We start from the raw sequence: 119075 nt of genomic DNA, 5'->3' as shown, positions 1-119075 counted from the left end.
GACCATTGAGTTGTTTTATGGTTTTAAACAAAATCCATCATTGCTCCCGCATCAATAAGGACACAAAATCAGTCATACACTAACACAATTAAATCACAAGGCACTTAACATAAGCCTTGCAGAAATCTACAGTATACACCATCTAGGGTCCTAAAGCATCTTACTCTTTTAGGAGCCATTCTGTTCTTTTATTTATATCGTATTGGCTATGAAGCCAGTGCAATACTGGATAGATGTTTGGTTTTTGTACACAGGACTTAACTGGACTCGCTTGGTGTGAGGGGGTTTGAAGGATCTTGGTTTCCATAGTCTTAGTTCTACCTCGGTCTGGAGCCCTTATGAGGGACAGGGCATGCTGTCTATATGTGTTATCTCACTGTGAGGTCCAGGCCATTTCTGAACCTCTGTGTGGAACGCAGGTTCAAAGCCCTGCTCCCTGCACCAGGTGGGGTGCACTAATAACAGCGTTCAAATGCTTTGCTGTCCTCTTTGAGGGGCTCTCAGCCTCCATTAGGACCTTCATTAGACTTTATGCTCCTGCCTTGACCTGCTGTCTTCTTGACGAAGGCCAGACCCCAGCGTCTCTACTACCTTCTCACTAATACGATGCAGACACCACCTTTCGGCCAGTCTCCTCAGAGATGGACCTTCGCAGTGGGGCAGGAGACTCCACCCTGGAGAAGGTGAAGAGAAACCCTTATTCCTGTTGGGAACTTTAACCTCAACAGGCAGATCACAATGTAATACTGACAGCAACAATTGTTTGATTCTTTGAGCTTCTAAGCATCTCCATTTGTCATGGTTTCATGGTTACATCCTACTCTCTGAGCCACAGAACGTATCAGTGTCATTTCCAAAACGCCCACTGGGTTTACCGCTCCTGAGCACGGTGAAGGACAAAAGGCATAAATCTCACAATGTCACTCTGAGCCTCTGTGCAGAAAGCCATGAATTTTTTGGTTTTCACCCAACTTGTCCAGAGGCACATAAACCGGTTTGGAGGTGAACTCCATGTTCGAACTGACCGCTAATCAGACTGGTGTAAATCTTCGCTGTTGAACATTTTAAATCCAGGAAGTGAGCCTGCGGTGAGTTTTGCCACATATTTCGTTGTCTTGAATTCCCACCATGCAGTGAACTACTTTTCCTGTAACAAAGAGAAAGAGAACAATTCAGTGGAAAAGGCTCCTTGTATCACTTGACTGAATGTCACTAACCAGATGTATAAATACTGTGTATGAAAGACGCTCTGGTGGTCGACAGAGCCACTCGGTCTAGTGTCTACCCTACACCTTACTCCACTGACATGGTATCTCAGCAAATTGATGCTCTGGTTATGGTCTACAAGATAGTCGAAGGATCTGCTCCCCAGTGCCTGCAGGACCTGATCACCCTCTACTTTCCAACAAAAGGCCGGTACTTCTCCACCTCTGGCTGCTTGGTGGTTCCACCCCCAATGGATCCAAAATAAACAGTCTGTCATTCTCACTTCTGACCTCAGTATGGTGGAATGAGCTCCCTTTGTCCCTCGGAGCTGCTGAATCCTTCCCAGCATTCACGTTTCAAACCCATCACATTCAGACCTGTTTATCTCCTGACAGTTACATTAATGAGTCCAACACCATCTGCTATGATTCTCGATGTATTTGCTATTTGAATGTCACTTCTGTAGGTGGTATCAGACACACAAGTTGTGCTTTGATCATTTTGCGCTTGTATAAAGCTCTTTGTCCAGTGTTGCAACTTTTATTTACTTTGGAGAAAAGCATCTGCAGAATGAAGAAATGTGCAGAACTGCAATGGTCTCTACCCCCCACTTATCAGTAGGAGTCATTATCGCGTTAACATTTGAAAAAGCGTTAACTCCACAACTGAGGGCACAGTGAAATCGTGGCCACAAACAGGCAGGATGCACATCCGCGAGGCACGAGAGAGAAGACACGCTGATGGTTCCATGAAAGTGGAGGTTTGGGGTTTGCTCAAGCACAGACCCCTTAAGACCTTGGTTGTTTTATCCCTCAAAACCGCTGGTTTTCCATTCCATCTGCATCCTGTGATAAAAAGACGCTCGCGGCCCCCCGCTGTGTGGTCTCCGCTCCGCTCTCGTTACACTCTTTTTACCCGGAAAAGTGGCCTGTGTCAGCGATGTGCCAATTTTTAGCTCTTCACTGAATCACTTTGTACAACGGAGGGCTTAGTGTTCAATACCTAAAGGGACATCACATCAATTTTCTTAACAGGTGATCGCATGGACATGGGGTAGCAGGGCTGTGATTTATCGACACATTATCATTTATAGTAAAGGTAGCTGGTTTAAGTCCCATCTAAGGTCACCTTTAGTCCCTGTGAGCCTAGTAATTAAAGATTAGTGCTGCTGAGTTGATGTTGACCACACGTATAGAGTCCTTCCAGAAAGTTCTGTCCTCTGTCCTCCATTGTTGTCCTTAGTGTTGAAAGGAGTGTGTCTACTGTCACTGTGATTGAGTTCATACATGTGGTTGTTGGTCATCCCCTTTTTTCGGTTTCCTTCAACTGTCCAAAATATGCGTCTTTTCCAGAAAATCTAATCTTCTCATGATGGATTCATAGTGTGATAACCCATGTCTTATTTCAACTTGAATTACACACACACTGACTGAAACCGCTTGTCTCAAGAAGGGTTGCGGTGAGCCAGATCCTAACCCAGCAACACAGGGTGCAGGGCTGGAGGGGACACACCCCGGACAGGACGCCAGTCCACCACAAGGCACCCCAAGCAGGACTCGAACCCCAGACCTGCCAGAGAGCAGGACCCAGCCGAGCCCACTGCGCCACCACACCCCCGTATCAACTTGCATTACTGTGGTAAAATATTCAGCTGAATACATGTACAAATTTCATTGTACTGAAAAACATAAAGCATAAACCAGGACTTCCTAGGACTTCACCTAGCAACCTTCTGGGTCCCAAATTACATAACCACTATCACACCTCTGCAGGTCACAGGTTTCATGATCGGCCATAAAGACAAATAACATCCACGGTACTTTCATTTTACTCTTCTGGGTTCCAAAAAGACACAATCTTTACTTGCAATGTAATTATTATAATCTTGCATAAGACAGCCAGTTCTCTATTGGACCTTTACATATATAGTATGAGTCATAAAAAAACCAATTACTACACAATACAACAAAAAAATTTATGTTGCCTTTTTGGCATTTTCTGTTCAGTTTTATTAGATTAAGCTGTCACAGGTTTGATTCCCACCTCCTGCTGCAGCACCCTTGAGCAAGGTAACTTACCCTAAATTGCTATAGTAAAATTACCCAGCTCTATGAATGGGAAAATAATTATAAGTACCTTAACATCATAAGTTGCTGTGGAGAAAAAGTGGCAGCTAAATGTAGTTTCCACTGTATGTCAGTGTTTAGAAGAATAATCCGTATTCTTGAAATTAGCAAATTTTGGCGCATTTTGGCACCGGGTTCCAAGCACCGAATATTCCAGTCCCTTTTAGGTTCTGATGCTCTCTGGAATGTTTTGGTACTTTCTTCCAACGGCTGTAAAGTACAAAACTAAAACCGACACTGTTGAAGAACTTAACGGTATTTCTGTAATCAGTCAACTTTAACTGATCATAATCAACGCAAAAATCGCAATTAAAAAATTTCGTTGCGTGTTAATCTAACCCGAACCCAAATCTTCGCAAATACTTAATAGCTGTGCAAACAGAATATTGTGGAAAAATTGTGGATTTCTTCAAAGACGCATGGAATTGACATATTTGCTCTTCGATTAAGAATAGATGTTTCGTTTGTGCCCCTACATTCAGGTGACGTTGGTTCGGTTCGGAATGATCCCGCTGCTCAGGCGAAGTGGTGAATTCCTCTTGAATTCCACCTGGTTTCTCTGGAGGTCCAGCTTGGAACCCCAATGTGATCTGGTTGCAGTATGATTGTAACCAGAGTGTGTCAAACACCAGTACGCACTCCTCTCGTTTCCATCATTTTCTACGTGTTTATTTTTTTTCTTGCATGTTTACATGCAATCTGCCAACCCCCAATATCAACAACAGACTTCATTTAATTCCTTCTCAAGTTTTAATGACTTGTCTTCAAATATGTCCCTTTTATTAGATTATTTTGTAACCTTTTTTTTTTTTTTTATTCCAACCACTAAAACTTGTAAGGCTGTGGCTTGTTTATTCTCAGGCTTGTTATGGGGCTCCTGTAATATCTTCCATTTCTCTCCACGTAACGGAAAATACTGCGGAGCATCTTCAAAAGATAAGTCGCTTTGCAAGTGAATATATATATATGTTTTAATTGTGGCGGCGCGCATGTTTCGGTCGGGCGCAGTTTGCCCAGCTGGGCCGTAAACGCTGGCCACCTGGGGGGCACTTTCTCACGAAGCCCCCGACATTGTGACCAGACCCGCAAGTAAAGGAAAAAGAATTCGGCGTAAACAAACCGGAGTCGTGTTATTGATTTTCTTTAATGCTCTGTTAAAGAACTGGTTACACGTACGTTTGCGTGTGTGTGTGTGTGCGAGACCCTCCGCTTGACTCCATCTGTGTGCCTGATGGTGTCTCAGCCCGGCACGAATGTTATATTAGCCCAGCAGATGGTGCTACTGCAGTTGTGTGGGGTTCAGCTCCTTCTCCCAGTGCTCGAAGGTGATGTTTCCCCACCTCTGCTCTGACCTTCAGTTCACTGCGGTACGGTTGACCCTCTGTTGTACCGTAAAGCGCAGTACGACGCCTGGTGTTTGCTGTACGCCAGCAGGTAGCGTCATCTCGAAGGACTCTGGTTCGAATCCCATCTGCTGCAATGCCCTTGATCAAAGTACATGCTATGAATTGACACAGGAAAAGTTACCCAAAGGGTAAATCAGTGTAACTACACACAGTCTGAACCGCTTGACCCATACGGGGGCACGGGGAGCCAGAGCCTAACCCAGCAACACAGAGCGTGAGGGGACACACCCAGGGCGGGACACCAGTCCATCACAAGGCACCCCAAGCAGGACTCGAACCCCAGCCTCACCGGAGAGCAGGACCCAGTCAAACCCACTGCACCTCCTCACTGTAATTAGGTCAACATTATAGTTTGCTTTTGAAAAAAGCATAAGCTATATTAATACGTAATACTGAGGTGGCTGAGGTTTGCAGGGATCCATCGGGTTCCCACCCAGCTGTGGCCCCGGGTTTGAGTTTGGTGTTTGCAAGGCAAGTCACATCGATGGTGGGGATCCGTGTGGAAGTGTGTTCAGCATCACCTATCCCGCAGTTGCGATCCCTGTTTACCGCACTTTTCCCACCCCCTTTTGATCGAGCCTACAGACTCGACGCCCGTTTCCTATTTCAAACGTGGCCGTGGACGGAATAGAGCTCACAGGAGCTCATTAAAACATCAAGGTGGATTGAAACATGAAAGCCTGCTGGGTAGTTTTACACACACGGGGTGTGAGCTGTCCCCATGTCCACCCTTTGGCTCATATAGGAAGGCCTGCATGGGGGAGTCGCTCACACGACACCTACAGCAGACTGGGGAAACTCAAAGTTTGAGACTTTGGTTGTTGGTTCGAATTTAGTTAATTATTATTTTTATTATTATTATTTATTTATTTTTTTTTTTAATTTAAACCCGTTACACCCCGGGAAAGGACTCATGTTTCCTATGTTCTTGTTATTCCAGGACATAGGTCTTACCATGTTCTGCCCCCAACTAAACAGAAAGAATATAAATGTATTAAGTTCACTGCTCCCAGGAGATAGGAGAAAATAGAGCAAAATTAATTTATAGGCCACAGCATGAGTGAATAACTGAGATAATGGTTTTCAAAGAATATATCTGTATATGTAGTGTGAGTGTGTGTGTGTATGTATGTGTATCTATAAAATGTACGATATGAAATGTATTTATATCTTAATTGAAGAGTAAACTCCTTATGGTTATTTCTTCTTTTTTTGAATAAGAAAGTAAATCATAGGAAACTGAAATGATAGGCTAAATGCTTAGTAAGCTGCAGTAGTTATGAAAGTGACCACATATTATAAAATACATCTGTCTAAATCACTGTTTTGTGAGGTGCTGCGCATTGCAGACACATTTATTTCGTATTTTTATTTGTTTAACTATGATGCATTTATATTTCATAAATTAAATCTCTGGGTTTTTTTTTTTCTAATGCTACACAGCAGGTTGCAGTCTTGATGGCAGATGCAATTGTATCTGGTGTTTTGGCCTGCTAATCTCATTTTAAAAAAATCTATATTTAAAATCTAATTACTGCACTCAGTTGTTATTCTGCTATAATATAACAACAGGTTTCAGGGAAAGAAATGCTTAATAATGATTATAAAATATAATACAGAAAAATCCATAATACTTAAGATAATATTTTCATATATGGATTGGAGGAGATGTCAGAAGCCTGAGCTTTGTTGCCATTTAATATTATTGTCAATAAATTAAAAAATAAGCATAACAATATAATATACATAAATATATACATATAGATAAAATGTAATTATGTAATGTAATATTACTCCTTGTCAGTTTCGCCGAGGGGTATACACCCTGGACGGGGCACCAGCCCATCGCAGAATGTAAAGAAAATGTAAAAATATGTTTCCTTTGTTATATTTCCAATTAATATTCCATCGCTCTACATCATTGTCCCTCGTATTTCATGCTGTAGCAAGCTGGTATAATGCAAAAGATGCAGTTTATCTAATACTAAAATTGACTTATTTTTCCAAATAGCAGGAAAATAAGATTTTAAAATGAAACTCTTATTTTTAAAGAAGTAATTACTGTGTTTCTGCTTCTTCTTCTTATTATTATTATTATTATTACTATTATTATTATTGCGGGACCTAATTATAAAATTAATTGACTCGACTTTAAGGGGGATTAAGTTTAGTTAAATGTAAAATAAATTAAAATTAACCTGAAAAAAAATTAATTTTTAAATAAAAAGCAAAAAAAAAAAAAAAAAAAAAAATCCACATGCAGGATTAACAAGAGGAATGAACAATTTTTCACGTGAGCACCCAGAGCGCGGTCCACACACAGATTCAGGATTTATTGAAACTCGATTAAATTACGTGTTTTTTCCCTTTAGTATTATTTTCATTATAAATACCCCACAAACTGAGTCTAGCTGCAGGATCAGGGGGTAGAACTCGAGCTTTGCGCAGGTTATGTTCTCCGAGAAGACGGTAGATGCTGTTGGAGTCCAGTCACGTCACCATGGAAACCACACACCAGCGTCACATTTAAACGCATGCTTTATTGTTATTATTTTTTAACTACCTTCGTCCTGCCGTTGATGGAAAAAAATTTAACTGCGCCCTCATGCCCTGATCAGATGATGTGGCACACGTGAAATGAAAGACCAGTTTCCATCGTGCATTGGATTTAAAAATTGCTTGTTCTGGATATCATTTTTAATAATCATCCGGGGCAGGAAAATGACTGTGGCGCCCACCTGTTTTTTGTTTTTTTTTTTTGTTTTTTTTTTGCTAATTCTAAAATCTCACAGCAGCTTCCGAGCACAGAGATGTGAATCATCGCAAGGAGTGTGAATCCCTCTTTCTCCCTCACACACACACACACACACACACACACACAGGCGCGCGCGCACACACTGACTGTAATCCTCCATCAGCAGGTCCCTGAAATGTTCTCACCTTCGGTGTCCTGCTCCTCCACCATCGTCCGCAGATCCTCTTAAGTTTCAAACATATATATATATACTTTTAAATAACTATTTGTTATTGCTCACCGCGTGCTACGAGCCACTCGGTGCGACAGAGTGTGCGGACGGGCGCGCGCCTGCTGCATATGCTGCACACCTGTGCGCGCGGACCCGCCGCCAGACCGTTGTGCGGAGTCGAAATTGCGAATTGTCCTTATTTATAACCCGATCACTTGCTTTTTTTTAAACTTTTTCGGATAATCGGCTTGATTGATAGGGCGATATTGGTGGGGGGAGGGGGAGGAGGGGTTCTGGAGGAGTTTCTGGTGACACCTGGAGCTCCAGGACCCCCTGTCACACACACACACACACACACACACACACACACGCCGGTGCACTAACTATGAACACGTGATGAAGGGCATTACGTCGCGGTGGCTCGCGCCTTTTTATGAAACACTTTGGAAGCCCGTGACCCGTGAGCTCATATCTACCCAACAGATACAATAACTGCGCCACTTAAAAGGGTTCGTAAAGATGGAAGTTCATAACTCACGGATTTCATTATATGTATTTCAGCGGCGGTGCAGCGGGTTCCCCGCAACCAACCTGCAAACGGTTACAGGTGTATGTAAAATATGTCATTATTATATACCTGCCATATATTCACCATATATTGTGTTCTCAATAACTAGACGCGGACATGGTTAAATCAAAGCACTTTTTCAGCGTGGGAAAAAAGTTTAAAAATCTGTTCTTAGATGCGCAACATAATGAAATGCGAGTTTAACCTTAAAGGGGACTTTGGAATGTCTTGTATGTTCTTCACAGCGGCCCTAAGTTGTTGGACAGCAGGTCGAGTCCCGACTAGACCCGTTCCATCGTAACCTGAGGGTTGCTGGTTCAAGTTGAAGTTCAAGGTTTATTGTGAGAAGTACAAGTGCTGTGTGTATAAAGTACTATGAAATTCTTCTTTGAATGCATCTCCGAACTATGAACAAAAACAATACATAGTACTGCACAGAAACAAAGCAATAAATAATGCCAGTAACAATAACAATAAATAACAATAGATAGCCAGAATACTTAAAAGTGAGACTACTTAAAGGGACATTGTAAGTAATGTGCCGATGTGCTTGGAGGGGTCAGTGCAATTATAGTTGCAAAAAGGTTCCCCTTCCTGGTGTTGTTCCCTTGGCCGAGGTGCTTTTCGTGAGCTGACAGGGTAAAAATTACCCAACTGTGTAAATCGGACCATCAGTGATGAGTTACCTTACTAACATTTTAAAAGAGTATTAAAAAAGTTTTAGATGTTGTTCTCCATATGAACACTAGGGGGCGCGGTAGACGCGACGAAGGGGTCTCAGGTTTATGAAGGCCTGGTATTTTTTGCTTAAAGAGGAGGACAGTCAGAAGAGCGCAGGTCTTGTGGAGAGGTAATCATCCGTACATCATCCATCCATCATCGATCCGCCATTCATTCATTCATTCATTCATTCATTCACTTACCTGTGGAGAGTAATGTACCGTAATCACTCCTCCCGACACCGTATTTGCGCTCTTTGGCTTGTATCCTATTGTCACATAGGGATAGTTATTTTTTTAAAATAGAATTCTACAAAATTAATTTCAAATTAAGATTCCTCTTATTTTCTCCTTTTACATAAGTTCAGGACCCACCGTTTTTAACTTATCTTTAATACGGCTTATATTCTTTACTTTTTTTTTCGGTACTTTAATCTTTGTTCGGGTGAACTGTATAGAAAATGAAATTTTAAATCTGCGTATTTCATTGTTTTTCAGTGGTTTGTTATTTTATATTTTTAAAGTTATTCACAGCCTACATTGTAGATCGATCCCTATGCGTTTGAACAACAGTACATCGATTTTCTGTCTCTGCTGATCACAGCGATGATTATGATGAAGATGATGAATCAGTCAATTTTTTTTTAATTATTTTTGCTGCGTTATTTCTTTGAAATATTGATATTAATATCAGTGACTTAATCTACGGTGCTTAGTCACGAAGTGTCTTAATTCCATTTAAACAGTTTTTTTTTTCTCCGATACTTAATACAATTGACATGCAGTGATTTTTCTGTGTAATTAATAAGTATTTGTATCGCATAGATCTACATCTATTTTTGATCCTAATGTATGCAACAAAGCATAAAACACAACATAACGAAACCCAAATAATAATTTGCATAGAAAAAAAAAAAAAAAAAACAGTTTAATCCTTTTAAGACGACGTTTTATCCAGTGTGAAATTCTTGGAATGTGCTGGATCCAGACAGGTTTTGAACCTTCTAAATCACCTCTGGGGTCAATCATGTTTGATGCACTGGGAATGGGGAGGGGGGGCATAAAAAGGAATAAATAAAATTACCCAGATCATTTCTTGCTTACATCTTTACTACAAACCACACGATGTGAATATAATATTATTGGGGCATATTTATAAAACAGACATTTTGTGGACGATAACAACATAAATAATCATTTGGTGACTGTCCTTGGAAATATGTTTAAGGTGCCGAGTACCTGTCGAAGGAGTACTGGGGGAGTTCTAAAGAAGGGGGGGGGGGCTGTTATTGCACCCTTTAATTATAAGGTCGGTTCAAAACCCTTTAGGGCTGTTTCATCACAGCCCCAAAAAAAACACGATCCCCCCCAATCCATGCTAAGTGCTCACTGCACCGGCGGAAGGCCGAATTTACACTTATATTAACAGTTATTAACGTTTATCAATACGAATAATTTAACAGCAATTTTTGGGAACACTCAGATAGGAATACAAATGAGGGAAATGTACCGTTAAATACTGAATCGACCTAAAGATAAGTAACAAAATGTAATGATATACAATAAAGATATATATTAACAAATAAAATTAATTCTTTCTTTCGTTCAGTGCAGAAACACACAGCAGTGATGCCATCTGATAATTATTACCTGTCTTACTTTCTGTGTTACTTTAAAAATCTCTCTTACGAACTGTATGTATGTGGTTGTTTCCGAGGAGTCAATGATTCGGGTCTTTGATTCGGACCCAGGGAATCCCCGCTATACGACGCCACAATGAACCAGAAAAGTGCTTTGCATGGCGAAGCATCGTATAGCGGGGATATCTTTTTCCTTTAAGAATTAATAGAATTAAGGTGGACAAATGTGACAAAATCAAATGAATTCAATATTTTTAAATATTAATAAAATAATAAAAGTGTTTTTGCTTGGGGTACCTGGAAATGTTTCAAGATACTTTGGGTGAATAAACAAAAGTAAAATAAAAAAGTTGGGTCGTACAGTATAAATCCACACTTTGGGGGTGGACTGCTTTGAGATGCAAACTTCATAAACTTTTAAAAATTATGTCATTAGAGCATCAGTTCAAGGACACCTGGTAGCATAGTGATTAGCGCTATTGCCTTTGGATCCAAAGGTTGTAGGTTCGCTCCCTACTTCCGGCTTTAGTACACTTGAGTGAGGTACTTAACCTGAATTTCAGTAAAATTACCCAGCTCTATAAATGGGTAAATAATTGTGACTTTACCATTATAAGTCGCTTTGGAGAAAAGCGTCAGGTAAATGTGATGTATTCAACCCTCTATCAATTTCTCCACTTATTTGCTAACTTTCTATCCTTATTATTGGTTATTTTGCAAAATACTGACAAGTGACAGTTCTTGAGCTGGAGTATTTATAAGGATGTTATATGGTCTTTACAATCAATGGCATAGAATGGCTCAAAATTCAGTAGTAGTAGGAGGCAACAATAAGCTCATTTTATAGCTGTAGGAAACTCATAGATTATTATTAACTTAATGTTATGCACCTGCCCCCCCAGTAAAGTTCCCTATTTTTGGAAAGTAGTTGCTGCGTGTTTTGAGAGGTTACTGCTCTTTTTCTTCATTAAGTAGGATGGTGTACTGTCACTTTAAACGCACGTGGGCGGCAGTCACCTCTGCTCATTTGTATACCTTTACAGCATGTTCTTCAAAAACACCTTGTGTATCAGGAAAGACAACAGCTTGAGACTAAAAAAAACAAAAAAAAACAAAAAGGACACACTGACTAATAATATCTGTTACTGTACCGCTTTGATTTTGAGTGAAACACGGCCCGAGACGCGGCCACGAAAACCAAAACATCATGAAAGCGACGCTTTGATTTGAGACATTTTACTGAACATCCAGAACCCAAAATCTAACTCACATCTCCTGAGAGAGAGATGGGCCGCGCTACTGCTATCCAGCTGCAAGCGGTACAAACACGACTCCGTGTCCATCTCATCAACACCCGGCGACACATGCAGTTAATAAACAGTGAAAAGATGAAAGATGGGAGATGAAAGGCGCAGCAGCAGTCATTACACTGCACCGCAGACAAAGACATTATTCAATCCCAGCCTAACTGCTGAACACAGTATTCATTGCAATGCTGAAACTCTCTTCTGTTCACAGATTATTATTATTATTATTATTATTATTATTAGAACTGCCTTAATTTATTTGATATTCTGTTGACGTATTTTTTGCTCGCCCCAATATTATCAGAAATACCGCAACATATACATATATATAGTGATGGATTGTTTTTTACCGTAAATATGCGACTAAATAAGTCTTTGCTAAATATGTCGTTTTTCGTGTTCGAAATGTTTATTTTGGTATTCAGCATTGCACGGTCAGTAGGTGAAATTATTTTGTTCTTATAACGCGGGTTTAGTGTTTTGAGGAATAACTATTCGCTGCGCCTTTTTTTAACGGCCGGCAGAGCTTTATTATGTATGTTTTTAATTTCTCTTCATTTTGTTTTTGTTACGTTTATCATGGGCCGCAGTATTCGAGGTGAGGAACTGTGTTCCAGTGAAATATTTAACATATTTTTCCGTGTCATTGTTTGAATGATAATAACAGAAAGGTGCCGTGTGAAGTGATGAATTGAATATGAAGAGGACAGTCGGGTCCTTCTGATAAAAAAATATTACAGATTTTTGTCTGCAGCATCAGTTTAAATAGTCTAAAGAAACCAAAAACGAACCGTAGAAAAATTAAAATTCGTGGCTGCCTGAAATTACAAGGGATGGTCACAGGAAAAATAAAAAGGAGGAAAATTCCATGTTTATTCACTTTATTCACTTAGCATTGGGTGCATTAATATTTGCGCGTTCACCGCGCTTTCTCGGGTGCGCGCTCTGGTGTCGCCAGGTGCTCGGGTTCAACAGCCTGGGCTCCTTTGTGGTGCACACTGTGGTACAAAGTGCGGTCCCGCACGTGCTTACAGAGCCCTTTAAACAGTAGCAGTACAGTATCATTCACTGCACACACCGAATTATATCTTACAGTAAAAATAATACCCCTCTACTTCCACCAATAATAATAATAATAATAATAATAATAATAATAATAATAATAATATATGTACACGTAGGTCTCTATTAAATCTGAAATGTGTGAGAAGTAAAATAAAACAAGAAATGAAAAATTTGAAGATGTGTATATTTAAAAACAATTTAGCAAATACGTGTATTATTTTTCCAGGGAACAAAATTTACTTTTTAAAAACAGAAAATGAGGAATTAGCCCACTCGGATATACTTTGATGTGTAATGCAGTGGCAATTTTCATGTGGATTGTGGGACTGACAGCGCGTAAAAAAAAATACCGCGTACAACCGGCTCCCCATTTAAACCCCATGGGATATGCTACCGAACTAGACACAACAATAATAACACAAATGATAATAAACATATTTGTGACAACACACTGAAACTGCTCAAAAAATAAAAGAGGAATAGTAAAACATCTCTTAATTACTTTATACAGAAAAGAGTTCGGCATGTAATAGTATCCGAAAAAGTAACAGTATCACTTCTAATAATAGCAACAGTAACGCAATAAAAATACTATTAATAAAAGTATCTATAACACTAACAGCAATACTAAGACTAACAATAGAAATACTAACAGTAACAAAGCATCAGTAATACCAACAGTGATAGTAAGGGAATAGTAAAAGTAACAGCAGCAGTGGTAATAATAATAATAATAATAATAATAATAATAATAATAATAATAATAATAATAATAGCAATAGTAATATTAACAGTAACAATAACAGTGATAACAGTAATAGCAATACTAACAGTAACAGCAATAGAAATACTAACAGCAACAGAGTATCAGTAATCCTAAGAGTACTGCTAATATTAAGAATAACAGCAGCAGTAATAATAATAATAACAAGAATAGTAACAATAATCGCAATAGTAACGGTAACAATACAGTAATATCAATACTAATAGTAAGAGCAATAGAAAAGCTAACTGTAAGAGAGCTATAATAAAACTGTGATACTGACAGAAACAGTATGGTAACAGCATGGTACTACTAAGAGTAACAGCTGTAGTAATAGTAATTGGAGCGGTAACAGTTACTGTATATAACACGCATGATTGAGCGGGATCCTGAGGGGTTTCTGGGGTTATCAAGAGGGCTGATGCAGGATCAGATCACCTATTGCGCTGCTCACGAGCCGAAATCAATGTTTTTTTGCCTGTTTTTCGCAGTTTCTCCCCCTCTTCGTTCGCTAAAGCCTTTCGTGAGACGCGCGTAAGACGCGATGCGACCGCGCTGCGTTTTTCCTTTCTAACATCCGCAGCCGAACCACAGCGGGCGTTTCCAACTCTTACTTACTCTGCACATTCTGAGTCGATTAGATGCGATTACGTTATGTGTTCGTGACCCCTCTCGCAGCGCGTGGGCTCTGATCCCGGTCCGGCGGGTTGTGCGTTCGCGACCTTTCGCGCGTGACGGTTCTGGGGGGGGGAGGCGGAACGCGCGTTCCGGCAGCGCGAAGAGCACGAGCGCTGTCCTCCAATCGCATCCGAACTCAGAGAATGGGGCGAGCGGAGGGGGGTGACGCGGGGGGCGTGGGGGTGGGTGGGGTGGGGTGGGGTGGGGTGGGGGTGTATCCACTCCCCTCCATGTCCCTCTCGGAGTCCTCGAGCCGCCGGGGGTCGGCACGGCACATTTACCCGGGAGCTCACGGTGGGACAACTCCACACCACAGCGCGCTACACTCCGCTCCTGTCCAGTCCTCTGTCCACCACTGCGCTCGTGTCTCCTGGATTTAACGGTCACGCAGCTGTCCGCGCGACTCGGATATCGACGGTCTCCGCTCGGGGTCCCGCGTGCTCCACGACCTTTCCACCTTTCCACGCGACACGCCGTTTTACACACTGAAAGGCATCCGATTTGAGCGGCTGACACCTGGAGACCCACTTTTTTCACACACCGAGGCTCTACTAGTCTTCCTCTCTTATCTCTCTCTCTCTCTCTCTCTCTCTCTCTCTCACACACACACACACACACACACACACACACACACGCACACACTCACACACACAAGTATAAACGTAAATCCATCTTCTTCCACACCAGCATGGCGTGTGTTCTTGGTGTTTGGTGGTAAAACTTTAGAACGGCGCGGACACCGGGAGGAAGAGGAAGGACGGACTCTTCACGGACCCGCATCTCCAAGGTAGAGCGCAGGAACCCCGGATCCTTACACACACGAACACACACAGACACACACACGCCGATCAGTGTGCAGCCCAACAAGTGTGTGAGTGTGTGTGACTACGGGGGGTGACGCTCCTGTCGTGGATGTGGCCGCAGGTCGCGAGGCTCTGGACATCCCCCTGTCCACGAGGACTCTGTCCCACGGCCCCGGCAGCATGCTGGATGGAGTCAAGATCGAGGACCACCTGAGGTCTGGCCAGGCCGCCCTGGGGGTCCTGCTCGGTAAGGTGGCAATAATAAAATTTATTAGTCCAGCTCTGGGGTGTGTACACTTTCCATAGTTTGTTTGTCGTTAACTTCTCAAACACTTTTCTCAGACTTTCTGGAGTGGTGATTTATTTTTATTTTGCTTATTTTTAATTCCAGTTTTAAAGCAGCGTTATTCTATAGGCTTCATTGTTTTTTATATTTATTTACGTAAATCTTCCGCAATCTCTGCATCTCAGCCCCTTAAACGTCCAGATGACCAATTACTGGGCTTCTGATTTAATTTTTTTTTTTTTTTTTCAACGTGGTATTTTCATCAACTGAGATATAAAAATAACAATTAAAAATGTTTGAGATTTAAAATAACTATGGGCTGACTTATAGAACTTGTGTATTAAAAACTCGCGTGTCATCTTAAAAAAATTGCCCTCTATTCTATTATTTTTCTCCTTCCCAAATCCGTTCACGGTACTAAAATGTTTAGATCTTAGGATGAATATTTTGCAATGGTGCGAAAACGGCACGTGCTTCGTGCGCGCGCGTTCTAAATATAAATGCATTTTGTATAAGGAGTGTGTGTTTTGTGTGTCCCCACGAGGGTCGGAGTGCCACCCTCCCTCCGTGTGCGAGGGCTGCCACAGACCCATCTCGGACCGCTTCCTGATGCGCGTGAACGAGTCGTCGTGGCACGAGGAGTGCCTGCAGTGCGCCGCGTGCCAACAGCCGCTCAGCACGAGCTGCTACCTGCGGGACAGGAAGCTCTACTGCAAGCTGGACTACCAACAGTAAGAGCACCGCTTTTATTTTGGAAGCATTAATTATAAAAAAAACTCACCTGTGGGGAGTCGAGCTGCCTACTGCATTGATTGAATGGTCCGATATTTTATTTTATTTTATTTTATTTTAAGGGGGGTGCGGTGGCGCAGTGGGTTGGACCACAGTCCTGCTGTCCGGTGGGTCTGGGGTTCGAGTCCTGCTTGGGGTGCCTTGCGACGGACTGGCGTCCCGTCCTGGGTATGTCCCCTCCCCCTCCGGCCTTCCGCCCTGTGTTGCCGGGTAGGCTCCGGTTCCCCCGTGACCCCGTATGGGACAAGCGGCTCTGAAAATGTGTGTGTGTGTGTATTTTATTTTAACTGCGGCTCGTGGCGGAACAAGTATGGAGGGTTCCTCCCTCACTTCGATCAACATTTTCCTCCATGGATGAATCATTCTCTCCGTTTTTCGGACTTGTGTCATATATTATTTCAGAAGCGATATTATAATAATGAACATTATCACCGACACTTGGTTACACATCATTTTCATTTCTGAAAATGACTTCCTAAACACGTTGTAAAACACGCGACGTGTATCGCGTTGAAGCAGGAAGTGCCGCGCTCGTTTTATTCACGCGGCTGGCGCGCGCGTGTGGGATGCGCCGTAATGTGGACACGCGCGGAAAATGTTGCGTGAGGAAACATGTCAAGGTGTGAAACTCTTACACTTACAGGCCTTTTTTTAGAGTTTAACAAATTAGTTGTATTATTTTTAGTCTACTTTAGTTACCCATATAGATCAGCTATTCACAAAATAAAAGACAAAAAACATTCTTCTTCTTCTTATTATTATTATTATTATTATTATTATTATTATTATTATTATTATTATTAGACGAAGTATTCTTATGGACTTTGAAAGGAATTTAATTAAAAGAGCTCCCCAAGGCGGGGATAAATTAGTTTAAATGTCTTTGCATTGATGTATCAGTTTTATTGCATGTAACATATTTTTGTTAGAAGAAAGGAAAATTTCCAAAGAAAAAAATTTTTAAATTACTATTTTTTTGTATTCGTTAAAAGTTTCAGTTTTCGTTGTCTACAATCTGTTAACGGATATGAATGGATCAAATTTTAAGAGGATGACATTGTTATACTGAATTATCCGCCAGCAGTTAATACAATAAATAATTTTTAATTCCAGATCTGTTTTCGGTTTATGTGATTTTTTTCCCCCCAAACTGGGATTAAATAAAACACAGTAAATGCTTTCCGAACAAACGGATCGGCCGCTCTGTGTTTTTGTACTGTGCAACTACTACTGGGATTTATTTCAGAATTTTCGCCATAATCAGAATCAGAATGAATTCAAAAAGAAAATCTGCTCCCTTTAACACCGGACAAACTGTCATTTGATGCGTAAACATTTGATTTAAATGAGCACATCACGGTGTTTTATCTTTCAAATTAAATAGTCAGATTTACTGTCCTGCTTTTAAATCGCAAAACTTGTCAAGCACAGCGGTAATTATAGTTTTTTTTAATTTTTTTTTTTTACATTTATTTCAGGTCATAAGGTTAAAATTGTCCACGTAGGCTAGATGTGAAATCGTGACACAACCGTTTTAATACCCTGCGCGTTATTTCGCTTTCCTATGGGTCAGTCTGTCATCAGTATAATTATTATTTGCTGCTTTTTACATTTAAAATTCTGCGCATCTGTTACCTTGTAGTCAGTACTGACGCGAGACATGATGTCAACAACAACAACAATAATAATAATAATAATAATAATAATAATAGTAATAACTGTAGTAGTAGCAATCATGTAGCGAAGACACCTCGCGGGTAGAACTGCGGGTGTCTCGCGCCGCAGGGTCTGGCCGCCGCGTGAGCGCGTTCCGCGAGCCAGTTTGAACCCCGCTCCTTCAATCAGCGGGGCACTGAGAGCCGCGGCCGGGGGCCCCACGCGGACAAAGGGCTACATCTATTGGTTTATATTCTCTGTGTTCATCACTGTTCTCATCATCGCCGTGCTCATCGCCGAGGTGCCCCCTCCCGCGCCCCCTCTCACCCCCACCCCCACCCCCACCCCACGACACGACCGTGGGCAGCCAGCCGTGACCAGGAGGATCTCATAGCTGAGCGGTGCAATCCCATCACCTGGGAAACACCACAACAGGACAGGCCGACCGCAGTGTGTGTGTGTGTGTGTGTGTGTGTGTGTGTGTTTAAAACCAACCCAAGATTTATAATATTTTTTTAAATCTCCACTTATACATGAAATACCGTTTAATTTCATTTGCTTAAAATTTTTGGTCAAATGTCATTAAGGACTAGTGTATTTCACACAATCTCTTGCATTATTATTATTATTATTATTATTATTATTATTATTATTATTATTATAATACATGTGCATTTACATTTATTTATTTAGCAGATGCTTTTTTCCAAAGCGACTTACAGTGGATACTATGTAGTGTTATCAGCCCACACACCTTATTCACCATGGTGATTTACACTGCTAGATACACTATTTACAATGGGTTACTCATCCATACATCAGTGGAAAACACTCTCTCTGTCACTATATAATAATAATAATAATAATAATAATAATTGTAATTATAATAATAATAACAAGTGCTGGCACGTTTATCCAGGGCGACTAAAAGCCATGCATTAATCCAAACACAGTGAATCCTAAAACTGAACACTTTTACATTTTTACGGGCTTTAAATTTCATACATTTGATTTCGCTTTTATTTTTCCCTTATTTTCCGCTCTGCCTGCCCGTTGTGACAGGTGGGCACAGTGTTGCCGCTTCTTCCCTTCCTGCAGGCCTGAAAGGAGCAGGAATTGTCTCCGCTGCAAGAGACAATAATAACTCGAGTGAGAGTGGTGGAAAAATTAAAAAAAAAAAAAAAATGTTTCATAAAAGAATGTACATTTTTGAAATTCAAAGAAAATAACAAAAAAACCCCAAAACCCTGCAATATAAATATTATGACAACACAAGCCGCTCATATTTCTTATAGCTGTTCTTCCAGTTGGTTAAGACTGTAAAAGTCAGTGGCGAATGACACAGTTTGTTTGCTGTATTCTGCTGAATAGCATTAATTTATTTTCTTTATTTATTGCTTTTTTATTCTTGATCAGGTGATGGCGTTGACATGGTCATGGCTTAGTGGGCGTGGCCTTAGCAGTTCTTGCACCGCATACTCACACAAGATTGACTTTTTGCACCGTAACCCTCCCCACCCCACCCTGCCACGTTGTTCACTAGTGGACCGCCGCTCGGCAGCGGGATGAGGGAATGTCGCCCCCGGCGACAGGCCCTCCGTCCAGCTGTGACCGGATCAGTCAGGGCCACACCCCCTCTTAACTCCTCCAGTCATGCAGTCAAAGTCAGGTGTGTCGTCGCTATGTTCCCTTCCGAGGGGTGCTCCCCTGCGGTGATTGACAGCGAAGAGTGTGTTGTACACCTTCTTTGACTCCTGTTACACCCATTGAGCACCCATCAGGCGGCCCACCCACCCACCCCTGGCCTCTGGCCACGGGCTGCTGGCCGCCGGGACGAGGCAGGCTGCCTTTCCCCCAAACACTGGCCCCGCCGGTGGCTCTAATAACCTCGACAGTAAATCACGCAGTGAAAGGAACATTCCTGGAGCTTCTCCTCCAATCACAGCGCTGCTTGTTGGATGGTCGTTTCGTTTTTCCGCTGCCGTTACCGTTTGCTTGTGCGGACCGCATGCATGTTTTGAAACAGAATCGTGGGTCGTTACCGCCGGCCGCCCGCTTTTAGCGCAGCCGCTTTGAGGTCGTGACACCTGTTTGATGGATGGTGGTCTACGGGCGCCGGTGGCGCTGTGGTTTGCGTGGAGTATTATAAATTATTGCAGCGATGAAACATCTGGGGAAGGCCAGCTTTGCGGTAGTGGCACGTCTGCACCCGTGTGTGCGTGAAGGACGTCCGCACACTTAGGAGCTGTTTTCATGGCCTTTGCTGGGGACGTGCTGATGTGCCGCGTGCGACACCACACGGAACGTAAGTTCCATCCAGAGGGCTTTCCGTGAGGAAGCAGCACGGGGAGGGATGTGTGTTCTGCCTCCTGCGCAACAGGCCCACCCGCCTGCTCACCCGCCCGTGGGACCGCAGTCCTGCTGGGAAGATCGGCTCACCGGCTCCCTTCCCTCGGCTCTGTTTAGATTGCCGCTCCTTCGAAAAACATTTCTCATCTTACAGAGAAAACAGAGTCCCTATCGCTGCTTTGGGGGGGTCTATAAAACTCTGACCATCACGACATCGGAAGAGTTATGGGAGAAATCTCCCCCTCCCCCAACCCCCTTCTCTAATTGGCATTTAGAGGCTGTGATGTCAGAGCACTGATCACCCCTCCAGCAGTGCGTCCCTTAAGGAAAACCTCTCGTTTACAGGACAAAGGACAAAACACACGGACTCAACTGCACACGCTGCTTTACCTGTACAGGAACCCCCACTCCGCTCCAGCCAAACTGGCCTTTAATATTGCCCGGGTTCTCCGGTGCCATGCTGTATTTTGAATTACTCAAAACTAGGGGCACACGGATGCTAATGGGGGAGCTGCTTTGAAGGCTGAATAAATTATAAGTTATAAATTATAAGTGAATGTGCATGATTGCCCTGTGATGGAGTGGCGTCCCTTCCGTGGTGTACCCTGCCTCATGCCCTATGCTTCCAGTATAGACTCTGGACCACAGCAACCCTTCGACCATAGATACACCCCATCATCACCAGTAAAAACAGTCACGATTGAAAGGGGCATATAGGATCTTCCCAGAGAAATCTTTTTGACTATCTTTCTCTCTGTTGAGATAGATACAAACTTTTTGTTATTTAGCCGTAATCTTGTTCTGCCAAGATGGGAGTACGAAAGAGGGGGTGGGAGCGATGTTGTGAAGCCTTTCAAGTCTACGTTGTTTCCTGAATCCAGATCAGCAGAGGAGACGGTTACGTTCGACCTGGACCAGAGGAGAATTTCACATGTGTGGTTTTTGCAAAGAATACATGAGGATGAGAAAAAAAAATTGATACCAAGAAGGTATAAATTTAACGCTGCTGCTTGAGCTTGCCTGGAGGATCTCGATAAACGAGGATTAGGTTTAAATGACTGTCGTATAAACGTGAGCAAATGGGCTCTTGGGATTGGATACCATACATAGGTGAAAATAACACAGGGTTTATGCCAACAAAGGAGGCACAGCTGGACAAAACAACTGCAGCAAGTGTTTTATATATTCAAACCAGACTTTAATTAATTTACACTTGACTAATGAACTTGACACTTATTTACAGTTTTACTCTATTAATTCAGGGTTAGTACCTCGGTCAAGGGTATACTACAGCAGGACTGGGGTTCAAAATCAGGACCATCAAACTGCAATTTGACAGCTTTAATGATGCCACCTTTTCCTGTCTGTATGGCTGCTGTGATAGTCCGGTACCTTTCTTCGATACTGTGATCTCTCCCGAGTTCTTTCTTACAGGAAGTTAGGCATCTTTCAGCAACTTTTGGTCAACTCTCCAGCACCCATCCTAATCAGGCATTATTATTATTATTATTATTATTATTATTATTATTATTATTATTATTATTATTATTATCGTCTGGGATAGGCTCCAGTTCACTGTGACCCTGCTTAGGACAACCAGTCATTGAAACTGAATGGAACTTGATTATTCAAATTACATAATTAGGTTGAGTTTTTCTTTGTGTAAAACAACTTACAGTATTTACCTACTGCTTTGTACAATTATTCACCCAGCTGGATAATTTTTCTTATATCAATTCAGGATAAGTACCTTGATTAAGGGTAATATAGGAGGAGTGGATTTCACACTTGGCTTCTTTGGATCCAAGCAGGTAGCTCTAAACACTGCGCCACCCGGTGCCCCCTGCCTGTCTTTAATTTGAACTTTATTGTTTTCCCCTGGACTCGGGCAGTTTTGCTGTTGTGTGCAGCTGGCGGAAAAGCTCTAGATGTCGATGACAGCGCTCTTCTTTGTATGCTGTTCCTCTGCAGCATTTATTAAATAACGCATGTTTGGTTATTCAACATATGACATATTTAACAGTATGTCAGGATTGGGCAAAGAGGGAACCTGCACCCGAGATTACTCATGAACGTTGCTGCCTGGCGTTGAAGACCCTTGTAAGCGTGCTGTGGCACAATGACTGCGTTGTCCGTGCAGCACTACATGAAGCGGAAAGCCTTTTCTTAGTGTTTGTTTGTGTTACCAGCGCTGGATGCGCTGGTGTGTCTCCTTGGACTGAAAGCCCAAGGGATTATGGGAAGTACGGACTTATGAAATCAGAATGACGGTATTCTGCGTGATTCCTTCCGTCGAAGAGTGTGTCCTGCTCCGTCAGTCTGTCTCTCCTGACCGATTGGCGATCATGCGTAAAACCGGAGACCTCCTTTACGTCTCCTTATCCGAATGCATATGTGTGCGTGTTCTGCGCGTGCGTCTGTGGATGAGGAAGAGAGGGTTTTGTACATGCGGGACATCTCTGCTTCCCTATTGCAGTATGCATTTTCGATGCCAGAAAAAACACTTTATCTTCCTGTTTCTCAATGTTTGTCCGTTATTTGTATCATTTTGTAAACAGTCCGTTTCAAACCCTTCAGAGTGAGACAGATCCACATTCCAGCTGCAGAAAAAGGGGCCCTCGGTGTGAGGAGTCGTTGCTGGGACCCCAGACATCCGAGTGAACTTCCCGCATGATCACTGTCACTTTCTCGCCAGCAGGGAAACATTTCTTTTTCTTCTTTTATGCTTTCCACCCTTCCTGGGGCATAGGGTGCAAACAAGGGCTCTCCAGGTGTCCCCAAGAGCTGAGATGTCATGAAGCTTCCTTGTTGGCGTTTCTGTAGCTGGCAAGGTTTTTACGGTGTGGGGTAGCTAGCCCCCCCGCCCAACCCTACTCCTTTCTCAGCCGAGCTTGAGACTGTCCATGGCGGAGTTGGGAAAATATTTGCTTGGCCATATCTTAGTTTCATCCTCCAGAAGAAGCAGGTGTCACCATCATGTGAGGTGATGCCACTTGCTTGGCAAGCCACTCTTTTGCTCAGGCCACACATTCCACCACCACGTGATGAAGAGGGTGCGAAGTGGGGTCACACCTCATCTTTCACTCTTGGCTGGACCCGTCCCACATACCACCTCACAAGGACATGGCAAAGACTCTGTGTTCAGATCACACACTGAACACATTTACAGTAACGGTGTCTATAAAAAGGGGGTGCGGTGGCGCAGTGGGTTGGACCACAGTCCTGCTCTCCAGTGGGTCTGGGGTTCGAGTCCCGCTTGGGGTGCCTTGCGGCGGACTGGCGTCCCGTCCTGGGTGTGTCCCCTTCCCCCTCCGGCCTTACGCCCTGTGTTGCCGGGTAGGCTCCGTGACCCCGTATGGGACGAGCGGTTCTGAAAATGTGTGTGTGTGTGTCTATAAAAAGTATTCGTCGCCTTGGACATTTTTTTGCATTTTATTCCGTTACACCATGGTGTCCTTAAAAAAGAATTTTTGATGTCGCACAAAAAATGTGGAAACAGTCCAAGGAGGTGAATAAAATATATAGGCACTGTACGTTTATGGATTTAGCAGACACTAGCAAAGTGGCATACAACTCAGAGCAAACAAAAGTGCATCAACAAAAGTTATAGGTACAGACGCGATTCTTTGAAGGCATTCGGTTTGTCCGCCGATACCACCGTTTTTGTATGAACAGCTGGCCATAGAATTGGTAGGAAATACCAATGATTATGACAGATGCTGTAAAGCAAATTTATGGAGCAAAGAGGAGAAAGAGATGCGTTTTCAGGCCTGAATGTTGAAAGGGATTCAGCAACTCTGAGGGACAGAGGGAGCGCATTCCACCACACTGATGCCGAAACCAAGAACCTGTGGATTGTAAATCTTCCTTCCACGATTTCTATTTTTCTGAAAATCTAGAAAGTCACGTGGTCCTGTTGACAAAGAGGGAAGGCAAAGGAGGTCCAGATTTTGACTCGAATTCCAGAGGAGTCCTTTTGGGAGGACATCTTTGGAGGAATGGAGCCATGGGGGCTGGTGAAAATGCACTTTAGTGTTTCGTTTCACACCCCTTTTTCTTTTCCTTCCCTTTTCCTTCATCTCATAATGAGATTAGCTCAGAGAACAGTCGTATTTCCGCACCGGCTGGCTGCCAGGGAGGCGCACTTTTATCACGGACTGTGACACTAAGCTCTGCGCTCCTTTGTCTTGAATGGAGGGCCGACGGAAACTCGGGCTCCTAATCCCCTTAGCTGTGTCAAGCACAGAGAGATGAAGGTCTCTGCAAAATAGGATGGGGTTCAGTAAGTCACCCCCCACCCCCCTCCCCCCCCAAAATGCTCCCCTCCCAACAATCATCTTTAGACAGAAGTAATGTTCACCTTTCGTAACTGCTAAGCATATGACGTTTCAGCTGTTTCGGGTTTTACAGCAGGTGGCATGGTGGTCAGAGCTGTCACCTTACAGCGAAAGGACCCGAGTTCAGATCCCTGCCCATGCTATAGTACCCTCGATCAAGCAGTTTATTTTGAACCGATAAAGTAAAAATTACCCATCTGTGTAAATGGATAAGTCATTGTAAGTAGCTTAGTGTACGAACCTCATCTCGTCAGCCACTTTGGAGAAAAGTCTGGTAAACAAATATTTGAGTATTGATTGGACCCCGAAAAGAAAAAGATGTTATTATTTTAAGTCTTAAATGGCATCTTTGTATTTATATTTAATTGTTTAGCAGCTAGGGAGCACAGCGGTGCAGTGGGTTGGACAAGGTCCTGCTCTCCGGTGGGTCTGGGGTTCGAGTCCTGCTTGGGGTGCCTTGTGATGGACTGGCGTCCTCTCCTGGGTGTGTCCCCTCCCCCTCCAGCCTTACACCCTGAGTTGCTGGGTTAGGCTCTGGTTCCCCATGACCCTGTATGGGACAAGCGGTTCAGAAAGTGTGTGTGTGTTTAGCAGACACTTTTCTCCAAAGCAACACTGATGTCTTTGGTAATATTCACTTTAAATAATAAAACCTTTAGTCTGGTTACACTTTTTCCCTTCCAGCCAGATGCGTACAATATATGTCAGAAAAGCTGGAGGAATTTAGTACTGGCGGGTTCCTTCTTTCTTTGGCCTCTTCACGCTCACTCATCGGTGAGAAAAGCTTTGTGACTATAGTTTAATGCTGGGATGCCTATTTTTTTTCGTTAAGTGAAACCAAGTGTCTTGTTTTCATTTCTCTTCTATTTTTCATGGAGAGGGTGAGAGTTGGGTTGTCAGGTGGCAGGTAGCTACCCCCCTGGTTGCTGGTGGGGGCTGCTGTATATTATTTTTACATACTAGGTTTAATGTTACCCTGAGGTCATCCAAGAGCTGCAGTCTTCGGATTGAATTAATACACTCCTGCACCCTCCAATGGTACCCCCCCAATTCTCGTCTGCTGACCACTGCCCATAACCCCCCTGCCACCCACCCAAGCTTTTGTAGAAGTTGGAGGGGTACACTGGGGGCTTAAATTCCTTTATGCCGACCCTTGTGGTAATCCAGTCCTGGCCCACAATCCTCTGGGGGCTTTATTTACTTGTCCAACTGTCAGGAAGTCTGTTAGACTCAAGATGAGATGCACTGAAACAAATCTGATTACTTTAACCGGGCCTACAGAATCCTGCCACAGTCATCAGGTGTGGGGATGTTCGGGGGGTTACAGGTGGCCAAGGCTGGTCTCTCCTCACAAGAAGGCTGTCTTACATTGGTTGTACCCCATTTAACAGATACACACTGTATTCTAAGAGGCATAGACAAGCAGGTGGTGTAGTGGCTAGAGCTGAAACCTTGCAGCTGAATGATCTGGGTTCAAATCCCCCTCCTATTGTAGTTCCCTTGATCACAATATTTATGCTGAGTCAATATAGTAAAAATGACCAACCTATACCAATGGATACCCTGTAAACCTAACATTGAAAATGGCTTTGAAGAAAAGTGTTGGCTAAATCAGTCAACAATCGTGAGTTGTAATAAATAGTATTAAGTTCTAAGCACTTTTTCCCTTGCATAAAGCTATCCCTCTAAATTGTTGGAGTAAACACAACCCGATTACAGCGATGGTCGTGAAACCACCTGGTCGTGTCCACCCTAAGAAACACATAAGGCGTACTTTACATTCATTCATTTAGCTCGTGCTTTTTAACAAAGCAACAGTCTAAATGGTTAGTATTATTTATCCATTTATACAGCTGGGTTATTTCTACTAGAGCAATTTAGGGTAAGTACTTTGCTCAAGGGTACTACAGCTACAAGTGGGAATCAACCCTGCAACCTTTGGGCCCAAGAGTCAGTACCTCAAACCACTACGCTACCGGCTGTCCCATTCCGGTGTTCTCCTGTACCTCGATTGTTAAATCCGAAATCCAGTCTCTGCGGGCATTCGGGAACTCTGAGTACGTTTTATCCCCTTGGAGCTGAGAAGGGGAGGGTCACTTGGGGCCTGGAGGCTGAGTGACCTGAAAGAACAGTGCCAAGACATGTGAGACATGCTTAAAAGCCCTCTCTGTTTGGGTCCAGCAGCTGACCGCCAGCCATCCTTTTTGGCAGCAGCAGTAACCCACGGCAAACACTTTGGGGATTAAGTTTCAGAGTGTCCTGACCTCGCCACTTCCCCCCACCCAGGCTCCCCAATGCATTGCTAGTTGAAGTGTTTAGCTCCGCAGACCCATAGCAGCTTCAAGAATGAGGCAGTGGGGGAATTTGACACTTCCATCCAAAGGCACATAGCCAGTCTGAACTGCTATACCCATTCATACAGATGGATGTTTTACTGGGACAATCTGGGTTAAGTACCTTGATCAAGGGTGCTACTGCAGAACTTTTCCTGGGCCTTGAACCAGCAACTTTCACATTCGTGTCCTTAACCGCTGATCTACCTTCTGCCGTAGAGAGAAAAACCCTTTAAGGTTTGGGAAAATTTTCACGAGAACCCATAAACTCTTTACTCTAATCAGTCTGTAAGACACTCTGCCGTTAAATTAATTTTTGTCTGCCAAAGTCTGAGGAAAAGGTCCAAAATATGAATCCTGTTTGACGGAGGCCAACTGGAAGCAGACAAAATACTAACAAAAATGGAGTGCTATTGACACAGCAGAGCAGAGCGCAGCGAGCAGTTAACTAAACAAATCCTAGGATGGACTCCTAGACTGGGCTGTAAATTTGTTAGCTTCTGTTTGTTCCGCTAATTTTATGACGGGGGACGGCGGGTGGGAGCGGGGGGGTGTTTATTGCCCCTTCGGGTCAGACCTGTTTGCTTGCTTGGTAGCTGGCTATCATTATTTATTGTTTATTTGTTTGCTCAGTCGACATTTTGATCCAAAGTTAGCGTAGCTTCTGGCTACATCTAGAGGACCGTTGGCTATTTTTGCTGACGGATGTTTGCTGTTTCCACGCTTTAGAGTACAACAGATACCCCGTCTAGAGAGAGAGACTGGGATTTTTTTTAAGTGGTTGCATTTCTCAGTATTCTTAACTTCTTGGTCTGGAGCAACTTCTTTGGAAAAAATGGTCTGTCTGACGTTTCCTCTTTTTGAGGACTTCGGGCGCTTCCTCATGTTGGTCCAGGAGGCGTGCGACGACTGCGGGCCCCCGCTCTTCCAATCCCCCCCGCTAGGCTGCGGCGTCGGCCGTGCGTCGGCTGCGGACGATTGCGCTCAGACCCACGGCGGGTAGGCAGCAGTCACTGGGTGAAGCCATCCTGACCCCCGGCGGGTTGCTGTAACCCGAGTCTCAGTCTTGCGTTCTGATCCCAGCTGGAGAGGCGCTGATGTTTGGACACTCACTGTGCAAGGAGTGGGGGCGCGACTCTGCTGGAGTGGACCATCACTCAAACCCCTAAACATCCCCCGTCCTCAGCCCCTGACCTAAAGGCTGAGCGCACGTGGTACATTTCGGCTGTGTCTCACCGCGAACCCTGTGATGCGTGCGACTCGACTGAGATGTCTGGAAGTCGGAGCTGAAGAACGTCTAACGATTTGTGGCGTCTCATCTTCTCATTCACCGTCATCTGAGGAAATATTTCGGAATTAAGCCCTTTCAGATATTCACGCAGTTGAACATGTGTTTTGGTGAATTAGCATGTATAAATGAATTGGAAGTTAATTGGAAAATCGTGCTCATGTTCTTATTTTTGCTCCCGATGCCTGCATTCTTTGAGTTTCTTTGGCTGCTGGTCCAACTCCACGTTACTCCACGTGATTTTTCAACCCTGTTCCGATTCGCAATCTTCTCTGGAATAAGACACGAGAGATGGCTCCTTAGCTCTTGGTGCTGTTTGCTCAAAATTGCTCATATGCTGACTCCTGACAGTAAGCTCATATCCTGAGGAGTTCCACACGGTCACATGCTTTCTGATGACTTCAAGTGCTCGTAACTGTGAACCGCGACTCTGTATCCGCATGGTGTCATTTCCCGTCCTCCTGCTGACCTTCCTCGATGGGAACGTGCAGCTAAAAGGTTTTTACCGTTAGGCACATGGGCCTCGCAGCTGCCAGCACGTCGGACTTTCTCTGGTTGTGAAATGCGTGTTTGTGTTTGTGGTTCCGGTGGAAGGCTGTGAATCCTCCGCTGTGAGGATTGCACTGCACCCACAGCAGTTACATCATGCTACTCTGTCTGTGTGCTTAGCTGTCCCTAGGTCCAAAGCCACGTACACGTCCTTGGTATTCACCCATCAGTTCCCCTCCCTGTGTATGAACCTATTACCTTCCGGCAACCTGAAGCACACAGCTTTGGTAAGCTATGCACAGATTGAAGGATTGTCAGTGTCAATGCGGAGAGGATGGTGTCTGGGTTGGTAAGGATGGGCTTGAAGCTCCAGAAAATGGGCCATCCCCACAGGTCAAGCAGAAACCCGCCTTTCCCAGTGCACATCTGTGGCCCACATGGTCTGACACGTTTTCAGCTCCACAGCCATAATCTGATTAGTTGTCCCTTCTCTCCGCTTGGGCAAAAGGTATTTTTTACCTATTACAATGACCAGGAGCTCTTCAGAGAATGCAAAGGCAGACTTGTACACTCAGCTTTGTGCATTGTGTATCGTACCGTTCTTCAACACCATTATGTACAATGCAAGCATTAAACGATAGAAGACAAGAGGGAATTCACAATTCTATACCCACATTTATTATTACACATATATGATGTGTCACTGGCTAGCTGACGTGCCTATCGACATGGCCTTGCAACCTGAGGTCTTCTGGTTTAGGTCTCCAGTGGGGCTTTGCTATTATATCCTTAACCTGAACAGCTCCGGTGAAATATACAGCTTTATGAATGTGTGAAACTATTAGTAGCTTTGCATGAAAGCCTTGCCTAAGCAGTGGGAAAATATTACCCATTAAAGGCTGGTTCCAGGGTTTGGCTGGGTGAATAAAAATGGCCATTAGCTCAGCCAGTTCAGAGAAATGGAGCAATGATCAGAAATGTGGTCCTCATCCTGAGGAGCGTGCCTTGTGTCACGGGTGAGGGAGCGGGAGTGTTTTACTTGCAGTGCTCCTGTTGTCCTCACAGCTCCGTTCCCTCTTCCCCACTTTGGGTCTGCTGGCTTCTAGAAGCAATGTGTTGGCCCCTTTGGACACTGATTGAAACACGGAGGTCAGCATGATCGAGTCAGAGCTTCTCTCTGCCAGTGTGGAGATTTGCATCTTCTCAAGAATATCAGTAATGAGTCCTGCTTCATCTATTTTTCTGTCTCAGGATTGGAAATGAACAGATTTTTTTTAGGAAGGCTTTTCAGTAGTGTTGCAGTTACAGGTATCTCCACAGAAGTGAAGGACTGGGATTCAGATCCCTGCTCCTGCTGCAGTACACTTGATCAAGGTACTTACCCTGAATTGATACAGGAAAAACTGCTTGACTGGGTGAAATCACTGTTCGTAGCTTACCATATGAACAGAAAATTGTGTGGTTCATATGGTAGAAAGAAGCAAACTAGCTGTTCTGTAGAATCATGTGTTTGCATCTAAGTGTCTCTGTCTGCTAATGTAATGCATATTCTATTTTCTATGAGATGTATGTCACTTTGGAGAAAAGCATCTGCTAAATGAATAAATGTAAATGTACGGTATATTGCCTTGGAAAATTACATCACCGAAATAATAGACAAGTTTCCTATTGTTTCCTTTCTTTCCGTTCTAAGGCAATTGCAGTGTTTGACCTCTTGTAAGCAGTGAGCTCCTGTTGGACTGGCATTCTTCTTGTCGCCTTGTGAGTCAGCAAATTTTTCTTTTCTTGGCCACTCTCTATCCCACATTCCTTCTGGTTGATGACTCCCTCTGAGTGACTCCCATCTGCCCGTGTTGCTGTAGGGTGACAGGTTTGATGTGATAGTGAACATGGTGTTTGTGTTGGGTAGGAGTGAAACATGTGGAGTCCTGCTGTCTGAGCCTTGTCTGGATGTTCCTCAGAAGGATTCCCAAAATTGATGCTGGTAATAGTAGGCCGCACGGAGGGGGGGTAGTAGTTGGCAGTACGACAAGTGAAAGCAGACACTTCAGCTCAGCAACATCTAGCCTATGCGAAAGGGGGAGTTTTCCTTTCATGTGCTGTGATTTGAGGAAGGGGCTGGTCATTAAGCACAGAAGAAGCCTGTCCTTTATTATCTAAGATATAATGGGAGGGGCTAAGAAGCTGGACAAGCAAGAGAATGGGAATGAATACTTATAATGTCAGTGTCACTTCAACCAGTCAATGAATATTCCATACCAAAAAGCTGAACATTTCCAGGTGATGTTTAATAGCCAGGAAAACCTCCTTCTTGTAGTCAAAGCTGTTTTTTCATCACTGCTTTGGCCTTTTCATTCTTCTGGAACCATTAACCACCGCAGAAAAAGGGGGGAGCACATATTTTGGCAAGGATGCACAGCTGTAGTTTTTAAGTGCCCACTGTGAAAATTGCTTACAGTCTGAAACTTTCCTTAGGCTTGTGTGAAAATGAGGACTTCTCCAGCAGGCCAAACTGAAAGCCCATCGCGAGGTCTCTGAGACACACTGAAATTGGTGCTCCTTTGTATGGTGTAAAAATCAGGTGTTCCCCCTGCAAAGGAAAGTTGATGTATGAAGCATGGCTGGCTTACTCAGCACAGGATAAGATGTGCTTTTATCCCTCCAGAAGGTGTTATGCTTTCCTTCAGGGGTTTGATGAGTAGAGGAAGGGCGGACTCTTGAGCCAAACTCTGGAGGCAATGCTGATGACAGAGTGGAGAATTTTGATGTGCTAATGATGATAAAAATGAGCACGTGGTAGGATTTCAGCAACATCAGCTGCTGTTATGATTCTCCCGAATGTTGTGTCGACAAACATCTGTGTTATTTTGATTGTGTTTTAGTGTTTTTTTCCTTGACATAGTCACTAGTCAGTGTCGTTTTTTGTAATTTTATTCTTTGCTAATTTCAAGTCCAGATGAATATGGGGTTATCACACTGATTCACTTGTGATTTTTACATGTCTAAAAGTTATTACGTTATATTTTGTTGTCGTGTGGAAGGTAACATCACCCAGGTGATGTCAAAGCAAGAGTTTGAGAATAATCAATGATATATTACTTTCCTGGATTCAATTGCAAAACAAACACTTTCTTTTATGAAAACAGGCCTCAGAGGAGATGCTCGGGGATTGTGGATAAATATGCCTCACAATGTTCTTTGGGGAATATAAAACATGGGACGAGAAATGTGTTTAGACACTTCTGCAGAGAAAATCAAATTTCAGGGAGAATCTGTTCCTCTTCCATCTACGGGCCATGGTCACAGTTAGACGGGTGCAAACACAAAATGAAAAATTATTCTTCCATTTTATAGATCTGAGCTCAAGCCTTTTCTGAGCATCCTTTAGCTATAAGCGAAAATGCAATAACCCATGGACGTCTGGATGGCCATTCCTGCACCCGTTGGGTGCCTTTGTAAGCCAAGATTTTATCTTCTGGACTTCCATAATGTCTGGCCTGGAACCATGTGGTGCTAAAAGTGTCCCTAGCAAAGAGGGCTTTATGAGGGACATCGACGGGACTCCAGGGATCAAAGCATTGTCAAGTACAAGTCGGTAAGGAGTGGGAAGGAACAAAGAAGAAAAAGAGGAGGGAGCCTGTAATCGTTGGGTTTATGATACATTCCTCCACTCGCAGGCAATGTTAGGAGAAGCTGTCTGGTGAATTAGTTCATCTTTACTGCTGCAAATAAGAGAAAGAAAATAAGAACCAGACTTGTATTTTACGTACAATGGCAGTAAAAAACAGCTGAGGACCACTGCACAGACACATATTCTAGTAATTCATTGTTTCCTGGGCCAACATGTTTGCAGTGATTCAGTGGCACTGTGTAGCCCAAAGGGATTGACCATGAACTTCTACATGGTGCACATGGGTTCAGTGTGTTTTGGAGGGTTGTGAACATGCAATGGAAACAACATTGACTTTATTGTCAAGATTTGGGATTGTGCAAAGCTGAGTGCTGTAAATCACAGAGTGGATCTTTGGAAATTTACTTGATTTGTTGGACGAATAAAGATTAATACATTACATAGTGACTTAACAGTGGTTTACAAGCCTATGCATGTGATCAATCTGATACCAAGGAAAGAAAACTTTAAAGACACTTTTATTTATCCACATCCATGCAATCCCAATATAAAAATTTAAATCAGATAATCTAAATTTGCTTTTTAATATAAACCTGTCTATAGAATATTTAATTATCTTTTGTATGTTAATATATTTGACATATTTAATTTTCTGAATGATGGCTGTGCAGTACCAATAATCTCCATCCCAGTCCTTGGTCTTGTAATTTTCTGTTTGTGTGAAAGATCAAATCACAGCACAAGGCATAATTACTGTGGCCTGTGTCCAACAATTTGACAAGGAAACAAATTAAGCTCCACTCTATAGTCTCTGCCCCCTAAATTGTGCCTATTGTCATTCCAAAGTCACATTAAAACAGTGTGACACAGTCCAGTAGGGTATGTGGCTTTCCTCTTTGTGTTGTCAGTTATGCAACTTGATGTCGTCTGTCAGCCTTGACTGGCTTCCATCCACAATAATTGCAGTAATTAATGACCCAATACCCTCATTCACTGGGAGGTGCTTTCTAAACTGAAACTGAAATATTGCCCCGTCTTGACTATAGAACTTCTAGGCTGTAACTGTTTTCACCATAAATCATTCCTGCACAAAGCATATGTACCCCAACATTACTAGTACTCAACACTGGTGAAACTAGACTATTGGACAAATGAAGGTGTTTTGGAAGAAGCTTAATTTCGCTCCGGCTCTCAGTTTTCGAAAGTATGTCAGCATCACGTAAGCCGTTAGAGGCGCAGGAAGCTGATAAAAGAAATTCCCACACAGCTCAACACTTCTGAAAGCAAAAGAAGCACTTTACAACAAACCTGTCACATTCTGGGAAATTATTCTTCAGAATGAACTTCTGCCAGTGCTGTTTCATTCCACCCTGTTGGCCAGCCACCTTGACAGAAGAGAAATGGTAGCAACCAGGGCTGAGACCCCAACATGTGTAAAAATGGAAAATGCGGCTTGTAGACAGACTGCTTTAATTCTGTGTGTAAAAACCAACTGTGGAACTCAGGTAGAACTGAATGTAGACTCGGGTTTTACTTTTCATCTTTCATCCGCGGTCTGGGTTGGTGACACCGCTCATTATTGGAGCACTTTCCTCGGGAAGTAGCATGCTTATTTATTGTTTATGCATTCAGCTGAAGCTTTTCTCCAAAGCAATTTATGATGTCAAGCTTCTTTCCATGATCTAGCCATTTGTGCATCTGGGTAATTTTTACTGTATCGGTTCAGGGTAAATACCTTTATCAAGGACTACAGGAGGTGAGATTCAACCCAGGTCTCTCTTGACTGCACAGTGACAGCTCTAACTGCTATCACATGCTGCCTCCAAGGTTCTCCAAGTTTGAGATGCAAGGCTCTAGAAATGGCAATGCTCCTCTGGACCAGTTCTGAGAAGGGGCTTTAATGCTGCCCCATGATTCCACTCAGCATTTGCCCTACACTGCCATGAGATTCCATGCTGAGCACCAGCTCTGAACAAAAGGGAAGTGCATTGATGGGCTTTCATTATTGTTGTTTTTTTTCTTCCTCTGGAGGGAGGGTGCAGTATTTTTAATTTATCTGGGCTCTCCCAGGGTCCTTGGTGGTAAGAGGGTGGGGGTGCGTGATACCAATTGAGGCCCGGGGCTCTCACAAACCCAGACCCTTTGGAAGTGCCGTTTATTAGCTCTGCTCTCCTGAGGGTGGGGTTATGCGTGCGTGGTTGGGGTAGGGAGCACATCCCCTCGAGAGTACAGCTGAAAAATGAAGAATGGCAGAGTGGTGGCGGCGCATGGCCTGCCTCATAGCAGTAATTACTCCAACTTCGCTTATTTGCATAGCCGCGATCCCTCTGGCCCGGTGGATGAATGCTTGTAATCTTGTCGGATGCTTCCACCCCATGCATTATGTATGCGTGTTGTTGGCCCTTGCTGCCTTTCACTTCTCAGAGTGTGATTGATGTTGGACAAGTTTGACAGGGGAGCCATGCTCATATTCCGCTTTACTGACATCTGAGTTGCAGACATACAAGGCCCGGGAATCGTGGGAAACTGTCAGTTGTTTTTTCACTTCCTGAGGTTAGCGGCATGATTTTTTTTAGGGAGATACAGAACTCAGGCCCAAAGTTTGCAATTATTTTCATTTTCCAGATTTCTTTGTAACAAGACAAGCATCCTGACTACATCCTCTATATATTTAAAAAACTGGTATTTATAATGTTACTCTGTTGGGTGACTGCTGTCTTGGTAGATTTGACATGTGTGTTTTTCTGAACTGTGTTTTTTGTATCAGCATGCAGCAAGAGAAGCAGTACATGGTACCTGTGCTTGCATGTGTGTGTTTGTGTTGTCAAGTGATGCAGATCAGTGCTCTGACTCTATATTGACATTTGCCCTCCACCCAAATCTGGTCCCCATGCCAGCTTCCTCTGACTCACTGCTCACTCACATTGAGCCCCCAGGGCCAAAGCATCACTTACAGCTGTCAGAGCCCAGGGGAGGCGGGTGGATGTGTGAGAGGGACAACCCTTGATCTCTGCTAGGGAGGCAATATGAGATGGGGGGGTACCTTATTCACTGCACAGAAGCTGAATGCCCAATGAAGCCTGCCGTGTTTGTTTAGTTAGCCTGTCGTTTTTTTTACTGCTCAGTCAATAGCATCCCCTTGGGGCCCCTCTCGCCGCAAGGGTCTTGGGGGGGTAGCCTGTCCCCAGAGCCCAAGCACTAAATGCAATTACAGCCTCCCCCCGGCTATGCGTTTGATATTTCCTCTGATCTAATTTGCAATCTGCCAGTTTATTGTTTGGCATTTTAGTTCTGCTCAAGTGGCGAGGAAAATGTGATTTCCCTTCATAATTCCTTATTATGCCCTTAATGCTGTTAGCACACTAGTGCAGATTCAAAATAAAGCATACATATATATTTATTCCTCTTCTAACTCTCACTATGCATCTAATTAAACATCTCGCTGGTGGACTTCTTACAAGCTGCATGGTGAATGTATGTGACTATAAAGAAAATTGACAGAAGGAGGCTGGTGTTTAATGAAATGTTACAAGAAAGAAATAATGGGATGAGATAAGACAAACACGTTCCTTTTCTTCCTGTGACCACTCCATAATGTGTTTTTATTTGTAAATGTCCACTTTATAGAGTTTCTCTGTAGGTTTAGAGCAACTTCACTGTGGAATTGCTGTTATGTATTTCGGTTGACACCAACATCTGCTGAAGATGGGTGCTTCTTCAAAGACCTTGCTGAACACTGAAGTGATGCATGCTATTTTCAAAAGTGACTGTTGACCTGACCCAAGTTATTGCTGATGGTAGCCACTGAACCTCATTGCATTTAATAAAAATGGAAAACAATCCCATTGTGAGAATAACTGTACATGCAAGAAGGTATTCACTGTTCCATTTAGAAGGTGATCTGCTTTAGAGACCGTAAACCACTATGGACATTGTCCGGTGGCCACAGTCATCTGGTTACGGCATGTGCTAGTAGAGAGAATTTAACATCTGGCACAGGATTGACAAAACCATAGTCTTCTTGGGCTACATGGTATTCTGGTATTGGATTTACCTCAGTAGTTGCTTCACCGAAGTGATTGTCTCGTTTCATATGTCATTCGCAGGGGCATTAGCTAAAGACTAATATTTTCCTAAAACCTGCTGGATTTGCAGCTCTCCGGGGCCAGGGTTGGATGTCATTACCTGCAGCCCTGTCACTGGTATCTGGGGCTCCATCTCGCAGACTTTCTAGGCTGAAGAGAAGAGCAGTGTTCATGGTGGGTGCTTCCCTTTGACTGATGGGCAGGCCAGTGAAAGAGAGAGGAAACCAAGTGAGAGGGAGAGTTAGTTTTCAGAGCTGCAAACAGTCTTAGCTATGAGTCTCTGGCTCGTCGGTGATGGATGAGCAATGTACCACCTTGTTTGCTTGCATACTCCCCTGAGGACCTTTCAAGTGCCTAAGTGGACGACCACAATAAAGTGCAGAATCATGACCCCGGCTAATGTGACACTACTATGGAGGAGGGGTGTGCTGATACCCAATAGCAGACCGCGAAAAGAAGCCTTCCAAACAAGCATGTGCCTCTGAGGACCCGTGCTCGCAACCCATTAGTAGTCTTGGTTCATGGCACTCTGTCCTTCTAAGTTCCAGACTCTTGTTCGGATGCATAAGACCAACAAGTGTTTGACAGTGGGAAAGTTTTAGTTAGTCAGGCTGCCTATCTTGAACATTACCTAACACCATCCAAACCCTTAGTGACCTGCTTTGGCAGTAAGAAAAAGATAAGGACTTCATGTAAGGATACCTGATCCTAATGGTTTAGGATATAACACTCTGAAGGGAGTGGAGAGAAAGGCAAAAGTTTACTTCTCAGAGGTTTGCAACAGGGTGGTTTGATGTTTATAACTTTCCACAGGTCCAAAACAAACCCACATCAAAAATAAACTGACCCCCAGCACAAGCCTGCAATGAAATGAAATTCTTGGTGCTGCATAGCCAGCATTGCTGGTCAGATTAGGCTGATGTAACCCAATGCTTTACGTGACTGTTAGCAACCATTCATCCTCGCCAGGTAAGAGCATACCCCAAGACTTCAAACTATGGAAACTTGCATTCTTTTAGGGCCACAAGAGCAGTGGTCTCCGTGTAACAGCCTCCCAAAAATCCATCAGTCCTTCAGGTTCTTGTTTCCTTCTCCGAACGACAAGGCTGTAAACTGTACCCTCAGAACTATAGTTTTTTTTCTCAGTTTTGCTGAATGCCAGAGACTTGTCAGTTTAGGTCAGGTGTATAAATAAATATCAGTGTATAAGTAATGAACAATAAATCAGACATAGTTTCTGTTCAGTAGGATTGTAACTGCAGTAACATGCACATGTATATCGTTTTACATGGTTTATTGACCTTGAAATGCAATTTAACCTGTGTTGAAGACATACCAAGGGAATGAGGTGGAAAGGCTTCTGTCTCATTTTGTGGTTGTTTATTTGGCTTACGGCACAGCTGTAATCTATTAATTTGCAGTTACCTCAGAGGTGATTGTTGGTTAACATGCGTTGTAAGATCAAGCCATTGCAATTTCAACAAGAAACCTCAGCTGAAGGATATGAGAGTATCTAACTGTATCTAGACACACTCAAAGGTCCAGCTCCAAAACCCTTCCACTTTCCCGGTACCTGTATCAAAAAAATCATTTATCATGAGCAGTTTTTGGTTCTCCTCTGATTTTGGGTCTATAGAGCAAGGGTTGACAATACCAATGATCCTGGAGAAGAGAGAGTCAAAGGACTGAAAGTTGCTCAAATACTCCAAACTCAAAACAGATGTGGGGCCCCTGGGATGATGCTGGGGGTCCAAAACAGCAAGTACCCTCAACCCCGCCATGCTCAGATCCCAGCCCCTGAATATACCAGCACATACACCGAGGGCAAGAGTTACAAGCGGTTTTGTAGCTGCGGGGGTCCAACGGTCACAAAGGTACCATGCTGTGATTTGGCAGAACATGTTTTTCAAAACCATGCCAGTGCAGCCACGGTGGAGCTTTGGCTTCAGAGCAGAATCTATACTGAGTAAACTCGATTAACAAAGAGAAGGCAGTCAGGTTTTTATTAAAGCAGTAGGTGTCAAGAATAAACTCCAGCTATGTGATGTAGGTTATTAAAGCTGACGTCGGAAGGCCTGCGCTACGACACGTACACATGTTCCTGGGGTGCAAAGCTAACATGCTGTTATCCTTTCAAGGGTTTTCATTTTTCCACCCACCGTTTTCAGATTGACATATGAGGCAGTTCTTTGGAAGGAGAACTTAAATCCAGATCCTTCAGCTTGATCCATTGTGCAGCACATCACGTGTAGAGTAACGCATGCTGGGGTTGCGTAAAGATTCAACTCTGCCTTCGAGCAGAATCCCACCCTGCAGTTTTCATAATACTTACACGTCCACAAATAGGGTGTTTTGAAGTTGATTATTATCCTTTTAAGTGGAGAAATGACTATCTCGTGATGTCTTCTACAAGGTAGCGGATGGAAACCCAGCAACAGGGAAGGACGCTCTGGCTGAAAGTGTCAGTATCTCAAATTGCACCCTCATGTCAGTACTGGCTGTCATGAGATTACAACTTTCAATGTTAACGTAGAGGACTTGCTTACTTCTTGAATACAATGGCATATTGATAGTTCACTTTCGTCCAGCAAATTACATTTTACTCATTTATACAGCAGGTTATTCTTACTAATATAATTCAAAGTAAATACCTTGATCAAGGGTAATACGTACAATGGTAGGATAAGGCTGGGCTTGAAGCAGCAATCTGCAGAGTAAATGGCCTAAAATCCCAGTTTTACTTCGGGGTACTTTCAGATTATCTTATTCCCTTCATCTTTGTGAACCAGTTTCTATAGAAAGAAACGTACAACGTCGTATATATATATTTTAAAATTAAATTGCCATTAAAGGCAAAAAATGCTTAATTCTATTTCAATGGCTTGACATAAATAAACAGAAATAAATGCCATACAAATGGGCTAGTGGATGGTTTAATGATTGGGTCCTTGCACCTGAAGTCATCGCTGATTCATGGCGACTGCACGTACGTGTCAGGAATCATCTCTGGCCTTTCCATGTATTCCATGTATCCCTCCGGAAGGGATAAACAGAGTCCCAACGGTTGAGGTGTGTCCCCAAGGCTTGTGGGCCATTTTGCGATTCTAACCGCATCATCAATGAGGAGGAGAGGAGTGGCAGAACTCTATTGATTTATTTAACAAATTACCCTTGATGACGCCAGGTGGGACTGTTGCCGTAGCAGCCGGGGCTGGACCCGTTATGCACCCCCTCGCACATCCTGCCCTGATCTCTTCATTCCCGCACAATTGCACATTTGAGGAGGCGCCCCTTGGGAAATAAAGTCTATCCTTGATTTTCCTGCGCTCTTGGAATTGACTGCCTGAAAGGCTAGATCATCCCCCCTTCATTCCCCATGGCCCATGATTGGTTGAGCTGCTTTGACCCCACCCCCTCCTGTTTCTCTGCTTCTTCTGGGGTTCCTGTGGATCAATTTAGTAGCAGTTCACCTGTGTGTCGCTCGGCTAGGCAACGGAGACCAGCTGAGTGCTCAGTGTCCTGCTCTCTGTTGCCCATGCGTGTGTGAGTCATGTAGATTACCAAAGCATGCAAGAATCTCGGTAGACTTTTAGTCTCTTTTAATATGGTTTCGCTCTTTTGTTCATCTTGCCCTTTTGCTAAACCCTAGAATGGCATCTGTAGCAACATCCCCTTCCAAAATCTGTTTATCCCATTGTTTCCGACATGTAAAATTTTAAAGGAAGAAATAGGGCTCCCAGATGAAGTTATTGGGGTCTGTTGAAATATTTCCTTTGAAAATTAAGGTCAAATTTTTGTTTGACTGAACTTGAAATGACTGCATACCTAAGAGTTGGGGAAAAAAAAAAAGAACATTTTCACATTTTCTAAAATTGAACAGTGATCCTGTTTTTGCTTCAAATTCATTTTCCCTTAGGAAGCCCTTAGAAAGGCACTAACGCGTACCACAAAAAATACATGAGCAAAGAACCATAAATGGTCCATGATAGGCTGATACATTTAAAGAAAGCTATGAAAGATAGCAAGGATAGAGAGTTCCTTTGTGGTGTTTAAGGAATTAGGCCAAGAAAAAGAGCACCATAGATCAACAAGCACATTTCAGTAGTGCTGGCAGTTTCAAGGTGATAATGTGCTGTTGGTAACACTCTATGGTAACACAAACGCATCCTCAAACCTTTATTGCAACTGTACAACAGCTCAGCGAGTTTGACTGCCGCTGGGCACTTTCACTTTGCTTGCCTACCTGCAGTGCAGTGGGAACATTATAACAACGTTAAAACAACACTTAAACAATGTGAAAACATTGTTAAAGGGTGACCTAGAGTTGGCCGCTGCGACACCCCCATGGGAGAGGATGTTTGGTTTTAATCTCACTGACCTGGATCTCCTGCGCCTCCTCCCATCAGCCACTCCATGGGGAGAGGACAGCAGGAGCCCATAGAACGCAGGATGGAGACTGACAGTGTAAAATTTTTAAAAAAGATGCTGTTGTTCACAGGAAGTACTCTGTGAACTCTGTGTGAGTCTGTAGTCACTAACCATGTTTTGGGTCCTCTCGATCTCCTGGTGGCTTGGTGCCGATCGGTTCGGATGAGTATTGTGTGGTGTGTGTGTCGTTTCCTCCTCAAATATCTCAGAAGAGAGTAGAAGGACCACCATGGAGCTAAAGCAAACACAAACACCATACCCATAACCCCTTGTGCTGCATGGTGTTTTGCTTTTCCCTTCGTCAAGATCTGCAGTGGGTTCCTCGCATCCCGGGTTGGTGTTGTCTACTCCGCAACTCTACATGCCAGAGTGATGTGATCTGCGATGTCAATGTGCGAACACTGGTTGCATCATCCATAGGGGCAAGCCTGGGCACCTTTAAGTTATATCGTCGTTATGCGTCATCAAGTTGAGAACTTGTCGCAAATACAAAGTCCTGGAAAGTTCTGTCCTCCACTTGTGTCCTTAGTGCTGAAAGCGATATGCTCGCTGTCACTGTGAGTGAGTCCATCTACTTAGTTGAGTTCTGTTAGGAAATTACTTTAAAAAAATAATTTGTCTAAAGATTGGTAACACCCTAAAACTGCCCAATGCGGTACAAGTTTTGAATCCCACCTGCTGCTGTAGTACTCCTAATGAAGGCACTAACCCTGAATTGATACAATAGAAATTACTCATCTGTACCAATGCTTAAATCAGTGTAAGTAGCTCAACATTAGAAGTGACTTTGAAGAAAAGCGTATCTCTTTAGTCCACCCGGGTTCGAGTTGCGTGGTCCAGAACCTGAAATGAGCAAACAGAGAACATCTTGGGATTACTGACACAACCACGTCTCTTAGATAATTAATCCTGGCTTGAGATAAACAGCTGGAGGTGTAAAAAAAAAAATCTTGTAAAAACATGGGGCTGAGTTACTGAGTAGGCCGTCGCCAGCTCGTCTCTTCAAACTGCTGTTTATTCTCGATGGTGTTTTTCTTGTTCCTTTTCTGTTCTCGCATGCTTGGTCGATTAACCACGGTTTGACAGGCCGCACCTTGGGCTGTCAGAGTGAGGGACTCAGGTTATTGTGCATCTGCGTGTGCGTGTGTGTGTGTGTGTGTGTGTGTTCTGAAGCTGAAAACAGAGGAGTGTGAGACAAATGGGAGGAGTAACATTGAGGGGGTGGATGATGATGATGATGATGTTGTGTCCCAGTCCTGCAGAGTCATGTACAACGATTAGCACATCGAGCCACCCTTGTGGAGTGCGCCAAGCTACTCCGAGCTCCGATTAGCTGGTGACAAGAGGCAGCTGCTGGCCACGGCCACCACCATCCATCACCTGGCAGCTCGCGGATCTAATTACCCTTTAACTGCTGCATCTGCTTGCTAACTGGCACTCATGGGCGCAGTGATGGCGTGTAAGAATGTCGACACTGCCATACTCAACTCCATCCTTGCATAGCTGCAATAATCAGAATTTTTCTTTTTTTCTGAAACATCTCGGCCTTTTGGCTAAGATCAAAGTGTCTACTGCTCCTGAAGTCATCCATATAAATATATACATAAATACATACATGTATATATATACAGGCGAGCCCCGATTTACGATGGTTCGACTTACGATTTTCTTGACTTTACGATGGTGAGCTGGTGATAGACATTCGGTAGAAACCATGCTTTGAATTTAGAATTTTGTTTTTTTCCCTGGCAAGTGCTACACAGAGCGATACTCTCTCATGATGCTGGGCAGCAACAGCAATCCACATCTCCCATTCTGTCATGCAGAATAGTTTTGATCAGGTATATTAAATGCATTTTCGACTTAGGATATTTTTGATTTATGATTGGTTTTGCGGAATGTAACCTCATCGTAAATCAGGGACCACCTGTATATATACACACACACACACACACACACACACTTTCTGAACCGCTTATCCCATATGGGGTCGTGGGAAACCGGAGCCTAACTCGGCAACTCAGGGCGCAAGGCTGGAGGGGGAGGGGACACACCCAGGACGGGACGCCAGTCTGTTGCAAGGCACCCCAAGCGGGACTCGACCCCCAGACCCACCGGAGAGGAGGACCCCGTCCAACCCACTGCGCCACCGCATCCGCCCGTATACTGTATATATCCATAGAAATTATGGAAAGGAGGATTAAGTTTGTTTATTTTAATTATGGGGGAACAGGTTTAACTTACAGTTTTATGGCTTCGTTGCTATCCACCGAAAGGACCTCAAAATCACAGCAAAAACTTGTTATAATTTGTTACAATTTAAACCTATATAAGAAGCTATATTAACTGCCCTGGTTTCAGCTGCCAGAGGATCTAGGTTCAGTTCCCTGCTCCCACTATAGTATCCTGTCAACGCCCACGCCATCAAGCCAAACAACCGCACCTGCGTCGAATCAGAGCAGCAGGGCGTAAAAGAAGCCGCGCCGACTCACCTGGTTGCGGAATCATGAAGAGTCAACCTGCTTCGCCTGCGATCTTGCACACACGCCTTTTGCCTCCTTGCCCTTCCAGTCCCTCTTCCTCCCCTTGCCCTTTGTTCCTTGTTCTCAGACTTCCCGGTTTCGCCCAACCGATTTTGGATTCTCATCTCACCTCCAGAACAATGTTAGCACCTCGAAAGACCCACTCTTGTCCCAGATTATGATTCTTGCCTGTTCCCTTGTTAGCTCCCAAAATAAACGAACCCGCGACTGGGTCCACACCTACTCCTCAGTCTCCTGTCTCTGTCATTGACATATCCTTAATCAATGTACTTACCCTGAATTGTTCCTGTAAAACTTACCCTGATGTAAAAATTTGCAGGTCACTGTAAGTTGCCATGGAGAAAAGTGTCAAATAAATGAATACTAAAGTTTATACAGGTGGTCCCCGATTTACGATGGGGTTACGTTCCCCGAAACCCATCATAAGTCGAAAACATCAGTCAAAAAAAGTAAAAAAAATTGCAGGTTGAACCATCATAAATCGGCGACCACCTGTATACATACCTTTACAATTAAAATTATACCGACATTATTTCGCTTATTTTTATCTTCATTATTATTGCTAAAATTTTTACATTATTTCATTATATTCAGTTGTTCCTGTGGATTCAAGGTGATTCTCTGGCTCCTGCGGTACAATGTCCGTTTCTTAGGTCCATGTTGATTAATACTTTTTACTCTGATGTGTACCACCCTGCCTGCCATGCACCACATACATACCCACACACACACTAAAGTCCTTCTCTATCCTGGCTTCAAATAAGATTACTTAGAGATAATTTCACACCAAAGCCTAATGTATTTGTACTTTTCTCCAAGGAGACTTAAGATGTTATATTTGCACACTAATCTCCTTACAGTGACTTACTCATTTATACAGCTGAGTAATTTTTACTCCATCAGTTCAGAGCAAGTGCATTGATCAACGGTACTATAGGCTGGTATGAATCCAAGGTAGTAATTCTAACCACTACGCCACCTGCATTACACAAGTCTTTCAGCTGGAATGTGGCAGCAGTGACTTTTGTTTTGTCCGCTTGTTTCATCAAGGTCAAATGTTTAGCTCATGCAAAATAGTGTCCTCAACTAATGCAAGAAGAGAAGGCCATGGAGACTGGTGAGATGGTCAGTTTACACTGCTGAGGAGTTGGTGACAATGCCCCTCTTTTCAAGACTCACTAATGGTCTTAATCCAGCAGCATTTTTTATGACCCTGAAAGACTTTAAGCCTTTGGTGGAGCTATTCATTGAAATGGCACATGGAATATGCAAAATGCACTGTTGTTGTACAGTCCATCTGTTTATTATCAATAACCACTTATACAATGCAGGGTCACGATGGTCCAGAACTCATTCTGGAAGCATAGAGCAGGATGAAGGGTACATGTTAGACTCCAATCTATCACAGAGCCGTCACACACATTGATTCATTCAAACCTACAAGGACACAGACACTACAGGCAATTTACAATAACTAATTCATCTGAAACACATACCTTTAGACTGTGGGAGAAAACCAGAGTACCTGGAGGAAACTCACATGAACATGGGTGAAGATGCAGACTCAACACAAACTGAAACAAAATCAAACCCACTTGAGCATCACAAAGAAAGTGGACTCATCCAGTGCTTTGCTGATGAACGCAGAGAATCTGGTGCCAGTCAGGGAAGTGGCAAAGATGCGTTGTAATGCTTGCAATTTGGTTTGATTTGCTCAGGAGTGGAAAATGAAAGTCATATGGCTGGGAGAGGAGCACAGGGCCGCCGCTTGGCATCTGGTCAGAAAGCAGAGGTGGTCGCATTTGGAGGTGCTTTTCAGTAGCGAGATGGTGGTGCAGCCCTGTGGAGAGGAGTGTTCGCCCAAGGTTATGAGTGGAGAGTTGGGTAGCTGCCGCTACGTGGCTAACAGATCAAGTCTTGAGGTGGTAAATTCTCCATCATGCATCTGGGTGTGGGCCAGATGGGGGCTGGAACCTGTCCCGATAGCAACCACCAGGCCGTTTGTCACAGTGGGAGCGAGCGGTGTTCATCCTGAGGTACTGCCTGCTCACTTCCCCACCCACAAGAGGGTATACATGTGCAGGCCCCAGCCTGCCTGCAAGAGGGTGTGTATGTGCGTGAACGTGCATGTGTTTGTGTGTTTCCATCGCCACCTCTGAGCCTGAAAACTGTCATGATCCACACCCGTCGTTTGTCACCCTATATTATGTAGGCAGCTGCGCTTCCCCAAAGCGAAGAGGGCCTTGGGCTTGCAACCGTGGGGACAATGGTGGCCTTGCATGCATTTAGGGACTGTAAAATCTCTTGATGAATACAGGGCCTTCTGGACGAGCGAGGGCGTGTGTGTTGAATGGTGTGACGACAGCTCCTTGTAGAATGGAATGGGTTGGCTTTAGACAACAATGGGGAGAAAAAGGAATAGAAGTTTGTGTGTGTGTGTGTGTGTGTGTGTGTGTGTGTGTGTGTGTGTGTGTGTGTGTGTGGTGATGGATTGTTGAAAGGCTTGAGATCAAACAAACAGCACTTCCTTTCAGATGTGTGGAGCACTTCCTGATACAGATGGTTGGACTCTTCATGGCTATGTTGCTTTCTGGGCACATAGCAGCATTATGGTTAAGGGCATTGGTTTGTACCATCAAGGTTATTGGCTCAAATCCCTGGAGGCACTGTGCAGTGCCACCTTTCATCAATATTGCTCTGAAGTCATGTCGACTCTTGACCACATATGTAGAAGTGTCTCAAGAACGTTCTCCACCTGAGCCCTTAGTGTTGAACATGGTGTCTGTGGTCACTATGATGTACAACCATCTGGTTACGGTCTAAAACAAAAGTCACTGATCCCTGTTGGGTAGGGTATTTGAGTTTATTGTTGGTAAATGTCATTAGGTTTATATAGATTCTTGGCAGCAACATCAACTGGCTTCCAGAATGTTCCATCCACTACTTGTGTCCATAGGGTTAAAAGTGGTGTCGTCCATCTGATTGCTGGTCACCCTCTTCTTCTTTTTCCAGCTTACAGTATATCTCCAAGGTACTGATATTAAACCTGGTCATTTCATTCTTGACCGTGTTGGACTTCCCTTTTTTCATACTTCTTACATTTAGTGTTGTGCAGTAACTGTAATGGTGAAAATGTTCAGTGAGGGAAAAGGATCAGCTAAACAATTAAATAAGTATCTGGTAGCTATAAGCAAGATGATGCAAGAAGCACTTGATTGAAGGCCTCCATTTTGACAACTTCAGACTCATTCTCAGTTTTTGAAGTTCTGGCCAGAGTCTTTCTTGCTGTTGCCATAGCTGCAGTTTGAAAAGGAGTCATCGTCAGTGAAGTGGGTAATCAAATCATCGTCCTTTTCCCTCTGCCATGTGCTGCTCCTCATGGGCTTCAGTGGACATTTTATTCTCCAACAACTTCTCTCTTGGCTCCTTGGTGCAGGGCAATTTCCAATGCTTTCATCATTGTTGGGCTTTTAGCCACGGTAAAACACATTTCGCGTTTTGGGGTCATGCAAGGTAATAGACGGCGATTTGTAATGTCTCGATAAGTAGCTGTTTATATAATCATACATGTAAAATACGAGGAGCAGAGATGCATGAAGTTCCACGTGCTGTTGAGTCGGATGAGCGCTTACTGCATAATTTTTGTTTCAAGAGGTGTGTATATCATATAGGCTGTAGGAGTTCCACAAAGACGGAAACAAATGCAGTGATGGCCTGAGCAAGGATTGCACATTGACCACGTGGTCTGTGGTCATGTGACAGAGAAGAAGATGAACTCACTTGTTTCAGCAAAGATCGTTCATTGGAGGAGCAGTTTTCTGACAGTGCTCCTCTCATCTGCTCACATATGCCTTTTGACACCTGCTATTTCAGAATCCTTTCAAAAGTTTCTGCCTGTGAGAAGTCAGGAGATCTTAGTGGTGCTCTCATACCTTTCACCTTTTCCTTTTCTTCCATCTGTCCCTGGGAAAGCCATTGCCAAGCCTTAGTTTCTTGGAGCAATGTCCAGAAGGAGATCAGTATGAACAGCAGGTGGTTACAGCCATCACAATGTAAGCCAAAGATCAGAGTTTGAGTCCTCACTCTTGCAGTAGTACCCTTGATCAAGGACAATACCCTGAACTGATATAGTAAAAATTACCCTGCTGTATAAACGGTATTGCAAGTAGATTAATGGAGAAAACCTAAGAAAGGTCTTAGCTAAATAATAGATAATAACATCATGAAACCACCCCTATTTCAATGTCTCCCGAGTTTTCCATTTTACGTATGGTTGCTATATTATATGTTTTGCTTTCCTCCATCTGGCATGTTGCTGTGGATGTACCACAAGGGTTTCCCGTTTCTCACTCGTGTAATAAATACTTTGGACCGTTTCGGAAAAGGTGGCAAACAATGCAAGGATGAACTTACCCGGAAAGGCCCAGATGCACATTTCATTGATTCTGCTGCTTTGTTTCAATCAAGGAAAGTATAAATCACGTATTGGCTATGATGTGCATCTTTGTATGTTTATGCTGAAAAGTTAAGCGCTGGCCACACATGTCGTACTGGTGCTATTCAAGCAGCATTACAGAAGAGCAATAAGTGCAGTTTTGGGTGTTAAGCTGACTCCTGTGTACCCCCACCGCCCCAGCCAGGCTGTCCTTCAACCGGCGCCTCCAGGTCATTCGTCACAGCCAACTTTTAATATCGCAGGAGCTGCCAGCGCGACCATGGCAACGCTCCATTCCCACAACACAATCTCCCAACGGACTTCTTTTCTCGTCCCGAGGTTAAGTTTGCCTGCCGTCTGGGACAACCCTGCTCTTTTTCGCTTTTTAGACACGTTTACGTGCTGTTTGTAAAAGCCGCTTGTGGAGCGATGCGAAGCTGGCGTCCATCAAAGAGCAATACCGTGAATGCAGCTTTTAGCATTTAGCATGTCAGCATGTATGCGTGGCTGTGTATCTGTGTATCAGATGGAGACGGGAGTGAATGTTCCTCATGTTGAAGGTTTGAGGGCCTGTAAATGTAATGTCTGTGATACGGCCAGATCTCTAGTCCCTCAGCTCCCTTTCACATTTCTTTCATTGTTGAGTTGCTTAGCAAGAACATCTCTCTAGGTTTGCAAACATGCTTAGCTTAGCTGGCGTTGAATAGCATTGCACCCTCTCCTGTGTCTTTAACCCGCAACCTAAGGATCAGGAGCTACACAGGCGTCCACCATCTCTAAAGCCCTCCCGCTGTCGTACTCTTTTGACTTCAGGAAAGGTTTTGTCCACTCAAAGTCACACCTCTGCTGGATGACCACGTCCGCGGTGGGACTTTAGCAGGCAAGCGGTGACGGACCACCCCTCGACTCCTTGGCAAAGAGGTGGCAAGTCTGCCGGGCGAGAGCTCTGTTTATTTGACGTGGGGGTGAGAATGGCTGGGGCGTTGACCCTAGGCCACACCTGATCTCAAAGCACTTCAACTTTCTTCAGAAACTCGCATGAGAGCAAACCACACAGCAAAGCTCCTCTCCTTTAACATGCCTTATTTCTCTGGAATAGTGGATGAAAACATATTATATTTTACATTATCTTATGTCAGCCAGTGCTTTCATCTGGCCCATCTAACAGCTCTATGCTGATTTTTTGCTGTTGCACATCAGGGAGGTGTGTTGATGGGCACAATAGCAGGGCTGCCTTAGGTCTTGAAACGGCAAGATTCGGATTATGGACAGGTTATTAACATCCTTAATCACAACCTAGCTACTAATCACAACCTACCTACCTTCCCCACAGTGGCACAGCTCTCTTTGCTCATTTGGTATTTTATACTGTACTTAGAAGGTGGCGTAAATTCAAATCCCAACTCCTGCTCTAGCACTCTAACCAAAGTACATACCCTAATACAGTAAAAGCATCCGACTATACAAATGGCAAAATCATTGTATCTTAACATTGTAAGTAGCTTCTGGAGAAAAGCATCAGCTAAATTAATATATGTACACAATTTTTAAAATCTCTGCGTTGGAAATTATTTGCAAGAAAAAATAACTTTGAAATAATTATTTTCTTTTCATAATTCCAGGCTGCTATTAGCTTAGGCATTCAATTATAATGATGTAATAAATACATGTATAGTGAAAAGTTATTTGACATGCAGACCCAGTGTCTGAGTGGCCAGGAGTAACTTGAGATATAATGGCTGGATATGGTTTGAGAAGGGTAGTAGTAGGGTAAACATGGTGTGGCGGGAGCTGTGAGGGGTGGAGGACGTGAACAAACAGATCTCTGGGACCTCCTCGGACAATGGCTAATCCACAGTGGGTCTCAGAACCTCTGTTGCCACACTCGTTTTTGATTCGGGGGCTTTTGTTGATCCTGGGGCTTTGCCCCTGTCACTTTCGCAGTAATCCCAGGATTATGCCCTCTAATTAAAACTTGGGCAAACACCCCTACTTCACAACAACATCCTTAAGACCCCCAGGAATGGGTTTGGGGGGGCCGATGCTGGGGTCGACCCGTGGGCTTTTCTCTAGGTTCTCCACCAACGGCACCACCAATTTTGGCCATCGTACCCCCGGTGACCTGGTGTATTTTCAGTGCCTCAAAGATGGAATGAACTTCAGGTGGGGGTGTTGGGCTGTGGGGGGATGGCCTCTCTGGTCCTGGGTACAGAGAGGTGGAATTTTTCATTACCAGGCAGCTGGGCCTTGAGTGTAGCCCCCCACAACATACCCCACTCCTGGTAAGTCTTGTCATAGCCTACTTGAGGACGGCGCCTCTAAATGCCTCATATTGCTGTTTGTTCTAGAGCTTAGCGACGTGCCCCCGGGGGTGCTAAGAGCTCCACTCGACTTTAACTAGTTGAGGACCGGCTGTGGAGGTTTGCACTTCACGTGTGATTTGAACCCCATGTATGGTCACTGAGGACTCTGATGATTAGATTGGGCCTGTGACATCGACACAACCCAGTTTTCAGGTGCTGAAATAAGACCACAAGGTTACAGGTTTGGGCCCCCAAAGGCATCTGCTATTGCCTTAGTTGCTTTGGTGCCGTAGACTTGTCAAATTCCTTGTGTATTTACGGTGATGTAATGGAACTCTTACAACTATCTGATTAGTCCTTTAATCATTAGGAGGGTGGGAATGAGCAGAGATGTTTGTTTGGTGCTGTACTTCACCTCTGGAGTAGAGCTGTCAAAGGTCCCAGGTTCAAATCTTACCCCCAGCTGGTGGACCATTGATTAAAGTACTTAGCCTGAATCAGTACAGTAAAACGGGCACCATTTTACATATAAATGAGTGAATAAGTGTAAATATCTTAGTATACAAACCTCATGTTGTAAGGTCAGATAAATAAATAAAATGTATGACATTATTAAACTGCCTTAAACTGATTTTGATGCAGGAAATTTGGTGATTATGTTAATGTTGCCTCTATTCGGTCGAACAAACCATTTGGATTGTTTTCACTGAGCCGGCTGAATGTTCTTAGCGATGCTTTGGATCATATGCGAATCATATGATGCGGCATATATTATTATATATCTAAACTGCATTAAAGTTCTGACTCTAAATGTTTCATTTCACCATAGTAGTGTAACTGAGCACGACAAAGGTGAGCACACTCTTTGCCCATATGCCACTTCATTCACTGGGCAGCTGGATGATTCAGATCAACAGTAAGAGCCGCCAGTCAGAGCAGACACAGCTGGCACGTTCGTTTGTTAGCTCCTCCCCTGACATCTGATTGGTCGGTCTGTAACGTGCTGAGCAGTGATAGGTTCTCTGAGTGGCGCTCTTTAATTTTTGTCCACAGTGAATACATACCCCATTTGAAAAGCTTTTTTTTTTCAAAACCTCCAATTCTTGTATTTTATGTGAACAAGGATTAACATTTTGTAAAGAATATTTGCATAAGAAAATAAAACCAGATGTAATCTATATAAAGGTGCTGTATGGTTAAAAAATATTTAGTTATATCGGTTCTTGCCAATCGTAAATAATACTGGTACAATTTTTTCTGTTTGTAATTATTGCCAGTTGAGTTTTATTTTAAAGCAAAGGCCTTTAAGTCTTGGAGTGCGGAACATGAAGTGGGTGGATGGATGGTGTAGAGGGGTGAGGGTGCTGGGGTGAATGTGGCGTTGCTGTGTAAACTAGTCCTGAATGGTGTGCTGGCTCTTAAGACGTCCAGCTGTCCAAACAGAGCGCTTGTGTACCTGCACCCCACCCCCACCCTACTCTTCACCCCACCACCCCACAGCCTATGCACCAAACCCTACTTCGCCCACCCTGCCACCCTATCCTGCCACCCGTCTCACATGTTAGCATGCCTCTTTCTTCTCAGAGCGGTGAAGTAGCGCTACAGTATGCAGTTGTTGCACTAGATGATGTGCGTGGTGTGATGTGTGTATTGTACCCCAGATAAAAACAGCAATCAGACAAATGATTTTTGACAATGCAAAATTAATTATTTCCACTGGGCAGCTGGTAGCATAATGGTTACAGCTGTTGTCCAAAGGTTGCAGGTTTGACTGTCACCTCCAGCTGTAATACCCTTGAGCAATGCACTTATCTTAAAAGTTGCGCACGCGCACACACACACACACACACACACACACACACACACACACACATACACACACAGAGGCTGAAGCTACTTGTCTCAAGTGGGGTCGTGACAATCCGGAGTCTAGCCCGGCAGCACAGGGTGGAGGGCTGGAGCGGGGGGTGGGGGGGACACCCAGGACGGGACGCCAGTCTGTCACAAGGCACCTCAAGCGGGACTCGAGCCCCAGACCCACCAGAGAGCAGGACCTGCCAAACCCGCTGCGCCAGCTCCCCAAAAGTTGCTCCTGTAGAATATTAAAAAGTAAAAATTAGCCAGCTGTATAAATGGGTCAATAACTGTATCTTAACACTGTACGTTGCTTTGAAGAAAAGTGTCAGCTAAATTAAATAATTTAACGTAGATGTAATTATCTCGTGCGAAGTCATAAGATTTTCGTGCAGTGGATGATTTACAAAACACCACTAACTGACAAGAATTAATTGATGCTGTCAAGAAATAATTTGATACTGAATATGAATCATCCAGTTGAGAGGTTGGTAGTTTTAATTCAAGTTTAATTACTAATAGGGTTTCAGAAGCTCCTAATAGCATGAAGGGTTTATAAAAGGTGGTGGTCGGTCTGTTTCTTCTACCGACCGTTGGATCATTGAGTCCATTAGTTACTCCATCAGTGGGTTTTGTTCCGGAGAGCTTTGGTGACAGTAGTGATTAGCGGCTCTTTTAGCCCATTGAGGTTGGACGAGCGCTGGCACTGAAAAGCACTGCTTGTTGTGTGAGACTGGACCTGACCACCTGCACCACTGACCACCCGCCCTCGCTGTTAGCATCCCTGCCTCCGTGGTCCATCAGTCAAATCTGGCAGCAGTGCCAGGAGTGTGAGCTTGAGTAAGGACTGTATTCCCTTCTTCCCGGGGTCACCGAAGCAGAAACCAGCAGCTCACCTAGTGGTTAAATCACAACAGAAGTTTAAATCACCAGAAGGTTATGGTCTTGCCTCCCACAAAGGGAAAAACTGTTCTATACATTTAAAAATTTCATAATGTGAACCAATCTAATAGAATATCCAGCTGTTTGGGAAATTACAAAGTGTGTCACTTTAGAAAAATGTTATTTGATGGATCATACAAGAGTAAAATTCAGTATGTCGTTGGTCGGACATGTTCATTTTTGAAAGCAGTTGGTATTGAGAGCAAAACTCAAAACATCCATTGATGGACGTTATGTACAGCAAATGTAACCTTGCTCTTAAAGTCCATTTAGCACTAATAAGACTGTTGATTGGGTTGGGGGGGTCAATCGTACTTAAAGTCAATTTAACATCAGTTGATTGGGTTGGTCGATAGTCAGTCGTATTTAAGTCCATTTAACACCAGTAAAAGTGTTAAATTGTGGCCACCAGTTGCCTTCCCCCTCTGGGCTCTAAAATGACTCTAGCTTGTGTGTTGGGGGTGTTGCTAGGCAACAGGCAGACCTCTGTCAGGAAGGCTGATGTCACTCATGGGTGCTGTAATCACTGTGGACATCAGCTTCTGATCTCATTCAGCCCCTGGCAAAGTCCCACTACTTGGGCTTTGTAACTCACTCTATGTGTGTGTGCTTGCATATGTGTTTGTGTGTGTGTGTTTTCTGTTAGTTTTGGTGGTTCTGGGAGTAACTGATTTAATTAAAGGGAATCTCAGTGATTGTCTCAGAATAACATGCCTCTACAGTAAATGGGGATTCCTTAAAACCTCCTAAAAGCATAAACATAGTAGTGGGTAGAAGTAATCCCCCTCATCCAGCACCCTTAAGGATCCCTTAAATCAAACTTGGATCCCTTCTTGGACCACTGGTGAGGTGTGTGCACGGTGCAGTGTAAAGCGTTTCCTTCTGCTTGCTGGGGGCTTAATTAAAAACAAAGAGCCTCAATATCGAGACCTTTGCTATGCCAAAAAGGACAGTAGGAGGCAGGCATTTGGCCACTGAAGAGGCAGATGATTGGCGCTCGCTGGAGGAACATAGAGGCGGCGCTTTTGATTCGGCCTCATGAGCCTCGCAGTTATGTACAAGGCAAACGGGAGTGTCTGTACTGCCATTGCTGCTCACGAACCCCCGCTTTCTTAGCGCTATTAAATAGTGAGAGCTCTTTCGACATCCAGTATTACATTTTCATTGTCAGTGCGCGCGCGTGCACACACACAGACACACACACACACACACACACACACATTACATACATACATAGATACACACTCCATCTAGCTGTGGTCTTGCCATGGTTTCAATTCTCATTCCAAGGCTGCTACAGGGGTCTCAGCTTGTATCTGTCTTCTTGCTGTGGATATGGTTTTTCTTTCATTGATGGGCTATAATGTATTATTTCGCTAACATTATGCAATGATGCATGACCCATATGGAGTGCAGTCCCTCTTCCATGCACAATGTCTCAGTCCCCGAGTGGAAGAGCACTCCAGTGGCTCAAGCGCACATGTTGAACCGATGCCGATGGGTGGAGAGGTCCTCGTTGCAGTGATTGTTCCCCTCCTGTATCTGCAGTGTCCAGCAGCTGTCTCACACACAGCTGGAAAAGTACGGGAAGAAATGATGACACGAGTCTGAGAATGAAACATCTGGGCATCAAATGTTGAACCAGCGAGACGCCTAAAAATAATGAAATATTCAACTTCTGGTAAACTACAGCTGCCAACTAAACACCCTTCGGTCTCTGGGAACTTCTTCTGTGTGGAATGCTATTTCAACGGGAGGCCTGTTTTACTTGAATAAAGTTCCTGATGTTGCTTAAAAAAACCTGGCATGGGAGTCGGATGAAATCGGTGATCCCTGTGACTCCCGGATCGTCTATGCTGTCTTGTTCCCCATCCGTCCTCTCCCCATTATCTGAACGAGTCTCTGGAAGCTCTCTGAAAGGTCTTACCGGGTGCGAGGGTCAGCAAAACCTCCCCCCCGACCTTGCCTCCGCATGCCGGTCGCCTTGGCTGTAACACGGCCAACGGGTGACCGCCCTCAAAGCAATTGCTTACAGCTGCTCAGGAAGCTGCTTCCCATCCCTTCGCCTTTATACTCTGTTTGAACAGGCTGGTAAAATTAGATGCAGCTCTTTCCAAATTGTATTAGCGGGACTCCAGGCGTGCTTGCGAGTGTCAGCGTTTTGATGGTTTAAGTAGGATGAGCCACACCTCAGCATCTCCTCGCTCGTCCTCTTCACACGACTGTCCCTCCACATCGCCGTAGCACAGGTACGGAAATCCAATGACCAGAGGAGAAGGCAGCGCTGGGCCATCGCCTGTTTGCATACGTGCCCTCTGCCAGGATCAGAAGTCCCCCGAGAGCCGAGGGGTTGATGTGACACGAGGGGTTCTGCCTTACAGAGAAGCCTTTCAGGGCCGAGCTTTAAGAAAGTATTCACGATGGATTAGGTTCTTCCAACGCTTGTGTCACGTGGGGGGCATCCAATGGGCTGTACGATAATCCTAGCCCGCTATCCTCATTGCACACACACACACACTGCCACCCTCCTTCTATTCTAACTAGTGGCGGTCTCACTGACTGGGTTCAAGAAGCAGAAAGGGGTTTGCATAAATCCGCAGTGCAGCGCTCCCCGCTCATTCCCCTCGGGATTTACCCCCAGGGTACGGCCTCCAGAGAGCACCGCCCCGGCGTTCCCGTAGAGGTATCGTTGCCATGGCAGAGGCATCACGCGTGGCTGTCCCACCCGAACCCCGACGAAGAACGGGCGGGGGTCCGGGGCAGAGTGTGAGACGTCCGGATTAGAGCCGGGGGACAATGGCGGGACAGGAAGATTCTTCATGGAAGAGAATGGGAATTACAGCAGCAAAAATAATGCGTGCTGACAGAAGGGGAAATAGAAAAATAATGGCTTACAAGATTAGCTCGACGAGGGAAGAAAGGCGGAGGAAAAAAAAGGAAAGAATTTGCGAAGGCACATATAAAGGAATGTTTTCATCTGGATGAGGAGGTCTGAATTTCAGTTATATTCGTGAATAGGGGATGGGAGAAGAACAAGGAACTCTGAGTTGGGTCTAAAGACCAATTTCCTTTCCTTTGACTCTTCCTCGGCCTGTGGTGTTTGAGATCGAGATGCTTTAAATTGGACAAACATTTGATTTGGGTCTGGGAGGCTGGTGACAGATATATTAGCCTGTCCCTCTGTGTCCTTGTTCCCAGCATGCAACAGCTCAGCCATGTACTCACGTGCATCAAGTGATCCATTCACACTTAGGCGTGGTACATGGACTAATCGTGATGGAAAATCCATTATGGCATTTGTCCTTTCGAAATGAGACTGGTAATTAAAGTTATTGTTACATTTAGAATATCCAACAGCACAAGTGGGTGTGCTTATGGGCTCTAAGAAAGCTTGTAAAGGAAATTATATAAAATTAATTTTAAGAGTGAAAGTTCACCGGCACGTTGTGTTACAAACTTCTGATCTACGGATTTTTGAATGCATCAACATCTTCTCGTTCACTTATTTATTTTTAGCTGCATTTTCATCACATCTGTTTTCTAAAATTTCACTAACACAACCAGGATTTTTGCACCCAGGCAGTAACTGGCAGAAAAAAAAAAAAAGGAGTGTAGGGTGCCTTAATTCAACTCACTTAAACAGTGTTTACAGCTCGTGTCTGATGTTCCCGAGTGTCAGAGATCAATAACAAAATAAGGAACACTGCATGTTTATAGTATAAATCAGTCAACAACCAGTGTTAAGTAGGAGTTTGAAAAGAGAAACTATTTTTGTGTTATTTAAAACTGCTCCAGGGGGTGTGGTGGCGCAGCCCGGTTTGGCCGTCTCCCGCTTTCTGGTGTGTCTGGGGTTCGAGTCCCGCTTGGGGTGCCTTGCAATGGACTGGCGTCCCATCCTGGGTGTGTCCCCTCCCCCTCCAGCATTGTGCCCTGTGCTGCCAGGTTAGGCTCTGATTTGCCTCAACCCTGCTTGGGTCAAGCGGCTTCAGACAGTGTGTGTGTGTGTAAAACTGCTCCCAGTATATTGCATATTTTTAAAGAAAAAAAAAATATACATATATATATATATATTTTTTTTTAAAAGCGTTTTTTAATTTACTGGAACTATATCTGAAATTTTGAAAGAACCTAATCTGTGAACGCTTTTTAAGTTTTTACTGATGTGACTTAATACTAATAGTAACCAGGAGTGAGTTGCTTTAATTAAAAAACATCTGCTAATGACTTAAACTAAACTTGATTCTAAAGTTCATTAGCACGGCTGTCATTAATCGTAGATACTTCACCATCTTGACATCTGGCAGTAGCGTAAGAAATTTAGGCCAAGGAAACTTCTGTCCGTGGGTGCAAATTTCAATCTGCGGAGATTGAAAACAGCCCCTTAATTAATTGGTGTTTTCAGTATTTAGTTTCCCTGGAATTTACCTCATTTACAGCTCATGCCAGGTATGATCCCCCAGGTGCGAAACCCAATTGTGATCTAAAACTGTTATAATTAATCATAGGAGATGAGCTTGAAGTATGACTCTGTCAACATTTACAGCTCTTTTGTTATTCCTTCATTCCTGTTGGGTCAAAAGGTGTGAAAAAATGCACTGAAAATGAATCCCCTCTCCATTTATTTAGCTTTTTTTACACTGCAGTGTTTTCCCTGCTCTTGGGGCTTAGACTTTTGAATCTACATGCAAACCTTACAAAGGTTTAATACACAAATAGATGTACCAGGACAGAGGTATCATAGTTAGATATCCGACCAAATGAAGAATTTACAAGAAGAGGTAGTGGAGAAACACAACCAAATGATGTCCATACCTGGAAAGAAAGACCATACTTATATAGCCAACCCAACAAAGACTTCTAGATAGAGATACCATGCTTAAATACCCTGCCAAATGAAGGTCCTGCTAGGACAGAAATACCATATTTAGATACCCAACCAATCTAGAAAAGCAACCCCATTTCTTTATACTCAAGCAAATTAAGACTTTACTGGAAGAGATGCCATATGCTGACCAAATGAAGGCCATGGTGCAAAAGAGATACCATACTCAGATACCCAACCAAATGTAGACATGGCTAGAACAGGCACCAAGCTCAGATACTAAACCATGTGAAAACTTTATAAGAGCAGAGATACCTTATTTTCCAAGATACCCAACCAAATGAAAACTTCACTTGGACAGAGATACCGTGCTAAGATATCGAACCATTTGAAAGACGTGGTAGATCAGAGATACCATACAAAAATCCTAACCAAATGAAAAGTGTCCTAGGACAGAGATACCGAATCGATGGCACTTCTAGTATGGCCCCAGATGTCTCTGTCTGTGTCCAGTTGGCGTGTTTAATGAATATAAAGACATTTTAATAATCGCTGATGTGATGCTGTCCAGTAATACTAATCCTTCTTCCATCAGTCTTACACGGCCAGCCCCCCACGTACTCCTGCCTTCGCTATTGCTTGGCGGAATATTTTGTGAAACAGGAGATTAGATTTGGATCCGATGCGCAATACGCTTGACAAACGATCGCACGTAGAAATATCTGATTCCTTGCGTGTGGCAAAAAGGAACAAAAGCGTGGGCTGGCTAGCGGCCACCATGAATTCTGCTATTGTGTTCCAGCGGTATCGCGAACGCGCTCGTTATCAATCCTCCATCGCTGCCAATGATGGTATTACCATGACAAAGAGTCCTGCTCCCTTCTCCTGGCTCATATTTGTGCGATTTGTCACTGTCCCGTGCTTCCGAAACAGGGGGAGGTGGAGGCGGTGGAGGCGGCGGCGGCGGCGGGCCGCGACTCTCCCATCACGCCTGGCTCACGAAATGAAATAGATGTTAAGAGCAGATAAATAGGCGGCCAGCTGTCCTGCAGACCAAGGCAAACATCCAGCTCATAAATCCTGCTCCGTTGCTGGAGTAGCGTGTGCGCCTGCGAGCGGTCACGTGTTTGTAGAGAATCTAGCAACGGACGAGAGTGCATCCAAACCGCGAACGAGGAAATCTCCCACCGCCCCATTTGAGTGCATTCTGGGACCATTAAACCCCACTAGGGCGGAACAGAAAGCGAGAGAGAACAAACGGAGATGTGCGGCACCATTCCTCCCACGTCTGCCTGACGCAGCAGGATCCGATCCCAAACTCTCCGGTGGGTAATAAGTCAGAGAATTGCCGAGGTGGAAGACTGCAGCTCCTGCTTGGCAATAGGACGCCCTATCCTCCTATCTCATCTTTGTGTCCTCTACAGAAATGCAGATCTGGCTTGCGCTTGGGTGACGTTACACGCTCAGAATGATGTTTATTGCATCTTAGTGAATAGCACTGTGTCCTCAGTGCCTGGGTTGCAGATTTGGACATGGGTTTGAATGCAGCTCAGTCTGTGTGGAGTGCTCATGTCTCCGTACGTTCACGTGAGTTTCCTCTGTGTGCTCTGGTTTCCTCCCACGGTCCAGATGAGTGTTTCAGATGGATTGGAGACTAAACTGCTGGTACTGTGTATGTTTGTCCAGTCTCCCAGTGGTGGGATGGTGTCCCCTCTACATGCCATGTACTTCCAGGATAGACTCTGGACCACTGTGACCCTGGAAAAGCACTTACTCCTAGCAAATGGAGAGATGGACATTTCAGGCTGTAGGAATCTATTGCATGTTATTTCTAGAACACATTTTGAAATACATACAAACGCAATTAGCAGGAACGGGAACAGGGTGGCAAGAGAAGGACGAGGAGGTTTGTCGCAAGTCGTGAACCTGTTGCCGCGGCCATGCAAATTGACCATCTTAAATCTCCTAAAGCCGCTCTCGGAAGCCAGGGGCCCCTTTATCCCAGCCATCGACTGCCCACAATTGAACGTTACTGGAGCGTTGTGGTCTTATCTGGGGTCCTTTTACAAATGAGCTGGTTCGAAGACGCTGCGGCTCCCTCATCCAAAGCATGCTTTGAGCAACAGGTCTGGGCACCAGTTTGACCCTTCCAAACCGCTGACATAACTGTAAACCACATTTCCACCTTTTTTTTTATTCGGTGATTATTTGGCCAGAGACTGCGTATCGTACGGTCACGTCTATTTATGTTCGCCTCCTCTCTCTGCCGTCTCTCACCAGGCTGTTCGGCACCAAATGCAGCGGCTGCCTGGAGAAGATCGCGCCCACCGAGTTCGTCATGCGGGCGCTGGAGTGCGTCTACCACCTGGGCTGCTTTTGCTGCTGCGTGTGCGAGCGGCAGCTTCGCAAAGGCGACGAGTTCGTGCTCAAGGAGGGCCAGCTGCTCTGCAAGAGTGACTACGAGAAGGAAAAGGAGCTGCTGAGCTCCATCAGTCCCGACGACTCCGAGTCTGGTGAGGCCCCCTCCGTGGGGTTACTTTTGTGTCAAAATCAAAAACAAGCCGCGCTCATAAATCGAAATTTGCCTAAGCGCTTCGAGAGGCGGAGCCGCCCGAGGCTGGAGATACCTAATGAACACATCACCGAGTCGAGATCCAATCTTTTTTTTTTTTTTCACTCCACTGAACCTGGTGAACTTGGAGGCTCATCGGTTTTCAGGTACCTGAAGAGAAACCGGGTGCATGGTATTGGCTAAATGGGTAGATGGGAATAAGCTGTTGAGACAAAGGGGCGTGGCCAATAAAAATAGCTTAGTGGAGGAACCCTGTCTTAATAGGACAGAAAGGACCCCCTGTAAGTCCTGGCATTTGCCGATCCCACGTCCCGCTACCAGTCTCTCTCAAAGCGGAGTCCCCGAGCTGCTTTTACTTCTCATTGGCCCTTCTCTTCAACTGAGAGCAATTAAATTGCTGGAAGCCAGCGAGGCGCAGCAGCAGCAGCAGCGGTGGCGTCTTGGCCCATGTTTTGGGAACGTCTCATCCTCTCCTCCGTGTCCTCCACTTCCACAAGAGAAGCCGTCTTCGCCAGGATCTTATGTCGAGTCCATCTGGTTCCGTTTCATGCAGAGACAAATTTGTCAGAAGTGTCTCTGTGTTGTGGGCTTCTTGTGGTGAAGCATTTGAAATATATGTCTATATTTTTTTTGGGGGGGGGGCATGCATTGAAGTCTTTACTCTCGTTGGGTTTGTGAGACCACTGCTGATTGATGTTGCTTTTCGCTGCTTTACTTATTTTTTATACATTTTTAATCAGATCTCGTTCCAGGTACAATGATCTATATTCATTCTTTAAAATTGTTCTGCGTCGAGGTGGATGCTTTGCAGCTCTTATCTGTGATTTATTCCGAGGAAAAAAAGATGAATAAGCGTGTAATTAATTTTCATATATGCAGTCCATTGTCTTGTTGACAAATGCACGTGTGTCTAGAGCCAACACCTGCTAGCGGTCTCATGCGGCGGTCTTTCTTTCGGTAAAATATTGATAATCGCGGATGAAAACCACATGTTATGATTGGATAAACGTGCCTTTGTGGGATCTGGATCCTTGGAGCCATTTGAGAAGCGGCGAAATGGAAATGGAAATGGAATGGCCGTGATTGGAAGTGATGGATGCTGCTCTCCCGCAGAGAAAAGCGAGGACGAGGACCTGGACGTGAAGCCAGAGAAGGGGTCCGGGGGGCAGGGCAAGGGTGGTGATGACAGTAAGGACCCCCGAAGACCCAAGCGACCACGCACCATCCTGACCACGCAGCAGCGACGTGCCTTCAAAGCCTCCTTCGAAGTATCCTCCAAGCCCTGCAGGAAGGTGAGGCTCTCCTTCCCTTGTAGGCTCGTACGCTAGAACCAGAAGGCTGTCGATTCGATGTCCAGACGCAACGACAGATGTTATACCCTTCGACAAAGTGCATAATCTATAGACACGCCCACAGATAGGGAGCAGGTAGCATCCGACTTTAAAAAAAAAATTTTGTCACCCTGATTTTGCGAGTTCATGTTCCGTTTGCGGTTCAGCACAACTTACTCAGCTGCGTAGGTGAGCATATCACTGTAATTATGTTAACGGCGTAAGTCACTTTGGAGAAAGGCGTTAGCTACGTGAAACGATGTAAACGTGCCCTATAAAGTGTGCGGAAGAGCATCTGGTCCACTGTTAGCTACAGACATTGTGGCGCCATTTTACCTTTTTACTTTTATGGGTGCTCTGTTCCGGGGTGAACTAACAGGCCAATAACACACAACATTTGATGTTATTGTCAAATAAATAATGTAAAATAACACAGTGTAATGCAATATTCCGGGATGGCTGCGCAAGCAGGTTACGGTGCGTGCGTTTGCAAGGAATGGAGATGGACAGCAGGAAACGTCCACGTATTTCTCAGCTTCCAGCAGGACAGCGGCCCTTTCTGTGGACCAGGGATGGCAATATAAAAGGCTCAAGAATATAAAAGTGTCACATAGTGCCCTACTGAAAGAGATATTTGAAAGGGCTGCACGAAGAGAGTCGAGCTACTTTGAATAAAGCGGACCCGTGGCTTTTTCGTAAGAGGGTGGGGGAGGGGCTTTAATCTGCCCCTTGATGTTTGAATGAGGGACTTTGTAAGTAGCTCCTTGCAGAGTCAAGGAGTCGGGATTGAAACCCATGACCCTCAGGTCTCAGCAGCTGCACCCTTCGGTTGCTCTCGGACACGGCGGTCACGGTGGGATTTGGCGTGGCTCCGGCTCACGTGCGCTCTCTGCGTGTTCCAGGTGAGGGAGACCCTGGCTGCGGAGACGGGGCTCAGCGTTCGAGTGGTCCAGGTGTGGTTCCAGAACCAGAGGGCCAAGGTGAGCGGCACCGGGATGTTTTCCCAGGGACAGCTGAAGCTGCGCGTAACTGTACAGCTGTGTGTGACTGCACGCTGTCAGATTGCTGCTTTGAATTAATCAGTTTAGAGATGATTTAAACACACAATGGATTTTCCATGTACTGTTCATATTCATATAACACTTCATGTAGCACTTCCTTATTAGTATAGTGGTCAGTATCCCTGCCTGAAACCGGGTTTGATCCCCCGACGGGGAGCTTGCAGTACTTTTTTTAAGTAATCAATCAATCAGTCAATCAATCAATCAATCAATCACACACACACACACACACACACACACACACACACACACACTGTCTGAAACTGCTTGTCCTATGTGGGGTCGTGGGGAACCGGAGCCTAACCCGGCAACACAGGGCGTAAGGCCAGAGGGGGAGGGGACACACCCAGGACGGGACGCCAGTCCATCACAAGGCACCCCAAGCGGGACTCGAACCCCAGACCCACCGGAGAGCAGGACCCGGTCCAACCCACTGCGCCACAGCGCCCCCCTATCAATCAATCAATCAATCAATCAATCAATCAAAAAATATATAATTTTTTGTTCTGCACAGCAGTACAATGACAATAAAGTAATCAATCAATATCTTGACATGGACACGGTGAAGGAGCTTTCTGACTTTACACTTTCTTTGGCACGAATTCCTTGAATCTCTCCTCCGGATGTGATTTAAATGAAGATCTATTTCAGACTTAAGCTAGAGGCTCTGTCCACCTACAGTTTGGTATTATCTTCAAAAGAGTGCAGGTGATGAATTGCAGCCAGCTCCGTGCCTGCGGTGTGCAGCAGCTTAAGTGTTTGGGGGCATCCCTGTCTGTTGTTGCAGAAGGAATTGCTTTTTGAGTTAAGGTAAAAATGCTTTCCCCTGTTTTATCAGATGAAGAAATTGGCCCGCAGACAGCAGCAGCAACAGGAGCAACAGAACTCCCAACGGCTTGGTCAAGGTGCGTGAGAAGTGTTTTCACCGGCGGTGCCGTTATTGTGTTTTGCATCTGATGACGGTGATGACGATTATTAATCTGACACCTTTTTTGAGGCAACTCATGTTGCATTTACAACTATACAATTATTTATTACAATTTATTTATTTCTTAAGCATGGTAAGTACCTTGATCAAGGGTACTACTGCAGGAGGTGTGATTAAAACCTAGGACCTCAGACTTCAAAGAGACTCCTCTAACCACTACGCCACCTGCTGCCCAATTACATGCTCAGCATCGTAATAGATTTCTGGATCACTGCGCGAATGTGCTGTGATACAGGTAGACAACTTGTAATTAAATTACGGTAAAATTAAGCTGAAGATGGCGTTGGGAGGATATTTTACATCGCAAGTTCAGAGCTGAGAGCATATCTAAATACACTGTCGGAAATGGTGCGCAGTGGTGTTGAACTCCTCTTATAGTTTGTTTTTTGTTGGCTTTCACGCTACACCGTGCTTCTTTACCCCCCGCCCCACAGCCAAGCTACATTACTGTTGAAGAAATTTAGATGGTGTGATGTACATGTGGATGTACATGGATGGGGACATGGCTGGGTTGCAAACCACAACAGCACTAACCGAATCTCCTCCTGCTCTGTAGAGGTGATCTCGAGCCGAATGGAGGGCATGATGGGCTCATACACGCCGCTGCCCCCTCCACAGCAGCCGCTGGTAGCTATGGACCAGAACGGCTACAATACGGACCCTTTCCAGCAGGGCCTAACCCCCCCACAGATGCCCGGAGACCACATGAACCCATATGGTGAGTGTGGACTCCACTCACCATACCCACTGCATCCAAGCAGTGGAATCAATGTGTTTTCCATTGTTTAACATCCTCTTATTCACACACTCCTACCTCTGTTTGTTGGCCAGCAGTCACTGTGCTTGAAACAGTAATTATAGATATAATAATGGAGAGGGTGGGGTGGCGACACAGCAGGTAGCTCAGTCCATGTGGAGTTTCCATGTTTTCCCTACGTTGGTGTGGGTTTCCCCCTAGTGCTCTGGTTTCCTGTCGCAGTCCAAAGATGTGCTACAGGTGAATTGGTGACTCTGAATTGCTCTTAGTTCATGTATTTGTGATTGCCCTGTGATGGACTGCTCACGGTGAACTATAACTCATACCCTGTGCTTCTAGCATGAGCTCTGGACAACCTTGACCCTGTGTTGAACAACTATTATTGATACTGAATGCATAATTATGGTAGACTTCCTTATGACTTCTTAGTTCTGTATGCTGGAACGCTCCCTCAAATGTTCATTTGGAAAAATAACAACAGAAAGACATCTTCCACAAAAGGCCGTCACACTAAGACTGCTTATATTTATTTTCTCAATATTTTGTTACGGAAATTTTTTAAACATAGATATCACTGCTGAACCAAGATGGTCAAATGCTTGGTTAAAGGTCAGGTAAGACCTCTGAGTTGTTCTGCCAACAAAAAGTGCGTATCATGTATTAGCGGGAGGCTGGCAGTGATATAACGCCCTGCTGTGCATCTTGAGGATCCCCTGGTGTTCCCCTCCGCTCCGCTTTTATTAGCTCCACAGGGAAAGCTGCAGCATATTAAAAATGTATGTGTCATCAAACTGTCACTGTGCTGATGAAAAGGTGTCATTTGGACCCCGAGAACCCAATAAAGACCCCTCTGTGTGAGAGAGGCCTTAAACATCGACAATTAAACTTCTCTGGACGAGACGGAACCTGTTTACGCCACTTCATTTGAACCGTACCGTAACAACGGCGGTACGATTTTTTTTTTTTTTTGGCCTCTTGGGACACAGCGTATGTAATTATTGATTTAGCCGACAAAGAGAGGTCATTAGAATCTTTATACGAAAAGCGGTGTATTAACATTAAGGCCGTTTAACGTTGCGAGGCGTGGCAATAAAGTGTGTCTTATTTCCCTGTGGAGTGTTGCTTGCAGTGGCGGGATCTGCTGTACCTGATCAATTAGGTTGTCATAGGATTTGTGTGTGTGTGTGTGTGTGTGTGTGTGGGAGGGGAGGAGCTCTTTAACCGAGAGGCCCGTGTGTTTCCGACAGGAAACGACTCTGTTTTCCACGACATCGACAGCGACACGTCACTAACCAGCCTCAGTGACTGCTTCATGGCGTCGTCGGATGTTGGCTCCCTGCAGGCACGGGTGGGGAACCCAATCGACCGCCTCTATTCCATGCAGAGTTCCTATTTTGCCTCATGAAATGTGACGGGACAAGAAGAAAATTAAAGAGCACACAAGCAAGAAGATCTGTGACACACAGGAGACTCAAAACCAAGATGAACGCCAACCCCTTTCGACGACACCTGGGCCGAGTGATATGAACCTCTCCGACCCACCTGAACCTGCAGACATTTGCAAAATGCATTTTCCTCCAATTAAAATCCAAAAAACAGGACCAAGGGTCTAAAAAGCTATACATTTTTTTTTTTAAACAGTTGCACATTTAAGTCATTCTCAAGACAACGTCGAACATCTTCATCACATACGTTGTGCATCTGTAATTTGACGGGTCTCCTGACACGGTGCCAAAGCGCACGACCTGCATTGACACCTCATGAACCCACAGACTGAAAAACATTGAAAAACTGAGAAAAAGAAAAAAGAACTGTGAAATCAAATGCACAAGAAATAGGTGTTTGGAATTACATAATCTGCTTTACACTATTTCTGCATAACCATATTTGATCATTTCTACTTTTAACTCTAATGATGTAAAATATGGCGAGAGAAATGGAGGGAGACTGTGTAAAAAGGTTGAAAAGGAACTGTGGTGGTTATGTAGCGTCCTTTCACTGTATATAATTGGAAAAATCTCCAAAGCTACATAGTGGAGCATGTAGGAATGGACTATGTTCTATTTATTTAATTAAAAATGGACACCAGACGGTACTTTAGGAACTCAAAAGCTTTATTTAAATAGGTAAAAAAAAAAACCCAATGTAAAGTAGTACAGTAATCCTATAGTTACAATTCACATGTAATTCATTTTACAAGAATATTAAATTTTGTTTTTTTGTTGTTTCTGGAACACTGTGCTATTTATTTGCTACATGCTCATCGAAAGTGCATTTCGAATACTGAAATTTGCTAAATTACCAAAGTTTGTTGGTTCTACAAATAAACTCTGGAAAAAAAAAAACACCCTGTGTGTTGCATCAGATGAATTATTCCTATTTTTTCAAGGCACCAATCTTACTGTCATACAGTGGGACATATCTGGGTATATTTTTTTTTTTTTTTTTTTTACTGAAAGACTTCGGCTCTTTGCTTAAGGGTACAATTACCATTCCAGGAATTTGTTAATCTTAACATATTTTGTCTCAGGTGTAGAATCTCAACCGTTGCATAAACTGTCATCTGCACGCTAGAAGAAGTGAATGCAACCAATGGTGTTATTATTGAAAGAATCTATGACCCTGGGTTGTGCATCCTCAGCACACCCGTGTGAGGGTCTGCTCTTGGCCTGTAGAGTAATGATGGTCTGTCTGGCGGCCAAGTGGCCGAGATATTTTATTTTTAGTTTAAAGCTATCAGTTTCACCTGCTGTCCATCATTCTAGTATGATCTGACAGAAATTAAAAGAAATTAAGAAACCAAACCAACCAACCGATCAACCACTGTCAACAACCTCTTGTCCCGAGCGGGGTCAGTGCTAGCCGGAGCCTATCCCGGAAACATAGAGCGAAAGACCGACGGGGGAGGGGACACTCCCAGGACAGGACGCCAGCCCATTGCAAGGCACTCCAACCAGGGCTCGAACCCCAGACCTGCCACACAGCAGGCCCTGGTCAAACCCGCTGCGAGAAACCAAACCCTTTTGTCAATTTTGTGACATCATACAACCTAAATGTCACCTGCTGAAGGTTCAGCCGTTAAACTTTGGGCCCTGAGAACAACGGATATCAAAGAAAGTGGCTGTGAAGTGGAATTCTCCTGGAAACGAGAGCTTATAATTCTGCTTTCATCTCACTTTATGATAAGGTGTTGCTGGTAAGGTAAGGTTCCTGCATTGAAATGAAAAAGGTAAGAGGTGGTGGTGGCATTAAAATTAGAAGGCGGTATGGGTGGGGGTGTCACGTGGAACTGATGGAGCCGGAATGGCTGGACCCAAGTGCAGAGTCTTTCATCTGGACTCAAGGGCTCAGGCAAGTTCTCGGTATCGGGGAGAGGTGAAGGGTCGGTCGATCGGTGGTCGGAGTCAGAGCGAGGATCCATGGGCGTGGTCAGGGGACGAAGCAAAGGGCCAGTCGATCGGCAGTCGGAGTTGGAGCGAGGATCCATGGATGTGGCCGGTTAGCAAAGCGAGGGGTTGAAAACCAGGAAAACTGGGAACAGGGGTTGTGTGTGAACTGGACATCGCGAAGGAGGACGGTTGTCTCTGATAAGATTCCGCAAAGGTATGGAAGCTGAGGAGGGTCTTTTAAAGAGTGAGCGGTTAGTCAGGTGCTTGACTGAAGTTGGGTGCTGTCAATTGAGGTGCGGGCGTGGACGTGACGGGGGTCACTAGCTGAGCATCACAAACTTCCGGGATACCGGTGACAGATCGGTCTTCACAACAACCCTAACACTGACCCACTGTAAATTCCTGTGACTGCAATTTTACACTGTTACCCAACTGCCTTTTTGCCTATATTTTACAGGTAGTGTTTAGTACTCAAAGTTATGGTTTTTATTTGTGGTGTATTTTTCTGTCCTGTTCATGTGGAGCTACAATGTAATACAAGTGTCACACAAGCGCCATCTTTGTCTAATTATACCATATAGATGAATGAATTCCCCTTTATCTTCAAAAGTCTACCCTGCACACATCTAGTCTATGACATGGGGACGGCTGGTAGCGTAGTTCTTAGAGCTACTGCCTTTGGATCCAAAATGGCTGTAGTGCCCTGGAGCAAGGTACTTACCCTAATTTGCTCCAGTAAAATTACCCAGCTGTATAAATGGGAATATAAAGGTAACCTTAACATTGTAAGTCGCTTTGGAGAAAAGCATCAGCTAAATGAAAAAATGTAAACATAGCTGATTTACAACGTTCCATGCCGAGCTGGGGATCCAAGATGCCATTTACCAACATTATAATTACTTGTTACACAATGGCTTACAAATTGTTACTTTCTAGAATGCCCAGGAGGGGTGGGCAACCACTGGCCCATGGACCCCCAGAAGTTTTTTTTTCCCTCAACCTTCAGTTGGGAGTTTTTGTTCCTTTCCCCGGTGGCCAGTAGATAGATAGATAGATAGATAGATAGATAGATAGATAGATAGATAGATATACTTTATTGATCCCACAAGGGAAATTATTATGTTACAGCAGCAGAACACAAGTCAGATAAATACTTGCAATATCTATAAAAAAAAAAAACATATAAAACAAGTGGAAAAATACAAGATAAAAATATAAGTTTGTACAATTATATATACAGTTGGAAGAATAAAAGAATAAAAAGTATATTAAATAAATAAATGAAAACAGTATGTAGTGCAACAGTAAAGTGCAAGTTGTACAAAACGGTAATATAATCATTATGAAGTAGTAACAAAATGAACTAACAATAGTGCTGAATAGTTCATCTGTCACACAGAGGCGAGCTGTTGTACGAAGTTATTGCGAACGGTAGGAATGATTTCCTGAACCGTTCTTTACGGCAGCGGAGCTGAACGAGTCTTTTAGAAAATGAGCTTCGCTGTCTCTGCAGCGTGCTGTGAAGTGGGTGGGATGGAGTGTCCATGATGGAGAGCAGCTTGTTCAGTGACCTCCTATTCCTCACCGACTCAAACGTCTCCATGTTCTGTCCAATGATGATACCGGCCTTACGGATGAGTTTGTTCATCCTGCCTGCATCTCTGGCATTGATGCTGCTCCCCCAGCAGACCACGGCAAAGTAGATGGCGCTCTCAACAACAGACTGGTAGAAGATCTCCAGCATTTTGCTGCACACATTGAAAGATCTGAGCTTCCTCAGAAAATAGAGTCTGCTCATTCCCTTCTTGTACACAGCATCAGTGTGGTCCCTCCAGTCCAGACTGCTGTTCAAGTGGACACCTAAGTACTTGTATTTCTGAACAGTCTCAACCTCCTCCCCCAGGATCTTCATGGGTCTGACTGCAGTTCTTGTCCTTCTAAAGTCGATGACCATCTCCTTGGTCTTCCTGACATTTAGGAGCAGATGATTCCTGCTGCACCACTCCACAAAGTTATCCACCAGGTGCCTATACTCCAACTCCTGTCCATCTCTAATACACCCCACCACTGCAGAGTCATCAGAGAACTTCTGCAAGTGGCATGATTCAGTATCATACTGAAAATCAGAGGTGTACAGAGTGAACAGGGATGGTGACAGGACAGTTCCCTGTGGCGCTCCTGTGTTACTAACCAACACATCAGATAGAAAGCTCCCCAGCCGTACAAACTGAGGCCTGTCTGACAGATAGTCAGAGATCCAGGAGACCGTAGATGCACCGACACCCATCCCCAGCAGCGTCTCACTCAATAAAAGAGGTTGGATGGTATTAAAGGCACTGGAGAAGTCAATAAGTAGGTATACTTATAGCTCTATAATAAGTTCTTCATCACTGTAGCCATTAGTTGACTGTCTTCTTTGTTTGTATCAATTTTTCTTGCTGTATGGCTGTGTTAAAGCGCTCTGTGTCACTGTGTGAGAACAGTGCTCTATAAAAATAAAAATAAATAAATAAATAAATAAATAAGATTTAAGAACCATCTTTGTACCGCTCTGGTTGGCCTCTATGTTGAGTATGTTGAGTCCCAGACTCTACCCCACCATATCTTGGTTAATGATTACTGTTGATGTTGAATATGGAGGCCCAATGGCAATATTGACACTCAGTGACGAAGCAGCCTCCCCCTGTGTATCTGAAATGAAGAATGCGAGTGGAATAATTGGATTTGTTGCGCTCCACATAATTAACGCGATTAAGGTAAACAACGGCCTTATTGTCAAATCCTTGACTGTAAAGGTCCTTCAGGAGTATGGGTTCAAGCGCAGAAGAATACAGGTGCCTCATCGTTTATCTCCAGCGGTGCGGAAGTTATGGGGGGAGACAGATGAGGTGGTTTTTGTAATAGTATATCACTTGGCCATGTTTGGTTTAGAGTTACTGATGCAAATCTGTACGGCGAGCTAGAAACTGTGAACCAACACAAAGGTGCTGTTGTATCCGTAGTGTCTATGGAGCCTCATGGGAGAACAATCATACCTGGCAGACCTGGAGCAGTGAGTTTTAAAGAAAGAGTCATGAAGTATGGTGCAAAGTGAAGCCATCCTGTCACGCAGGAAGCTCAGGATTCAGGAGCTTTCTGAAAGAGTGCACCTCAACAACTTAACGGCACAAGATGAAGGTAATAAATCATTTACGCTCCCTGGAAGACTGACCTGAGGATTACATGCCTTGAGGGGTAGACCTGGGTGGGGGGAGGGGTGACGCTCAGCTGCTTTTGGGTCGTGGTTCTCGTCAACATAACCCTATAGTATTTCTTCCTCTTATCACCCAGGGGTCTGGCATCACAGGTGTGAGGAGATATGACTATCGATCACAGAGATGTCGCTCAAGCACGACCAGCCTTGTACCCCTAAGGAGCTCTCGACATCACTTCCTTATTGCTACCTTTTCACTGGCTGGCTCTTCTCCTACACAATTATTCTTCAGAGATAGGAAAGTGACCAACTGCCAAAAGAGTTCAGCCTCCTTGTGCAGCCTTTACTCCTTTGGACAAATAAACCCAGTTTGGGAATGGAGTAGACTAAGGCATGATTACATTTACATTTATTCCTTTAGCACATGCTTTTCTCCAAAGCAACTTCTAACAAACTCTATGTAGTGTTATCAGCCCACACACCTTATTCACCACTTACACTACTTACAATGGTCACTCATCCATACATCAGTGGAACACACTCTCTCTGTCACTCACACACTATGGGGGAACCTAAACAGCATGTCTTTGGACTGTGGGAGGAAACCAGAGCACCCAGAGGAAACCCATGCAAACACGGGGAGAACATGCAAACTCCACACAAACTGAGCAGGGATTGAACCCACATCCTCTTGCACCACCCAGGAACTGTGAGACAACAGCAGTACTCACTGTGCCACCATGCTGAACCACATGTGTTATCTTTTGAGTAGCATCATACCCATGTGCAATATGTTCTCCAAATAACTGACAATCACTGCACTATAATGTCACTTTATGATACAGGTCAACGTGTACCTTTTTTCTATGCTTGGTCATTTAGTTATATTATGTTTGCATGGTTTTATGTTCTGTCTGCAATTATACTATGTTCTTGTCTGCTGCATTATCGGTAATCATGTTTGTATTAGTTTATGTCTAGTTCAGTATGTGCGTATGTAGCCTGTATGTGTGAATGTGCGCTGTAGGTTTGCTCTAAATCAGAAGCAAATTCCTTGTATGCTCAGGTAAACTTAGCCAATAAAGCTGATTCTGATTCTAATTCTGATGTGTGATTAGTCGCCTTAGTGACACAAATGACCATGAAAGAATAGTTTGGTACATACAGGAACAGTCAATAGTTTCAATGTACCTTTTTGAGTTGCCTTTGCTAAAAAACACCAAAAACCTGATATCTGGTGAGGGCAGTGCAATGAAATGGGGCTGCTTTGCTGGTCACAGTCTTTACCAACTCCATGGTGAGCTCAGCTAGCATGGCTATCATAGTGTACTTCAATAGTACTTCATTCCGCTAATATTACAGCTAGTTGGGAAGTTCTTCATTCTTCAGCAAGACACAGACCCAAAACACATCTCGAAGTTGGCATGGAAGAAAGTGAAGGAGACCTCAAAATAACAATCTGCATGAAAAACACTGCAGATAATGAAAAAAATACAGCTTCACAGGAAATCTACTCAAACTTCTTATTGGAACTGGTGCCACTCTCTGTAATCACAAGTTCCTGATCCTGAAGGTCTGCTTAAACTTCTTAGGCAACACTTCCCAACCTCTAATCATGGTGCGGTACAATAACATTCCTTTGGATGTCCCCGGGCTTCAGGATCGGCAGTTTGGACCCATTACTGCCACTTAGAGACTCATCTTTCACGATGCTCCTTCACATGAGAGGCTCATCGGCAAGGATCACTCAGCGGAAACCACTTGAGACACTTAGGAACAGAAGAGAAGCGTTTACAGTAAACAGCGGGGTCGAGAACACATCTTGACTGAGCTGGCCTCTTGAAAGAGGGGTGGGTCAAACCAGGTCAGTCCGTTTGAAATGGGAAACCTGAGCAGAGAATGAAACCTCTGCTGGCGTACCTGTCAGAGTTGGTAATCTGCAAAAGTCCCGTTATGTAAAACGTCACCTGAATTAATCAGAAATACGTATGTTTAGTAAGAGCAGGAAAAGAGTTTGTGGATGAATGTCACACGATTTGAAATTCATGGAGAAGGTACTTATGGACCCTCTTGGTTTCTCTGGAGCGGTTGCTATAACTTAGAACAGACAAGCTTAAATTGCTCACTACCAGGAGAAGATTATATTATTTCAACAGACATTTATTCAAATTGACTTTATTACTATTATAATTCATTTGGCTGATACCTTTCTCTAAAATGACCCACAGTATAATGTTACTTCATTTAGCAGTTCCTTTTCTCCAAACTGACTTCCAACGAACGCTATGTAGTGTTATCAGCCCACACCTTAGTCACCGTGGGTGAGACAGCAACGCTACTTGCTCTGCCACCATGCCACCCTGCTATTAAATATTATTTTATTTATTTATATTTTTTAAAATTATTATTTACCCATTTAAATAGCTGGGTTATTTTTACTGTATCGATTCAGGGTAAATACTTTTTTCAATGTACTACAGCATGAATGGGGACCTTATCTGGTTCAATGATTGTAAGACTACTGCTGGGGGTGGGTTTAATGTGCAAGTTCACCACAGGCCATTCTCCCTGAACCCCACCCCACGATTCCAGCTCAAGCGGTCATGATTGCCCAGGAATGAAAACAAGGCCCCATAACCCAGAACATGGATGCAAACTGCCGCTTTGCCGACTGCCAGTCACTGCAGACGACTCACGTGTTTTCTCCTCCTCTCCCGTAGCACCGTGTATGAAATTAGCTCAGCGTCAATATTTTTGTTAGATTAAGATGAGAAGGCGCCTTCTTCGACCAAGTGTGGGGGGGGGGGGGGGGTTTATTTTCCTTCTCACGCCACTCCCCCGAAGAAGGAGCACCTTGTGGGACGTACCGGTTTGTTTGTGGAGCAAATCTAATGAAGGGGCGAATTAAGACCCAGCAGGACCCTCTTAAGGTCACAGCAAGAGCTGGGGCAAGCAAAGGGCTTCTTATGTAGAGACCTTCAGTGGCTTAGCTCTTGGTCATCAACCATGCGGACGCAATCTTTCATCCTGGGTCACGGGAACATCTCACGCTAAATCAAATTACGGAGCTCTCGCTTGAGAAACATCTCTACTTGATGGTACTCACACCCTGTATCCTTAAAAAACAAAGTGCTTTATGATTATGAAAGCAGCTTAACAGCTGCTGGGATTGGTTTGTCTTTCCCACCAAGGCATCAGTGTGGAAAGCCTACAGGATGGTGAAAGGATCTCCACCCCTATGCCTACAGGGCATGATCTCTCTCTACACCCCAGGAAGAACACTTCTCCACCTCTGGCTGCCTGGTGGTCCCATTCACAAAGGGTCCCAGACTGAAAGTTGCATGTTTTTGGTTTTAGTACCAAAGTAGTGGAATGAGCGCCCTCTGTCCCTCAGAGCTGCTGAATCCCTTCCAGCATTTAAGCAGGGTTTCAAGCCCATCTCTTTCAGACCCATTTCTCTCCTAATATTCTATAAGGAGCTACTCATGTAAAGTGTGTCTATGAAAATGGAGATACTGGACAAACTGAATGTGCTTTAACAATCAGACGTTTATGCATCTAAAGCTCTTCGTCGGTTGTCGATGCACTTTTGTTTACTCTCTGTTGTGTGTCATTTTTTAAGAAAAACATCTGCTAAACGAATAAATTTAAATGTAAATGAAAGCAACCATGTGTTCAAGCAAGGCTGTTTTTGCCATTGCCTGACACTTACTTTTGGGTTAATTATACCTGATGAAGCCATTTCCATAACCTATATTTTAGCATAATCATCAAGCAAAGGTGTTGGGGCTGTTTTCTCACAAACTGAAGGTTGTGGTCTTGAATCCCTGCTCTTTCAACCTTGACCATGGTAATTATGCTGAATTAGTACAGTAAACACAACAAGCTGTATAAATGGATAAATGATTGTGAGGTTGATATCTCATTGTAGGGGGGTGCGGGATTGACCGGGTCCTGCTCTCTGGTGGGTCTGGGGTTCGAGTCCTGCTTGGGGTGCCTTGTGACTGACTAGCATCCCGTCCTGGGTGTGTCCCCTCCCCCTCTAGCCTTATGCCCTGTGTTGCGTTAGACTCTGGTTCGCCGCAACCCCCACCTGGGACAAGCAGCTTCAGTCTGTGTATGTGATATCTCATTATGTAAGTTATCTTAAATGAAAGTGTTCTCTAAATTAAAGTGTGACAACTCTTCCTTTGGAGAAATGAATCTGTCTGCTAAATGAATAAATGTAAATGTATGGGAGAAGAGGATACAGACAAAAAGATTTTTCTTGGACGGCAACTTTATTGTAGACTGGGCAAGGTGTCGAGGAGTTGGGATTCAAAGCTTCAGGCAGAGATCAGAAATCTCGAACTGGGATCTCCGGTTCTTCTCACCTCCTCGCTCCAGGTGTAAAGTGCAAAGTTCTCTGAAGTGGGGCAGGAGGGGCTTAAACAGGTAAGTCATGGTAACATAGTGTTAAACAATCATAACCAATGGTAATAAGACATGTCCGGGTTGTCGTGTGCTAGGTGTAACCGAGACAGGTTCCCAGGTGTGAGTGATGTGGTGTGTCGTGTCATCACATTGGGCGTTATGTCAACGTGTCAGGCTGTCAGGTAGGGCTGCATGCCACAGACAGTAAAATCGCTTATCTCAGTCAGACCCCGTTTTTACCCTGCTTTCATATACAAGAGTCCTCTTTCTTCGGGAAACAGGGGGATTCACGGCCCGGGTTCGTGGATCGGTCCAAATTTCCCTTGCAGCAGCGCTGCCTCTCCCGCCTCTTCGTTTCCCACCATTCCTGGCTCCAGTCTTGCAGATGTGAGAGATCACCGCAGTAAAACCAACGAGCGGTAACACTGGAATCACAGTCCCATAAAGAAACAAGGAACACGCTCTGAAATGTAGCTGCTGCCTGGTTTTCGCGTCGCCGGGCCGCATCGAGGTAATGCGATAGGCCAGGGTTCGTGTGGTTTACTGTACAGCATAATCTCCCTCCTATTGTGGAGCAGCTGCTCTCCCTCAGCAGCGTGACGGCTTTATTCCACCGCTGCCGTTGTTTAACAATTACCGTGGTTAAACATGAGCTGACGATGTCATTTAATTTTTTTTACACAAATATCTTCTGGCTGTTTGCTAACACAGATGGCAGGACAGGGGTTCTGTTAGAAATGGTTGCCCTCATTTACATTTATTTATTAATCGAATGCAATTTTAAGCAATTTAGTCATTTATATAGCTGGGTAATTTTTTACTGTATCAATTCAGGGTGAGTACCTTGATCAAGGGTACTGTAGCAGAAGTTGGGATTTGATCCTAGATTCTCTGGGTACGAGGTAGCAGCTTTAACCGCTACGCCACCTGCTGTCCACTCTCCATCATTGCAGCTCCCAGGTGGGTTGTTGGGGATGGCGTTTCATTGCAGCGGGTTGTAAACGTGTTGTGGTTTTTTCATCCACTGCTGCTAGCGTCAGCTGCTTCAATTATCCCCCTCTACCAAGCGGAGGCAGCCAGGGAGGGAGGTGTGAGTTGGACCTGGGGGTGACACACTGGCCTTGTTAAGGATTGCAGTGTTAACCAGACTCAAGCGTCGCCCACCGCGGGGAACTTGGCTCAGACGGCCTTCTTGTGTCACTGCGTGCTACTGATCACCATCCAGGGACAAGGAAACTCAGCGGGTCTCCAGCCCGTGCAGGGGCCAGCTGCCTGCTTTTAATGGCTAGATTTGTCACAGAAGATTCCCCCGTTCTCCTCCCACTCGCTGTTCTATTCATCTATTCATTTAGCTGACATTTTCCTCCAAAGAAACTTACATTTTTTTCATCAACTTATACAGCTGGGTAATTTTTACAGTATCAATACAGGGAAAGTACCTTGCTCTGCGTTGCTCAAGGATACTAGAGCAAGAGATTTTTTTTTGGTTACGGGGCTCTGATTATGTATTCTAGAAGGTGATTTCAGTTAGAAGTTATTCCTGGCCTGTTTCCGTCCTGGATTATGGTTGGCTTACGTGTGTTCATTTAACAGACACCCAAGTCCAAGACAGCTGACCCTGTTAGGTCTGTGTACTACATTAAATGTACATTTATCTAATTCTTTCCTCCAAATGACTTATAATGTGAAACAGCTACAGTGATTTATTCAGATGGGCAATTTTAATTGGATCAATTCAGAGTAAGTACCTTGGTCAGTACCGAGAGCAGGAGTGGAGATTGAAACATACGTAGGTCCTTTGACTGCAAGGCAATGACTCTGACCGCTACAACCCCTGCTGATTTCCCTCAGAAATGCTCCAGAAATCAAGTGTTCAAATCAAAATGCTTTTTTTGCATGCGCACACTGAGCAATTTCAAGGCACACAACGAAGCTGTTTAACCTTTCCGAGCTCTAATAAGCGCATTATGAATTATAAACTGTTCCTCCGGTCATGACTAAATAATTTATGAGCATTTCCCTCCACGGTGAGTATCGGTGCCGGTGTACATGTTTTGTTAGCATCGAGTTCACAGAACATTGCCAAAACAAGCTACTTCTTCTTCCTAAACGACCGGCTGTCCATAGCCTCAGCAGGGGGCCATAAAGTGAAATACAGCAACGCCAAGCTGCGAAAAAATAAAAAATCAGAAAAAAAAATCGGCTGCTTGAGTTATGCAATTTCCCGGAGCGGATCTTATATCGGAGAAACATCTCACATTTGTTCAATGCAACGCGTCCTCGTGGTTTTCATAGAATTGCTCTTTTCTTCTCGATGGGACATATTTCAGTTTTGGTCCATTTTTCCCCTCTAACATAGTTTTATTGCTGCAGTCCCACAAGGTGATTCAGTGATCAGCTTCAGCATCATTTACACACATCCTGCCCTTACTTATATATAGCTGATAGCTTGGAAGCAAGTCCCACATTTGACCTTTCCGTCTCGCTCGCTCGCACCCTCTCTTTCCGTACGGTATATCTAGCGCTGCGTTTTGTTTAATTAAAACAGCCATATATAGGCCATTGTTAAAGTTTACAAAGATGAATTCCCTTTGAACAAACAGGATCATGGAAAACCTAATACCAGGATCACTGTCTAAACTTTGATTATGCTTTTATGGATGTGAGGTACAGCCGTGGGGTAATTACCCACGGTGCGCATGGTAAATAAATGGACAGACCCAGGGCGCTGCTCTTGTCATACCAGTGTAATGCAGAGTAAACGTAACCTATATGCGTGCTGACATGAGGCTTCGCTATCTGTTTGACTCGCGTGTGACAGGGCCCTCCAATTTCCTGACGTGTCAACAGATGCACCTGCGGTGGTTTGCTGGCGGCTATTGTTCCTCGGATCCTATTGCTCTCGATGGTAAGTAACGCGGGGTGCGCTGACTGCCTAACAATTCACGCCAAATAAAGCAAATAAATTGGCCTGTTAGGGTTTTGTGGGCCTCGTGCTTTCTGGCCTGTCATCGTTTGCCCTCTCTCACGAAGGATGTTAAACCCGAACAGCTGATGGTTTAAAGGAGCTGGGAGGCATCCACTTAGGAGCAACACCAAAAGCAAGGCTTTTAAAAAAGGATCCCTAATACTGAACAGCACATGATTTAGGGTACAGTTTTGTCCAGTGCTGTGAGAAGTCTTTGTCCCCTTCCTGATTTCCTCTGGTATTGGAAAGTTTTGACCTACCACTGTCCAACACCAGACCGATATTCAGTTATATGAAGCATCTGGTTGCGGTTTACCACAGCTAAGGGTAACACAACCGGTAACTTTTTCATACACTCCCAAGTGGTGTTGGTTAACTTTGTCTGTTAAATTGATGAAATAAGTGAGTGTAATTTGTTCACTCAAGTGCCCTTCATCTGGTAGATGGTTTTGGTTAAAGCCCTGGGAATATTCACTGTCAAGGACAGAGAAGATCACACGCACAGAGAGTTGACAACTGCTTATCAGAGCCTAACCTGGCAACACAGGTTGTAAGGCTGGAGGGGGAGGGGGAGGGGACACACACCACACAGAACACCCATCTACTGCAAGGTACCCCCAGCAGCACTTGAACCCTTGACCCACCACATAGCAGGCCCTGGCCAAACCCATTGCGCCACAGAGGAAATCAGGGGGCAAATACTTTTTCACAACACTGTGTGTTCCTTGGGGTGGAAAGAAAGGTCCTTGGTAAGGGGGAGCAGGAGGCATAGTGGTTACTGCCATTACCTTACAATCAACAGACCAGGATTTGAATCCTTCACCTGAAAAGTACCCTTAAACAAGATACTAACCCTAATTTGATAGTAAGAAAACTGTGCTGTACAACTAGGTAAATCATAGTAAGTAGCTCAGTACATAAACCAAGCACTTTTTGTGGCACGTAGGGAAGTGTCAGATAAAGAAGCAATAAAAAATAATCAGAATGTGCTTTGACTAGAAGGTCGCTGCTTGGAGACCCTAGAAAGGTTCCTCTCTACTGAACGTCTCATTTCTATAAATCAGTGAAATATGAAGCGGCTTTGGGTTAAACCTTTGAATAAGCAGTGTAATAGTAAGGTTGCCTCTCTACAGGGCTTGCCAGTGGCTTCTGCATCTCAGTGCCAAGTATGGGCAAGGATCTGGCTGGGATGGTTGAAAATTGACAGTCTGTGGCTGAGAGGCAGAATATCCCACGCATGGCACCAGTTCCAATTCAGAGTTCCCACGTTGTTCTCTCCTAAAGCCCTGTTTCTGTCTCCCAGGAAAGACCAACTGTCCTTTCTGTCAAAGACCTCAAAAACGCATTCAAGAGGAGCGGGGCTTTTGGAGCGGACATGTTTCACATGGAAGGCTCGTGATCCAGCAGGACTCTCGAACCCAGCCATACCCAGAGCACCACTTCTCGTTGACGTGAGGACCACTAGACCTTGTCCTGTGGAAGCAGACGGAGGGATTAGCTCCCCTGAATCAATGTGCGACACACTGGAAAAACTATCATCTAGTCCACAGACTGCTCAATTATTCAAACCCTCCTCCCCCTGGGACCTCCCTTTATCACACCCCCCATGTGGATGACAAGGTCGATGAATGATTTTTAGTAGTCTGACACCGGGGCCCCTACTTGCTATAATAAGCACCATCATGGGATCATCGGCCAACAATAACACCTCGGACCCCTGAAGAGTGCACTCCTAAAGCGCCCTTAAGTGGCTCCTGTCGTAGCCATTGGTCATAGAGGTCAGGGGCTTTATTATTGCCTTCATTATAATTTAATGCAGATCGGTCATTTTTTAATATACTGTGTAGTGAATGACTGCAAGGATGATCTCTGAGGTGAGAAACCAAGTATTGCTCATACAGTAGCTTCAACACATAACACCTGGTGCCATGAGTCCCACATCATCAAATATGACAAAATTTTTCAGGCATCCACTTTACGTTCCTAGAAAAAAACGCCTAAACTTGAGCAAATGTTACTTCAATTAAATGTGCAGTTCTTTAAAATTTTATTCGTATTACTATCGTTATTGTTAACAAATACTACCGCTGTCGTTGTTTTGTTATTGCTGTTATTTATTTAGCCGATGCCTTTTCCCAGAGTGACTTACAGGGTGAGGTCTGTGCACTAAGCAACTTAAAGTGATTTACCCATTTATACAGTTGGGTAATATTTAGGGTAACTAGCTCTCTCAAGGGTGCTATAGCAGGAGCAGCACTGAAATCTGAACTTTGGATAAGCACATTTGCTATGCAAATCAGTTAGCGCCAAAGAGGTGGAACAGGATAATGGGATGTGATTAGCAGTCCAACATGCAATCTGTAATCCAGGAACAGACTGAGAACTTTCAAACAATGTTTAGCATGGGAATAGCTGGCAGTTATTGGGTTGAGCTCTAATTATGACTGTGACATGGTGCATTGCATATTTACTCCTCACCAATGCATGGATGTGATTTGAATGTTCACGCACTGCCCTAAAGTACGGAATAGAAGAGGAGGCAGAAAAATTAGTAAATAAATAATAAAAAAGGTGATGTCACATGAATAAGTTGCAAGAAAAAAGTTTGCATGTGTATGTGCTGCATGTATTTTTTTACATTTGTATGTGTGAATATAAAAGCATGAGTATACAATATTTGCATACAGAATACCGTGTCTATGCGAGTGCATATATGTTTTTATATACTTTTAGCTGATGCTTCTATCCAAAGCTGCTTGCAATGTTAAGTACTTGCAGCAATTTACTCATTCATACAGCTGGGTAATTTTTCTTTACTGCATCAATTCAGGGTAAGCGCTTTGATCAGAAGCACAATTGAAGGGGTTCAAACCTAGCTCCTTGGATTTGTGTCGGCTCTAACCGCTACGCCACCTGCTACCCACATAGCCATATGGATACACTTTTTGTACTAATGCACAAATGCAGTATATACTGTATATATAGAGCAGAAGACCCCTCTGATCCTCCTCTTTTGTCTCCCAGAGGCCTCCATTCGTGGGCTCAGCTGTCTCACATGGTCTCTCGGTTGGCCCCATTGTAGGACCCAGAAGAAGGGTGTCCTTTGAGTCATTCTACATATTTATGGCCTCCAGGTTAAATGCACATATACATATGTGTTTTTAAATGCCCCAAACACCAGTTAACGGTTAACTTGTGCCGCACGGCTGTGAGAGATGGCGCTTTCCCTGTGCAGCTCAAGCAGGCGGTGTTAATTGTGTGGCCTCGCAAAGCGCTTCCTTGTCTCCCTGATGCTTTAACTAAGACGGATGTCCCGATTAGGCGGTCGGTGCAATAAAGGCGGCGGCGGTGACCTCCTGTGCCTCCGCTGCTTAATGAAAACAATTATGGAGCTAAAAGCGTTGAGTCACAACCTGGCGTCAGCCTTGGAATACAGCGCTGTCAATGTGCGGTCCTCTCGTCCAGCGTCAGGAAAGTCTCAGGTGGGTCCATTCCAAAGTATCCTGCCTGAACCTTGCTCTGCCATGTCTACTTTATTGCATCAAGCTAAAACGAATACCATGTATTCGTATTATATCATGTCAAGTCATTTCATAAGTAAAGATTTTTGGAAAAGTTTGATTTGTCCTCCTCTGTTATCTTGTTCAGCCAAACCAACTTCTTTTTTGGTGAAGTTATTAAGCATCAGCTGATCGCTTTTTTATACTTGGCAAAGAAATGTTATTGTTATGATTTTTATTGTTTTTATACGTATTGTTATAGTGCGAACATGAAGTGTCTTCCATTCTGCTGGGGAAATTAATATTTGATCTGCAGGATGTTTGAAAGGAGCTCTGGAATGTTTGGACTCCCTTTTGGAACTTCTTAGACAGTGCTATGAGATCATACCTGTGAAATATTGTTCGTTCTTTTGCCCTTAATTACATGTCTGGACATGTTTTCGATGTCTCGATGACCTGTTTCTGTCTATGTGTTGCTGTCACCCAGACACTTTTCTCCAAAGCGACTTCCAATGAACTCTATGTAGTGTTATCAGCCCACACACCTTATTCACTAAGGTGACTTACACTGCTAGATACACTACTTACACTGGGTCACTCATTCATACATCAGTGGAACACACTCTCTCTCTACTCACACACTGTGGGGGAATCTGAACAGCATGTCCTTGGACTGTGGGAGGAAACCAGAGCACCTAGAGGAAACCTACACAGACACAGGGAGAACAGCAGTGTTACTCGCTGTGCCACCGTGCCGCCCGTACAATACAAAACCAACCAAGAGAATAAAACCAACAGATTTATTTTTTTAACATTTAACAAAACAAAGTTGAATTATGACAGCATTAAGGCAAATTGACTATACAGGAAAATCGCAAACATAAAAATTCTAAACATAGGTGAAAGTCTACAGTAATTACCTGGGAAACACGTGTAGCGCTATCCAAAAAGTTTCACTAAGGAGGTCATATCTTCGGGATTCATTGGATTTAGGCTGAATGACAACTTTTCCAATGAAAGTAACATAAGATAATAAGGTAATTGTTAATCCCTGCTGGGAAATTCACTGAATAAAGCTAACCATTAGATGTTTGGGACTGAACCCAAAACTACATACAAGCAACGCATGGGCTCTACCACTGAGCATGTATTTGTAGAGGGGGCTTCTGGTGTGGACAACCACTTTGGTAGTTTGACAAAGAACAGAACTTGGGTGGCAAATTAAGGTTTGTGAAAGCAGACAAACCAAACCTCTTGTCTACGAACTTTTGGATAGTTGAGCGAACAACGTTCAAATCCAAATAAGCACGTGAGAATTTTCCTCAGCGACTCCGCGTTTAAGTGCAGGTTAAAGAGGTAAGTTCTAAGAGCTGTCTCGAAGAGGGCCGGATTCTTTTGTCTGCAGCGACAGAGGGAGGTCGCTCCTCCATGGATGGAGGCAGCATTGGTTTTGGGCCCGTCACTCACAGCAGGATTCGCTCTGAAAGTAGACCTTGGCCTCCAGGAGTCAGAAGATGAAGAGGGTGAAGCATAGATGGATAGTGATTGGGGTGAGGAGGGTGGTGAGACCAGCGTGTCACATTCCTGCTCTCTGCATCTGGATTTAGAAGGGTAAATCTAGACAGAAATGTTGCTTCTGAATGTACGGGTGTAAAGGGCGAGGAAGCGGTGAACTGCATGACGCCAGTGAGTCCCCCTTCTGCCGACAGGGCAAATAGAGTATTTGGTCGCCGATCTAAGAGACCCGTATATGAGGGAGAAAGATCGAGATGCTGGATGTGCTGAGAAGTCAGGGACCGCTGCAGTTTCAGGGTCATGTGACTCCACTCGATACGGTGGCGTAGTCATCCAATTGCAAGAGCCATGTGTTGCACAGACAGGGCAGTGTTTTACCATCCAGGGGAAGTGAAAGACGCTCTTTTTCAGCCCCAGGACCCAAGTAAACAGGTCTTGTGTGTCTGCCGGTTACTCACTGGCACGCTCGGAGGACCGCTGGTTGGGAAGCAGAGGTTTTGTGATCCGAGTCTCGGGTTTCGCTGGGCAACGGAATCCCGGGGTGCCCCCTTTCCGGGCCATGCCACCGCTCTATGATTAAAAACTAAAAAAAGACAAACCGAAACGCGTTTTTGCCATGCCTTTTTTGTCGCCGAACGTTTGTCCAAATCGCTGCCGAGCTCCTGCGAATCCGCGTCTCCCCAGCCAGCTCCGTGTTTGTCATCAGCCTTGCTGTGCCCCAAACAGCACTGCTGAAAAGAGGGACACGAAAAGCCTGAGCTGAGCTCTGCCCCAAACCCAAGACAAACAACACGCACTACATGCGCAACCCTCTGCAGACACGGCACCCTCATCCTCATCATCGCCTCGTTCAATATCAGCTCAGAAACAGTAGCCTCATTGTTTTCCTTTCGCATTTTCATCTCATTTATCCGGCACTGTTATGCAAAGCGAATTATAATGTTACGTTTTCACACTGAACTACCAGGAATTATTAGCCCGTTTACGCAGCATTTTTCCTTTATTAAATATCAGGGTACGTACCGTGCTCAAAGGTATTGCAAAGAGAGGTAATACAGTCACTACACCCCCCACCCCCACCCCCACCCCGACCCCGCTTCTTATAGCAAATGTCTCTATCAAATTTTATTGTAGAATGCATGATTTTGGGAATTGTGTCCAAATGTGGTGCTGATTTGGTGTTAAAGAGAGATTTTAACAAGTAATGAACAAGTTCCCTAACCACAGCATCACCTTATGTTCCAAACTTTCATATATTGCTCATATCGCCACACTTTAAGCTGTAAAATTATGCTTGTAACCACTACGGGGCCAACGGTCATGGTTATCTATCTATCTATCTATCTATCTATCTATCTATCTATCTATCTATCTATCTATCTATCTGTTTGGTTGTTTGTTTCTGCTGCGAGGGGCCGCGATGCCATGCGCCACCCCGCCCCCTCCCGGGCTGAGCCCAGCCGGGTTACATGGGCTGCCTGGCCACCAGGCGCTTGCCTAGGAACACTACCCCCAGGCCTGGCTCCAGGGGTAAGTCTCGGTGACCCTACTCCGGGCAGGGTAAACGATAACACACAAGTAATACTTAAAAAAAATATGTGCACTTTAGCATTTGTTGTAGCGTTTTATAGTTTTAAACATCATCTACATTTCAGGAGTCCTCTGGTATCTGTGAAATTTATAATCAGATAAATTAATAGATTCCTTTTCTGCCTGAGTGAAGCCATGAATAACATTTAATTATGTTCACTCACTTAGCTGACATTTTTCTCCAAAACAACTCACCATGTTAAGGTTACAGTTATTACAGTTACGAGCTCACGGTTATTCACCCATTTATACAGCTGGGTAATTTTACCAGAGAATTTTTTAGGGTAAGTACCTTGCTCAAGGATACTACAGCCAGAGGTGGGGATCAAACCTACAACATTTGCAGCCAAAAGTAGAAGCTCTAACTGCTGTGCTACCAACTCTCTCTTGTTCATGCAGTCAAGGTGATAATGCTATAGCAGCGAACCTGAACCTAACCCAGCAACAGAGGGCACAAGGGACACACCCTGGACGGGACTCCAGTCCATCACAAGACACCCCAAGCGGGACGAGAACCCCAGACCCACCACGGAGCAGGCCTGTTGTGCCACCTATTGTACCACCACATCCTTATACAACATCTCCTTATAAAACATCCTTAGTATAAATATTTTCAGAAATCAAAACACAACACTACAGTATTTGCATACCTATCAGCTGGCCTGATCATTTTAGCTAATCCCTATCAGATCTGCAACAGTGCTGAGTAAACCATGTCCACAAGTCCTTCTGTGTCACAACCATGGCACTTATCCCTGCTTATCTCCTGCTCATGTTTTTCTTGTCACATGGCGTTAAACTGTACTTGTTCTCTGGGATCAATAGTGCAATGGTGTTTAATTATGGCCCACAAGTCACAAGAATGGATGACAGTGTTTCTCCCTTGGTGATGGGCCAGGGAACTGAGCGAGCTCCGGGCAAGGGGGGGTGCCGGACCTCAGCTGGGAAGAGTCATGGTCCGGAAGCACGGGGCATAGTTCATAGTTACCATGGATTGGACACCAGTCCATCACAGGAAACTCACACACACTCATTCACTCAGACATTCACACACTATGGGCAATTTAGAGCCATCAATTCACCTGAAACATATCTTTGAACTATGGGAAGAAACAAGAGCATCTAGAGAAAACCCATGCAAACCTGGGGAAAACATGCAGACTCCGGATAAACTGAACAAGTGTCAAACCCACATGAGAACCCACCATCTAAGTCCTGCAAAGTTATTATTATAATATGAAGGTTTAAAACAAACACAGAGTCAACTGACTGGTATGATTGACTTTTATAAATAATTTTATTGGCCAGCTCAACTTTTGCTGGAAAGTAGATTAAAAAATATACTGGTCAGGACTGGCCATCCAAATCAGGTCTAATCCTAACCCTAAACTTAACCCCTAACCCTAACCCTAACCCTAACCCTAACCGTAACCCTAACCTAAACCTAACCCTAAAAGTTGACTTTAATTACCCCCTTAATTAAGGCTGATTAAAGTTAGGGGGCAATTATTTTTCACACCCATGATTGCACATTCCATCATCTTCCACACTAAGGATATGATATAATAACACAGTTGTTACTTCATCTCTCACAGACTCCATTCATTTACTACTAAAACCGATAAAAATGATCTGATCAAATTTATCTTAAAAAGATGAAAAAACTGAGAAAATTTGGACTGATGGAAATAAATTTTCCACAGCACTATATACTGGTTGTCTTTTAATGAACCCAAATATATCCTGGTTTTCCAGTTGCCTGGATCGTCTTCTTGTGTAATTTATTCCTCCGGTGCATAAGATGAGCGTAGAAGCCTTTTCTTTGATCATTGGACACTTTGACAAACTAAGGGAAAATCATTTTCTTGGTTGGACTATTACGTTGTACAATATGTATAGTCAACAAAGGCTCTTTAATTTTCTGTAATAATATTTTTGAAATTAAAGCAGCAGTTCCCCACCACTAACGTGCAAGTATTTTGTAAATAAACACGCACAGGCTGTTTTGTGTGCTGCCCGTATGGGTGATATGACTTCCTCTGATGACAAGTAGGTTGCAGCAGGTGGCTCATGACGCCATCGGCCCTCTGGCTTTACAGAAATGAGAGTCATCAGGTAGTTTCTGTCAGTTCGCAAGACTACCAGCTCACCTGGTCTGAGCCCCCATTGGCTGTGTTGTACCAAGGGTCCATCCTAAGCTTAGGATCCCCCAGAGTATTGCTACTCAAGCTAAAGCACATCCCCAGGATGGCCACTATGTGGACATAGTGGTGATGAATACACAGGAAAGGGACTGAAGATATGCCAAATTTCTTCAAACACGAGTGCATCAAGTTCATGTCCTGGATCGAAGATGCGAGCTCAAATTCCGCCTCTGCCTTAGAGATCCGCAATTTTTTTGCAGATCTTTTTCTTCCTCTATACGAATTCTAAGAGGCTGCAGTTCACCAGTGTTGTTAGATTCCATTCCAAGAACGTCAAGGAACATCAATTTTTTGTTAACCGCAGACTCTCAGAAAAGCAAAGGTGATATGATAAGGAAGGAACCAAAAAAAAAAAGAAATCAACTTGGTGCTTATAGTATGGGATGGTTGCTGTGGATACATCCAAAAAATGGCTGTTTTTGCTTCTGGTTGTACCAGTTCACTGTCAAATGAAGAACTTACACTATGGGTGAAAGCGATACCTGGTCACATGTTTTAACAGTAAATGCAAGCGTTCTTAAAAAAGTGAGGGTGTTGTACTGCGGGGGTGCAGTCTTTACAGTGTTTATTCTAGTCTTGCAATGCAGAGTTCACATGTCTAAGTCCCAGGGGGAGTACGGTTCCTATTTTTCCACTAAATGAACTGAAACAAATAAATAAACACATATATAAACAGTTTTAATGACAAAGTCTGTAACCGTTCAGGAGGAAAGCGAGCGATGCTGTGTGGGAAGAGTGAAGTTGATAGCGTTCAGATTTAAGCCCGTACCTTCCTTCAGACAGCTCTTTTACCCAGTTTAGCCTTCTGCTTTATGTTCAGTCGTTCTATTTTTCAAGCTTTTATAACAAAATTCAAATTCAACACTGGAATGTTATGGGTGTCACAAGGCTTTGCTCATGTTCATTTTTTCCACCTGTTTGTCTGGCCCTGTTGCCTAGCAGCTAAACAATATATCATCCCACCGTTATTGAAGGCACCAGTACAATATTTTGTAAGCCGTTGAAACTCAGACGGGTTGTGAACAGACAAGTAGAAGCCACTGGAGCAGATGGTGTAGTATGTTAATAGTGAGGTTTTTGCAACAAAAAAAAAAAATTCTTCTTCTTCTTCTTCTTTTTATTCTTCTTATTATTTTTATTATTATTATTATTATTATTTTTCATTCATCAATAAAAATTTTTAATTATTATAATATTTATATATTTCAATATTTTAATTTAGGGTGCGGTGGCGCAGTGGGTTGGACTGGGTCCTGCTCTTCAGTGGGTCTGGGGTTCGAGTCCTGCTTGGGGTGCCTTGTGATGGACTGGTGTCCCGTCCTGGGTGTGTCCCCTCCCCCTCCGGCCTTACGCCCTGTGTTGCCGGGTAGGCTCTGGTTTCCCGCGACCCTGTATGGGACGAGCGGTTCTGAAAATGTGTGTGCGTGTGTATTTTAATTTATTTCTTTAATATTTATAATTTTTGGGGTTGGACAACAGTCCTGCTCTCCGGTGGGTCTGGGGTTCGAGTCCCGCTTGAGGTGCCTTGCGACGGACTGGCGTCCCGTCCTGGGTGTGTCCCCTCCCCATCCGGCCTTACGCCCTGTGTTACCGGGTAGGCTCTGGTTCCCCGTGACCCCGTATGGGACAAGCGGTTCTGAAAATGTGTGTGTGTGTGTGTGTGTGTGTGTATTATTCTTCTTCTTATTATTAAATAATAATAATAATAATAATAATAATAATAATAATAATAATGTTTCGCATTGCATATGAAGGTTATGAATCTACTATATGTGGATTAGAGGTGTACTCCTGCTGTTGTTGTGGACAGGTGTCAACCATCTTTAATGTTTACAGCAAAGCCCTCCCACGATGGTGTCATAGTGGCCAACGTGTGATTAATGGATACATTTTTGGGATATTAGGTTTCAGCACAAGTTCTGAAACACCTAATGATCTCAGCTGGGGGTTGTATGATTTTTCTAAAACAATAAACTAATCAGCCTGGAAGCAGGCACGACAAGCCGCGGAGCCAGGATCCAAGGACCACGTAGGCTGGACGTGATGATTGCACTGCACAATGACTGAATTAGGTGACGAGTGACAGGTTAATGGCTGATATGGTATCTTTTTCACTCTAGTGTGTGCTGTTTACTTCCATTTCAGTGCGGTCTTAAGATTTTTGCAGTGTTTACTGCATGGTAAAAGAAGGTTGCGAGCGTGGACCCTCGGCAGACCTCACAAAAACATCTCTGTTCCCAAGAATGTGAGACTCTGTTCCTTCAGCCTTGCCGCCTAGAGCTACACTATTCCCACCTTTCATAATGCGACTGTGACGTCTACCTGGTGCTGTTGATGGAGATTAAGGAGCTTGGCTGCTGAAAGAGCACTCACAGTTAGGGGTGGGGTGGGGTCGTCTAAGGGAACTTTTAATTCGGATTCCCCACCAAGGTTCCAGAACTCTCATTAGAAGCACAGATGATGATACTTCATAAAAGACTGAACTCTCTCAAAAAGAGAGTGATGGAAGAAAAAGATGACCAGCAACCACACGGATGGACTCCATCATGATGACAGTGCACATACCCCTTTCAATACTATGGATGCAAGTCAAAGAAAGAACATTCCAGAAGCACACTATTTATGCGGTCAACAAGAATCCGTATCAACTCAATGGCACTTAACAACAATCTGGGTTCCATTGTGGACTCAAATTGCCTTTCTGAACCCCACAGTGAATCACCATCACCCGCCATGTTAGCCATGCTTGCAAAATTTCAGGAATTTTGCCATATCGTGACCTTGTTTGCAGATTTACAGATAATGTGATGAAGCCAAAGTGTGTGAGAACCCCACTCACACCCATCTGAATTCCCCTATGCAAACACACACCCTGCAAGCCCACCCCTTACGGTGAGAAACGTCAACACTGTGGGGGGGCGTGGGGCTGACAGTGATGGCCTGCGTTGAAAATGGAATGGCACGGGTCGCGAGCAGCTGTGTGAGATGCTGACCTCTTCTCTTCTTATTCTTCTTTATGTGTCAAAACAAAGAGAACCAAACTCCTCCATCCATTGATTGACTGAAGGCAAGGTACCAAAAAAGGCCTCGATATGGTCAGGCAAAAAGGGGCAGAGCATGGATGGAACCGGGGGTTAATGCTATAGCGTCGTAAGAGCGTGTCAGGCTTGGGCTGGGGGGGTTCCAAGGGTGCACTGTGGCTACCACAAAAGAGTGGGAGGGGCCAGCCACTTCACGGGTCCTCACATTTTCCTATTCACAGTCCACGTTGGCGGAGCAAAGGGATGGTGCCTCTTAGACCCCCCCAACCTCGACAGACACTGCCGATTAGCTCCGCAGCCCATGGGACAGGTGTACGCATCCTGGAACACTGGTGGGTGGATACCGCAAGATCATTTTTGATCATTTGTGAGTTTCCCTATGTCTTCAATGCCAAAAAGGGAAATTCATGTCAATGGCATCGGCAAACAATGGAAAAAAGCCCCCACCTCCACTGCACAGCAGGAAAATTAGGAAAGCCACATGTGTATGGCTCTCGCTTTCCTGTAGCAAGGAGGGTTCAGAGTGTGTGTCGGTCTGATGCAACACAACTTCCTATTACTGCCATCCCTTCAAGAAATTCTTTTCGTGAGCCAAACTTTAGCTGATGTTCTGCTGAATCCTTTCTCCAAGGCTATTTGGAATATTGGCGTCAAACACAAACCTAAATATTTATTTACTGCTTTATACTACTGGGTAATTTTCGACTTGTTCACTTCAAATGAAGTACCTTGACCAAGGATCATATAGCAGGAGTGAGTTTCAAACCCACCTACACTACCTACTGCTACCCCGTAAATGTATGATTTCTTTCCTGAAACTCGCTGAAAAATACATATATGTATGTTATACATATATACATGTGTATATATAGACATTATGCAAGCCTTGAATTACTCCAGCTGGATAAATAGGAAAGTAACAGTACTCTAATACAGGTGGTCCCCGATTTACAATGGGGTTACGTTCCGCGAAACCCATCATAAGTCAAAAATATCGTAAGTTGTAAACGAATTTAATACACCTAATACACACTTCTGCGTGACAGACTGGGAGATGCGGATCGCTGCCGCTGCCCAGCATCACGAGAGAGCATCGTGCCTCATATTGCTTCCCTGGGAAAGAAAAAACAAAATTCAAAATTAGAGGTACGGTTTCTACTGAATGTCTATCTCCAGCTCACCATCGCAAAGTCGAAAAAATCGTAAGTCGTACCATCGTAAATCGGGAACCAACGGTAGTCCCACAAATTCAGTGTTGTGCAGCACAGTGGTGAGGCCTGCTGCTTTTGGAGTTGAATATCTCAGGATCAAGACCCACCTCTGGCTGTCAAACCCTACAGCAAAGTACTTAACCCAAATTGCTCCAGTGAAGTTACCCTGCTGTGTAAATGGGTAAATAACTGTAAATTGCTTCGGTGAAAAGTGTCAACTAAATGACCAATGTACACCAAGAAAATGTGGCTGGTGACTGATTTGGGCAAAAATTTGCTGTAGAACAGATGGAAACAGCTGTGATCAAATATTTATTTTATGGTTAATGTTTGCATGGGATGAGCGCATGGCTCAGTGTCATATCTTCATTTCAAAACAAGACTCTCGAATCAGCGAACTGTATGCATCTCCAGACAGCATAATTGCTTGCTGTGATGAAACGCATTTCAGAGTATTCGTTCACTTGCCCTGACGTGTCGGTGAACAAAAACACCCACAATGCACCAGCATGATGCACTGAGAAGAATACTTGGCAACTTTACTCTTATAGGGCGGCTCTCAGAGTGGCCAGTTGGGATGATTCCCTCCTCTAGACTTGCACATGTCTGCATCCACAGCGTTATGGAAGTCCTAAGTCCTACAATGATGGGACCTGCTGAAGAAATCCACTTATTAGATCTAATCATTCTGCTGACAGGGGTTTTAAAAGGAGTCCCAAAGAAATTGCTCGAGGAAAACGGTAGCAGGTCATATCGAGCGATGTTCCGTCAAGGATTTGAAGAGTTTCCATCGTTGCCTCCCTTGCGTATGTTGACTCGTAGCCTGATCGGTTGAGCCATGGTGCTGGTGGCCAGCATCTCGCCTTTTCTGTCGTCCAGGATTTACACCCCCTACCCGAACCTCCTGGGCTCCTTTCACTCCCTTGGCCACGTTTCGCCTGCCCCCTCCAACCTGCCCGACTTGTTGAAACGGCCCCACAGGGAAACTCTTTGTTTGCGCTCGGCGTGAATGGATGTATGTTTGTGTGGCGATGGGCCTCGTGCTGCTGCTCTTTACTGGTCTCCCCCAGCAGCCGCCGCCAGGACAAACTGCTCCATTAGAGACTTTGGAGACACAGTGTCTCTGCAACAGAAGTGGGATAGTAGAGGGAACGGAGCGGATGGAAGGAATCCATGAGAAGCTCACATCCCAAGTATAGAAAGTACAGGAAACCGGTCATTCTGTGAAAAAAAACTGAGAAATATTCTGTATCCCTTGTTCCCACATTCGTCCGCTGTCTTCTAGAACAGTTCTGGAATATTTATGAGGGGAGACCTACCATGGTGAAAATTTCTGGATAATGTACAGATCTGCTTTTCTTGCTGAATCTCAGAAGAATGTGAATCAAAACGAAGGCTCTGAATAGAATGGGATTTTTATGCAAGGGGAAAGAAAACTTAAGGTGGACACCAGAGTCTTGGATTAATTACTGGAGAACCCATTTTTGGGGTTTAAGAGCTTAGCCGGATTGGAGAGTTGTTTTCTTACGGCATTTTCCACAGGGATAAGTTTGCACTCATCTTTGATGGTTAACCCAAAGCGACCCTCTCAGTAGACTGACCCGGCACTCCAAAGCAAGCCAGCGTCCTGCTTCTCATTAATATCATTGCTGGGGTCCATTTGACCCTGTGGCCATCTTGTCCAAATCACGGTCATCCTGTGGTCATCCCAAACTGAACTTAGGTCCCTGAGAAAATTTGTCCTCAACTTGAATATTTAAAATATTTTTCTTTCTTACTCTCTCACATGATATTTAGCTTCAGCAGGGGCTAAAACTAACATCACCTGTACTTCCACCTTATGCTCAACACTTTCCCTTGCTAGGACAGCACTTGAGGTTCAGACTGTCAATTTTATAATATTGCAAACTTCTATGTGGTTCAGGTTATTATAGTCAAATGATACTTCTCTGAATACACAAAGTGTGTTTACCTTTTCTTAAGCTTTGGCTTCAGCTTTTGTAGAACAGAGATACAATGTTTGTGTAGGACAGATTTAATTCCACACACACACACTGTCTGAAACCGCTTTTCTCAAGTGGGGTGGGGGTGAACCGGAGCCTAGCCCGGCAACGGAGGGTGCGAGGCTGGAGGGGGAGGGGACACACCCAGGACGGGATGCCGGTCCGTCGCAAGGCACCCCAAGCAAGACTCGAACCCCAGACCTGCCAGAGAGCGGGACCCGGCCAAGCCCGCCATGCCCCCCCCAACATCCAACTAATTGATGTTTTAATCTAATAAAATGAATTCCATTTTTATTTTGGGGAAGTCCTTTTCAAAAAATGGGGCAAAATGGACCTTCTGCCTTGGATTGAGCGGTTACGCTACCGTAGTAAAACTGTAATATGACAGTAAGTGGGACTAACTGGAGGTCTGTTTCTTGGCTATGGATGGTGATCAGGTACACAACTTCAGACTTTCTGGAGGAAGCAGAAGCAGTTCTGACAAACACTGGAGCTGCCAACAAAACTTTGGTCATATTGAACCCATCCTGATGCTTTGGGGAGATGCTGGTGTGTTCACTGCTACCAACGAGGAGGTGTCTTATGGTGGTAGGACACAAGGGGAGGAGAGGCAAATTCTTCTGGTAAATTAACGGAAATATCAATGTATAATTTTTGTTCATCAGTTGCAGAATAAATCACTGACTCTGTGATTCTGCAAGTGTTCCTCAAATCCTAGCTATGTATGGAGAGCAAGGTATAAAACCTGGGGCTGTAAGAGGTGTAGTGATTACAGCTGTTGCGTTGCGGTTGGAAGGCTTCAGGTTTGAATCCCCGGTCCGCAGCAGCACCCTTAACTCTAAGAGTTCCCCTGAACTGCTGCAGTAAAAATCACCCTGCTGTAAATGGATAAATCCCTATAAGATGCTTATTATACTGTACCGCATCTGACATTCTAAGCTGCCTTGGATGAAAGTGTCAGATAAATCAATAAATCAGTAAATCGACTCAGGTGATGAGGTTCAAATCTCCCTGAAGGGTCAAAACAGCCAGCCTCCCTACAATGACGTGCCTGTATGAGCCTGCTGATCCCATTTGGCCTCATTCCATGTTATGAATACCTTTGGGCTCGAGGTACGCCTGGTGACTTTATGAGTTCACAGCTGTGACTATGCGGACCCTTCCGCCAATTATGTCATTGGAGTCTTGTTTTGTCCTTTGACCGAGCTGTCCAAAACAGCTAATTTTTTTCTAGCCGTGCCCAACAAAGTGACTTTGGGATTTGGCAGAAGTTGTAGACACAGTTTCCTTTTTTCGTGTGGTTTTTCCGTTGCGTGGCTTCCGCTGGAAGCCTGGTGAGATCCCCGGGAAAACAGACGAAAGCGGCGACAGCTGTTAAATCCCCAGTTTATTTCCTAGAGGTTTCAAAGTTGGGCCGAGTGCAACCAGACAGACGGCCCTTTCCCACAATGCGGCAAAACTAGTACCCAACAAATGAGAAGGGCGCTTTCCCTACGAGCTTGTGTGTATATGTCTGTGTGTGTGTGTGTGTGTGTGTGTGTGTGTGGGAGAGAGAGAGCCTAGAAATGCCCAAGTGCCCTTATGAATGTCAGGGGCAAAGCTTTGATTGCAAATGTGAAACGACATGACAGGAGCAAGTAATATAATTAAAGGCCACTATAGCCTACGGAGCAAACCTCCCTCTTTAAATGTACCCATAATCTCAATTTATTATCATTCAGACATTATTCGGACACAATGGTCATACTGATTCAGAAAAGTAAGATTTAATGACGCCGATTTTTAGGGTTTAACTACAAACTTTTAAGAAAATTCTAAACTGAAGGATCATAGAACGGTGGATGAGATTAAAAATATCTCAAGTCTAAAGTGTCGCGATATATATGCGTTAGTCGGGAGGTTGCATTTTGTCCTAAATATGGAAATCTCAGCAATCTCAGTGCGTTTTAATAATTCTATCACTGAGAACTTCTTTGCCAACTGCAAACATCTGGATGTGTTCAGAATATTGTGCATTATTTTATCTGCTGTACTGCACTTGTTCACCCTGGGTTTTTAAATCTATTTATCAGTTTTACATTGCTGATACCGACAACGTGGTTGTGAATACTCAAAAGACATCCATCCATCCATCTTCCTCCGCTTTTATCCGGGGCCGGGTCGCGGGGGCAGCAGTCCGAGCAGAGTACTCCAGACCTCCCTCTCCCCGCACACCTCCTCCAGTTCCTCTGGGGGAACCCCAAGGCGTTCCCAGGCCAGCCGGGAGACATAGTCTCTCCAACGTGTCCTGGGTCTGCCCCGAGGCCTCCTCCCAGTGGGACAAGCCCGGAGCACCTCCCCAGGGAGGCGTCCAGGAGGCATCCGGAACAGATGCCCGAGCCACCTCAACTGGCTCCTCTCGATGCGGAGGAGCAGCGGCTCTACTCCGAGCTCCTCCCGGGTGACTGAGCTCCTCACCCTAACTCAAAAGACAGAAAACCAAAAGGGAATGTGAGCATCCTGTATTATAAACCTACATTTCATACGATGTGTACTTATTTGTGACATAGGAAAACCGAAATCAATCATTTTATGACTAAAGAAATAAATGTGTATGGATGTACGCGTTGTATTTATACATCCGCGTTCAAATGCAGCAGTGTTTCGGAAAAGAGCTGGGCTGCAGGCTCCTGGTGATGCATCTCAGTGTTTGTCCAGACAGCCCACGGTGTTGGTCAATGCCGTGTGTGTGTCTGTGTGTGTACGCTTGTATGTGGATATGAAAAGACATGTCACTCCCACCGAGGCAGAGACAAAAGCCTGCATAAACAGTGGCCCCAGGCACGGCGCTCTTGGGGCCCAAACTCGACGGGTACCAGCGGCCACCTGCACCGGGCCAGGTGCCCCCCACCCCAGCTGCCCCCTGCTCCTGCCCCGCCAGGCTGCATCTGCCTATCATCCATCTCTGTCCTCTGTTCCGAACTCCACTATCTCCGTCTCTGTTCTCCGCCAGCTGCGTGGCCGCTCATATCCGCAAGACTGACTGCCCATGAAATCCTAGATCCATATTTCCAGCTTATTTTGCATAAAAAATTGAAGAACTGCTGCCGCATTTAAAAGGCTTTGCACCTGGAAACTGCAGCAATATCTCATGGTCCTCCTTAGCTACTTCGAACAATGTCACCCTGGTGAGAGACGTCTACGTTGCAGGAGCTTGGAAAGCGGTTAAGGAAACACGGTAGAGGTGTTGGACATCCAGCAGGACAGACCTGCCTTCACACCCATGTTAGCAGAACTTCAATCACGTTCTAACATGACATAAGGACTACCTCCCTTTTCCAGATTTCAGATTCCTTTCTTTTATGTCATGATACCACAACAACTTTTACGTAACTTGCAAAGATAGTACCATTAATTACTATTGCAAATGTAAAATATAATTATTGTAATTATATAATAATAATAGTAATAATAATAACAGTAGTAGCAATGTAGTAGTATTAGTAGTAATGACATAGTAAGCTTACTTCTAGACATGAATATATATTCTCATAATAATATTTATATCATGCAGCATACTGCACTGAGCATAAAATCTGTATTGATTTGTTTCATTTGTATATTTTAACGTAACATTTCATTTTTTCTTACCTTTTTCATATCTATTTTTAAGTTGCGTTTATTAAACGCCGTCATTAGGTGGTGTACTTTTATTTATATTATTTATTATATAAAATAATATATTGTATTATTATATTATATACTTGTGTTTATGTTATTTTAACTGATGCGTCCTAATTTTAAGGCTGACTGGGGAGAGAGAGCTAATTTATATATATATATATATAAAAGGTACATAATCTAATTAAACACTGATTTATTTATGTACTTATTTATTTTTTATTTTTTATTAGAAAAATCTGTTTTCTTCTCATGGTCTTGCAGTAAGCAGACAGCTAGAGATCTTCTGAGGATTTGAAGAATATAAAGTACATGTTAAAACTGTGCATAAGACAGAAGTTGTGGCTACTTCTGATCTACGGGATGCGAAACAATTTAAGTAAATAAATCAATGCAGAACGCTTTTGTGATGTAGGTAATGAAGGTTTCAGTTAGAAATAATTGATTCTTACATGCCCCTGTCGGTAGATCTCATTTTAAACTTTTTTTTTCCAGTTTTCAAGCAGTCTCATCGTTGAAAACTGGGAGGGGGGGGATTTTTTAACCCCGGATTTCTGTCGATACAATTATTTTACAAAACGCATAAAGAGGCCAAGAAATGAAATAAATTACAGATACCGTTATGAACTCTCAGTTGAGTGGAAACAAGTTAAAAGAAATTTTTGTAAGGGGGGGGAAACACTTTCAAAATAACGTGGCAAAGTGCCGCATTTAGACATTAAATACAGTTCAGAACCCATTTCTGCAAGTACGTCAATTTAAACATGTACATTTAAATTCCGAAAACAGGGATTCGTCCACTAACATATATTTAAGAGCACTTTAATAATTCACTGCGTCGCGTCTTCTTGCGCAGTGTGGGGGGTCGGCGGCGCGCGGCGGCACGATCCCGCCGGCGCGTGGTGGCTTCAAACTTTCATATATCATTCGTTATTGCAAGCGACTTCAAAAAATATATCCGAACGTGGCTGCAAATCATTCATTGTTTTGTTCTGGAATTCGATTTTTAAAAATATTATTATTATTGACTTCAGTAATGTAATCAAACCTCAGGAAAGGTAGGCTAAGCGTACTGTCAACAACAACAACAACAACAACAACAACAACAATAATAATAATAATAATAATAATAATAAAACCACTACTAATACTACTACTACTACTACTACTACTACTACTACTAATAATAATAATAATAATAATAATAATAATAGCTCAGTAGTCCTTGGTCTCCACTTTCTAACAGCCCAGATTGGCACCATGAGGTGATGGGTTCCAGACCCCTCAGGCCGCAGCCCTCCCCCCCCGCCCGCCTTACTCCCCAGGAACGTTAATAACCATTAATAAGCACATTCCTCACAGGGCTCTTCCCCAAACGCCTTCATTTAAACGTCAATTTCAGGGCCATCCAGTTATGTCTAAATTGTAATTATTGCTTTGAAGACGAACAAAGGTGAAAATGCCAATAACGCTGTAGTAGTGATTCCCTTCACAATTCCGATCTGAATACCATATTTAATTTTCTCTCTGATTTAGAGTTTGCAGCATTTCGTCTCCAGCGTCTTGTTTCTCATCTCCAGTTAAGACTTATAGGTTGGATTTCGTTTAAAATTACAATTAGAGCTTGCAGGATTGTTTTTATTCCACAATTAGAATGAGGGTTTGGTTATGTTTAATCTCAGTCTTGGGTCAGAACTGATTGAATTTATTTTCCTCTGTGAAGCCTATTTTATTTTTCATTTTCTGATTGAATTTGTTGCTCTGGATATATAAATTATGCTCAGTTAAAATGCAAGAAGGTGAGTTATTTGCGGGTGTATGGCACTGTATTGTACTGTACTGTACAGTATATTGTCACTTCGGGGACTGGAAGGCTGTCCGCCTGTTCAATAGCGCCCCCTATAGACTCCTATGAGCATAAATCTCAGCACTGCTCTGCTGTCCTGAACAGCTATGGGAAAATCTAGACTCTGGTTATTATAGAATATTTCTACAATCCTTCTCCCGCTCATTTTAGCTATTCTGGTATGTCTAATACCAAAAATGCTCAGATATTTAGCTGATATATCCTGCTTGTAACAGCTTGCATGAAATTTTGAAGTGTAGTTTTTTTGCTGAATACACAAATAAATATCCATCATAATTTATTTTACTCTGTTTTATGTAGATAATTATATAAATCATATACATTTGAAAGGATCGGTGTTTTCCCTTCATGGAATGACATTATGTTAATGTAACAGGGAAAAATATAATGCCTCACACTGTAGATGAATTAATTCTCTTGGGGAATTTTTTTGCCCCATTTGTTACATCCGTTTCTCCATCACAGTGAAATCAGGCTCAAGGCTGACGTTCATCAGCATCACCTAGGCTTCGTGGGGCGATGCTATCAGCCGCAGCCGGCGGTCTCAGTCATCACACACTCGCAGTGTCACTCGCTCTGGGCCTGTAAACCCTCCAGCGGCCTCTTGCAAGACGTGACGAAATCCATCAGTGAGCAACGGTGGCAACATACAGGTCTGCATAGGGACAAACACACACGCACACAGACTCAGAGATTTTTTTAAATCTGACCTGCAGAAGCACTGTCGTCAGGACAAACATAAAAATAAACCGAAAAAATCAAATCACTGATTCATTAATCGACGTTGATGTTCGAAATGCATCAGCATGGCCAGTACTGGTACCTCACAGCTTCTGGGCTGCATATTCCACATAAGAGTCTGAAATCAGTGCACACACCACCTGAACTGAATCATTTATTATTCAATAATCTTTGAGACCCGTATCCTACATTGAAAGGACAGTATGTGGCAGGATGAAGGCAGCAAGATTTTGAACAAAATTTCCACCCTATTTGTCTGTGTGCTGCCATCCGCCCACCACTGTGACCTCAGTACCCTACGCACAGCATGACATGAGCCAGCCTGGGGTGCACCTGAGGGCTCTGGGTTTGAGACCCAGCGGGAATATTGCCTTTGTTTGCCACTTAGCGTGACATCCTCTTTACAGCTAAACTAACTATATAACTGGCTCAGCATTTAGTCTGCTGAGCAAATGAACCATGAAACAGTGTGTTATGGCTGGAAGTGAGAACTAAGGCATTTTTGAACCTCTGTCTTTTCCCGTGTTTTCCTATGGAGCCCCGAACGGAAACTTTATTCACCTAACATTGCTTTCTGGTTTTGCTTTCTGTGCAGCATTTTAATTGCAAAGAAAACCCCGCTTTTCTGCTGTTTTTGCTGTCTTCCACATAAAATAATTTTTGTGACCCCTGAAGTGATTTTAAAAAAGATCTTGTTGCAAATTATTACTGTATTTTTACGTATGGAGTTTTTCCTCACAATCACACACACGCATTTTCTGAACCGCTTGTCCCATACGGGGTCGCGGAGCCTACCCGGCAACACAGGGCGTAAGGCCAGAGGGGGAGGGGACACACCCATTACAGGACACCAGTCCGTTGCAAGGCACCCCAAGTGGGAAGCGAACCCCAGACCCACGGGAGAGCAGGACCCGGTCCAACCCACTGCGCCACCGCGCCCCTTTCCTCACAATCAAATTTGCATAAAATAAAAGATATAAAATTTATCAAGAATAACATAAAGACAAATTATTTACCTTTTCTTGTAAATCGCGTTTCCAGCCCAGGCCTTTCGCAGGACACAACCCTCCGTTAACCATGAAAGCCAAATCAGAGGAATTAAATTTATTTGCGCTTTTCACTCGGCAGTAAAATTGCTATCATTCCTTGTGCCCAACATTCCAAACACGGTAAACATGTCGGGACACTTGCCCTTACCCCTATTCTTTCCTTTGACCTGTGTCTCCGGAACAAAACCCTGCATCGGGACCCGTGATTTAGAGCATCATAAAGACAGACTTGGAGCGCTGGGGTTCCCTGCTCTACACAATGGGCGGCAGGGCCGACGGAGAGGAGAAATTCCCCTCCCAGCTGTAGGCCTCACCGGATCCCCACGCTAAATTCCTTTGGTGGGCCTGTGGAGGCCCCGAGGGCCACGGGGACCGGCGGGGTGCAGAGAGGGCGTCTCGCTTCTCTCAGTCAGATTGTCTAGCCCTGGGGGTCTTTGAAGAGAAGCGTGATTGGCTTCCCCCCACCCCAAAGCTCCCGTTGCTCTCGATTTTGGAAGCAACCCGCCCCCTCCCCTCTCCCTTTCCCTGCACCCCCTGCCCCGTGCCCCCTGCCACTTTCCTCAAACTCCTCTCATCCCAGTGGTAATTTGAAAATTGCCGTGGGTATGTTATGTCTGTTAATATGCAGGGAGCCGAGAGCACAGTTGTCCAGCTCGGGGCATCAAAGGGACAGCAAAGGCCCTCACAGTTCATGTGGGGGTTTGTTGGGGGGGGGGGGTGTGGAACCTGTGCAAAGGCCCTGGATCCCCCTGCCGGTTGGGGTTAAACCAATCCAAACTTGTTTTGAGAAAGATGAGACGTGAAAAGAGACATCCCAGGCAAGAGGGAGCCTGTGGTTGCTTCTCCAGAGAGCAGTGTGACCCCCTACAGGAACACGAATTCCTTTGTTATGAAGAACCCCCCCCCCCCCCCCCCTTCCATGTTTTTTCCCCGAGTCCACTTCTTTAGACTGTTGCTTAGTTTTTTTAAACCCAGACAGGACTCTTTCGTCACTTCGGGAGAAAAAAAACATTTCAAGATGAACCTATTTAGAAAACAAAACAACATTTCTTATCACCATTACCAAGGATGTTTGTGAGTTTTTGTGTGTTTTTGTATTGCCAAAGCACACAGGGGAGGATACACAAACCTAACTTGAGCAGAACATTGGTGTGGGATTGTAGGACACTGGGCTTTTTATAGAACTCAGAAACCCATAGCTTGCTAGGTCAAGTCAATGACGGCATCCTGCTGTTGAACCTTTGATATGTTTTCCCTGAATTCCTTCATTTGGCGATACCCAATAAATAAACAGGGTGTTAAAACAGTCAGTTGGGTTCAGCTGTCAAGAGTGACGTTATAATTATTGTAAACATCACAGAAGCTGGAACTGAAAAAGAGAGTCAAGGAAATTATTCATATAATTCATGTGATTCATGTACCTTGTGTCTTATATCTCCTTATGTGTTACAGTAATGTCTAAGAAAAACTGAAGATTATGCACAACCTTTGAACTATGGTGCCAGAGGAGACTTTTAAGGACATCATGGACGGTCAGCAAAGCAAACGGATGGATGTTGGATCAGTTCTGGTCAGAACTATGGTTGGAAACACCAATGATGAGACTGAGTTTATCATATTTTGGACACATTACGAGAAGACTGGATTTTCTCAGGAAGTCTGGAAAATGTGTAAGAAACCCAAGAAGAAGACAACCAGCAACCAGAATGATGGACTCAATCACAAAAACAATGCACACACCCTGTCAACTCTAAGAGCACAAGTGGAGGACAGGACTTTCTGTGCACTCTACATACAGTATCAGTCACCAAGGGTCACCTTGATGGTACTTAGCAACAACAATGGGTACAACAGAAGTTCTCACAACTTTTTGTCCTTTAATTCAATTCCTTTTCGAATAGAGTTAAGGCTCTACTTGACCAAAGCCTGACTTTAGAAAGGCCCCGTAGCAAAAGAGTACTTCTATATTGTCCTTAGAGGACTTTGTCCATCATCAGTGAATGGCAATATTTCAGACAGGGATGAATATTGTTCGTTTGTATGAGGAAAGGTCATACTAGGTACGAGGGGGCTTTGATCTACCAGTGAAGCATTCACTGGGGTGTGTAACATCAGGAAAACTATCCTCATCTCAGACATTTCTTTCCCTGCAATACCACAGAAATCATCTGTTCTCCAAATGAGAGAAAGAAAAAATTATGATCAAAGTTTACCTTGAAATTATGCTTATAGCCCAGGTTATAAAGTCATGCTTCTTGGCTCCCGATTAAAGGAAAAATTTTTTGACAAATGGGGAGAGTAGTTCCTTTTAACTGGCTGCGTGAGAGACTCAGGTGTGTCCTCTGGGATGTGTGTACTTTAAAGAGCTCGCCGAACCATGAGGAGCAATGACCAGGGTCAGAGATACGCAGCTGGCTACAGAGACATGGAGACAGTCAATCGGGCTGAGAAACAGGCAACATGAGAGGCCTGGGTTACTGATGTTGGGTTAGGGGAGGAGCATGAGGTTAGTGCATTCATATACAGAGCACCAAGGAGACTGGCCTTCTGAAACTCGATGGTCTTGTTGTGTCAGCAGTTTCACCTTGGCCTGGCCCTGCTTCTTGGAATTACCACCTGTTGGGGGACTGACTGTGATAAATGTCTTTAAGAATTATGAGCAATAATTACGTTCTGCCAGATTTCTGATGAATATTTTATCTTCTGTCCTTTGAGATGGTTATTGTATGATGTGTTTTCCCCATCTTACTATCTGTCAATCAGGTGTTATTTCAGGTGCTATTTTGATGGAAAAATTATATATATATAATTTTAAATATTTTTATATATTTTTTATACACACACACACATATTCAGAACCGCTAGTCCCATACAGGGTCACGGGGGAACCGGAGCCTACCCGGCAACACAGGGCGTAAGGCCGGAGGGGGAAGGGACACACCCAGGACGGGACGCCAGTCCGTCACAAGGCACCCTAAGCGGGACTCGAACCCCAGACCCACCAGAGAGCAGGACTGTGGTCCAACCCACTGCGCCGCTGCGCCCCCTTCATATTTTTTATATATATATATATATATACACACACATGCATACAGCTGTTCCTCACGTTAACAGGATTAATTAATTCCCTGATGTCACCTAGTTAGACAAATTCCTGTTGCGAGAGGATTGAATAACTACTGCTTGTTATGGAGAAAAGTAATTGGTTCCAGGATGATAATTTTGTTTTCTAAATTAATAATAATGAAAAAAAACTCAAAAAAATATTGGGTTGATGCATGACAATATCAGCATCGTTTACTTTATGTTCAACAAAATTATTTGTAGGTTGTCTTATAATGATATATTTTCATTTTTACATTATCAATAATCACTTACATAATGCACTGATTGTTTGACTCACCAATTTTCATATTTTGAACACGGCTTGAATGATAGCTTTTCTCCATTTGGGGAAACCCTGTATTAACAATGGAGGAAAGTATCCTTCCAAAGTTTCTTTTACTTCCTTTTTATCTCACACATACTGTATCTTACTGTGTTTTAACTAAGCTTTTTCATTGGTAACAGAACAGCACTGGGTCAGAGGAACATAGAGACAGAAAAGTGTACACTTAGCGATACATCCACATACATTAAACAAACTAAATGTTAAGATATTGTAAAAGTATGGTCATGTACCACTCTCTAAGATGTTTCGGGAGGGTGTCCACAGTTATCATACATATCAAATGTTAATTTTTTAATCAGAAGAAAATCACACACTTTGGCCATGAACACATTTACAAAGGGAATTCCAGGTATGGATCATAAGCATAAGATATATTTCCTTTCAAAGTATATAACAGTAATCAGCATAGGTTTCATAATCTCATCAGAAGAAGTATTTGGGCTGGTTTAGCAAGGAAATGAAGAGTTGAAGGTAAACTTTTTGAGTGGTTAAGTGAACATAGTATCAGTAAGCTTGTGTCCTGTTGCATTTCCAGGCTTAACGTATCTAATTTCAAGAATGGCCTTGTATTTAAAATGCAGCTGAGTCGTCCCTGGGACCATTGTGTGAAGACACACTGGAGTCAGATAGATCCTGTGAAAGAGATTGAGGGTTTGCTCCTGGAAGCATGTGGAAATGCTGGCAGGGAATACTTTAGGAAAACAGTTTTAACTTATTCTTAGTCTGAGTTTTAAACTGCGTGGTTCTCATTTTAAGAAGTGCTTCACTGGTGAGTGCTCTGTTTTGGTGTTTGTTTTTTTATGTAATATCTATTCATGTAATATTTACCTAAAATAAATATTTTAAATATTTATTTTAAAATGTTTTTTTTATATGTGGTATCGAGAAAGTGCAGTAAAAATGGGAAAAACCCATATCCTTTATTAAATAAAGTGTGACGTGCCCATTCCAAGAATAGTTACTGCTAATGAGTTATTCTTTTTTGTTGCATTTGCTTTAATGTCAACACAGAGTGAAATAACTGCTGTGCACCATAGAATGTAATTATACACAGTTAATTAAAAATGTTTATAAAGTGTTGCTTCACAATCCTTAATTATTTACAGACTTACAAACTTTAATCTAAAATAATCATTTCTAAGCACATTACAGCTGGTGGTTATTATGGCTTGTGCATGTATAACAGCATCTATGGAAATCATTAGCTGACTGTCTGTGTGTCAGGATCAGATGAAGGATATGTATTTTAGCCTCTTATCTTCGCAGAAAACAGAACTCTACACTTGCTGCATCACCCTGTCTCAAATCAGACAAAGCCTCCAAGTGGGTTTCATAGGACAGCATTTACAATTACATTTAACTGTTTTATCAACACCGGTTACCCACATTCCCACGGGTGTAGTCAGGGCATAATGCTACAATGGGTCTCTTGAAGGCTGATGAGCAGTATGATGAGGGATGGGAGGTGGGAGGGGTGGTTCTGGGTAGGATTACAGTCGGAGTTAGTTGCCATGGTTACAAGCACCCATCCACCAAGGAGCAAGATTAAGCAAGTGAATCATTGGGTGACCAAAAGGTATGCAAAGACTCCTTCCACTGGTCTACTGTCACTTAAGCCCCTCCTTCAACTTAATTAATCACATTCCCATTTAGACCCAGTTTAGTTGTGTATGCAAAGCACGTTTTAATGTGCTTTTCAGTTGTTATTAATTGGTTTCGTAAAGTTCAGTACTGAGATTGACCAAAGGCTTTCACATTGGCTACAATATTGCAAATGCCATGCAGAACTGTGGTGGTGAAGCAGCAGCGGAGCCCTCAGATAATGGGTCCCATGTCACCTGAATAAAATGCTCAGGAGGGATGGGTAGCCACTGGTACTTGAACCCAAGAGGGTTATTTTTCTCCCTTTCTTGGCATTGGGAGTTTTTTTTGTTTTCCTCTCCTCAGCTGGCAGATGGTTTATCCTAAAAGCTAACAATAGCTGCTGTTATTCTGTTCAGCACTCTGTGTCATCTTGGTGAGAAGAGCAATGAAAAAATCAAAAACAGAGTTCAACTGAGCTTTGGTTAGTGACTGAAATAACAGGTTCACAGGTTCAAGCGTTGTAAATTAGAGTGGTAGGACTCACACTCTGCGAAAGGGTGAAGACCTCGGGAGGAGCCAGGTTTCCCTCGAAGTAAAGTGGTTGGTCCTTCGGATCGATAACCAGGTAAGGTAGTTTGGACACCTAGTTAGAATGCCGCCTGGGGACATTCTGTGGGAGGTATTACCAGGCGTATGACATAGTGAGTAGACTCAGGATAGACCTAGGAGACACTGGAAAGTTAAATCTCTCAGCTGGACTGGGAACACTTGCGGATCCTGAGGAGGGGTTGCAGACTGTTGCGTCACAAAGAAAAATATGCTCTGTCCAGCTTCACCTGCTGCTGTCTCGCGAAACATAGGGGCCTGGGACGGCTGGACCCAAGTGCAGCGTCGTTCGTCCGGAGACAAGGGATGAGGCAAGTTCTCGGTGTCAGGGACAGGCGAAGGGTCGGTCGATCTGCGGTCAGGGTCAGAGCGAAGATCCATGGGCGAGGTCAGGGGACTTAGCGAAGGGTCGGTCGAACGGCGAACAGACAGGAATGAGGATCCGTGGACGTGGTCGGGAAACGAAGCAAAGAGTGAGAAACCGGAGGACGTGAACGAAAAGCTGGCGATGCTTGTAAACGAAGAGTCATGAGAAAGGGCAGTTGTCCCTGAGGAGATTCCGCATCGGTCAGGGCATTGGAGTGTCTTTTAAAGGGTAGGTGCTGAACTGGAGTCAGGCGCTGTCGACTGAGTTATGGGCGTGGACGTGACAGCTGCCACCGTGACCTCATAAAAATAATTTGTTCAGAAATGAATGCTTTGTCCAGAAAGGCTTAAAATAATTTTACTATACAACGGGATATTTTAATAGAGCAGTTCGGGTTAAGGATTTTGCTAAAAAATACAGCAGACCTTACAGGTCTCTCCTGAGCGTTAAGCAACTGGCCTTCTGGATACAAATCCATGTTCTTAACCAATATGGTGGCACATGAATTCATAGACCGAGAAATGACTTTGTTTCCGGGTAGGAAATCATAACAGTGTCTCATAACCAATGACTGACCTCACTGCTGATACTTGATGCTGATCTCTATGGACATCTGCCTGTTTTACGATCAAACACTATCGTAGAAGCAAATCATGAGTTGCCAATGCGAATGACCTCACAAAACATTTATTTTTTACAAAATAATGGATTCTGAAAACACACATTAATGCAAAAGTGAAGTTAGATATTGGATATTTAGCAAATTTTCAGAAAGTGGGTTGTAAGTCATTTGGGTAAAATCCAATATTATAGGCAGCATTTAATCTGCTTAGCATGGATAGGACATAATCGTGCTGCAGTGGACTGTTACTCTGTAAGGAGCTCAGAGAAACGACAATAAAAAGGTATTAATAATGATTTTTTTTAAGTGTCAAAGTTTCTGGAAAATCATGAGATTGATGAAACTGGCCAAGCTTCCTCTAACCTGTTAAGGTCAACACATAATACCAAAGTAATTTTTCAATTATGGCGCTTCACCGAGTGTGCTAAAGGTCGCTTCCCCTGATCGGCCCCCGTCGAACAAAAACATTAAATCTGGTCTTCCTATTGATTGGTTTATTATTAGTTGGGGAGAAAGCTGAACCCCAGAGAGAAGGAGAAGAAAAGTTTCACCGTAAGGCAGGTTTCGAACGGAACGCTTCCCAATAAGTCATAATCACAAGACGGAGACATCTCTTGGCAACAGAAGCAATTGCTTCAACAGAGTGGAGAAACGTGATGAAGAAAGTAGGGTGAAGAAAAATGAACGAATCAATTTATTGAACTGATATTGGCTGAACTTAAGTTCGGGAGCAAGTCTTTGAAAGCTAGGATGCGGAGTTGGCCCGGATCTAATGCGGGGTAGCTTGCACAGTTTATTTCCTTAGAGTATCTTCTTGGCGTCTTAGAAAGAGGTGCAGGGGCATCCAGAAGCACGTGGTTCACATTTATCGCTTCCATAGCTCTTGCCATTTCTCCCAGAAGAGCCGGCTGGGAGAATCCTCAAAACTGTCATCTGGGCGCGGAAATCCAGCCTTAAGATTCCCTGGGAGATAAAACCCTGGCCTATCAGCTTTAGTGGGCAATCTGCGTCAAGCCAAACCCAAGAATTATTAAAGTATTAAGTACATGTTGCCCTTGGAATTTTTCAAAGGTTTCTTCGGGAAGTGGTTCCATTCGAAATTGAAATGAGGGATCTGGGCAAGTGGACGGGCCGCCACCTGACAAAACAGGCAGGTTTTAGCGTGAATGTCCGGGGGCAGACTGCCAACTGCCCGGTCAGTCTCCCTCTCAGAGCCTGTTGTTGTTGGAGCTGCTTCATAAATACACTGCGATTTTATGTTTCATTCTATTCCATATTGCTTGTGTGTGTGTGTGTGTTTATATATGCGTGTGTGTTTGTGATTGCACAGTCCTACAGATCAACATTACATAAAATCCCCTTTTTTGGAGCTGTTCCTTTTGGTTACTTGTACATTCTGTTCTCTTGGACCATCTCAAAATCACCCGTTGCGATGCTTTCCGACTTTTTCGCTTGTGTCATGAGGAACAAGTGCGCCAGGATTGCATTAGTTCCTCTGCCAGTGAAGAGCCATGTTTTTTCAGTACTAATTTAACATGCTTACTTTTTGGCCGCATGTAAGCATACATATTCCAGTAAAGGCTAAAAAACGGGTGATTACAGTCATCACCTGCAGACACCTGCAGAAAGCGGTCCCACATTTTTGATATAGAGCTAAATGAAAACAGGTTCTCTTTGGCTTTCGTACTGCGCCTTTGGCTCTATATAGGGGCATTTTTTGCATGATATATGCACCATTTCTACTGCTTTATTGCTATAGTGGTAAAAATGTATTGTGCATACTGTTTTAAAACAAAAATAATTTGGTATCGTGCAATAAGGATGCTCACTATTATAATAAAATATGCTGGTATGATCACTTTATTGTTGCCGTGTTTTTCTTGTGATGTTTTAGGGCTTTTGGGTGGAACTTTTAGGGTCCACAAACATCACAAGAAATAATGGTAATTTGAGCCTTGCATAACACTCCAAAGCCTAACAAAGCAATTTTGCAGAAGAGATTAGACCCGTTTCATAGGAAAAACGTGTGTCTCAGAGGAACAATATACCAATATGTCCAAATCCAGCAACTGGATCTTAACTAGTAGTGTTTCATAGGTCCAACTGAGGTCACCTGAGGTCAGCTTGCTCTCAGCATCCTGTAGGAATGCTTGCCTTGTTACCGGCTTACTGCTGCAGGCCTGTGCTTAATTGAATTACATTCCTAATCACTCTAACAGATAAAGAAAATATTTTGGTAAACTTGTCTTTAGCAGATTTACTGCTACAGTCCCCACTAAAAGAAAAACAAAAGAGTTCACTAGAAGTAAATGTTGCGCACGTATCAATTTCCGCTAAAATTGGAATTATTTAGTGCTAATAAAAAGAATATTCTCTTAAAATATACATTGTAATACACAGTGAAAATGCAGCAGTGCAACTTGGAAATAACATTTATTATAACGAAAGCTGTAAAAATATCTGCAACAAACGTTTTATTCATTACATATTTACAGGATTCACTTTAAAATATACAAGGAGATCAGAACTTGTGAACTGGATATTTCCTCCCACGTTTGTCAGTCTCTAATAGTAAATATAATAAGCCTGTTTCCAAATATTGCTAGTTATTTTATTTATATCAAACGGAGAACGACACACGGTGGTTTCAGAAGTGCTGTTGAAACGATAACAGAATTAGAAACTTTCAGAACTCCTTCGGAAACATGGAGACAATAGCGAAAAGACATGAGACTTTGTGAATGATCACTGCACACAACTATCATGCAAACATGCTGAAAAAATCATGGCTCGGCATAGCAGCGAGAGGCCAACAAGATGTCATTTAAAGCTGGATTTTAAATCTGACACCATCTCTGACTTATGTACATGCCAGGGTGAATCATTCAGCAGGTTCGATGGGGCTGTGCATCAAAAAGCCACGTCACTTGATCTGGTCCACCTTGTTTTTAGGAGCACTGGATACGCACACACACACATTGGCTGAAGCCGCTTATCCCAAGCGGGGTCGCGGGGAGCCGGAGCCTAGCCTGGCAACACAGGGAGTAAGGCTGGAGGGGAAGCGGACACACCCAGGACGGGACGCCAGTCCATCACGGGGCACCCCAAGTGGGACTTGAACCCCAGACCCGCCAGAGAGCAGGACCCAGCCAAACCTGCTGCAGCACCGCACTCCCCTGAGTACTGCATAGTGAGTGGGAAAACACAGACATGGTTGCTGAGGGAGTCTGATGTCCAGGAGCAAGATTCTTTAGCGCTTCTGAGGTTTCGTGCTGCTTTTTTACTTTTACGGAAAGAAAGTATAGACATCTCTTTAAAAAAACCATCAACAGTGTAAGTCTGGATTGGTGTTTTGAGGTGTGTTGTTCAAAACTGTGACCTACTATAGAAGAAAAATGTACTTTTCTAGTAAAAGAGGCAGTCACCAGCCCTTGGTTATTATTATTATTATTATATAATTGATTTGTACAATATTGAGAATTTTTACTGTAACAGTGGAGGGTAAGTAACTTGATCAACATAGTGGTGCAGCAGGTAATGTTGATGGCTGACAGTGCCAGAGGGATACATTCAGATGTAGGTTGAAATGGGGCTCAGGGTGTGTGGAGTTTGTACATTCACCCCATGTTCATAATGCAAAGACTGGGTTTACCAGAGCAATTTAGGGTAAATACCTTGCGCAAGGGTATTGCAGCCAGAGGTGGGGATCAAACCTATAACCTTTGGATCCAAAGACAGCAGCACTAACCACTATGCAACTGGTTATCCCATGCAAGTTTACTATGCTGTACCCATCCAGGATAGACCCTCACACGCTATGCTTCCAGGAAAGTCTCTGGACCTCCACAACCCTGCACTGGACAGGTGGTTATTGATAATGGATAAAGGACAATCTTTGGATTTTAATGCTTGAGAATGTAAACTGGCCTAATTATTCTCTGATTAGGAGACAAAGTGATATGACACACACTCCCCTTTCCCAGTTTCCAAGCTCCTTATTGGTGTCTAGGTATCAGAGGTTTTAATTTAATTCCCAACCTTTCATCCCCCCTGTTGAGGACATGTATGAGGTTTTAATTAGACATAACACAGTAAGAGTGAGCAGTGGCTGGAATGTTGTGTGTATACACACACACACACACACACATTTTCAGAACCGCTTGTCCCATACGGGGTCGCAGGGAACCAGAGCCTACCCGGTGACACAGGGCGTAAGGCCGGAGGGGGAGGGGACATACCCAGGACGGGACGCCAGTCCATCGCAAGGCACCCCAAGCGGGACTCAAACCCCAGACCCACCAGAGAGCAGGACTGTGGTCCAACCCACTGCGCCACTGCACCCCCTCGGAATGTTGTATAGGACATATTAAACATCAGAGGCATTGAGATGCTTAATGTTCATAAGTGATCAAGGTAGGGAACCCTCTCCTGGTCCTATGTCCCATGTGGTGTTGCCAGTTTTGGAGCCTAGAAAACATGCATGTGCCCTGTTCTACTCGCCGTGCGAATAATAGGAAAAATCTGGAACAACTGACAGAACCAGTCCAGTAGAGAACAGTCGCTCTTAATTATATATCTGATCAGTGTGCATAACATCTCATTAAACATTAGGCTGTGCAATGGCATGTGCTAAAATTTCATGATCTATTCACATAGAAAATGTCGTTCTTGACAAACTATTTATAAAGGGAATTTAACCAGACTTCAGGATATTACAAGCATGAGATACCAACCAAACAAGCAATTTCAATAACTTCTTGTCCCGAGCAGGGTCGCAGCAAGCCAGAGCCTATCCTGGAGACATTGGGAGCAAGGCGGAAGGGGGGGACACACCTTGGACAGGACACCAGTCCATCGGAGGGCTACAGCTAGGTACCCAGGCACACGGCCAAGCGAAGGTGCTGGAACAATTGCAGGACTAGCACCTTGTTCAAGGGCACTACAACCAGAGACAGGGATCGAACCAGCAATCTTTGTAGCCCAATGCAGCTGCTCCAACTGTGACACCACCAGCCACCCCCAAGCATAAGATTCAAAATAAAATTATTCAGTCATTTTTCTTATCCATTTCATGAATGTTTAACCTCTAAGTTCACAAAGCAAGCAATGGGAGCTACAATTAAACTTTATTAATTCATTTAGCTGACATCTGTCTCCAATTAACCTCCTTTCTCCAATTTGTACACTGAGCTATTTTGCAATGATTTACCCATTTATACAGCTGGGTAATTTTTACTATATCAATTCAGGGTAAGTACCTTGATCAATGTACTACAGCTGGAATGGTATTTTGAATCAGGAACACTATCCCACCTGCTAATACATTCTCACTCGCCATTTGTTCAGAAGGGTTTTTTTACTGGAGTAATAGTTATTATTAAAATAAATGTAGAATTCAGATTAAGGATGGTACAGCAAGAACAGGGGTTCAAAGCAGGGACGTTCAAAACACAAGGAAATGACCCTAATCACTACACCACACACAGCAAAAGCATTCATCAACCTTTGTTTGGCTTCTGTACCAAAAAGTGTGTTTACTCATACTTTTTTACCAAAATTTAATTTTTTAGATGAATCAAAAAATTACGCCAACACAACCAGGCCCATTTAAAAAAAAAAGGAAATCCCCACTTGCTGCATTCTCTTTCCTTCTTGTTCATTTCCTTCAGCTCCTGGCTTACTGCAGCGAGGCTGGGGGATTTTTTTTACGAGGCTCTCAGACGCCAATGTTCACCGAGCATTATCGTTTTTGTGCAAAAGGGCCTGAAACGGTGACGCCATACCCAGATTGCAAGAGCAGGTTCCAAACAAAAGACACTGTGCAAATTGATTTCTAATGAAACACTCTAACACACAGTTTTATGGCACTGTGTGCAGTCATTGATCACAGAGCCAGTGCATGCAATGGAAATAAAATGACATAAAGGCTATCTGTGCTGTTTAATGATTAATGAGGAACTGCTGTAGAAGTTGGTGAGTAGGTCTATACCCTGCTATGCTTTCCTGTTATACCTGATTTGCTATGTCTGAGTTCACCCTGATGGAACGGCATGCCTCCGAAGGATGCTATGAAAGCCATGCCATTTGAAATTGCCATGCATTTGTGGTGACCAGCAGAGCAGCATTACACTGCCACCTCTAAGCCGGAAAGTGGAAACCACACAGGCGACTCATGTATTCACCTTCTGCATCTTGCAAATACTTGGCAGATGAGCCCAAAGATTTCACATTTTGACTCATAGCCTGCACAGTTGGTTTCAAGCAGGTGTACTGAAACTTTTAATGGGCGCCGTACGATAATCCCGACTTCCTTTCCAACGGTCAGTAAAAGCATTCCTGAACCTCGAAGTTTTTTAATGCCATGAAGGTGATGTTGACTCATAAACACGTAGAAGATTTCCAGTTGTGTCTTTAGAGCTGAAAGGATTGAAGGTGACTCACCTGGACCGTGAGCTCTCGAATTTAGCTATTCCTGAACCTGACTGTTCCAGAACCTGGATGATCCTGAACGTGAACATTCTCGAATCTGTGTGTTCATGGATACAAAGAGAAGCTGGACCAAGGAATGTGACCGTTCTCGGACTGAGTGTTAGTGAAAAACACGAGTGCCCATCTGCAAACCCCATCTGGTTACTGTCCATTGACCTCGACTCAATCCCATATTGCAGCCTAGAGGCAGTCTAGTTTCGACCTCTTCCACCACCTCCCACGATGCCCTCCAAGCCTGTGTACTGACCCAACATACTGAAGGGCTTTCACGGTAGACACAGGTGCTTTATTTACAAGACTTATTTACCCTCTAGTTTGTGGTTCCTTGTTGCTTCATCACTCCGTCTTCTGCAGCTCCGAATCTGATTCCTGGGGTCTTACATTTTAATAAAAGATGCTCCACCCCAGGGGAAGCACTAGGGGTCTGCAACAACAAGCTCGGAATTCCTGCCCTCTTTGTCAGGGAATTACGGCCATAAACCTGGGTTCACCAGCAAGGCACTGGAATTTAGATGAAAGATGTACTGTATGAAGTTTTAATCAAGAAATCCTTGTAAAGTTTATCTTCTTTTTTATCTTCCCAGGTCAAAGGTCAGAACTGAGACATTGATCCATACAGCCCGCTTTGGCATGAAGCACTTCATCTCAGGACACGCACGTCCAGTTCCAATATCCTCCACCATCAGCCGTGTAACTTCCAACCTTCAATAACGCATTCGATTCCATTTTATCCTCCACATTCCAGCACACGTTTTCTCTTCTAAATCTCAGAGCTGGAGTTAATATTAGTAGTTAAATCGGGTGCCTTTTTGGTGCAGCAGGTAGCGTAGTGGTTAGCGCTGCTATCTTTGGACTGAAAGATTACAGGTTTAAATCTCGCCTCTGGCTGTAGTACCTGTGAGCAAAGGTACTAACCCTAAACTTCTCCACAAGAATTACCCAGCTGTATAAAAGAGTGAATAATTGTAAGATGCTTTACAGAAAAGCATCAGCTAAGTTAATAGATGTAAATCTGCAGTTTTGCAATACCGAAAGATGCTCTTCAGCGCTGAACAAAAAAAAGACAGCCTACTGGACTGAACTGTGAAAAACATCCTAATTTTTCTATAAAGACACTCAAACACATATGGTTTGTCATCAGGTTGTTCAGGATTAAAACAGTGACAGTCATATGGCAATTTATTTGTTTGTGTCTAGACCACAGTGCACGGGGTTTGAAAGTGAAGTGGTCTACTGGCTGAAGAGCAGTGCTGCATCCACTGTCAGGCCTTCATCCAAGAACCTTGCGGTTGGATCTCACAGAAGGGGTTGCACAACTCTAATACATTTAAAATTCAACCTTCTGGATCAGTTGCTTTCACTTCCCCAAAAGTTGTACACTGTCAAGCCTGTGGTTGAACCCCTTGCTCAAAGCCATTCTTGGCATGTCAACCGAGACTCGGGATCCCCTTTATGGTCCAGACAAGGTAGCTCTAATTTTTAATCATTATTGTGACATCTTCTCCTTCTTTGTAATACAGGTGATCCTCAACAAGGTTTTGTGCTGACGAACTCTTTGGAAACTGGCTTTGTCATGTTACAAACCCCCTTATGCTGTACTGGTATGGTAAGTGCCGAGTCAAAGCCGACCCATAGCAACCGCTCGCGTGGTTTTCATGGCAAGTCAAGGGAGGAAACAGAGGTGGGTTGCCAGGTCCTTCCTCTGCATGGCAGGGGAGGCAAACGCAGGGAGAAAGACAGGGCCACCACATCCCAAGCAGGACTCGAACCCCACACCTGCCACACAGTAAGGCAGCGGCCAAACCAACCGCGCCCCCCCCCCTCATGCTGTATTACATGAACCACATAAATAAATAATCAATGAACATGCTTTATTACATTTTTCGCTTATTTCACATATTATTCATTTTAAAACAATTGTAATACAGAACAATAATAATATAAATACAGCACTGTATTATAATTATACTTTCATGCTGCACTATGGGGGTGTGTGATGGTGCAGCAGGCTTGGCAAGGTCCTACTCCCTGGTGGGTCTGGGGTTCGAGTCCTGCCTGGGGTGCCTTGCGACAGACCGGTGTCCCGTCCTGGGTGTGCCCCCCTGCACCCTGCATTGCCAGGTTAGGCTCCAGCTTGCCCCAACTCAGCATGGGACAGGCAGCTTCAGCCAGTGTGCGTGCTGCACTATTTTTTTCACTTTCATTTTTATTTCTGCTTTCTTTCGCTTTTTCTTTTCTGCACCACTCACTTTTTTCCCCATGAATGTAATTAGCTTGAAGGGAATCGCAAAGAAAACATTCTGTAAAAAACAGTGACTGATAGACACAGACTCGACACAGAAATATGGCGCCTGGTGCAACGTGGCCAACCGATGCTATTGCACAGCAGACAGAACAGTCCTTGTTACATGTTACAATCAAATGCTGGGACTCAAAAATAATATAATAAGATTAACGGCCCAAAAAGACACAGGTTTTACTTCTGACTGTACTACCCTTGAGTCAGGTACTTCCCCTGAATTGCTCCAGTAAAACTATCCACCTCTACAAATGGGTAAGTCAGCTAAATTAATAAATGTAAGCGTTCATAAAAATGCTTTATAACATCTCACACCTGACCGGTAGACCTTACAAACTACTTCTAGTTGCTTTGCCCTGTGTGAGGAAGTTAAAAATAAATCCATCACTTTAATGGTATAGTTTTATATGTTTTCTAAAACAATAATGCCATTTATATACATACATACTGTACATATATATATATATATATATATATATAAATAAATACATAAATAAATAAATAAAACAATATGTATATATATATATAGGGGGGTGCTGTGGCACAGTGGCAAAGTGGGTTTGACTGGGTCCTGCTCTCTGATGGGTCTGGGGTTTGAGGGCTGCTGGGGGTGTCTTGCAATGGACTGGCGTCCCATCCTGGGTGTGTCCCCTCCCTCTCCAGCCTTACGCCCTGTATTGCTGGGTTAGGCTCCAGCTCCCTGTGACTCCTCCTGGGATAAGTGGTTTCAGACAATATGTGTGTGTGTATATAATATATATATATATATATATATATATATATATATTTTTTTTTTTTTTCCTCTAAGCTATTTCATTTTGTAATAAAATCCACTTCCATTTTCAGGTCTTTTTTGGAGGTGTGAAGACAGAGATAAGTAGTTCAGTTTAAAACAAATTTAACATATTTTACAATTACTGATGTGATTCCTTGCTTTTAAATTTTAAGCTAGTGTTTATCGTAAAAAATATTTCCTTCACAAAACCACCGGTTAAATACGAGTTACTGCACCGCGTGTCTTATATTCATTAACAGTCCAGTCTTGCATGTTTGGACGGAGGATGTAATTTCAGTCACTCTGGGATCATTAAAAAGAGATCATATTAAATGTCTCGTATGGGGAGGAAGGGAATGGATGAGTGCAAGTGTTAAACACTGGGTTTGTCAGTAACTTCTGATTGATTCAGTCACCTGATTGACTCTTTCCTTAGGCGAAATGTGTGGGGGGAGGGGACTTGGGGCGGAACGAGATGCTGTAAATCTGTCGAAAAAGCGCGCAGAACCGCGGCCAAATTTCAGTCATTTCTCAGCGGCCCTGGGTTTTCCGCAGCCCACTCACTCAGTGCCCTTTCATTACAGATAACACCCCGCCGCGATCCTTCACCCTTCTCTCCTCGGCAGGAATAAAGAACGGCCCGGTAGTTGCACCTTGCGGGTCAGGTGGACACGGTTCTACCATTTGGATCCGTGTTCGTGAAGGGGCTCTTTGTGTCCCCACTGGCTGTCCCGGGCCTCTGCTCTGGGGATAAGAAAGTCAGTTAATAGCCCAGGAGTGGTCTAATTGGAGCCTGTCATTGGTGCTCCAATATCAGCGGGGATGACAGACTTATCAGCGACCGAGACCTCAATGCAGTTGGAACCCAGCGTGGATCTCCATATCGTTCGATGGTGGCTTTCTTCTGGGGCAAGCACCGAGGCGAAGGCCCCCTTGCGTCTCCCTTCATGGCGTGCCAAGAGTCACTCAAGTCTTTGTGAGCTCCCGCCATTACCTCAGCCATTTAGTTTAATCTCGTGAGCAAAAGAAGCGAGATCGCCCACAGGAGAGTAGTGAAATTTCGGTATGTATGGATTCCTCCGCTTTTTTTTTTGCATATGGTAAATCACTTTAATTTTTATTCGGATGAAAAAGCGTACCGTAGAAAGCAACGTGTAACACATGCACTGGTTTGTGGTACAAGAGGACACTGACTCAGATTTCTTGTTTTCTTTCTACTGGAGCTGAAACTGCTCTAGTAGAATTACCCAGTTGTACAAATGGCTAAATAATCATATGTAGATTAAAGCCGTAAGTTGCTTTGGAGAAAAGCGTCAGCTAAATGAATAAATCTGAAGTCCTTAATCGAGTGAATTCTCAGGGAGAAGGGAATTAAACGAGTGTTGACACTCAAACTCTTGAACATTTGGTTTCGCTCCAGGGGAAGTCAACCTCCTGTAGACAAAAAGAGGTTCAATAGGGGGGTGGCAACCAGGTGTTTCTTACCTGTGACTGCGAATTTTCTATGTTTGGGATGGCATGGTGTCCAGCATGGCAAAACGTGTAGATGTGCATGATATTACATATACGGTGATGACATGTACGGTATGTTGGAAAGCTTATGAATACAGTAGATACACATGAGCATCAGGGACACATAAACACACACCTGAACACCTCTGACACTCAAGACACCAGCTACTACATCTGGGTCGCATTGAAGCTCAAATCTTCTCAGTTTAGCCGTCATTTGGGAGAGCCAAGACACAAACGGTAAACGCTGTCAACTTCCTGAACGTCTCTATACTCCCACCCCTTCATCAGGAGACCACAGATGCAGACAGATATTGGCTGTATGATAATACACCACAGTCTATGCCTCTGTTTCTGTACATAAGGTGTTTACCACGGTATCTTTGGTCAGTCTCCTTACAAAGTATGTTTGCTCTCAGTCATGTTTAAGGAAATAAATTCCCCTCTTCCACAAACACATTTGCTCCACCTTTTCTTCCCATTGGTCCACCCGCTCT

At 44.0% G+C, this 119075-nt stretch overlaps 1 protein-coding gene across 2 annotated transcripts; it reads left to right on the top strand.

The window, feature by feature from the left end:
- The first annotated feature begins 14699 nt into the window (after positions 1-14699).
- Positions 14700-66615, top strand: LOC108922585 (LIM/homeobox protein LMX-1.2-like). 2 transcript variants are annotated; one of them, XM_018732806.2, is made up of 9 exons: positions 14700-15231; positions 15369-15494; positions 16078-16264; positions 60101-60333; positions 61506-61684; positions 62626-62703; positions 63623-63689; positions 64329-64490; positions 65777-66615. In XM_018732806.2, exons 2-9 carry the CDS (start codon positions 15428-15430, stop codon positions 65932-65934), a joined length of 1131 nt encoding a protein of 376 aa, XP_018588322.1. In that variant the 5' UTR covers positions 14700-15231; positions 15369-15427; the 3' UTR covers positions 65935-66615. The 2 variants fall into 2 exon arrangements, with proteins under 2 accessions (XP_018588322.1, XP_018588321.1); XM_018732805.2 differs by lacking the exons at positions 14700-15231; positions 15369-15494 and having other exon boundaries at positions 15802-16264.
- The last annotated feature ends 52460 nt before the right edge of the window (positions 66616-119075 follow it).

Source organism: Scleropages formosus, chromosome 6, assembly GCF_900964775.1.
Source record: "Scleropages formosus chromosome 6, fSclFor1.1, whole genome shotgun sequence".
Lineage (NCBI taxonomy): Eukaryota > Metazoa > Chordata > Actinopteri > Osteoglossiformes > Osteoglossidae > Scleropages > Scleropages formosus.
Note: the sequence above shows the minus strand (reverse complement) of the source record. Positions and strands in the feature narration are given on the sequence as shown.

What these genes read in the sequence shown, in the direction of transcription:
- LOC108922585 (XM_018732805.2), top strand. Translation starts at nt 15,972, where the DNA reads ATGAATATTTTGCAATGGTGCGAAAACGGCACGTGCTTCGTGCGCGCG. An exon ending in CTCCCAACGGCTTGGTCAAG is followed by an intron (nt 63,690 to 64,328) that starts GTGCGTGAGAAG and finishes CCTGCTCTGTAG; the next exon opens with AGGTGATCTCGAGCCGAATG. An exon ending in AGACCACATGAACCCATATG is followed by an intron (nt 64,491 to 65,776) that starts GTGAGTGTGGAC and finishes TGTTTCCGACAG; the next exon opens with GAAACGACTCTGTTTTCCAC.